General features: G+C 39.2%; 7 protein-coding genes across 8 annotated transcripts in view; 4 read left to right on the forward strand and 3 right to left on the reverse strand.

The window, feature by feature from the left end:
- Positions 1-18,139: 18,139 nt before the first annotated feature.
- On the reverse strand, positions 18,140-44,409 carry rell1 (RELT like 1). Its single transcript, XM_079257973.1, has 8 exons — positions 44,282-44,409; positions 37,107-37,313; positions 31,747-31,815; positions 28,920-28,974; positions 24,528-24,776; positions 22,577-22,709; positions 18,551-18,594; positions 18,140-18,471 (listed from the first exon to the last, which is right to left on the reverse strand). The coding sequence occupies exons 1-7, from the start codon at positions 44,304-44,306 to the stop codon at positions 18,559-18,561; spliced, it is 774 nt and encodes a 257-aa protein (XP_079114099.1). The 5' UTR covers positions 44,307-44,409; the 3' UTR covers positions 18,140-18,471; positions 18,551-18,558.
- Positions 44,410-58,017: 13,608 nt separating this feature from the next.
- On the forward strand, positions 58,018-73,154 carry per1b (period circadian clock 1b). 2 transcript variants are annotated; one of them, XM_079257616.1, is made up of 19 exons: positions 58,018-58,487; positions 59,315-59,568; positions 59,746-59,867; positions 60,005-60,206; positions 60,294-60,488; positions 61,241-61,319; positions 61,663-61,769; positions 63,194-63,347; positions 63,659-63,935; positions 64,146-64,254; positions 64,382-64,541; positions 64,622-64,740; positions 64,967-65,113; positions 66,657-67,073; positions 67,281-68,062; positions 68,157-68,349; positions 71,045-71,258; positions 71,365-71,515; positions 71,619-73,154. In XM_079257616.1, exons 1-19 carry the CDS (start codon positions 58,084-58,086, stop codon positions 71,904-71,906), a joined length of 4,374 nt encoding a protein of 1,457 aa, XP_079113742.1. In that variant the 5' UTR covers positions 58,018-58,083; the 3' UTR covers positions 71,907-73,154. The 2 variants fall into 2 exon arrangements, with proteins under 2 accessions (XP_079113742.1, XP_079113743.1); XM_079257617.1 differs by lacking the exon at positions 64,967-65,113.
- A 4,693-nt stretch (positions 73,155-77,847) lies between these two features.
- pcolceb (procollagen C-endopeptidase enhancer b) lies at positions 77,848-88,300 on the forward strand (the record flags this gene model as incomplete). Its single annotated transcript, XM_079258158.1, has 10 exons — positions 77,848-77,942; positions 79,006-79,114; positions 80,449-80,707; positions 80,847-80,971; positions 83,732-83,868; positions 84,393-84,832; positions 84,998-85,297; positions 85,406-85,486; positions 85,699-85,869; positions 88,152-88,300. 10 exons carry the CDS (start codon positions 77,848-77,850, stop codon positions 88,280-88,282), a joined length of 1,848 nt encoding a protein of 615 aa, XP_079114284.1. The 3' UTR covers positions 88,283-88,300.
- Positions 88,301-95,801: 7,501 nt separating this feature from the next.
- On the reverse strand, positions 95,802-102,156 carry LOC306769217 (transmembrane protein 272; the record flags this gene model as incomplete). The annotated part of the gene is made up of 4 exons (XM_079257783.1): positions 95,802-96,007; positions 98,528-98,734; positions 98,830-98,880; positions 102,018-102,156. The coding sequence occupies 4 exons, from the start codon at positions 102,154-102,156 to the stop codon at positions 95,802-95,804; spliced, it is 603 nt and encodes a 200-aa protein (XP_079113909.1).
- A 561-nt stretch (positions 102,157-102,717) lies between these two features.
- Positions 102,718-116,186, reverse strand: LOC306769165 (calpain-5). The gene is made up of 14 exons (XM_079257728.1): positions 116,046-116,186; positions 115,333-115,647; positions 110,612-110,787; positions 107,770-107,901; positions 107,430-107,641; positions 106,437-106,629; positions 106,138-106,331; positions 105,696-105,773; positions 105,149-105,572; positions 104,941-105,063; positions 104,661-104,857; positions 103,556-103,674; positions 103,302-103,438; positions 102,718-103,222 (listed from the first exon to the last, which is right to left on the reverse strand). Exons 3-14 carry the CDS (start codon positions 110,774-110,776, stop codon positions 103,046-103,048), a joined length of 2,151 nt encoding a protein of 716 aa, XP_079113854.1. The 5' UTR covers positions 110,777-110,787; positions 115,333-115,647; positions 116,046-116,186; the 3' UTR covers positions 102,718-103,045.
- Positions 116,187-117,852: 1,666 nt separating this feature from the next.
- Positions 117,853-121,379, forward strand: cnpy4 (canopy FGF signaling regulator 4). Its single transcript, XM_079257367.1, has 6 exons — positions 117,853-117,977; positions 118,117-118,243; positions 118,506-118,602; positions 118,746-118,868; positions 119,115-119,232; positions 120,897-121,379. Exons 1-6 carry the CDS (start codon positions 117,896-117,898, stop codon positions 121,019-121,021), a joined length of 672 nt encoding a protein of 223 aa, XP_079113493.1. The 5' UTR covers positions 117,853-117,895; the 3' UTR covers positions 121,022-121,379.
- Positions 121,380-129,952: 8,573 nt separating this feature from the next.
- ntn5 (netrin 5) overlaps positions 129,953-144,179 on the forward strand; it is a 20,081-nt gene continuing 5,854 nt past the window's right edge. The window contains exons 1-4 of the mRNA XM_079257651.1: positions 129,953-130,090; positions 135,637-137,111; positions 139,572-139,760; positions 141,751-141,900. Of these exons, the coding sequence (XP_079113777.1) occupies positions 135,647-137,111; positions 139,572-139,760; positions 141,751-141,900 (1,804 nt within the window). The 5' untranslated portion in view covers positions 129,953-130,090; positions 135,637-135,646. The remainder of the gene's footprint in view (positions 130,091-135,636; positions 137,112-139,571; positions 139,761-141,750; positions 141,901-144,179) is intronic.

Consider the following 144,179-nt stretch of genomic DNA (forward strand, 5'->3'; position numbering starts at 1 on the left):
AAAATCCGATTATTTGTGCAGCCCTAGTATTGTTGTCTTTTTATGTTTAGGATGGATAGTGTAGCTGTTGTCATCAGAACTGGAAGCACAAGAAATTCATTAGCATGATCTATAGTGAAATTACTTACATAGTTGTTATATGTAAAGCATTTGTAAGTTTTTTTGCTTGCAAATGTGTGTTCAAATCCGTGCTCAAATATCAAACAATTTGAACGCATGTAAAGCAATTTTATACATGCAGATATAACGAACGGCACAAACATTAATGTTTTGCACAAATATTTTTACCTTCGAACACTCTGATTTGATCATTTTCAGGTTGAATAAACCTTTTTGTGCATATAAATAGTTTAAAACTTGATGTGCACAGATCAGATTACACTAGAGCACAGATTTGTATGCATTTGGAATTATAAATACTCCCTCACAGCACTGTGCCCTGTTTAAGCCCTAGTGGAAATCTGAATAATCTGAGTTTTATCATTGAACTCAAATTTTATTTCTAACTATAGTTTGAAAGAATATTGCATTTTGCAGTCTGCTATCTTTAGTATTATTTTACATGGGTTCAAGTTGCATTTTCCCAAAGTTAAATAATTTTTAACACATTTTGAAATCACGTAATATACATTTTTGGCTGTTAGAAGATGAAAGCCCACTGTCTGGCTCTATATTGGATGGGTAGGCATGTAAAACAAAAGGTTTTTGTTGCAATGATGCCAGAATATCTGATCCAACCCATGTCCACAAGATGCTGTACTTACTTACTTACTTACTTACTTACTTACTTAAATCTTCATTCCAGACTTATGGTCCATATAAAAAGACACACAAACAGACAAATAAAATAAATAAACATTTTAAAACACTCATGCCAATGCCATTTCCTGACTTTTGAGACAGCACATAAAATTGTACATGTAAGATCGAAGCAAGTCCTAAAGTGTCTTCACACCAGCTCTGACAAACATTTCCATGGTACTTGTCCATCTCGGCTTCCTCAAGAGCACTCCTAGTGCTTCGTTATAAGCCACCTGCAGCCTCTGCAGACTGGCTTTCTTATATTTAGCACAAAAGTAAGCTGCATACAAAGGAGTACAATATTCCTTGAACAGAGACAGTTTAACACTTTCTGTACAGTCACCAAACTTCCTAGCCAGAGTATTAGCTTGGTCGTACAACACTCTACATTGCATATATATGTCCTCATCATCTGACATGTCCTGTAGAATGAATTATTATTTGTTCACTTAAACAGGTTTCTAAAAATTTTACATTGATTCAGAGGTGGGAAGGAAGAACATAAGTCTGGAGGAAGAAGAGTATAACAGCAGTTCAAGAGATTAAATGGAAATACTGGAATGTGGTGCCAGACTTACCCATCCAACCAATAACGGTGTGTTCAGTAACCCCCCCCACTTTTACCTGTGGTCAAATAAAACAAAACAACTTTTGGAAGTCAATATTTTAATTGTTTTAGCTTAAGGGGACAATGCAGTCAGGACTGTGAACACTTCCTTCCTGCAACACTGCATTATATACGTGACAGTCACATGTGGCATGCAACGGTTATGCCTGTCTGTGTGGCTACTAAATACATGAAAGCTCTGTTGTTTTTAAAGCGGTTTGTCAGTGGGACAATGACAAGTCAGTGATGTTTAAAAACACCAAAGTAGGCCTGGGCAATAAACCGAAAATTTACCGATTTCGAAATTTACAAAAAGAAAAAAAAAGCTGTTTATTTCTTTTTGGTCGAGGGTAGGTAGGATCTGCTCCTGTCCCTTTAAGACAGCGTACTACGTGTACAGTGTGTGTAGTCACATTACTCTGCCCCATCCAGACAGTAACTTTGAGGGGAGCAGCTGTTGAAGCGACTGCTGCGATGGTGAATGTAGATGTGGTCGAGGAGAAAGAGATGCAAGAAGCAATCAAAAAGTGCTCCCACATCTAGGCAGCGGTCACAAAGCGAAGCATTTGCTGGTTCTCAACAATATTAGCGAACATCAAAAAGATGGAGAAATTGCTAATGCAAAAGACATGGCTCCCATTGCTTCTGTGAAGCGCAAACGGTTTACACACCTCATGAAAACTGTCGACGAGAGATGCGGCCTGCCATCGCGGAAATATTTTTCGTAAACTGCTATTCCCAGCATGTACAGAACGGAGAGAGAAAAGGTCGCTGCAGAGTTCAGACACTTTAAGCACGTTGCAGTCACATTCGATATCCGGACCAGTCACACAATGGATCCGTACATCAGTCTGAAGTCTAGTATCAGTCTAGTTATCGTCCATTTATCGTTATCAAGGTGAACTGCTCAAGATATTGTGATATTTATTTGAGGCTATATTGCCCAGTCCTACACCAAAGCCAAAGATAGAAATTGATTATCTTTTCTAAGAGCACAAACTGTTCTGTCAGGGACCAACAGAAAAACACACATGATGTCATTTCAGTTTTATAACTGTGATGTTTACTGGTAATTTAAGAAAACAATTTTAAGGTTTTGTAGTAACATTTAGGCTCCAGAGTTCCAGTGCATCTAAATTTTGTTAAAACCAGAATCAAGTCTGATTCATTGATCACCTGGCCAGTTTGGTTGCGGCTATGCTCACCTTTGACTCAACTTAAAATGCCTCTTGACTGTTGAATGCACTTTCCTTTCTCCTCTACACTTTTGAAAATGTGTTTATTTAGAAAACCTTGCAATTAGTGACAGTTTTCACACATGATCTCGGGATATTTTCATCAGAATATGTCGACCATTGGTCTAAACTTTTTCCTGCATTTGCTGTTTACACATGCAATTCACAGCAGGAGATTCTCTCCTGAAAATGCACTCCCACAGCTGGAAACATGACAAAGAGAGTACTAGGAAAGCATATATCCATAGCAGCCATTAGGTAGAAGATGATGCAAAAATGACACAGTGGAAACCATTGTTTCATTTTTAGCACAGTAAGATTGTGGACGAGGCACTTTAAGGGCCGTGTTTGTGTTATCAGAACATTGAATACATCCACAAAAGCAACGAGTAGAAAACAACATACAGACCAACAGAGAACAGTTTAAAGCAGCTTCATTTAAACACACACACACACACACACACACACACACACACCCTTGTTACTGAGATGCTCATCGTGAATGCTTTTGCAGATTAAGTGCTGCATTTTTATACATTCATAATATTCCACAGACTGGGGAGTTACAAGTAGTCTGCAGTAGATGGTGAGAGTTTCTTTTTTCCGAGATGCAACTACAATGCATTTGTGAAAATCTGTCCTAAGTTTAATTTTAGTTTAATCTGTTGTATAACTTTATGATATAATCATCAAAGAAAAACTTTCAAGAAAACTAAAAACAAAGACTGTGTCTATACTTAGCAGAAAAGCTAAGGAAATTTGTCTTTGGACCAGTTCATGTTGTATTATACTGATGCTGATTAGTTACCTTTTTATACCTTTTTGTAAAGGGGACTACTCAGGTTTTCCAGCGATGTATTAGACAACATCAACTGGTATTAGTGAAAGGGAGTAATAATGAAACAAATGCAAATTTTCCTTCTTTTTCTGCTACTTTAACACGGTCCTGAATCTCAGCATTAGCTTGTTGATTTTTACTACGTTCACCATGGCAGTGAAGTAACAGTGCAGGAAGTAATGTTTGTCATTTTGTTGGTAAAAATCCAAAGAGGTTTGCGGAGTTATAACTTTGCATCCTGAGTGGGACATGATGTGTTCAAAATATACTCAGTCCACAAAATAAAGTTATTCAATTCACATTAAAAGTCGACCTCAGAGCAGAAAAGAGTACTCATTGCTGAATTTCATGGCCTTCAATCACAGTACCACACACACAGTGCGATCCATCAAGCTATCATCATTACAAGCAATTCAGAATTTTAAAAAAAAGTTGAACATTGCCGTCACAAAAGAGCAAGACATTCAAATTGAACTTTTTAGATAGATGTAAAAACTGTCAGATAGCAGGAAACATGAGGAACAAACTCGGATGAATGGCTGTGTTGTTCCCTTGTTGAACCATAACATCAATCAGTGCAGCAAGAAGAACTGATTGGAAACAATTATGGAATAAAAACATGCTGGCGAGTGAATACGAGTCTGCTGTTGCTCTGATTAAATAAGTAGGGAGTTTTTTTCCACAGCCTTTGTGAGCAGCCGGTCTTTATTTGTTTGGGCCTTCCACTGCATGTTCATTATTTGAATAGTAGCTTTTCTACAAACTGATTAATGGTAACTCTTGAAGGGACTTATCTGTCCTCTCTGTGTCTCTCATAGCTACATATATGACCCCTCTGTGGCGGTGGATGTGAGGAAGAGCGACTCTGCCGGCAGCTCCTTCTACCAGTCCCACCACCGTGCTGGCGGCGATCCCAGCCGCAACCCACACAGCGGCCACAACAAGCAGAAGCAGGGCTTCCACAACCTGGGCTACAGCAGATCCAACGACAGCACGCTGAAACTAGAGTTCGACAACAACCAGGTCAACCACAAGCTCCACGCAGCGCCAGCACTCACAAAGGAGCTACACCAGCAGCGGGGTGCTCCGCCTCCAGAGGGGGCGCTGTACATCATCCAACCAGAAGCGCGCCTGGTGGAAAGAGGTCCGAGTCAGGTGCCAGTGTACCCCAACATACAGGAGTATGAGAGTCAGGAGGATTACGGCAAGCACGACCGTGGAGCAGGAAACGAGTGGGAGAGTTCCATCGCTACCAGTAAGATTGGAGGTAAAAGCCAGTCGAATGACGAGGTAGATGAGGGTGTAGGAGGGACACCGGAGTACCCTTGTGACACAGGGGATGAGGGTAGCATCTTGTCTGTGGACATCCACACCAGCACCACCAGCTTGTCTTCAGCTGGCACACGGGACGAAATGACGCTGCCAAAGACTCCGGACGTTTCCACCAAACAAAGCGGGATCTCGGTGTTGAAGAGCGGGGATGAGGAGGACCTAAGTAAGGAGGAAGTGCAGAGCATCACAGACTCAATGGTGGCAGAGGCTCTGGCTGCTTTGGAGGCCGCCACTGCTGGGGAGGACTTTGAGTGAGAGAAAACATGTCATACAAAAGCTGATCTTTAACTTGACAGAGCATTTAAAACCACTATGAAACTTTGCCACGGCAATAGTGATGTTTTTATCTGAAATATTGCAGGGATGAAGGAAAGCTCTGTTTACAGAAAAGCACAGATGCCTTTTTGACGTTTTTGATCTATTTTTGTTGCGGCAGAACATAACGCCTGCTTTGTGAAGGAAGCTGCGTTTCTGAAGCCACGAGGTTTGTATAAAGCTATGATAGAAGAAACCAGTGTGCAAAATGAATGCCACCTGCAGGCATATCTTAATGTGCTTAACACTCCACATTAATAATAAGCCTGCATGTGCTCACCCACTGCTTTGCCATGTCCGTAATGACCTTACAATTTAGGGGCATAAAATACTTTACATCATCCTTCTGTTATTTTACAGCCTTATTCCAATGTGGAATCAATTAATTTTATTCCCAAAAATTCTATACACACCATCCAATAATGATTGTGGAAAAAGTGTTTTTAAGGGTTGCGAATCTGCTAAAAAAAAAAAAAAAAATAAGAACACAATCTTTGCCGTTAAGATAAAACTTGAGCTCAGGTGCCTCTTGTTTCCACCGACAATCCTTTAGATCCCACAGCTTAATCAGATTCATCAAAGTGGTAAATCCAGATAATTTGGCATGATGTGGTCCTTGTTTAAGTGTGACCCACATGTCGCTCCACGCTCCTGACCAGTTGGTAGTGCAAAAATCAAATCATCAGAGCACGAACAAAGCATGAAGTGATAGGAATTGTCTTTAGACCCCTCAGTCAAAGATCTGAGGAAGGGTACAGATTTCATTTTTCTGCCATGAAGGTCCCTATGAGCACAGTGGCCTCTATCATCTTTCAATGAAAGAAGGAAGCACCAAAACTCTTCCTAGAGCTGGCCGGCCTTCTAAACAAGGAATTGAGGGAGAAGAGCCTTTGTCTGGGAGGTCAATCGAGAACATGACAATCACTGTCAAAGCTTCAGTCTTCTTCTGTGGAGAGAGGAGAACCTCCAAGAAGGATAGGAATCTCTACAGCAATCCACCATCCAGGCCTTTATAGTAGAATGGCCAGAAGCAAGCCACATAGCAGCCCACCTGGAGATTGCCAAAAGACACCTTAAGGACTCTCAGACCATGTGAAACAAGATTCTCTGGTCTGATGAAACAAGGATTGAACTATGTGGTATGAATGCCAGGCGTCAAGTTTGGAGAAAACCAGGTGGCACTTGTTAGCATGATGTATGGTGGCGGCAGCATCATGCTGCGGGTTTTTATGTGTGTGCTTTTTTTAAGATGAACAACGGTTCATCTTTCAGCAACCTGATGAGCATGAGCGGCTGCAGATAAGAATGGGCGAAACTGCCCAAAGAAATATTTTTAATACATTTTAATTAAAAAAAAACATTTTTCTCGTTGTCATGGAATATTGTTTGTAGAATTTGGGAGAATAAAATGAGTAAGGCTATAACATAATGGGGGGTGGGGAGGGGGGAGTATTCGCTGTGACTACTTTCCAGATGCACTGTACATATTTTTTAATCTCAAAAGTCACTAGTTCCTCACCACGACTTCCTGGCTCTTCAAGATTCCCCACTTGCCTAAGCAAATGAAATAGCAAAGGTCATCACAGTAGGGTTTCTTGTGTTTTAGTTATAATTCTGTTCCTATATTGTTTTGTCTTATTTATACAATCTAAACATTTTCTTTGATTTACTTTGTGAAGACAGTGAAATATTTTCAGACTAGAGAAGAGCAAAAGGACAAATTTGTCATCGCTTTTCACTAAAATGTCTCTGCTGATTTCTGATTAAAACATAGAGAATCAACCTTGGAATAAAGTAATGTTACAATGTGCTGATTTTATAACTATTTCAATGCCCATAATTGCATGTTTAATTTCTCTTTCTGTGACGTATCAGGCACAGATGTATTTTTATCTCACATCATGTTCAGTTCAGTTGAGCTTTTCTCACCTCAGCTTAACAAGTGGCCATCAATTCATCCTTCTTACGCGCTTTTCTTTTCTTTTTTTCTTTTTTTCTTTCATTGGTTTTCTCATGTATAGGTCAGACTTTGTGTTTCCAGTCAGGCTAGTGACATTAGTTCAGCCATATGCTAAAATGAACTGATGGAGGCCATCAAGTACTGAGGCACTATTCTATCTATTAATGCTAAATAAATTGTTTGAATCTGTTTCCCTGAGATCCCTGTATTCAGTTGTTTGCCTGCCAAATCATTTCTACGTACTTTATTTGTACTGTAAAGTAAAACAAAATAAAGTTTTTGTGTGAATATTAAGCCTGTTTCTCTGTTTGGACACTGAAAACATGACTGCCTGGCTAGCATGCTAAATGCTAACAGCTAGCGAGTTAGGAGGAAATACTGCCACTGCACAGTCTATATTTGCTTTGTTTTAAGGACAAAAAGTTGTATTAATAATATTTTATGCTTAAAGATTTTAAATAGATTTTAAACACATGTTTTGTCTAATAAAAAATTAAAATGCCCTTTGAGTCTTTTTTAGTTTCACAAGAAAAAAAAGGTTTAACAGTGTTAGCATGTTAAGCTTCACATAGAACCCCAAATTTAAGTAATTTTAGGTCCATTTTTTTAGTAAGTCATATTTTAGATATTTATCCAGTATTTATTGAAATGAATGCGGTTTCATGTGAAGTATGAGCTCATTTAAGTGATAATCCCAGAGCAACAAAGGCTGGAAAATTACTTTAGAAACCAGGTGGAGGAACATGCTCAACTTAAATAGGTTCATGCTAACAGCGATAATATGGTTGGGTATAAAAACAGCACCTCTGAGTGGATAAGTCCTTCTATAAACATGCTTTTTTTTAGTTTCTCAAACAATGGATTGAGGTATAGCACAGCAAATGTTGCATTTATTAATTGTGATCTCAGAATTGTTCCTCAATGTAAATTTGTGAAAACCTGAAATATCCCATCATCTAGCAAGGAATCACATTCTGTCATGGTGACTGCTACATGAGGCCAGGAATGGGTCATGCCATTCACAAATGCATGTTAAAACTCTGTCATGTAGACATAATATTGTATGCGAACGTCATTCTGAGCCAAAGCTCACATAAAATGATCCAATGCAAAGTGGGAAATTGTTCTGTAATCAAATGAATTAAAATATGACTTTAGAAATCCTTAATGCAGAACAATCCATTTTATTTTCAGCTCTCCGTTCAATGTTTCTAAAAGTATGTGGATGCACATGTGGTAAGGCACATCATGAAAGGATTGAGGCACCTCAATTATTTCATGTAAAATTTCATTTTTCTAACACAGACTATACAACAAAACCATGAAATGAAAGATTTTGTGTTAGTTCATTCATGGAATCTAATTAAATTTAATATGTAATGGACTAGTTTTGTTTACTGAGCATAATGTCTGCAATATGGTCTTGTTGTTGCATCAAACTGGGAACTTTTTCAGAAACATGATATTTTTGTTTGTCTAATTGTAGAAGTTGCTTTTATCTGATCAACATCACTAATTTAAGTCACTCCCTTTCTTTTTTCCTGTCAATTGTCATCCTTTGTTTTTCCTGTGATGTAAATCCTCTTACTGGTTAACTTATACACTGATATCAGTGGTTACGCTGATTTTACATCAGATCCCAGTGACATTTATACCATTTTTTGTGTCCAGCTTCCTCTTGTAGCTTGACAGCACAAATAATGTGACTGTAGCACTTCATGGAAGGACCTGCGTCCAACTGGACAGTCCACTAGCACCTTCCTACAATGTACTCTACTGTTTGATTTTGTGCTTGTGTTGCAAGTCATTTTGGATAAAACCATCTGCTAAATGACTGTAGAATAGAATAGAATAGAATAGAATAGAATAGAATAGAATATTCACCTGAGTGCTGAGCTGCTTCTGTAGTGCTTCTGAATTCATGTCTGGTGGATTCAAGTCAAAGTCAAGATGTACAGCTGTCAGACCTGGCAGAATCCAGAGGTAACAGAACCTCATCATACAAGCAATCACATGTGATACCAGAGGTCTTGTGTTTTTCTGGCAATCCATTAATCCCTATCAGCAACAACGCTAAAAAAAGAAAGTCAAGCAAGGTCCCCTGAATTGGCAGATGAGGCCACCGTAAGGGACAGAACAGGAAAATTGGACCTGTGATGAAGCTGCAACCTCAGCAAGTGGCCGGCAATGTAAGACAGGATAATGAGGAAAAACTCATTATAGAAAGTGAAGAACAAAAAACACAGAAGTAAAAAGACAAAAAACAAAGTAGAAGACAAAACGATATACATAAAGTGTGAACTAATTGGGGAGCAAGACGCAGATCAAACCAAAGAGGCCAAGGCAAGCAATCACGGTGGGGAAGCGAAGCGGCAAGACACGTAAGGAATAATATTACCAAACCAAGAAAGTAGGGAAGAAACTCAGATTGCAAATTCAAACATAAAGACAAAGACATGAAGAGCTTGGGGACCAAAACTATGACACTAATCCTCAATGTATTAAGCCATGTATTGATTTTTCAGCACAACAAATGCTTGTTTCTGAGTGTGTCTGTCTCTGTTAATGAATAAAAAGTGTTCACTGAGGGATCTAGGTGTTTAAACCTCACCATGGCAGCAGTCAGAGCCTCAGCATGCAGCATCCACGGCACCTGGGACCTCAGCTAATGAACACCTTTGGGTGTTTGCATGAAATGAGATGCATGCAGCACATGCACACACACACACTGAACCTTGCTCACTTCTATAAAAATAAATGAAAAAACAACCATGGTTTGACTCATGGTTTGCTCACAGCAGGAGCCGATGTAAATGTGTCGAAGCATGCATCCTTCTCTGCACAGGAGGAGAGAGATGATACTATGATACCAAAATAGCAGCTTCGTAGGACATTTCATCTATTCATGTCACCCTCTCTCTTTTATCCACATCAGTCTTCTTCTTCACTTGAAATTCTTGTAGTTCTTTTATAATACATTACATTTTTCATGCCTGAATCTCGTCTCAGTTGGACTATTTCGGATGTGAACATTTGCCTTGTTGCTGATTCTCATTTCATTTTGTTTCTTATAAACAACTTTCCATATAAACCAATTATTTATCTATTACTCACTATTATTTATATATTTTTATATAAATTATTTATCATTTTTCTCCATGTATTACGCTTTCAAACAGTTGTAGGATGAGCGCAGAGCTAGATGATAGAGATGACAGCTGCCTTTGTCTTACGAGGGTTAACATGAAAATATGTACATCTTTAAGTCATTTTAAATCTTGGCTCCATGTAGGTTTCTATCGCTTATTTTACATTAAATCAGATGAAAATTAAAATTGCACAAAACCATGGTTTGTTGAGTTAGGGAAATAATTAAGCTTGCAGACTCCACTTTGAGTTTCAACATCCTCCATGTTTTAGCTTCAGCCCCACAACAAGAATACATTAAGAATAAAGAAACCCAAAACGTGTCCACGAGAGCCAGCTCCACAGGGGACTGTTAGAGCCCATTTCAAAGACGTGTTTTTGGTCTGTGTTTTTGTTCTGTAAAAGACATGACCTGTTGAAACATGGGAATTGCCTCAGTTCCTTCACAAACACACTGAAATCATGGTTACAACAATCAGGCCTTTCTTCATTCATGATTGCGATGCTATGTCATTAGCCGATGGCAAATTGTTGACGTTGGCTCACGTCACAGTGTCAAGTTTACACTGATGTGCAGTTTTATATCCGAGGTGTCCACAGTCGGTCCTCGAAGGCTGCTGTCCTGCAGGTTTTCCATGTATCCCTGTTCCAAAACATCTGGCTTCTGTTTACTGGATCAAACAGCCAATGAAGTTCTGCACAACGTCTGATTGTTTTGATTCAAGTGTGTTGGAGCAGGGATATATGGAAAGCCTGCAGGATATTTGCCCATTATGATGAGAGCTGGACACCCCTGTTTTATATGTCCTTGCACATGTAAGTAAGCTTACTATCCGAATGCTGCACACTGAATTATAAAATTGTCTGTCACTCATGAAACTCAAAGCCAACGTTGCATGCAACTTTGAATTTTATAATATTGTAAATACCCTTTATTTCTATTTATTTATTATCCATTTTTCTAGGACAAATTACACAGTTAAAAATGGGGTAAATGAAATCAGTGTTTTTATTTGTACTTTATTTGTATTTTATTTGCACTTACATAGACATATATATTGTATTGACTGCACTGCAGCTTGGTGCTTTGTGTTGTGATGTGTTGTGGCTGACTCCACCACAAAAGGACAAAGCGTGAACATTAGCTCTGTCTAAAATTCCACCATTTCACATTCACACTCTGTAACAACAATAATAATGTTGAACTGTCCCTTTTTTAAAAAGGAAACTCAAACACTGATCCTCCAAGTATTAATGCATTAATGACACAAAAATCTTCACAAAGCAGCAACTAAGGAGATTTAAAGAATTAGTTGCAAGTGATGGGCCGTCGCATCTCGTCAGGCGCTTTGTGTGTGTGTTTTAACTCTGACAAATTAAAGCCGAAGCTAAAACACTATCGGTCCACTGACCCAAGCAAATGTTTGACAAATAATTAATAATTAACTCAAATAGTACACACATGTGAGTTTTCCTAAAAGTGCTCTCTTCCTTGGGTTCAAACACTGAAATAAAACAACTACAGGAAACAGTCAGGGACAATCGTTTATATGCTAAAAAGGCGATCACAAAGATTTATTTGTGAAGTTGGATAAACAGCTGACTGTAACGGTGAACTTTACATACATGTAAACAAAGCAGCCATCTTTAATGAGATGATTTTACTTAAGTTGTCTCACGTGTTCACATGGATCTCTAAACGTGCGATATTGTGATATGAATGATTCTGTTCAGCCTGGCGGACTGCAGCACCAGCAGGCACCAGCATAACCCATCGTTATGCAAAATAAGCTAATAGATGAGCTGAGAGACGAGACTTTTAAACTGCTTTCGCATTACTTATGGATTTAACAAAGCCCCTGACAGCGGCAGGTCTTTTTTCTTCAACACTGTGTATTATTTATTCCCCAATTCATAAATTATGGATACTTACAACCACTGAATCTTTAATGGTAAATATAATTATCCCTGCAGTAGACACACACACATCAACTCTTTTGTCAAAGGTTTTTTTTCTGCTGGTTTTTTTTCATACTTCTCACTGCCTTTCCACTCTTCTTAAGGTCAAATGCAAATCTTATGCAAAAGTAGTCATGAAAGTGAAAAAAAGAGTAAGAAATTAGAAAGCATTTATTGTTTTTTTCCTCCAAATGAAGGATTTATTTCTAGTTCAACCTAAAAGTTTAAACTGTTTTTATTCCAGTTGTGACAACAGTTAGTAGACAGAGTAGGACCATACCGAAGATCTAAAAGATCAGAACTAGACTAAAAACTGAAGAACAAGAGCAAGGAAAGCCCTGTTTACATACATGTTTACATCCTGGGACAAGAGGTGGAGGTTGTAGAGGAATAGAAATGCCTGGGCAGCAGATCAGGCTGGAAATGCAACACACATACTGGGGCAGGAAAGGACAGAGCAACTCTTTATTCTTAAGGAAGTGGAGATTATTTAATGTCTGCACCAAGATGGTGCAGATCTCCTGTAGGTTTCATTTGGAAAGTCAGTCAGTTTTGCAGTCATCTGCTGGGGCATCTGAGCCAGAGACTGCACGAGACTAAACAAGCAGATCACATGGGTCTGTACTGGGGGATAACTGGTGCTGCCAATTCTTTCCACAAGAAACAACATATTCAATGGGAGGCTTCTACAAGTATTCAGCTGGACAAAAAAAATAAGGATCTTTCCTGTAAAGCTGCAATCGTGCTTTACAATGAAGCTTCAATTCTTTGAAAGTTAATCATTTATAATAATAAAAAGTGGATAAATAACTAAATACAACCAGACTGCAGCATTTCCCTTAGGGGATAAAGGATTTTTTATTCAGTTCATCTCCTTTAAATCATTTATTTATGAGAAGACTGGCAGTCTTTTAAGACAAACTTTTACTAAAAACAAAAATAGGACCCCAAATCCAGATTAGCTCAAGAGAAGTTACCCAAGATGGGAGGAAAGGAAGAAAAGGCTGGAACATTTCTTCATTTCTGTCAAGCAATAAGGAGTGTGAGATCCAGATAACAGGGGTAATTTCATAGCATTTATAAGACTACAGCAGAAATAATGGATATGTATTATTGTGGGTTGCTGTGAGACACAGCGACAGGAATCAAACACCTGTCCTACAAACTTAAAGGCTGTATGGAAGGATAAAAACAGCCGACAAAGCGGTAAAAGTAAATTGAGAAGGATTGCAATGCTATGCAGCCCATATTGAACTCTTGACATTGCATTTCCATCCATATTGTCCACCATAATAGTTTACCAGTTCCTGCCACAGCTGCATATTGCATCATGAGCTCTGTTGTTGCCTGGCGACAAACACCAATGCACTTGTGGTTAAAAAAAATAACGGAAAAAAGAAAAATCAACCGCATCTCTCGCTGCTAGACTAAAACTTTTCACTTTTGTCATCTGATAATTACATATTTATTATTCCTTAACAATTTATCCTCTAACTAAATAATTCACCTGCATCTATGTATTGTGTTAATTAAAGAAGTTATGAATGCGAGTTGAAAATGTCTATAAAATAATATGTTAAGAGGAAGAGTGGGTCCATTTTTTTTCCCTTTAATACAGGGTGACATGTTCCTATTACAAGTTGTAAATTATCTGTGAGTATCGTTCACATTTTCAGTGACACCCAATTTAACTCCACCTCAAGATAACGGAACAAAACAAAAACTGCACCCTTATGCCACAAGCTGCTGTAGACGGTGAATGAGGACAAATAAAGAGTATTTTGTGCGGCAGATTCCTTCATGTTGTTTTTTTATTGGATCCATTAGGCAGCTGGTTGTAGAGAGTCCCAGAGGTGTGTGTGTGCAGTTAATGTGTTTGTTTTTCTCAAGGCTTTGTTGAAGTTAATGATGTCACCCTTAATTGTGGCACACAAACAAGCTTGCTCGTCTCAGGAGGAGCAGGTAGGATTATCTACTTCAGGGGAAAAGGATCAACCTAGAATAGTTTTTTTTTGTTGTTGTTGTTTTTTTATTTTATTTTATTTGATGAACTGCTGAGAAATTTGTGGCTGAACATATTCTAGAGAGTAACATAAGAGAGTAAATGCTGAGACAAGATAACAGAGATTAACATATAATGCAGACAAGGCATGCAGGGTAAATCAGGAAGTCTATATATAGCAATGAAATAAAAATAAAAACCAGATAAAATAAGTAATGAGTGATTAAGTAAATGTAAAAGTTGAAAATGCATGAACACTTTTTTCTAAATCACCTTGACATGTTAGATGTTTTGTTTTTCTTGTTTGTTTTTTTTTTTTGTTTGTTTTGTTTGTTTTTTGGTTTTGAAATCATCTTCGGATGGCAAAAGGTTGAGTTTATGACAGAGCTGATGCTGACAACATCCAGGAAAACAGACACGTTTCTGGCTTTTAAACATTCTACATGCATGAAATCCACATGGTAACTTTGAACTGATTTACTTTGAATTATTCTATTTTAATTTATGATTTAACTGCAGTTTTTGCCATTTCTAATAGTCTTTTATGCTTCTTTACACCGTTTGTAATGCTTTCAGTGTTTTACTTAAAGCCCTTTGAATTGTCTTGTACCTGAAAGCTGCTACAAAAATAAACTTTCCTTACAGATTTTTATCTTTTTGTCTTTAACTCCAAATAAAATAACGTTGTTTAGTTTGATTGAAGAAAATTCTGAAGCATCCATTTGTTCACTTTCTGGGCTTTTTGTAACTGGCCGTTATCTCCAAGCAGTGTGGTTGTGTACAATGGTTAAGCTGCTAATGGATTTATTTTTCTAGAATTACTCACTAACTAGTATTCAGAATTTTGACAATGATCTGTAGTCAATCATTGGTAATTTGTCCAGATGACCTTTTTCTTTAGTGAGATGGATTTACAACAGAATTCAAACACCAAGCAAGTGTAAACACTCTTAAAATATTATTTTAACAATATATCCGTAGGCTTGCTTCAGCACATTTTACAGAATCCTGGAACATACAATGATCCTAATAACTTGAGACACTCACTAGCCATGAAGATATATAGATATAATATTCAATTTTATTGTTGTTTATTGTTTATTTATTATTGTGGTCCACTTTATTCCTAAATAAAAACCCCTGAAGGTTAAACTCATTGGATTATGAAATTGATTTTAAACATGGTAAAAGAAACTAAGATACCACCTCTCTAATTCTTTACATGCGATGTGGAATAAACGAAGACCACCTCATTATTCCTCTCATGCTGGACCTTTTAGATCAAAACCTGAATGGAATGAAATGAAACTTATCCACGGTGGAAACCAGAGTTTTCCATGAAGGTCCAGTATCTGTAAAAACAGAAATTTTCCCATCAAAAGAGGCTACTTCCTGGTCTTCTTGACTTTATTACTAAGTTAAATGTCACAAATCAGTGTCACCATTACTATAAACATTCACCTTTAATATGTTTCAGTAAACAAACCAAAACAAAGCGGCCTCTGTTGGAACCCACTCAGCATCCTATTAAATTTGTTAATGCTTTACTCAGGTTAAATATTCATTATTTTACCTGGAAACTGAGAAGGTGTTGTTTTTTCTTTCCAAATGTGGCTGTGTAATGTTTTCTATCCCAGCTTTCTAAAGATAAACAGTGTCGTTGAAAGCACACACACACTCCTGCCTTCTCATCGGACCTTTTGAAGGAACCTGCAGCATTTTAGGAAAGCAGAAGTCATTCTGCTGGGATGGAAATAAGCTGTGAGTCACTGCAGAAGGTCAGAGGTGTTAAACATTGACTGGATTTTCTCCCTTTGGGCCCTAAAAAGAGAAAACATTCGTACCCTGAGCCCAGATCTCCATCCTCCTGGCTGATAGCCAGAGACAAAGATAAGATGTGGAGCACTTAGTCTGGATTGGGCATGGGAACTCTGTCGCCTGGAGGTCTGAATAATTCAGTGCCTGAGATAAATTTACTGCTTGTGAAGTCATGCAAAAGAGTCGCATCAGAGCAGTACCTGAACGCATCATGTGCACACCTAGTCAGCAGAGTTTTTCCTAGCTTTGTCGTGGCGTGACAAACCTTCCTCAGAAGTGGTGACACCCTTTTGTTTCTCTAAAGCAAACAAGCATACATGCAACAGGAGTCAATATTTGCAGCTTATTCGCGTCCTGCACAATTAACCAGTCATTCTGACAGATTTAACATCTTTGTGAGTTCATGTGTGTTTACTGAAGGGGGTGAAGTTGCTTTCTGGGACCCAAATGTCCCAGTCACTACCTTGAAAGCCAATCCTCCCTCTGGCGCTGTCAGGCGACACCGCCTGCAATGAGATGTCACACATAAGTCCTGTTTAATCATCCGCTGGTTGTTGGGAGCAGTTAGGGATGTGTTAATAATGCAGAGAACTAATGACCTGAATTCAAAGATTTTTTTTTTTTTTTTCTCTTGAAGCTCGTGTAACCTTCAGCAAAAAACAACAAAAAAAAAAAGGTCTTCGCTCGCTAAGACTCAGAAGGTCAAGTAGAGACAAAAAGGAAAACTTGAAGTGCTGTTAATCCCCAGCTTTGTGCTAAAAACACATCTCTATTATCTGGAAATAACACGGCCGAGAGCTGGAGGTCAGCAGACTCCAGATGAGTAAGACAAATCATCTTTTCATTAAGGCACAAAGAGAGAGGGAAGCATTGCTGAGGGTGAGGAGAGGGCAGAGGGAAATGAGACAGAATAGAAAATGATGACGGATGGCTCGGTCCAGTGGGGGGGGGGGGGGTAGCCTGCGGGTCAGCACTCACTCACTTCCATATATGTGATGGAACTGATACAATGAAAAAGTCAGCCAATTATGATGAGTAAGGTGTTAATAGTTTTTATTTTATTTCATTTTATTTTATTTTATAGAACAATAAAAATGCAGCAAAACACATTATGACTCCATAACCAAATAGTGAATGACTAAACTTGCAGGAAGACGAGGCATAACTCATCTGCACGTATAAAAAGAAAGTTTGCTCCACATTAAAGGCCAAGTCAGACGAAGCGTTGCGCACTTCCTCTGCAAGAGGTCTAAAATAAAATCAGTGGATTAATAGCTTGTTTGGAAGTTTCATTATGCTAAAAATGCTGACTCACATTTAATCTGATCCGTTTATGAAACGACTTGTTAAAAGCAGACGATGCAATAAAACAAAAAACAAACTGAATTGTACTTCCTGTATGAATATCAATGATTGGCTGCAGAGATTCATCACTTTTCATCATGATAATCCTCCTCAGCAGCTTTCAGCTCATTGTTGAAGATTTAAGGTTGTGATGTTCCTAATTTGGCAGCAGGCAGCCGTTTCCATGTTCAAAAAATAAAAAAGCTACACAAGAAAAAGGAAAGAAAATGGGGGTTGAAGGTGAAAGCAGCTGAACAGGATGGTGAAGACAAATCCAAACACTATTTTTTCTTGCCTTTGACATGTTTGTCCCAGCTTGTTGCTTCTGCCTAAATGGAAAAAAAAAAAAAAACGAACCACACAATGAATGCAGTTTGGAGGTTTTCTAATTGTCACGCTGACGTGAAATCTGATCGTTCAGAGCTGATTTGTTGTTGGACTCAGAATACTGCAAGTTCTTTATTGAGGTCAGACTGACAGAACATGAAGAAAGACGATGATCAGACAGTAAAAAGCCAGAAACATGCACCGTCGCTCTGACAACAGAGCACACTTCGACATCACACGCACCAAATATCAGACATGGTAATATCTTCTTCCACGTGTGTTGTCTTCTTCCTGGCGGCGTGGCCGATGCATCAAGCTGTTCCACTTCCTGCTTGGGAACAACAACCTTCCAACTTTCTCTCACGTTGGCTGCCCCCGTTTCCGGGGTGTAGTTATATAAATAAAATGGATGACATGACAAAAGAAAAACACAAAACTTCGTTCATACCTCCACTTTTAAAAACATGTACATGCATCATGGGCCAGATGGGCGTGTCAGGTAAGGCCATCACAGTAAGTGGCAACATGAAGCAGCCACCTTGCTTCAAAGTCACTGAGCAAGGCACTGTGGCAGATCTTATCACAGGGGGGGAATTGAGTGGATTTAACACTTGTGTATTTTCTCCCCCCCCCCCGATACAAGTAAAACAACATCAGCAGCAGGATGCTTTCCTCCCTGTGGAGCGACACCTGCTGGGTCCGTTCATCCCTCCTCTGCTGATGTTTCAGTGTCCTCATTTGGATTTTAAAAAGTGTCCAGATGTTGCTTCGGCTCTCTTTGGACAGCTGTGAAGTTCAGGAAGAAATGAAGTCAGACTCCATTAAAAGACATGAGATGGAAAGCAGCGGATGAGAAACCAGTTACCTGGATTTCTATCGCTTCTCCTTGTCCAGGTTCTCCATCTGCTCCTGAAAACAGAGAAATAATTGTTTGTTGTTGCGTAAAATACAAAGTTAAGGGGATTTTCAGTTGGAAAGGATTTGTTTCCTTTTTTTTTCTTGAGCTTTTCTCTTCCTGATCAAACAATCTGCATGAAAAAGGACAAACACACAAGTTGACATTATAAAAAAAAAAAGAAAAAGAAAATGGAGCAAACATGAATGTTAATGAACGTAATGTTTTCTCGCCCTACAGCAAACATGTTCAGGATGCTGATTCAGTAGAGCCGGATGGGTAAACAAAGATTAAAAAGGAAAGTCTGAAACGGAGGCAGAAATCCTCCAGTTTACTAAGTCTCTGCATCAGGATGAATTTCAGCTTTAAAACAGGAACCAGCTGTTATAAACACAGAAGGTTTTTTCAGAAAGTACAAAAAATATTTCAGGTCACTTCCACAGAAAGTTTAGAGGCGGAAAAGAACATAGATCCCCAACCAAACCCATCAGTTCTGAAATCAGACAAATATTTAATTTGTACTTATTTTATTGTATATTTATGGATCTTTTCCTTGAAATGTAATTTTGTTTTAAAAAAGTTTTTTTTTGTTTTGTTTTTTAAACAGATCTTTTTTTTTCTTTAACCCATCTTTCTATTAATTATGAAAAGGTTTTCTATAAATGACTTTGAATGGTTGTATAACAGGCCCGACAGCAGCTTTAAGCAGCGTTTCTACCTGGAACTCACACTGAGAGGAACCAACAGGACAATGTGGGTAAGAGTTACTGAAAAAAATTAATCTACTTTCTTAAAAAAAAGAAAAAACATCACCAAGAGGATTGGACCTAAATGTTTAGCTGTTCAGAAATTTGTCTCCAAAGTATAAAATAGATTTTTTAATTTCTGGATTTGGATATGTTTACATTTATTCGTGGCAGCATAAGTCAGTGCATTGTTTGGAAGTGATCAGTGTTGTTTGAACTAAAGAGGCTGTGGAGCAGATAACTGGTATTATTAAGACTTTTCTTTATGAAAACAACCAAAATAGTGCCACGGTGAGCCCACCCCTCTCCCAGACTACTAGACAATGCTTCAATCACCTCTCAGAGGATTCTGTAAGCATTATTTTTTTCCCTCAAGGAGGTTTGTGGCAGAGAGGAATGAAGTGTACACCACGAAGAGGCTTGAAAACTATCATTACAATACTTCAAAACTGACTTCTGATGGAAAAATAATAGCCTGAAAATAAGCATGACTGTATATTTTAACATTACATGCAATTATCAAGCACACACCTCTGATGAGAAATATTCAGAGCAAATGAGTGCACAGTTAAAGTAGCTTTACAGCCATCTGCATTGCACATTTTCTGTCTTCTTGTACTGCTGAAGAGGAAGGATAAGACATTAACTCGTAGCAACGTCGCTTTTCACAGTAGAGGAAGAATTTATGATTTTCTCAGTCCAGTAAACAGTCAAATCAGCCACTGAGCGACATGTGGACAATGTTTCTGATCCGCATAGCAGACAGAAGAGCTAGAGGTGATAGCTGGGCTCTTAAGCTGCAGATAATTACGTTTTTCTGATTTTACTCAAGTGAGATTCATCTACTCCATTATAGTCAAAAGATGGAGTGACAGGAAGCAAAGAGGAAGCAAGCTTTAACAGAGTTTTTTCCTTATTTTTCCTAACTTGAAAGAAAAGGTGTGTCTGCAGAGAAACATATCTTGGCCCTTTTCCGTTAGTATCAGCTTGTCTCAACTTAAAGCTGCGGTAGGTAATGTTGCTCAGACATTTTTTTTATACTCTAGGTGAAGTGGTTCCTCATCCTGGTGGTAGTCTATACATTTTGTAATCATGAACAATAAGAAATATAGTTAGACCCTTTAGTTTACTGTAAATCTGTAAAAACTCTGACCATTGAAAAGGTTTGGGCCGAATTGAAGTTGTTCATTTCTGATATTCTGTGAAGCTTCTTCACAGCTGGGAAAATGCAGGAAGGATTTCCCCGACCCGGATTAATTTATTTGCCTCATCCCACTAAACAGCCGAGAAAGAGAAAATCGTTGGTGGAAAAAGCTAGAAAAGAACTCAGAGCACAAACTTCTGCCACGGCCTTTAAAAATTCCTGGATCCGAATGGTGATCCGGATCACCACCAAAATTAAATCAGTTTTTCCTTTTCCAACAACTCCTGAAAATTTAACTAAAATCCATCCATAACCTTTTGAATTATCTTGAACACAACCAGATAAGCGCCGGTAAAAACATAACCTCCTTGGTGGAGGTAAAAAAAAAAAAAAAAAAGCCTTGGATCATGCAAGGAGCAAAACAAGACAGGATGTCACTTTCACATCATGCTAGCTCCCCACCATCACCTACCGCAGCTTTAACTCGCCTCGGCTCAGTTTATCGGGTTTTCCACTCAGCTTTTGTACCCGTTTGCCGGTACTTTTTATGCATCTCCTCATCCGAGGTTCTAAGCAAGCTGAGTCGGGTTGTGTGTGACGTTGCCAGACTGCATGCAAGAGGTCAGGGAGTGACATCACTGGAAGAGCGACTCCAACTCGCAAGTTGTTTACATTACGTGACAAGCAATGGTGCAACTAAAGTCTGTTCCGTGGTCCAACTCTGAGGCGGAGACATCTCTTTGCTTGGTTGCTGAGGAAAGGATACAGAGGGAACTAGATGGAGCAACACGAAATGAAAAATACTAACAAGAGCTTTCCAACTCAATGACTGGAAGTGGTTCCAACAAATGGATATAATTTATGGTCAGCGACTGGTGAGCTACAGACCAAATAGATTGCCTCTAGGTCAGTGTTTCTCCGTTCCGGTCCTCAGGCCCCCCCTTCCCTGCCTGTTTTAGACCTGTCAACAAGCCCTTTATTTCATTCAGGTGTGTTAAAGAAGGGTTGCCTGTAAAATAGGGGTGAGAAAATCAACTTGAAAAATAAAAAAATGTGGATTTTTTTGTTTCACAATTTTAAATAATATTAAATATATTTTTTTTTCAGTTAAATAAAATGAACCCACCATAAAATTTTTTTGTCATTTTTATTGTTTTTATTGATCTTTTTACTTGTCTTCTTGGGCGTTATAGCAACAGAATGATGGTCTGGCTACGGTGTTGTGTTTTTTTCCTAACTGAAATCAAGAAAAATGACGAGCAAAAAATAGTCTTTTTTTTGGTTTGTTTTAAATCTACTTAAATCAGCAATATCGAAGAATTTTGAGAATCGCAGTTTCAATCGAATCGGCACCCAAAAAATCGTAATCGAATCGGGACAAAAGCATATCTTCACAGCTCTACTATAAAACATGCAGGGCAGGGGGGCCTGAGGACGGGAACTGAGAAACACTGCTCTAGATCCTGTGTTGTTACTAGAGCTTATCGTGCACAACGCTGACATCACACCGATTTCACACAAACCATTTTAGACCTGGTATTAAATTGTAATGGAAAAAAAAACAGGACCAAGCTGAGACGAGTTGAGGCGAGATAAGTTGAGACAAGGGTTAGGGTCATACTATACTGACACTAATGGAAAAGAGACATCATATCTTGCTCGACGAGTGCAATTTGATGAGACCTCAAATTTTTTCAAACCAAAATAATAAACATATCCTATTAAAACCTTATTCTTCTGAGCATAGAAGTTACAGAACCTGAGTAGTGAAAGAGTTGAAGATGCGCAAGCTGGGAAGTTCAAGCAGGACAACAAACTGAATTATGCATATTAGGAGCAGCTGAGAAAGACTCACTTTATTTTTTTTATTCTGCATTTTTCTTTATACAAGTTAAAACATCTGAATGTTGATGTGCTCCAACATTTAGTTTGAATGTCTAAGCCCCAGCTGCCTTCTTGTAACGGTTCCAGCTTCCTGTATATCCATAAGGTAAGTGTTGCGTTAGCCTGATTGAGTTTGGCAGATCATTTGTTACACAATACTGGGAGCGCAGAGAGACCAGCTTTTACACAGCTAGAGAGAGAAACGGGAGTGAAATGACAAACCTGCTGGGACTCAGACGTCGTGCGGCTGGGGGGTTCCACCGTTGTGGGTGTTGAAGGGACGCTGCCGTTGGTGTCTAATACTAGCAGAGTCCGTCGCTCCTTGGGCTGTTTTTCACACTTTGTCACACGAAACCTGGTAAAACAAATAAAAAGCTTTTAAAGGCTGGTGCATCCTTCATACATGGTGCATGATTTTATTTCAATATAAAGAATTTATATTCTATTTCAAATTATTTGGTTGCAGTTTATTTTTCTAATTATGATCTTTATATGGCATATAGAAACCATGCAAACAGATGAGGCTGATCCCTCCATTGACATCTGCTTCTACACACAAACACTCCTGCTTCCTCGAACATGACAGCCCTCTCAACCACCCACCCACTCCAAAGCACGCACACGCACACACACGCGCACACAGAAAAAAAGCTTTAATTATATCAGCAAATTAATATTCGTATCCAGGTCATGCTGACCCTCTGCGCACACGACCATCATTTGAGTGTGTAAATGAAAAGCTGCCTCTCTGCATCCCAATTAGGTCTCTGTAGGAAGCTAAAGATGAGAAATCCTGGCAGTGTGACAGCAACGAGGCCGTTTCCTTCCCAGACTTCACTGTCGGACAAAGTGATGCTCTCTAATATACGTTTAATAAGTTACGGATGGAAACGGGTGATTTAACTCTAACTGAGGCAGTCAGCACACTCATTTCTTAACTCAAACCTGTGGTCCCTGACCCCCCCCTGGGAGATGGGGGGGTGGTTACAGAAAAGCATAGTGCTTGATAAGGATTTCACAGTACAGATCATGTGTGATTGTTGAATTTAATGCAGATTCACATGAAGAAGAGTTGCTTCATTTCCTTTGTTAACCTTTGGATGTTTCATTCACATAGAGCCACTTTGGAGCCTAAAAAATTAGCATTTTTTTCAATGAATGAGGGTCACAAAAATCTGCTGTCTGAAACATTTTAACATCTACTCTTAATCAAAACTAAAGCAAAAAAGCAACAAAAAAAAAAGACTGGTGTAGTAAGTTGTGCATCCAGTCAGGTTTCATCCACATACTGCAAGGCTTGGTGAGGTCAGTGAGCTGGACTTTTTCTGCACCACAGGCATTTCTGCAGCAGAAGCCACGAGCGTTTTGAAAGATTTTTGGCTCTTCTGTCGGGACTGAGGAATGTGGGGGGTCAATTTGGCTGGGTGCGTGTGTCGGGGAGTCTTCGGAATGCGCAACATGTAGGGTGCACGCTCCAGGGGTGCATTTTGACACTTAAATATTCAGCATCCAATAAGTTAATGAAGGAAATCTGAGAAACACCCCGATGCAAATTATTTGTCAACATAAAGCATCGCCTCAAATGGCCCCAGAGTTATGAAGGGCGTTGCATGTGGTAGTGGGATGGGGGAGGTAGGGGAACCACTGGGTTAGGGTTATGATCACAGCTTTTTTTCTCACATTACTTGCTGGTAGTTTCATGAAGGAGGTTTTCCAAGGACAGTCGGTTGGAAACCACTGCCTCAAACAACAATGGTGGAAATGAGTTTCCTGCGAGGCTGTGGCGTGAAGCTGTTATTTCCTTGTTACTGCCACCAAGTTTAGTGGGAACCTCTCCTGGTTAGTGTACCTTTGACAGGGGTCGCACCACTCAGCAGGACAAGCACTGAAACCTCGGTTTTCTCAGGCTCCACCGTCAATTTTTGGTATTTTCCACATCAGCAGTCTGGTGCGACAATGCACAGCAGACTGTGTAATTAAAAGAAGATTCTTCATGGATGATTATTCAGAGTTAATGTTTGATCGTCGCCTCGGACGAGTGTTTGATGCCTCTCAGGAGAACACAAGGTATTAATTAACCTTTGCATTGTCTTGTATAATTCAGAGCAACATTTTAGGCTGCAGAACAGCGGCAGTGAGTTCTCCTTTTTAGTCATTAACCTCACACATGTACCTGCCCACGGCCAGGACCGTGACTTCTCCGGGGTGACTGCGGCGTTGCTCGGACTTGCGGGCCGACGGCCTCCTGAACAGCGGCCATTTCTTCTGGCTGCAGCGTGTGCAAATGTTCTTGTGGCCGCCGGGGCCTCCAATAGTGTGCAGGTGGTTGCAGGTGTGTTTTGCAGCTCCGGGGGGCGCCCTGGGCGACACGGGGGTCAACGGAGGGGTTGAAGAGCTGATAGAAGTGGGGCTGAGGGGAGGACTAAACACAAACAACCAGAAATTAAAGATTATTTAAAGACTTTAAGTGCATAATTTAACCCCCCTTGGCTTCATTAATGATTCTGTTATCTTGCATTAATTCTACATGGTTGGCACAAGTGTTTAAACCAGGGTTGCTGCTGAAGAGCTGCTGCCTGTCTTGGCAGCACATATAATGTAAACCAGCCCCTGAACAGTAATTATGCAGCAGGAAAATCTTTTATAGGCCAGTAACTGTTAGAGTACCAGGCTACGAGCAAATATTAAATCCAGAGAAACTTCACAAACTGGCCATCGACTTTCATTTAATCCATTTTACAGAGAAAAATCAAAGCTTATTCTGTTCTGCAGAGTCCCTTTTAATATGGCCCATCACTACAGAATGACATTAATATTTCATGCATTTGCGTAATTACTGACAAGCTCCGTGAGAACAACTGTTCATTGATCATTGTTAAGGTAAGAATGAGAGCAAAGTTCTGTTTGGATCAGATATCAAATATAAATTACAGTGCAGATACTGTTTAATATTATTCTGACAAATCCAGCTTTTTTCATTATGATCATCTCAGAACTGCATTGAGACTTTAACTGGGGTCGGCTCACTTGTCTGGTTTCAACAAAAAGATATAAACATGAAATACACAGTAAATGTGTGTATATGATAGCCATAACAATGGTTGATTACTGACCCAAGCAAAGGCTGAAGGACTAAAATCCAACCTGCTGCGCTCTGCTGCTCATCACCGTCTCCAGATATTTTCTTTTAAAAGATTAACTCAAACGAAAAGGTCGCTATAGTCTGAGAATTTCACATGGATATGTTTATTGCAGTTATGTATCCAGAGCTGAACACGTCCACAGCAGCTATTAGTGCCTGTTAAAAAGTTGGCTGAAACATTACAAAACTGGCCAAGATGGGCAAAAACTAATAACCTGAATTTTGAGCTTTACCATCTTTTGTCCAGCTGCGGAGATTTCCCTTCAACAAAGTTTGGCAAAAAGTTAAAAAATTAATTGAGGAGATGGCAGACTGATATATTTATGGCCAAAAATGGGAAACCTTTTGAAAAACAAGAAAGAAACTCAGTGATTTTTGTCCAATTTTTATTATTTATTTGTAACCTATCATCATCCTTTTTTTTAAAAAAATCATTCTAATATTTACCATACTAATCATTTTTATTATTATTATGATTATTTATTATTGTTCTTCTTCTTCTTATTATTATTATTAATGTTCTTATTATTATTATTATTATTATTATTGTTCTTCTTCTTATTATTATTCGTAGTAGTAGTAGTAGTAGTACCCAACCATATTTCAATCATATATCACTGTTGCAGAACAGTATTAACACCAGCAGGTGGCAGTATAGGCCTCCTTTAACATGGTTGTAAAGGACCAAGATGAAGCCTCATTAACTGTAACTGGAAGCAAAATTCCCCCCCCCAAAAAAAATCACAAATATCTCCAATCACCTTTGACATATTCAAAAACAGGGAAAAAGTGACACTTTGAAGTGTTTTCATCTGAAGGGAAAAGATTTTCCTCAAACCAGTATGCATCATTATTCATCATGTGCATGTATAGTTAGGATTCCTGATGAGTAGAGGTATGAAACATGAGTTTGATCCACAGGAGGAAGACAGGACATGAAGTAGACAAGATAAACAGAGTCTTTAGAGGGGCGATGAAGAAGGAGGGACTGAGGGATTGTGCAGAGGTGCTTGGCTCAACCACCGAGGAGAGGTGAAGTTAAGAAGCCAATCTGGCGAGGCAGATAGCGAGCCTTGGCCACACTACAGTCACTCTGCTGCTCACAGCCCCTCTTCCACCCTCTATTCCTCGCTCTTCCTCCTCCTCCTCCTCTCAGGCCGTCTTTCCGCCTCCATGTATTCCATAAATCACCCCAAGCATTGCCCCTCTTTCCCTCCCATTGACCATCTCTAAGTGAACGATTGGCAGGCTGCCCATCCTGCCTTTGAGAAGGAGAAAGATGTGGAATGTAACAGCCAAAGGAAGAAGAAGTACAGAGAGAAATGAACAGAATGAAAAGAGTGATGAAAAACCAAAGGGATGAAGGTAGCGGTAGAGGGGACTGAAGAGGTAAGACACATGAAAGAAACTATGAGCGCCTGTGTGCCATTACAGACTTTGTACTAAATTTTCCCTTTTCTTGTGACCAAGCATTGCCAAGGAAACACTCCTACTAGTTATCCCTAATAAAAAAGAACATGTCTCCTCTCCAGCTGCTTTCCTTCCATAGTGATGTGTAGCCGGGAAAGGAAGATGACAGCCAGAGAGAGAGAGAGAGAGAGGGGGAAACATAGTCCACTAACTAGATTTACTTTGACTCCTCTACTGTCACAAGCGTCTCCTCCTCCAATCTGTCCATCTGCCAAACTCGCTCTCTTCTTATCTCAGAGGCAAAGAGGCACCACAAGCGCTCGTGCTCAGCTCATTACTCTCAACAGACAAATAGCAGGAAGACGGCTAAAAACGCCCATTCTGAGGCGGCTTAAACCCTTAGCATTTACTTTTGCATTTAAGGGTCTTTTTATAGTGACAAGCAGGCAGCCTTTAATTTGAAGCCATTTAAATATGAACCTCTGAAGTCTAAAATAAGGGTTTATAGATTTTATGTTCTTAAAAGGAGCATGCTAATTAGAAGTGAGCTAATGCTGCAGCTAACAGTGGACCAATGGCTGAGCAGTCTGCCTCAAATTGACATTTCTGTTCTAATATTAGTGGATTAATTTTTGGTCATTTGCTGTATACAGTGTATTTTCTGAGATATTTCCAGATTAAATCTACCAGTTTTCCCAGCTAATATGATAATCGTGTCTGCCTGCTTTAGCCACCGCTGCTAGCTAAATATTAAGCTAGTTACACGAGCAGATGGAGAACTCTGCTCCTACCTAATCTTCCCAGTCAATTTAATGGGTTTTAAGTCATACACACATTTTACCAGTTGGATTGATATATGCAAAGTATTGGGGTCCAAAAGTAACACCTACAGAGAGTAAAATCAATAAGTCGTTCCAAGCACCATCTGGTGGGGTTTTTTTTTTCTGTACTCGGTTATAATGTGTCCCTAATACACGAAGTAACTTATCCTTAAGATTTCCTCAGTGTTCATAACAATTTTCAACCAAATCCAGTTCAAAATCAGCTTAAAAGTCACAATATTTGGAGCTTTTTTTGTTTTTTGTTTTTTTTAAAAACTTTAAATAAATCCAATAAAGAGCAGGACAGAGTGTGTTAGTCTAAACTCTACACATAATGAGAAAATAAAAGTGTAGCATTTAGATAAAAAGTACTCTTTAGCAACTACTGTAACTACTGGGACAATTAGCCAGCATGCTAAGGAATAATACATGGGACACTTTGCAGTTTTTGGTGCCTTTAAATGAAAAGTTTTTGCTTTTTTATAGCACATAAATCAGTTGTTTACCGTTTAGTCAGGATAAACCACTTAACTAATCACTCAATCTAGCAATTAGTTTATTTGCAAGTAAATAGCTTTCATGGTATGGAAAATTAGAATTGTTAAAAGTTGTTTTTTTTTTTTTGTTTTTTTTTTTTTAATGTAGGCCTACTACTTCTGTGTGACAAGAGCCAGAAAGCAGCAAATCCTCAGTGGAAAAACTCATTTGAGTCCCAAGAGATGACTGACTATAAAGACAGAATCGTCCAATAATTCAATCTATAAATAAAATATTAGAACTGTTTTATATTTACAGTTATAGAACGATAATGTGGTTTGGCAAAGTGCCAAATAAGAAATTATGCCAGCATCTGCGTGCAACATGGTTTAGTAATCCCACAATGATCTCATATGTGGTACAGCAGCAGTTTGGCAAATGTCTCCAGCTGCTTGCCCTCAATCAAACCTCGCCAATCTGGACAAGAATCAGAAGAGAAATGTGGCCTGATTGCTCAGACAGTTCTTGTCCTGCTCTGTGTTTACAGCTGATTCACAAGTGACTCGAACAGACTGAAAAAGGAGGGCTATGCTGCCGCCTGGCGAACGAGGTGATTAAAACAAAGGGCTCTTCATTTAAAGGAAACTGGACAAAGACAGACAGCCTTTTTAGTAAAACATTGATTTTCTGTTGACAGTAAAATGAGGATACTTACCCATCTGATTCGACACTGTTCTCATGAAGCATGGCTTTCAGGGCATCCGAGTTCGCTGTGGAAGAAAAAAGGCAGAGAGGCAAGAGAGGAGGAGGGAGATTAAAGTGCCGTGAGAACGCTTCGCTGACTTCAAAAGCAGCAAACTTATTGAAAGATTGCTACAAATGATTAAATCTTTAACAAGATTAAAAGACACATTTGCATAAATCACTGAACGGCAGTTTGAGGCGATTATTCTGATCCAGAAAAAAGATAAATAATAAAACAAAAAATACTTGCTGCAAAATATGACTAAACATTCATGTCAACGTTCACATGCAGGGAGGTTTTTTTTTTTTTTTTTTTTTTTTTTAGCACTTCTCACACCCATCAACAACAAGCTTGAGCTCGTAGGCAAAGTAACATTACCAAACCTGACAGCGCAAATTTACATTTACATATTTTGCTCCTGGGGGAACATTTTGCTGACATCGTCCCCTGATGCATTCACTGACTGTGCTGCAAGTACACAGATAATGTAAGGAACCAGGAAGCAAGAAATGACTCATGCAGAAGATTCCTGGACTGATTTCACATAAATACTCAGACGTCTGACTAAAAGCATTGCCCTCCTCATCACCCTGCACATCTTTCATATCAGGAAGAAACCACAAGATGTTTCAGAAGCACCTTCCTTAGATCAAGTCGTTTTTACACCTCTAAAGAGATGAGAGTAAGTTCTTAGAAAGGCTTTAGGGTGATTTCAGTCTTTTAAAAGGGCTGGAAAACACATTTTCTTATCAGCATTTTCCTCATCATTTCTTTCCTGAGAAGGTCACAGCAGCCATTACATTTTCAAATTATTCACTTCTTCATTTGAACTCCTCCTACTGCTTTTAGCCTCGGCACTTTGTGAGGGAAAAGTAAGGACAGACATGTCTGAATGTGGCCTGGAATAATTTCCTTTTAAAATGCATTACAGTTTTTTCCCAAAGGCCATTTCTGACTGACTTACCAAAGTGTAAACAAATAAACTTGAGCTAAACTCATATTCTTCTGGATTTAGTCAGGAATATTTCTTCCAACCCCAGCTTTCTGCCTGACAGCAGCTGGGTCACGACCCAGCCATGCCCAAAACTTCCCAAAGAGCTGCGACTACTGATGTTTAGTATAGCGATTTTCAACCTGGGGTCCGCAACGCTTTGACTGAGTATGTGTGTTTGTTATAAAGGGCGAATAAAAACCTGCTGTACAACAATATATTTAAAACACAATTACTTCAATATTTCTTTTAAAAGCCTACTTAACAGGCCACACTCAGTTTAGGTTCAAGCCCTGTGTGGTTTAGGAAGTTTGGTGAGTTATAGTAGTGGAATAGTTCGTGATTATCCTGGTAAACCTTGGTTTTTCCTGCACCGTTTCATTAATGAAGCATGTTCGATAAACACCACAGTGCAGATGATTCATCCCAATTTTTAAATAAATAAATAAACAAGGCAATATGTTGACAGTTACGCCAACTCTTTAAAGCGAGAAAGCACCTTTTGTGGTAAGAAGATAACTAATGATAAAAAGAAAAGCCAAGGTTTTAGCATCTAGCAATATTTTTTATTCCTGCAAGTAAGGGACTGGATACGACACTGCAACACAATAAATGTTCCTGAAATGATTCTCAACCCTCCCTCTGAGCTATGTTTTTAGCTCAGCAAAGCCTTTCCTAGTTTAGCTTCATTCCCTGATGAATACCAGCAAATGTGGCTGGAGTGCAAAGGCTGAGTGTCTCATGTGGGACAGTAGAGGGCAGCGTTTCATCTGTCTGCTTATGACTGCTGCATGCTCAGCATGTCCCTCTGTTTTTGTTTTTCTCTTTTCTCTGCTGTTGAAATGGAAACGTCAACAAGGAATATTGCACCATGTGCTCCAGATGAACATAATGTTTCATTTATTTCTGAAAATCCGCTGTTTATGTTCAGGGTTGAATGATCAACAGGGCGTTAAAATATACATTTGTGTTGTATTAATATGAATATATGGTCTAAACTGAACTTTGTCCCTGCAGGAAGACGGACACTGAGGTATGATTCACAAATACAGGACTCCCACTGCCATGACCTTAACTCTCACTACGAGAGCAGTGATGAGTCAGCTCATGGGACAGATGGGGGGGTAATGGGCAACCGCCGACACGACTACACTTTCTGTGTGTGTCACAATGTATGTATTAGTCATCCTAATGGTTTGAAGTGCACAGCTAATGTCACATTTACAAATCAATGCTGATTGATGCATTAGATTTAAGCATAGTTCAGCTGAAGTATTACTTTAAAACTCTTATATTTAGAAATACAACAAAAATGCTGAACCTCATTTGTGTTGCTACTTGTGATTTACTACCATAATTCAGCTCAAGGAAATGATTTATTACCCCATGTTGTAAGTAAAAGCAATAAGATCATAAAACGGCGGCTGTAACTGTTGCTTAAACCTGGTGGAAGACAACAATTTAACTTTTACACTTTGTGTAAATTACTACCACCACAAGTTTTGTCTCTAAAAATCCCAACATAGCTGTCCAGGAGATGAACTTCCACTCAAACCCTTAATTCCTGAGCCAAGCTCTTCCAAGAAGAGCTCCGTACAAACACACCAGAGCTCAGACTCCGGCCCTGACTTCCTTCCTGCCTGCTGTGTGAAAAGGAACCTTCCCATACAGCATACAGAGTGACTTCAATGGAAGGGGGCAAAATGGGGTCAAAGGGGGGGGGGGAAAATCCCACTCAAATCCAGTATTAAATTGTAATAAAAAGAAGCAAAACTATCAATGTGGGGAGACTGATTGGACACATACCTTCGTTTTTCATGATGTACTGGACAATGTTTCCAACTGTGTCCGTGTCGCTGAGGGTGTCATTTAGTTCTGAAAGCACAAAAAGAAACACAGCAATAAAAGTCAGTTAGCTTTGACATAACAGACACGTTGACAGCATCAACGTCATTCAGGCTGCAGTTTAGCACACATCAGTGATGGAAATCAAATACAGATGACAGGAAACACAGAGTAACTAATGCAGCTAAACTGTTCTGTTGTGAAAGCGCTTCCAATTCAGGCTCAGTAAATCTAAATTAGAAATAATAAAACAGTTCGTCTGCTTTCAGTTCTGGGCGGAGAGGGCTTTCCCTTTTTAATTCAGAGCTACAAGAACTGGTCAAGCGTGGGCAATGCTAAGATTGAAACTAGAATGAGGAATTTAAAATAACCAGACAGTCTGAATCTAATCAAATCAGCAGCCGTGATCCAGCTGAGGCCACTTCAAAATATGACTAGCAGCTTGAACTATGGGGCTTGCAATGGATCCGTTGAGTAAACACATTTTGACTATAGTAGAGGCGGACGCAAGCAGATCTAAGACCGTAATTACAAAACAGGAAGGAATGCAATGATCCTGCTTTGCAGAGTGACCTGTTCACACAACCACAAGACAACAGGGTGTGATCAGAAAGTAATCACAACTTCCTAGATAGGCCGTAATGTTGCCTGAGTGGAGGGGGAGGAGGATGCATGCAAGGTGAAATATCACATTAAGTAAGGGATGGTGGATTATGCTAAATACTGGCACACAGGTCAGCGTCTGTTATCAACACAAACACCCACCATGACAGACCTGTCCAGTAAAACAGATGTTTGTTGTGACAGGAAACTACGCTGGTTAAGATAGGAAAGTAGAACAAACAATGAGCTGTCGGGGTGCGGCAGCTTTGTTTGATACATCTGTCGGTTTGTCATATATATTTCATAAGATCTATCGCACCTTTCACAAAGCACGGCAACTTCACGCAATATTAAAGGTAAGATATTTATAAATGCTCTAAAACCTGTAAAAGCACATAATTACCTGCATGAATCATACCTATACACTTCTAAAGATTCATTCTTTGCAAAAAAAAAAAAATATATATCAGTTTTATCCAGTAAAATGGTGACACTGTAAGCACAAAGCCACAAAAAGTGTAATAATTAAACCAGTTTCAGCACTGTGAAGCAAAACCTCCACTCAGTACACACCCATACGTGGCTTCAACTTCCTGGAGTTTCCTGTTGATTTCCTTCTCCGTTTTTCTTAGCAACTGATAAACATAATAATTACATTCTCAAGAATCGCCTGGTACTGATGATTATCAACAGTGATATGCAGTTTTAACTGTATAAAAAGGTGAAATGGGAATTTTATCTATTTTTTTTTTTTTTTTTTTTTTTTTTTTAAAAACGGGAGCAAGCCAAGAGGAAATCTGATCTCTGTGAGAGTGGACTCGCTTAACTAGCGAGGTCAGAGCACAAAAGCTCTGCGTTTGCCTTTGTTTCGACACAAGAGAGACAGGGTAGGGCTCCCTGATAACACGCATGCAAACGCAGAGACATCAGGGTAAAGTTTTCATGGAATTACAACTATGTCATGCTGATGAGGATTTTATATGAAGTCCTGCAGTGGTCAAGATTGAATTTAGCCAAAAATAATTCTAATGAAAGAAGGAAAGAACATCCTTTATAGGATGACTTGGTTTAAATAAAGGAATGGAAGACTTACAGCAGGATGGATACTACATTTACCATGTAGACATGTTGAATCACACTGAAAACCAGACAGGGGTTCTCTGTATAACAGACTGGCGTGAACGACACCACAAATTCATACCAGTCCTCACATCATAGTGTCAGCAATCCATTCTTTCCATGACATTTCTCTTCTTCCTGACATAACCCAGAGCTGACCTATTATTGATGTAAAACATCTGCACAGCTCACCTCTCAGCTTTGCATGACAGATAAAGAATGGGGAAAGACTGAACAAGGAAACTCTTGTGCTGAGATTTTCACCTCTCTAAACAACTCCAGTCAAAGTAAAATGTCCTGCTTTTCCTGCTTCTTCAAAAAGAGAGGATCTCTTTCTGTGAAGTAACATATAAATTCTCCTCAATATAAGATCTCATTCATAAGAGTTTAACATATTTTTTTCTGTTTGTTTAAACAAAACTAGAGAAAAACCAGTAGCTAGTGGTTTTCTTATCGCACCAGTTTATTATTATCTGCACCTGTGTGTGCCAACTCATTAGATTCAGGAATGTAACTGAGGCCTGCAAATGCTCAGGGGCAGGTGAAAGGACCCAGTGGTCTTCTTGCTGTATTTATGACCTTGAGCTAACTCTTACAAAACTGAAAAACAGAAAACCTCAGTGAAAACTTAGTCAGGAACTGTGACGCAGCCACATCACAAGAACGTGGTTCTTAATATCAGTTGATGCCTTATCGAGATAAGAATGTCTTGAGTTGCATGCTGCTGTGAAGCAAAGAGGAAGAGAAAGTGAAAAACGTCCAATGCACCATTGTAAAAGTTTGACCAGTGTAAATAAACAGATATATTTGTTTTCGCAGTCTACTCTAGTTCTTAGAAAGAAAAGACCTGAATTTGCCATTAAAATCTCATTTTTTTTCTATCATATCTTTCTATGATATGAGCGCTCAACTTGTACTGACTGGGTTTAATGGTAACATTGCCACAGGAAATAAATTATGTACAAGTGGAATTAGTACAAACCGTCATCCATCAATTTGACATGGGGCCATTTTTTTATATTTAGCATAGTGCTAAATTAAGCAACTCTGAACCACTGGTGTCATTGCATTAACAAACCTAAATACTGATAGCTTTACTTTTACTAATGAACTCCAAAGAAGTCCATTGCCTTTTGGGTTTTTTCCTGTGCTATCTACTTTACACAAAAGGTTATTTTTCTCTCCCACACACGATCCTACTCCTGAGTTAGTGCTTTTACAGTGTTTGAAATCTAGATGTTCTCAAGCACTGGATTTAAAAAGAAAGACACTAGAACATTTTGCTTTATTTAGAGAATAAAACATGCATACAGAAAACAGGGTTGCTTCTGCGAAATGCCTTTAAAATGTACACTATGTTGGGTCATTTACTAGTGACAAGCAGGCAGCCTTTAATTTGAAGCCATTTTAATCTGAACCTCAGACGTCTAAATAAGGGTTTATAAATTTTATGTTCTTAAAAGGAGCATGCTCATTAGAAGTGAGCTAATGCTGCAGCTAACAGCTGACCAATGGCTGAGCTGCCTGCCTCAATTTGACATTTCTGTTCTAATATTAGCGGATTCACAATAATATTTCTTGGTCATTTGCTGTATACAGTGTATTTTCTGAGATATTTACAAATGAAATCCACCAGTTTTGTCAGCTAATATGATAACTGTGTCGGCAAGTTTTTGCCATCACTGCTAGCTAAATATTAAGCTAGTTACACAATGTATACTGTATAGGTGGGACATGGGGGGGAAGATCTCAGAGAATAAAAGTGCCATTTTAAATCTATTTTGGTTTCTTTTAAGCAAGTAACTTTTATAAAAAGGAGTGGTTTTTTTCCCCCCTTTGAGGTCACGTCACATTTTGAGCAGCCCATGTAAATTTGGCATTTCACCTTTTTAGCTGCCACTCCTTCAGACCTTATCAGTCGGGTCTTTCATGCTGGTGCTTTGGGTCCTCAGTGCAGTTTTTCACATGGTTGACTATGTCATTCTTTTAACTTTTAGACTGAAGCACTGGGTCAGGATTTCAGGGACAGTTTTTACATGCTTTCCATCCTATATGTCTATGGTGTGGGGGGGTTTTGGGACCAACTTTATGTTCAGTGTATACTTCCCTGATATAATTTTTATGCTGACACACAGATATACTTAGCAGTTAAAGCTTCTGCCTATGGAAAGTTAAGTGCTCTAAAAGACTGCTGGATATCAAACACTGGCCATCTGAAAACTTCCTTCAGTTAAACTCAGCAAAAATAGAAATAATTTTAATTGAATCCCAGCAGATGGCAGAATTTCCGTTCCCATCTTCTGGGTCTTTAATAGATTAAGTAACTTGAAGTATAACTGATGTGTCCGTAAAGCGCCCTGAGATGACATTGTTGTGAAGTGGCACAATACAAATAAAGCTTAATTGATTTGAATATCTAAAAAACAAAGCTTCCACAGTCATGTTATCATCACCTTATAACTTATTAATACGTCTCAGATAAGATTGTTTTAACTTTTAAAAGGCACAAAGGTGATTTAACATGCTTTTATTTCTTCCCAGCTGGATTATTGAAACAGCATTTTTACCAATATTAACTAAAAAATCCAAAGACAAAGACCAGACAGTTAAAACTACTGCTGCCAGGAATTTAACCAATTCATTCTGAATTTTCTATATCACTTAGTCCAGTTCATGGTTGCGGGGAAGCTGGAGCCTATCCCAGCAATTAGCAGACAGGAGGCGAGGTTTAACCTGGACAGCTGCTCATTCCATCACCTAAAAACAAAATTCACACCCAAAAACAGTCCTAGGGAGAATTTAGAGTGATCATCTAACCAAAGGTGTATGTCTTTGGACAGACATGCAAACTCCACACAGGCCCCAGTACGAACCTCCACCAGCTGAGACTCAAACTAGCAACCCTCTAGCTGTGAGGCTGTGGTGCTAATCACCATATCACCGTGAAGCCCTCACACAACACAGACTAAAATCTTTAAGGGTGACTTAGCAGCTTTTCAGGAGCTCTGGAAATAAATGCTACATCCTGCTCAGCAATGCATATCTGTAGTTACCTATACGAAGTAAATGTAACATTAAAAAAGGAATAACATTAGGGAATAATTTAAGCAATCAGCGGTTACATAACATTACGTTCATCTACGTAACAGTCACATCTGCATTTGAAAAACAAAAAGACCAGATCTGTTTAGCCATAGTACATTATCATAAAACCTCAGTTTCTGTCTTACCATTGCAAAAGTTTCCTCACTTGCACATCAACAACACACCGATATATCGACCGTAGATCTATTGTAAAGCACAACCAGAGCTTCTGTTCTGTCAAACAAGTTTAACGTCTTTCTTCACAACAACTTGGATTAACTTGAATCTGCCTGAGTAATAATCCCGGGTATGTCACGTGAAAACAGTAGCTGACAAAAACCAAAAACACACAGCTGCAACAGGCATAGTAATTTCATGACACTGATCTTAGCTGTTTTACATAACACTGAATGAATGAATTAAATATGTCTGCACAAAACACTTTTTTTTGCCATAGCTCAGTGCTTTTTAAAGTGACTCTTCAAATTCCATTTATTTCAGTCTCATCCGCTTACCTCCACCCAGCTCAGGATCCCTCTCCTCTTCTTCACACACTTCCTCATCCTCCTGGGCAGTGGTGCACCGATAGCCCTTCCTCTTCAACACGTGACAGACCACCACTCCGAGCAGGCCCAGAAGAAAGAAAGCCGGCACTAGCACAAAGGCAATGTAGTCTGGGTTGCCTCCAGTTTCAGCTTTTCCAGGACCTGTGGTTTGCCCTGCTGCAAGATTTTTAAAAAAAAAAAAAAAAAAAAAAAAATGGATGATTTATTATTGTTTCTTTTTCATTTGAAAAAGCCGTTATTGAATCAAATGTTGCTGCAACAGGACAAAGAAAGAAAATAATTATTTTCATCACTGTCCTTGATAGCAACCTGATATCAACAATGACTCAGAGGACACACATGAGCTCAGAGCAGAGCAGCTGAGGAGATTTAAACACTATCAGAAGCAACACAGCGGCACTTTCATGTCTTCTTCCTGCATCAGCCAAGATTTTCTGGCCTTGAAGTGTTTAATTAGATGAAAGGTGCCCCCTCTCACAGCTTTGCGGTCTCATTTGGAGTGACAGTTGTCAGCTTCTATTTTACTGTGGATTTCTCTGCGAGTACAGATCAATTAATCCTGTTGGGTTTGCACAAGTACACAAACCAAGCCTTTATTTAGCAGGGTTGGGTATATCTGAGGGAACTTTTATAACAGACTGGAACAAAAAGAACAAAATCAAATCTTTACCACTGTAGCGTGAGTTTCACCTGCTTTCACTGCTATCTAGCCAATCATAAAGGGCTAAAGTCCACAGTATAGCTTCCACAAGACCCCTCAGAGGGGTATTCTGGGAGGACTTCATAAGCTCCACATACTGTTCAATCAATGCAATAACTAAAGAGATAGATTAAAGTAAAGAATTTTATTTCTAAATAGAGGTGGGGAATTGAATCGGACAAAAAAAAAAAAAAAAAAAAAAAAGGGGGGGGGGGGGGGGCGGGGGAATCGAAAATGTGGATAATTTACTTCACAATTTTAAAATAAATATTTTTGTTTAAAAAAGAAAAAAGAAATTTCAAATAAAAATAATCCATTATAAATTTAGTCATTTTCATTGTTTTTATAGTTTTTTTGTTTTGTTTTGTTTTGTTTTTTACTTGGTCTCTTGGGCATTTTAGTAGCAGAATGATGGTCTGGCTACTGTGTTTTTTTGTTTTTTTTTTTATAACTGAAATTAAGAAAAATGATGATTAGCGACATTACATGTTGTAATTTAAATCGAACAGACCCTAATGATTTCTCAGTTCTTTCTAGCTTATAGATGAATGAGGTTACTTGGGAAAGTAGCATCTTTTATACTTAAGAATCAAAAATCTGTTTGAATCGAGAATCAATTCTGAATCGAATCGTCGCCTCAAATATTGGTATCGAATTGCTGTTAGATTCACACCCCTACTTCTCAATATGTCTGGCTAATCTGTTTTGATGCTTTCTTTGATTTATGAGTTTTCATTCCAAATCTAGCATTAGTGTTAGAGAAACTCATCGTCCACTATGACAAGGCAAAATTAAGGAGCTGACTCATCGTAGCGATCAGTAGATCCCACAAATTCTCGACGGAGACACTCTTATTGTTCAGTCTGACAGCCTAAGAAGAGGCAATGGTACACAGCTCAGAAGAGGTCAATGTAATGTTGCTTAGCAACCACAATTATCCAAAACCAAAGATGTAGAATGTGGCAGTCATGTAAGAAACTACCAAGAAGCAAATAAATGAAAAAGCTCCATACTGGGACAGAAAAAACAAAGGTTTTTAAACATCTTATTGTTTTGTGGCTGTATTTTTAGTATGCTATACATTCTGGATGCACTGCCATGATCATTGTTCTAAGACAGTGATTTATGGCCAGCTAAAGGCGAGCAATCCTGTGGCAACTGCTGTCGATGGATCACGTGAAGCATTCCAGCAAAACACACAAGAGGGCTTTTGTCTCCATTTCCGTGTATGCAAACTGCAGCAGAAGTCAGAGAAAATGTTAAAATGAAACAATAAGATGGGCACGGCGGTGAAGTCATGCCACTATAATATTTGCACTTTCGATATGTGCTATAGCACAGCATGTATGGGCAAGTGTTTCCAAATACCTAACAATGTTGCTCCCATGATGCATGTGGGGATTTGTGCTGCTCCATTGTCCTGACTGAATGCTGCATCAGACTGAACATCATCTGTTCAGTGACCTCCCTGTGACCAAATGAGTTTCTGCCTTTCTAGCAGATGACATCAGTGACGACCACACTTTTAGACCCCCCCCTGCGTAGCCCCATGCCTCTCCAACTGACTCACAACCATCCTCGGACCAATTATAGGACTGTATTAAAAGCATTAAGAGAGATTAGACTGGGAAACAGGTTGAGGAAAGTCTGTAAAGGGGATTCAGAGTCAGAAATCTCAAATAAACCACAGTTGGATGATATGCTAGATGAAATGCTAGTGTGGATTCATACAATGTTTATTCATCCGGTAATTCATAAAGCAAGGAAGCACAAAAGGTCATTTTCATTATCAATTCCCACAACCCAGCATGACTTCTATGAATCAACAACAATATGATATTGTGTCACGTCATTAGAAATTCTCTCATGTCGTAACTTTGTCTTTTTTTTTTTTGTAAATGTTTAATTCAACGTCCATTTTTCATTGTTACTAGTACCAAAACTGGTTTGTTATTTTAAATGAAAAACCTCCATTTTTTTTTAAAAACCTGACAACATCCAGACTCAGATGTAAAGACCTGCTACAACTAGACTGATCTACAACCCAATAAAACTAGACACATTGTGACACAGAAGGAGGAGGACTTAAAATCTAAATCATTTTAATTCTAGGAATAATAGTAATTTATTGAGGTTGCCAGTATTAAGATACTTTGATATAAAAAGACTGTATTAATTCCCAATTGGAATGACATTGCAGCAGTGTATAAAATATAAGAAATAATAGTGACTATAGTTGTTGTAAAAACCTACTCCAGTAGATTTATCCAGTGTTTTTCAACCTTTTTTAAGCCAAGGTACATAATCTTCATTGAAAAGATCACAAGGGACACCACAAACCAAAAATGTTAAAAAAAAAAAAAAAAAATTAAACTCTGTAGCCTAAATTAACAATATGAAGTGGTTCTTTTCAAAATATCTTTAATAAGAATTCATTTAAAAAAAAAATAATTTTTTTTTTTTTTTTTTTTTTTTTTTTTTTTAAATCAACATTCATATTTCTACTCGCTCGGTGTGAAACCTGGGTCTGTTCGGATGAACACAGAGCTGTTATGTAGACCAATTAGTGACATTGGATGATTTCCCATGTGACGATCTCTCAAGACACACTATTGCGCCACAGCACAGTGGTTGAAAAACACTGGATTTACCTCCTGCCCCTGAAGGTGGAGAAGCCTCTGGTTGAATACTCTATAATCAGTACAATGTGTAGAGATGTGCAGTGTTGTTCATTATTTTTTATCAACATTCATCTTTACAAAAACAGAGGTGTCATGAAGAGTTCCCAGCGATATTCAGATCTCTCCCAGATCAGACATGAAAGAATATGATGAATGATATGTAAAGTCAACATATGGTTGCAAGAATATCAAATCTTTTTTACTTTTTTTTATTTGGTACATAAAATGACTGTGTTTAACTACTGATATACCAGTTACTCAAATTTTGTAGGTGTTTAGCCACACCTTAAACCTTCTAAGTAATGTTAGCTAATTTCCAATGCCCCCTGTGACACAAGTCAGCATGTGTTTGGGGATGAATGAATGAATGAATCAATGAATGAATGCATTTGCATTTCCCACACCGCTGCCGGTGAACAGAGAATAATAACTAGTTCAGGTTTTTCATTTCATTACATCTCTATCTATAAGAGCCAATGATTTGTAGGTCATGCTGGTTTATTTGTGTGGAAGGACACATATAAACAAGCATTGACATATAGAGGAAGAAGGTAAAATGCAATTTTGTCAAAAAGTTTAAATACCAAATATCTAAACTTTTTACTTCTGTGAAGAAACCAGTTTAGACCTGTTTTTAAGTGGCTGGTCCTTACTCACTTACACAAAGTAGTGGAAAATTGACACAATCATGATAAAGGTCCACAGATACTTATTACTTAAACATCCTTAGTGGTAAACTGCTCAGATTTGACAGATGACTCATGTTTTTTGGGGAAACTCCATCCAGGATGAAACTGTTTAGCAGACTTGAGAATTGTCATGTAGACATGGAGAACTTGACTTGCCATATACAGTGTTTGTACCCTAATCTCATTGATTTGCATGTCAATTGGAGAAGGCAGCAAAGTATTGCTGAAGCTAACCTTGTTAACCAGTCTTTCTACATGCTTACACAACCATATCCTTAGAAAACACATTCAGAGGACAGGGGAGTCTGAAAAGGAGCTACAGAAATCACAGCTGCATATTTCATATAAAAAAAAAAGTCATCAATGTTCATTTAGTTTATTTAGACTCAGCTTCTATGTGTTGATTTCATGTGTTTTTTATAAAGAAAGCGTAGCCACCAGCTGAAAACCTTTAGTGAAAATTAAACATGCGTACCCAAGTATTATGTTTCCATCAATGCCAAATGGAGATGAAGGAAATAAATATCAACAATTATGCTACTTTTCACAAATTGAAATAGCACAAGTCTGGTTCTGAACGAGGTTTCTTCCACTGCAAAGAGTCTTTCTCTACACCTGCTGCCCTGTGCAGGAGACAGAAACTTAAATGGGATCCATTTATACACAAAGGACTGTCAGAGGTAAGCATCTGATTGGGCTGATAATGTCAACTTTTTCTGCAAGCAGAGGAGGAATTTTGTAAAGATGAGCTATTCCAGACTCAAGCCATCAAAAACAACTAATAACGTTCTCTCTGAAAAGTAGAGGCTCTCTCTAATCCTATATGTGAAGGAGCATTTCTGTCCACCGTGACAAAATCTTTAGGTGAAATACCATCTGCAGCTCAGTGCATGATCTATTAGTCAGCGTTTTTATTGACCTATTTAAATTTCCTGCTGAGAAATTCTATCAACTCAAATGTTATTCCAGTCTTAACATCTTCAATCACAAAATGATGTAAAATCAATCTCTGTATGAATACACAGAAGGAAAATAGTCTTGTTTGCAAATACCTCAAATAAAAAAATGTCACAAGCTTTTTCAATCCCTTCTACAGTTTGTCTCAAGTAAAAACTCACCACAGTTTGAAAACTATACTTCACATATCTAGCTAAATCAATGTAGAACATAAGATGAAAGGACATCTCAGAAAAGAGGATGATCATGTTCCTTCTCACTGATATAGCAGAAAAACTCAGCATACAAGGAGCTAATTGTTTTTGAAGGCCTAATGTGAAATGTTTTTCCTTAGTTTAATTTAAATTTTAATCAATCTCCAATTTTATCAGTGATATCTCTGCAAGTAACACACAAGACAGAGCAACAACAGATATAGCGACATGACTCTAAACTTTCAGTTGCACTGAAATAGTAACCTGACACTTAAAAGGATCTAACTCAGCTTCTCTCCTCCATTCACTTTTACAACATTGTCCATCTGCACACTGAACTGGAGTCAAAACATTCACTCTAATCTCTCTTCTCTACCAGGTCCTTCCAAGACTGCGTTGACAGTTTTACCTGAGCAAATGTAGATTAGAAGAAGAGAGGAACTCCACATGTCAAGATAGTAAAAAGCAGGATGAGACCAAACAAAGGTTCTTGAGGGTTGCTGTCCTGATAACATAAAAAGGCTCAGTTCATCTGTGGTTTCCCCATTTTCCCCTCATTCAGGAAATAAATATGTTGCATTGAATGGAAAGCAAATCTGCTTAATTACAAAGATGGCACTGCAGCTGAGGTTCTTTTAACTTAAAGTTACCATCTTTACAAAACAAGTTGGCACATTCATGTACCACAAAGCTCATTCTGTTCCAGGTGTCAGGAATCGTTCTTCTGCAGATCTATCTGGATCAGTGGTGACACGTTAGGAATCAAACAGCATGCATGGATCTTTGCCTCTGGTTTTTAGGTTTTTCCTTTCTTTATCCTCCTCAGCCTGCAAGTGACAGCATCTCAAGCATGGACTCTTAAAGATGTAAATGCATCTTTACACGCATTCCTTGCAATATGTTTTATGTGTCTATACTAACTGAATGAGCATACAGTCATCCCCTTTCTTCTGCGAGCCACAGAAAATGGAAGTGGTTCCAGCCTTTTACAAAGTACAATGACAATTAGATAAAAGTGAACTAAGTGTTTCCTGAGACAGAGTCACAGACCTGTGTGTTTCAGCAGACTATATGCATTGTAAACCATTTATCATTGCTAATGAGATACGTAATGAGGCTAACAGACCACCAGAGTCAATGCAGGGTTTAAATGTTAACTAATAGCCTGATCATTTGCATCATGTATCAACTGATTTTTAACCTTGGATTACTAAATGCTTAATCAGAATCTGAATATCTTAAATGCTCTTAAATAACATGGCAACCAACAAGCTGTAAAGTAAAAATATTTGCCTACTGTCATTCTTGATGACAAAAAGCTGAAAAGCTTTCCTAGAATCACGATCTGCATTTCAGCCATTAATCAGTTGATATTATTATTTGAGGTGCAAATAAACCTGTTGTCAATCCAATAAACCATTCCAAATAACTTCAATTTGTCCAAGCTGTTTAAAGGTTAAGTTTTAAAAGAAGCCACATTTATATGAGAGGAGCAGACCCAACTTTCTGCACTGTTAAATGGTCAGTTTAGATTTACTGAAACATTTTGTGCATTGAAAAGTTGTAAATCTGATTTTAAAACGGAATATAAAATAGAGATAACATATTGCATATAATAGAAATTATTATAAGTGTTTGTGGTTTATTTTTAATTAGAGGCATTTTTCTTTCCTTCCACGTTAGCTTCTTGATCTCTTGACGAGATTCTGTCACAGCTCCCCTGAATACTTGGATGTCCAATTAATTCCCATACGTGGTCACATATCAACATCAGGACTTTTCAAATCATAGCAATCTCCCAGAAGAGGCGTTTAATGTCAGAAAATGTACAGTATTAACAACTGTAAATGTGCTACGTCGACTTCGTATCCACATATGAAGAGGAAAAAGCTGGGAAACTCACGCGGAGCGGCGGTTGAATTGGCCATTGATGGAGCGGACCGGAGCTTGCCTGAAGGCTGTCGTTAACGCGTCAGACAGGCGACTGTTGGACCTCTGGTCAGATCTAACACTGGAAAAACTCAACTAAAGGAGGGAACGACCACAAACATTGACATTTCCTGGTTCATAAACGTCTAAGCGCCCTGTCCCGCCCCCAACAAAGAGCGCTAGGCAGGAAGAAAAGCGAGATTTGCACTGATTGCTACTTCCGCCTTCGTGCTGATTTGACCCTGCGGCGTTTTAGACGTCATGGCGTTTTCGGAAAACTAATAGTGTAAATAGTACAATTTTACACGTTTCTAATGCGTGTGGACAGAAGAGGCTAGATTGATTCAGACAATATAAATTGTAATTTTTTTTCATTATTTATTCTTGTCTATTTAGTTATTTAAGAAGTGGATCAACTTTGAGTGGAAATTACTGTTTTTCTGCAGTGACTCTTTGAATTTAACTTTGAAGATCAGCGTTGAGAAACAATTATTGAAATCCCTTTTCTCATTTTAATTTCTGCTCTGAAGCTTTCTGTAAATGGATGCAGATGAAGGGCAGGGGTAAAGAAGTCAGGTAAACCTCAACTGTCCCGGTGCAAGTAAATGCAGCACATAATGCGCTCAGTAAACATGCACCCTTCCTCAAAACATGGACATGTTTGCACAAGCAGAAACCTGTATTTTTATATTGCCAGTGCATAAAACATTGCAGTTTAGGACTAAGTAGTCCTAAAGTACTTGTGGCAAGTATAAATGGGGAATAGTACTGAAACAGATAACATGAGGAAATGAATGTTAGAAAATGCTTGTGGTAGGATTTGGCTATACCAGGAAGTTGAGGACACATCTGTAAACAGAGGCACATCTGGTTGCAGGTGATCATGGATCACATTGTGTCAATGTTGAGGAAAACTGGGTGTTTTCATTCCAGAAAGTGGGATAAATTTTACCCAAAGTCTGTTACTATGTTAACTTAGGTTCACCAGCAGGTTGAACAAGGAAACTCTGCGTTTCTTCTCCCACATGAAGCAGTTGTCAGAGATGGGATGTCCAACCAAACAATCCCAGAGATTTTTTAAGCATTCATTAATTAATACATAGTGACTTTTTTCAGAACTCCAATAGATGTGTTATCATTTCATGAAAAAGATCTCGTCAAAATCTACTGCTTCACAGTACAGTTCACTCGAATTCTCCAGTCGCCCATATCCAACATGACACATTAAACATGTGAGATGACGTCAAAGCAATGTTTGTACTTTGCACTGATTTTTTAAATGGGACTTCTTTTTCGTGACGTTGGCAACACAGAACATTATAAAAAGACAAGGCAGTACACGAGTAATGTACTCACACTTATCTGAAATCCTAACTCCAAAAGTGTGTGATGTTATGGGTTGAGGTCTGCTGTTGTCCTCTCTGGATCACAGCAGCCTTTCTCCTCACTATCCTCTTCCTCTTCCCAGGATGACGGAGGGTGAAATAGCCATAAAAAATGTGCAATCATGGTGTGGTACAATAAACCATTTTAAAAAGATGTTTAGACTTAATTTTCAGCTGCCTCTATGCATGTTTCCCCCCAGTAAAACTAACATTTTTCCTATCCACCAAAAACAACCCCTATGCTACAGTTTAAATAAAGTTAAAGAGTCAGCAAACCTTTGAATTCCAAATTTCCACATTGACTCATGCAGGAGTTTTCTTCCAGTTTTCCTATGTGCTGCTTCTCTCTCCTCAGCAGCAGCAGCCATGCTTCCTGTTTCAGAACCAAAAACTCAATAGTTTGTCAGCTCAACTAAATCTTTTTAACATAAGAAAAAAAAAGATCAGTATGTCATTTGGTACATAACCTCTACATTTAACCTCTAAACTTTAGCAGAAACATGTAAACACAGACTGGAAGTGTTGGTGTCGTGGTGCAACGCTGTCTCTCCATGAGAGGTTGAGCAGGGCTGTATCCGTTCTGCAACGAGATGGTTCTGCACACAAGCAGCCTTTTCTCTATCTAGACCTTCCACTGTCTGTACTGCACATCCAGCTTCACTGTTACTTTGGGATCCTGGTGACATAGTAAAAGCCATACGACTGTGCAAAGGCAGCCCCAGAAAACTGAGGCCTTTTTGTCAATCACTAACTACTCAGGAATGTTGCAAAGTGCGAAAATGGATTTTAAGCAGTGGATTACATCTGTTGATTTTGGGGATGTGAGTAGTTTGAACAAATCAGCACCCAACCTTTTCCATGGTCACTGCATTTTGTTTGCATGAACAACTCTGTGTGGTTCTGTCTCCCTTTCTGCATGCCAGGCAGCCGAGGACTTGTTCATTCAGTTGCTGGCTCAGCTCAGGCCACAACACTGACTGTTGTGCACGCTCCCTACATGTCCCTACTCGTTGGTGGCCTTTCTGCAGACTGGTGAGTAGATCATTATTGATTGCTGAAGGGTTAACAAATGTGTCTACCTTAAGCAACAGCCCATCTTTCAGAGAAACTCTTTCTGCCCAGTTCAGTCCAGTTGCTGATTTGTTGTAGTGTGTAAGCTGTCGTTCCTCACATAGCTACATCACACGTACACTCATGCTATCCAACAGCAGCTCAGGTGCTCCAGGTTGGAGCTGCTTGCCAGCAGATTTTCCATCACCATGTCTACATATATTATTGGGATCATCAAATTTGGAAACATGTAGGGAGCACGTTGAGTTTGGAAGAATTGCTCTTCAAAACTCTGTGAACTGAGGTGGAGCATACATTGGGGACTCTTAAACCAACCTTATGCTGATGATAAAAGTATTCTGCAAGAAGCTAAATCTTTCCTCTTTTTCTCGAGGCAGTGAAAACAAAAGGATGTAATTTTGTTCTTGCAGTTGGTTCTTTCTCCTCAAGGGGCTCCAAGAAGTGTTGAGTGATTGGTGAGAGACTGGAGGTGTGTGTGGTTAATGCAGAAAAGAATATAGCATAAAACATGTGGCTTCTGCATCTTTTCTATTGCAGGTGGGACGGATGGTTTAAAAAAAAAAAAAAAAAAAAAGATCAAAAGAGCAAGAAAGTATGAAATGTATCAAACACATGTTTAATTCAAATGCATGGACGCCACCACATGCACAACCGGGCACTATCACGGACTAAGTTTCTTGTTAAATGTGAAATAACCGGGTCAGTTGCTCATTGCACATAAAAAACACAGACCCAAATCTGGTGCTTTCTTCTGCTGGGGCTCGCTGAGTGATGTAATCTGCCGTGCTATGAAGGAGTTCATGCAACACAGGTCTGGCTCGTTCATGTCCATGTTGTGCAATCTAAAAACCCACCCAGTCCGATTACTCTCTTGCATTAGTCTATAGTTTGACATGAACACGATAACATCTCCTCTCTCTATTGGGTCCTATACTCTGCATGCATGTCTGCATGCATTCCTGACATCAGAATTAGAGAGTGTTGTTCTTAAAGGCAAACATTTAAAACAATGTCATAACACCTCAGGCCTCATATCATGCTACATCTCTTACTCTTTCTGTGTAGGGGTGGAAATGAAAGAGAGGTTTTCTGAAAGCCTAAACTTTTCTCTTTTGTGTTTCCTTTGCAGCAATAAATGAACCAACAGAAAGAAAGAATGAATCCTGGCCATAATGTTGAAAAAGTCCTATAATTTTTTTTATTCAAATAGCAGTGGGTATTTGATTTGATTGCAAGGATAATGAAAAAAGCAGATGGAGAAAAAATGAACAAAAAAACACTCATGGAAATGATTAAATGCAATATCAATATAGCCAGCTTAGGAGTATAGGTACAATATCCTACCAGCCACTCTATGGTTCATAAGGCAGTCTATTCTGGCTTTAGTTTCCACTCCTGCCACAAACTGGATTGTACCAAATGCACAGGTATCACAGGGGAGACACATGGAAAGTTTTTGAAATGCATGAATATATAGCACCAGAAGTATTAAAAGGATTTTATAACAAGAAAAAAAAAAGTCTTTTGTTATTGATGTTATCAGTAGCCTACACTAAGTTTTCAGGTAAATTTCCAGGGAAAAGCAGACCAGTTGGTGATACCTTGCCTTCAGTAATATTGCACACTTGTTTCCACTCAATGATTAGCAGCTGACCTTTATAAAAGTCACGAGCATGAAAAAAAAACATTCACTATGAGGCAGAGCTTCTTAAAAAGCAGAGAAGCATACAAATCAAAATGTTATGTCTAATTTTACATCATTGATACCGTCTTTCCAGTTTTACACCTTGTGTAGGCCTACCTTCTTGCAATCTAATGCAATACTGCCACCTGCTGGACATAATTGGTGTAGCATATCAATAAGTAAGGCGTTTCGACTGCGGTTGGAAGCGTGTCAGGATGCGTGACTGATACTGTATGTGCGTTGTGAAAAGTCTCATTGGATTCTCAGATCAATAAAGTGGAAACGAGCAGCTATTAGCCGCTCTTGCTAACAGCTCCCAGCAGATTTTGTCTGAGCATCACGACGTCAGCAACATTTTTTTTAAAAATTATATTTTATGTTTTAATCACGTTTACTGGTAAACAACACACAAATCTGCAGCTTTTCACAGCAGCACAATTTTGTTGCTTTATCTAAACGGCTACGTCCAGAAAATACTACAACAACCTGAGTAAATCATTGGGGGAAAAAATGGAGCAAAAGGCTGTGTGAGCAAAGTGCTCTAAATATTGATTATTGAAGAATTTATGCATGCATAAGGTTGTAAATTTCAGTTTAGCAACATTACTCCCTCTTACTCTGTATCTATGATATATTTTAAAGTAACTAGTTGAGATAAATGAATGTACTTTCAGGACTGTTTATTGAATATTGAATTGTAATTCTGGGTGCAAACTGAGCCTTTTGCTCCATTTTCTTTGCCAATGATCTACTCAGGTTGTTGTAGTGTTTTCTGGACTATCTAATATATATGTGTATATATATATATATATATATATATATATATATATATATATATATATGTATGTATGAATGGATAGATAGATAGATAGATAGATAGATACTCCATGTATTTACTCCAGTTAAACGCTATCCTTGTGTTCATGATTATTTACAAACAGACATGTGTCCTACATCCACCCTGTTTACAGCAACTCAACAACCACTCCTGAAGCCGCGTGCCTTCCGAAGGGGACAAGCAGAGCACATGACGTCATCGTGTGGCGGCACGTTGACAAGTCCATGCTTGGCCTTTAGCGCAGCCGTAAGTACGATGCAAACGCGCAAAACAAACAGCATTTTGTGACAGAACAAGATTTATCTTGTATTGCTTTGAGAATAGAGGATAAAGACAATATTTAACAAACACACACACATCGACTACTCTTTATGTTAAAGATATTTGGCTCAGTTTAAATGAAATAAATAAATAAATTAATGAAAATAACCCTACTTTGGAAAGTGATTAAGTAGATTCCACAATAGCATCATCTGGGTTTTTAAAATGTGCTAAAAATCTGTATGGAAGTTGTAAATGAACATATTATTACGTATTTTTACGTTGTTAAATTAGCACATTACAATGCAGACGATTAAAGAAAGGACAACAAAAAAATTAATACATGTTTACGGCCTTTCATTAAAGTTTTCCCTAATTTGCATTGCGGAGCTACTACATATTATACATGAATCAGTGGCCACGCCCTCTCGTGTTCCACATTGTTTGGAAATGAAATGAACTCAAGACCAGTCACTGTGCAACGTGACTACCGAGCCCCGTGCAGTTTGCCCCGCCCACCACAACCAATGAAAACCTAGCAAGGCGTGTCTTGGGCGGAGACTTAATTCTATGCCGTCCAATCATCGTTCTTGCTTCAACATCACTTGCCAGACTATGTAGAGGCACGTGTGGCCGTGCGTGTAAACTACAGTTGAGCAGCGGGCAAAAATGTCTGTAGAGGCGATCTGTAAAAACATTCGTAGCTACTAGGATTTATTCCGTTTCTTATTCTAAGGACCTCATGATGGAATAGCTGCTATTGTTTTAAGCATATCTACGGTAAGTTTGTCTGGTTTATGATGTGGTCATGTCTGAGGCCGTTGCTTAATCGCTAGCATGCTAACTTTTCCTTTGTATTATCACTAATTTAAACTGTAGGCAAGATATTTTTTAACACTCTAACATCCGAATAAACCTATTAAGTGTTTATAGTTTACAGGAAAACCTTTATTTTAACATTTAGGTTACGCGTCGTATTCAGCAGAGGTATACCCTGGTGAAAATAGGGTTGGAGAAGCCAGCATTACTGTCTGAAGACATTAAACATGATATAATCTGCACAGTTTTAAATATCTATTTCTGTGTTATTGTTTGTGGGGACGTTGCATAAAAGGAGCTATAAAATTTATATATTTATAAATTTATAAATTTATATATATTTATATATTTACACTGATCGGTATTTTTTTTATTTGGTTTGCTAATGATGTATAATGATCTGTTGTATAGATTGTTGTGATTGGCTATCGTGCAGGTCATCCATTAACTTATTGATGGACACTATGTAGGGTGTGTAACTCTTCAATGGCAGACGATTTTGCAATACCCTCTCCTCATTGCTTAAGGGGCAGTTGAAGGTTTTTGTTTATCTGACTGTGTAGAAGTTTAGTAAGTCTGTCACAGATGCTAAATTTATCTGCAAGATTTATTTACAGCCTAATAACAACTGTGAAAACATTAGCTGATGATTACATTGTGACTGTTTTTGACCCAATGTGGACACATCTGAACATGTATGTAGGTTTACGCTTACTTTGCACCACACCTTTCACATCTCTTCATCACACATCTAACTTAAAGCTACATATAGTTTTGATCCACTGGAGGATAACATCTTATAAAAGTTCTTGTTACACAAATTTGTGAATACACAAGTGTAGGCACACTATATTACAGATAGTGGTTGTTGGGGTGCTTTATAAGTGCAATTGCTGTCATTTGGCCTGAAAAAGTTGCACCCCATCCAAGCCAAGCTGTTGCACATTTCCAATAAATAGCAGTTTCTGCAGTCAGCTTTACAGGGTGGATCATATCCTTCTCCTTTTATTACCATATTTTTGCTCAGTGTCATAAAAAAACCGCACAACTTGCAAGAGAACTGCTTGCAATGCAAATCTGTAAATAAGGTGACATTGAATTAAGATTCATTTCAGTCATTCATTGTTGTTTCATTATGTTTTCACGCCTTTCAAGTGGCAAACATGGAGCGGCCAGCTGGCATCTCTATCATCTTCTTGTGTGGTATACAAAGCAGTCTTCTTCTCGTTTTCTAAAACTGTGGTCATAAATTAATCTTAATAGTAATCACTGCATAGACAATGTGGCAAACTATGTTATCAATAACAGACTGTGCTGTCTTGAGAGGCACATGGATCTAAATAAATCAACTGTGTGGGCTTTTCCATTCGTAACCCACTGAGAGGATGGATGTGAAAACAATAGCGCAGAATATGGAGAAAAAAGTGGAGGGAGCGGGAGCAGAGGATTGAAGAGCGACCTAACAGTTTAGTAGGAGACAGTAACTTTTCCAAGTCACACTTGTCAGATATCACACCAGAAAGCGATATAAAAAAAAAAAGGTGAGAATACAAGCCACGTTAAAGATGATGCTCTGTATGTTTGAACTATGTGAACACGTGTATGGAAGGTAGTGACTCAGCCTACAGCATAAACAACACAGTCTGTAATTTCCCCTTAGTGTGATACAAAGTGAGAATATGTGATTCAGCAGAAGTTTTTAAGATGCAGGTATGGAAGGTAGTGACTCAGCCTACAGCATAAACAACACAGTCTGTAATTTCCCCTTAGTGTGATACAAAGTGAGAATATGTGATTCAGCAGAAGTTTTTAAGATGCAGTAGATGAGCAGTGAGAGCATTTCCACTTTTGCAAAAGATTTGTTAGTATCTTTTACTGATGGCAAAAGTCTTACAGTTTTCTGATCAATCTGTCGCTTTATGGAATGATGCTAATGCAGGAGTATACGTAAATAGAGTGTTTGTCCATCATACAAAATCAAACAATGTTTTTTTTTTTTGCCTAGCCTTATCACAATCAGCCAGGAAGTGCCTCAACTGGTGCCAAAATTGGTAGTTTCTTTTGACTTTGTGAGGTCTGACTTGTAATTTAATTTGATTTTAGAGTTTTTTTTATCCGCAGAATTACCTGTCCCAGGGAAAGTGAATGTACCTGTGCTTACAGAGTAACTTGTGTTATTCCTGTGTGTTTTGGGCGAACCAAGGCACAGAAATAACATGATGATTATGCACTGTGACTGTCATTGAATATGCTTCAGAACTTCTCATACTATCACAAACGGTAGAGTAGCAATGTACTTGGTGGTGTAACACATACCAGAAACTTTCTATTTTATTTAGACCTGTGATACGAATGCTAATGCATGTTTGGACTGATGGTCAAGGCTGTTTCAAGTCTTGTACTCTACTGTTATTATCACCACTGCAAAGCTGCTTGGCTCCCATGAAGGCCATGATAAAATGTGTTTTAAGAGCATTCTGTGGACGTAACGATGCTAAAACAGGACAACAGCACAGGAAAGGATTAGATTAAAAAAAAAAATGAAGAAGTGCTTTCAGAAATGTCAAAAGGAATCAGTTTTTCTTGACAAGCTTGAGCTGATTTTTAACATTTCAGCATTTTTAATAGGGTTTTGAAGGTTTCTGCTGTTTTAGTGAAATTTTGGCTTAAATAACCACACTTATAAAAGTCATATCATAATAATGCTGAACTAATGGAGAGTTAATACCACTTTTTTAACAATCATTCAGTATCTTGTTGTTGCCTTTTAAGTCTCATAGTTTCTCTCTGATCAGAGCTTACTCATACAGATGAGTTGACAGTTTCCACTTGCTTGATTAGGATTAGGACAATATAGGTGGTGTGTATAGTACCAGGCATGACATTTAAGCTTTTTTTGTGGTTGATAGGCTCGCTAAAAAGGATGTCTCACACCACCAACAGTCATACAGCTACATGATGGAGGCTCACAGACCCAGATACCTTCTTGGTTTTGGTTATCGCAAGATCAAGCGACAAAAAGAGGGAGAATTCCTGCTCAAAGCAATTATGAAAGTGGTGACGTGAATAGAGCCGTAATCAGTAGATCTTTGGAAACTTTGTGTGTGTCTGTGTGTATGCATTTCCTTTTACTTCAGTGTTACAGAGCTGTACTGTACTCTTGATTACTTGTTTTAAACAATCATTTATTTTATTTGGTTAGAGGTTTTATGTGAGTCCAGGGAATTGGGGCCAGGGCCAGTGGGAACTGAATCCAGCGCCACAGTGGATCCTCTAATTATATCCAGTTTCTTTCATTTAGTTAATCTAGGCATGATGCGTATGAAGAAAGCACATCATAAGTAAATAAAGTCTAAAATAAGGAGATATATTTTATTATTTGTGTAAACATGTTCAATCTATCACAATGCAATCTTAGTTAAATGTGATTCATGTGAGAATAAACACTTTTTTTCGGTCCACCTCATGCAAAACGTTTCATTATCTCCTGCGTGTCCATGATGTGCAGTTCAGCATTGTTAAACACTGATCGCGAATCAGCTCACCGTTTTACATATTTTTAAAAGCAAAGCTGCAGCCAGAGCTCAGACCAGTGTCTGGCAGGACGTCTGGGCAACCCAGCCTCTGCAGAGCGCGCTTTGTCATTGGTCTAGAGAGCCGGCCAATCAGCGGCCGCTAGGCTCGCGGAAAACATCGTTGCGGACACGTGCGCTGTGTATACAAGGAAGAAAAGCATGCAGCAGCTTCTGTGTAGGCACTGCTGTTCATTTGGCGGAGTCCTGCAGTGTGCAGCAGCTTTCATCGGATGCGCGTACGGGTGAGAGTGTTTGTATGTGCGTGAATATTATGATTACACTCGTGTCGCGTTTCGGGATGGGACTGTTGCAGGAGCCATTTGTTTTAGCACTGTGAGGTTTCACACGCGTGGAGCCACACCTTCCTGCAGAGTCCATCAGGATATTGCAGTGGGGTAGTGTCTCGTGTTACACTTTTTATTCAGGTGATTGATGTTCAGTACAAGCAGAACCTTTGTTTCTTGTAATATTGTGCAGATGTTGCCAGGTAGTGAGACTTTTTATTCTGTTAGAATATATCATCCATGGTGGTATTTATGCATCAGATGATATGTTAATTTGTCTTTCTGCTTGTCTTTCCTTGATGTTGATTCTGTTGTAATGCTCTTGTAGCTGCAGTTTTGGCTTAAAAATATTGTTATTACTGAGTAATTGCACATCATTTTCAAAGACAATTAATTTTTTTTTCTTTTATGTCTGAAAATTGCTTTTTTTTCAGCACCTATGCAACGTTTCTTTAGCCAAATTATTTGTTCTACTGTAATAGAAGCATAAGAAAAAAAGCAGATACTCGTGTGTAAGCTGGCTGAGCACTGTTGGATGTGTTTTTTTCATTTTCTTTATCTTTTTCTTATATTTTGTTTCAGCCCAGAAGTGTGACCTCCATCTTGTGTTTATCAAGCTAAATATAGTTGTCTGTCCTTGATCTTTTGCTCATTTTAGCAGGCTTTTTCAGACTTGCTTTCCATTTTGTTCAGGCTTCAAAACCATAATGTTTTTTTCTGTTATATGTAGTTTGCCTTAAAACGACTTGACTGAGCTAAAACCACTGAACTGGTTGACTTTCATACTCTGATGATGATCACTGTGTTATGCAAATAATGTGCCATAATATCTGTAAAATTCACACTGATTAGTGCAATGTGAATACAGACTAAGTAAGGTGCTTCCTTATCAGTGTATATCTCTGCAAATACATGCTATCAGATAAACACTTGTGTTATAGCGAGCAGATTTGTGACCAACTGTTGGAGCAGAGTTCAGCCATCTTCGAATGGACGGGTGCTGTTTCATTGGCAGTGATGCCGTGGATCTTTGTTCAGCTCAGTGACAGCTCTTGTGTCTTGATTATCCTTATAGTGAGGTTCTTGCTGTTTTTATTTAGATGTGAATACATGGTTTTTGCTGTTGTGAGCGATGTCTGTTGGTAACAGAGTAACATACTATCAAACAGAAGTTTGAGGTGACATTTCAGATGTCTTTGTGTTAGTCCATACTTAAGACATAGTTAATGTGCTGTCATTTAAGACAGGAGAGTATCTGAAAAATTAAACAGAGACAAGATTTTTATTTTGCAAAATCCATGTACTTGTGTACTGAGTAAAGGTGGAGCAGTCACCATCTGTGATGCTGCAGTTTCTTGTCTGGTTTAACAAAATAGTGCAAAAATAAGGTAATAGCTGTGGCACATTGCCCCGCTACCACAGTCTAGAGGAGGTCACACAAGCACAGAAAGCAAGCTGAAATTCATAAGGTGCTCCTTCAGATGAAGGAGCGATTAAGTGAGTGTTCGCAAGGGCGTAACTAAACGTATCCCAAACCAAACCATGTGACCAAGCTGTGGACAGAGCCTTGTCTCTGACTAATCTAAGATGCAGTTTCGAATGGACAACAATTCACTTGGTCATGTCTAAGTTTGTGTCAGGTAGTGGAGTTGAGAGAATTGTGCAAATTAGATGTAGAGGCTGACAATCTGAATCGTTTAACAAAACGTAGCACCTGCACCAGAATACAAATCAGCATTTCATCTTATAGTCAAGATGCTTTGTTACATAGCATATTCCTGCCCACGCCAAGATAGCCTCCAAATTGCATAATCAGCAACTGGTCTTACAGAGTGCATTTCCTGTGAATAATTGGAGAGGGTGGGAGGCATAGTGGGTCAGTGATTTGCAGTGTTACTTCACAGTCATGGGTTCAGGCCCGACCTGGCTGATCTGGTGTGGAGTGTGGAGTTTGGACACCGTCTTAGTGATTTTGTTTTTATCTTGCAGTCGAAAGACAAACAGATCCCGAATGGCTAATGTGGCTTGAGGGGAGAATTAGAACATCAGTGTTTTAACTCTGATTTTCTGTCTTGTTTGGCTGCAGTAAAGTTGCAAAAATTGGATTCAATTAGAGATTCACCAATCAAAGAGACACTTGTTTGGTTTTGAGACATGTGGGACAGGTAAACTCATCAAGGTGTTTTCATAGCCTGAGCAGAGTTCACCACAACCAGCAGTTTTGCTCGTCTTCTGCTGTCACCTTGGAAGTATGCATGGATGCCAGCCTGCATCGACGCCCACTTACACCCTGCCTGCATATTTCCAGTTTGGAAACAGCGCACGCAGTTTGTCATGTGCAAGTGTGCATCATCCATCTGACCAAACATGATGCTCATTAGCATTTTAAGTGGCAACAAGAAGGCAGCTTAATTAGCTATATTTTTCAGGAATTTGTGTTCAGCCGCTGCCTTAGAGCCGATCACCTCCTCCCATTCCCAAAAATTTAAGTTATTTGGGTTGCAGTCGTCATTAGTTGTCCATACCCGGTCACCCCCTTATTAGTCCTAATGAACAGGTGGCTACTCTGAACTTGTCCACTCAGCCATATTCGGTTGTTGCGTCAGGCAGGAAGCTTTTTTTGTCTGAGCTGTCAGTGCATGGGACATCTTTAAACCTGTCCTGCAGCAAAGCATCACTGCACACCTGTCGCTGGCCAGTAAAGGGTCTTGTGGGGCAGCCAGGTGTATAAAATTGAGAGGATTGACTACTTAATAGTAGCATGCATCGTCCCGCGGTTGCGTCTGCGGGTCTTAAAGGATTATGGGGTGTCATCCTTGCCCAGTGAATAAATAGTACTAGACTCTCACTTGCGTAGGTGATGGCTATAAATGTGTCTGTGGAGTTTCTATTCACAAGTAAATCTTCATGTATCAGGGATCTCTGATGTTGAGCTTTGGTCCCTCCTCCTGCTATAAGTTTATTTTGGCTGGTTCTTGGGTCATAGGGGACTGTGCTATGACGACTAACCTGTGTAATGTTGGTGTTATTGCAGGTTCACTACTTCTATATTTAGACGTACATATACGCACTTTCAACATGCAAATAGTACTTAAAGATTACTGTAGCTCTTTGTCAGATAACAAGTTTTTTTCTCTCTACAAGATGTGTTTTAAATCCATCAGCTTTGCCCTGAACCACCATACACTCTTATACAGCCTGTGCAGCATGGCCATGAAATGCTTTCATGGCCATGTTCGAATGTGTTTTGGAGGCCAACATTATAACTTCTTTTTTTTTTTTTATGTGTGTTTTAAAAGCGGTAGACCTTGGGAGGTACTGGTGAAACTATTGCAAGTGTTTTACAATCCTAATAGTGCTGCTTTTCTTTTTGTGTCTTTTTCATTTCAGGTGGCCTTTAGCAGTCTGAGCTACACATCTCTGAGGAGGCAAAGTGAAGTGAATGTTTTTTGGTTTCACCAAGAGCTGTTTTTCTCACTCTGCCTCTCCAGTTCTCACTCCGTCTGTTGGAGCACTTATGCCAAGACTGTTTCATAACAAGGAATTCATCTCGTCTACAGTACACTGAGTGACACTTTTTCTCAAGACCACTGAAAATAACATCTTTGCTGTTAGAGACTTAACCCTTTTTGTGAGTTTTAAGGTTTTTTTTTTTTTTTTACTGTCTGCACTCCAGAGAGGGCTTTACATCCAAAGACTTTTACAACTAAATCTAATTCCTCTGTTTTTCGTGGATTTTATTTGTTTTGTTTGCTTTTTTTTTTCTTTTACCACCAACTATGGTCATCTTGTTTTTACATAGCCCCACCTAAATTCGAGTTGCTCTCATCAGTTTGTTTGAACCTAATCCTACACTAGTATGAGTTATGACAGCTCCACGTCAACGCCCAGCAGCAGCACTCGGGGGCGAGTGGCAGGGGCTGACAAGAAAGACCAGGAGTCTGAGTCACAAGAGTTAAATGCTCAGAAAACGAGTGGAGCTCAACCTTGCACCGATGTCACTGCTCAGGACCAAGGCAGCGGAGCCGGAGGGGGTTCATCACCCGAGGGAGGGTCCAGATCTGGAGACCAAAGGGGGCCTAACTCGGACGACATGGACGGACTGTCAAGTGGAAATGATTCTGGAGAGAGGGAAAGTGAGGGTAGGATTGAGCGGGAGAACAGGTCTCGTGGACACCAGTCCTCACGTAGCTCCCATAGTCACAGCTCATCAAATGGCAAGGACTCTGGCGTGATGTTGGAGACCACAGAGAGCAACAAGAGGTAAGAGGACAAGTTCACCCTTTACTCTGAAGAGATGCATGTGAGTTGTTTTGTTGACAGATGTTTCAGGCCTTAAAATTGTCATTGTGACAATTTCTTGTTTTGACCTTTATAAGTGTATATACTTTAAATTGTAGACGAAGACAATAAATGTAGATTGAGACTTTGATTATTCATGGCAGGCAGCTTGCTTGCAACTTTCTGCTTTGGTTTGATGTTTTCTCTCAGCCATTGTAAAGCTGCACATTAGGTTTTATTTTTATTTTTTTCATCTTTCCAAGTAATTTATTGACAGGTATTTAATTGTTATGTACTTATATAACATCATAGAGAGGTTCTGTACTCAATATGTAGAACAGTTAAATTAAGCCAACACATTACATAAATGGCTTTGGCAACCATGAGGCCAAAGTTTACTGTTCCGTGATGTTTTGTCTACATCTGCTAAAACCCCATTAACTGTGATGCACAAAGACACACAATTCTAGCTTTTACAACTTGAGCTCAGCCAATTTTAACGTATCAATAAAATCAAAACCAAAAATTTCTCTTGTTTATTACTAAGTAGTTGTGGTTGAGTTGTGCGAAGTATTCTCAGTTCTTGTTAGGAGTTCAAATTCAACAAAAAACAATAAATATAAGTTTTGTGAGGATGTTTTGAACAAGCATCAGCAAATGAAGCTGCTGCCTGCTGCAGTTATTCTAAGTAGATTAATAGAAATGCATGTTGTTTATTGTGTATTTTATCCTCTCTGATGTCATGGAGTATTTTATACAAACTTATGCACATGCTTCAACAAAAGATTTAATTTTTCCTCCTTCCCCAGCTCCAACTCCCAGAGTCTGTCTCCACCCAGTAGCTCTCTGGCCTACAGCCTGCTGTCAGCTGGTTCAGAGCACGACCCCCCTTCTACTTCTGGATGCAGCAGCGACCAGTCGGCGAGGCTGCAGACACAAAAAGAGTTGATGAAGGCCATCAAAGAACTGAAAGTGCGCCTGCCTGCTGAGCGCAAAGCCAAAGGCCACTCCAGCACTCTAAGTGCTCTAAAATACGCTCTTCAATGTGTCAGACAAGTCCGAGGTAAGGGCTGCTTTTTTTTTTTTCTTTTATTACAATACTGACACAACCAAGAAAAAAGTTTATTTAGATATGAGCTGTTGCCATAAATTTGTATGAATAATACAGTATATGCTTAGTTATGTAATGCAGTCTGTTTTTATAAGAAGAGCCTGACAGTGAAATTTGAAATCTTTGCAGCCAACAAGGAGTATTATCACCAGTGGAGTGTGGAGGAGTGTCATGGCTGCAGCCTGGACTTGTCTACCTTCACAATTGAGGAGCTGGACAATATAACGTCAGAATACACCCTCAAAAACACTGTAAGTATATAACCGTTGTCTACCTGAGAATGTGAAGTTACAGACAAAAGCAGACTGTGTCTCCAGATGAGATGTCCTTGTCGGATAGCTGGGCAGTGTAGTGGACTCCCTTTAACTTCCCTCTCACCTTCCTTCAGGACACATTCTCTATGGCGGTGTCATTCTTGTCGGGGAAGGTCGTGTATGTGTCACCCCAGGGATCGTCCCTGCTGCGCTGCAAACCCGAGTGTCTCCAGGGAACCATGTTTTCTGAGCTTTTGGCACCGCAGGATGTCAGCACCTTCTACAGCAGCACAGCCCCCTGCCGCCTGCCCCCCTGGGCCTCCTGCATTGGCTCAGGTTAGCTGACGCTCACTGAAACTTAAAGAAAAGATAGATAAGCAGTATGCATTCACATCTAGCTGACTGACTCTGCTCTCTCCTCAGCCTCTCCTCCTGTTGACTGCACTCAGGAGAAGTCCATGTTCTGTCGGATCAGTGCCAACCGGGCACAGGGGGGTGAGATGCGCTACTACCCCTTTCGTCTGACGCCCTACCAGCTGACCCTCAGAGACTCAGATGCTGCAGAGCCGCAGCCCTGCTGCCTGCTCATCGCGGAGAGGGTCCACTCTGGATATGAGGGTATTTGATTTCAACTTCTTATTTTGTGCTAATTTTATTGTTGTTGTCTTTTTTTCCTCCGTGTGAATCAAACTGGTAGCGGCAGGGTAGAATATGTTCTTGATAGCTCTGTAAACTGGTTACAGTGGACATCAGAACCACCGTCAGATAAAAGGAGCTCACATAAACAGCAGCCTTCAACAGAAATCTTTAAATCTAACTATTCCTTGAACTGAGTAGCGACACGTCTGCGGTCTCACAGACAGAACAAAGATATCGATCAGTGCTCATAATGAGATTAACTCCTTACTATGCCTTTGTTGTCACAAATCTGCTAACTGAAGATAATTTAGGCGGATTTAATGAACGGCGGCTAAATTTTTAGCACCGTTTTTCTTTCCCCGAAGGTGTGTGTTTGGTTTGGCAGCACTTATTTGTACAGACACGTGGGTGAAATGATTCAGTGACTAACAGAGAGCGCAGAAGAAACCGAGGGAGGAAATCTGGTTTTAGTAGCTGCAGAATCTGCATAAATACTGAAGTAAATACAGAATTTTAGAGGTGGGTAAAGATGCCAATGAAAGAGACTTTTTTACTTAATCGATCTGGAGCATCCTATTCCTCTAAATGTGAATAATACACACGCCAGATTGCATGGCTTTCCAACAAATATCCAGATTGTCTGTTTCATCGAATGGGCCAGCCTACAGCTGCAGAGCTTTTGATCATCTTTTTTTTTTTTCATCATTCATTTTTTTTCATGTGGCTTTCAGCTCCTCGCATCCCTCCAGACAAAAGGATCTTCACCACCAGTCACACTCCCAGCTGCCTCTTTCAAGAAGTTGACGAGAGGTTAGTGTCCTTGCTCTGATACCATGGTTACATCTTTCCTTCTTTTGGCAGCTTTTTGAGTCAGAGAATTGATTATATTATGGATTATAATAGACCTAAGATGGTATAGTCAGATTACTGTTTCTTAAGCAGCCAAACATAAATATCAGTGATTCCTAAGGATGCCTGTATTGTATTAGTTTAATTGTTTGGTTTGTTTGTTTTTTTTTTTTTAAAAAAGCAACAAAAAAAAAAAAGCTTACATTTCTAATTGTTTACATTATATACACTCTAATAATCATCTCTGTAATATAACACATTGTTTATGGCTGTCTGAGTGTGTGTAAATGTGGTGTGTTTTCAGGGCAGTGCCGCTGTTGGGCTACCTGCCGCAGGACTTGGTGGGAACCCCCACCCTGCTCTACATCCACCCAGAGGACAGAGCCATGATGGTGGCTATTCATGAGAAGAGTGAGTTTGTTTTGCTGTGCCTTCATTTTATTTCATATTGTGAAAATATACAGAGTAAATCTATTAAATGTATATTTATATAGTGGTCAGCACTGCAACCTCAGCTGGGTGGGAGATTTGAAAATTGGCCTTTCTCTGTGGAATTTTTATATTCTCCACACAGATGTATGCGTGGGTATCTCTCCAGGGACTTCCTCCCATCCACTAGACATGCATGTTAGGTTAATTGATCACTTATCACATGTAAGTTGCTTTGGATAAAAGCGTCTGCCAAATGTCCGTAGAATAGAATATATTTGGCCCAAAAGACAAAGACAGGTTTTCTGTCAGCCAAACTCATCATTCATCTACCATACCCACAAACTGGCTAGTTAGTGACATTACCAATTTCTGTAACTATGAAAGCTGAGCTGTGGAACATAGTTGTAATAAATCATTGGAGATATAGTTCTGTCTCAAATTTGACTGAAACTCTCAAAGTCTCAAAGTTAAAGTCAACAAAAACAAAAAGATCAAACAGCATTAAGTGTTATAAATATTTGATTTTAATCTAATAATAGTCAAATTAAGATTTTTTTTTTTTTTAATATGGAGGAAAAAAATATAAAAAGCTTACAACACACCAGTTTTGATCATAATTGAATTTTGTGCTAACAATGTGATTAATGGTGATCAAATATTTAAACTGTTGCTCAGAAGTAATGAAAACTACAATCCAACTTGAGGCACTAATCTAGAAAAACATCTTTATATGTGTGTTTTAGTTTTTGCAAGATTTTTATACATTTTTATAACATTAAATTTTGTATTAATATATAATTTGTGGATCTACATGATTTTTTTTGTGCAAGTAATTTTTTTCCTACATGGACCAGTGCACCGTTGCTCAAAGTACATGAGCCGTGGTCAATGTTATGACTCACCCAGCACCACTGCATGCATTGCTTTCAAAAAAACGGTTACCTAAGTTTGTCGTCTATCAGCTTGAGAGAGTCAGACCATCCTGACCTTTTCCTGGTTGTTTTTTTTTTTTTTTTCTTTCATTTACAGACCAAAGTGTTTGTATGTGAGCTGCATATTTCAGTCACTTTAACCAACAAACATCACAGGCACATTCAAAAGCTTTTAATTTCTATACTAGCACCAAGTTTAACCTATAGTAGCCTATGTATGTACAGTGTGTGAAGATTTGTACATGTTTGTAGTGCTTTTTCCTGAGTCTTTTAAAGTATTCAGAATTCCATATTTTCTATTTGTAAGCGAGGTTAAATCACTGTTGAGTCAATAGACGGCTCATAGTTTTAACCCATTAAAGCTATGTAAAAGATGCAAGTATACTGTAGTGTGTGTACTGAACTTTCCTTGTTTGCCATGCTTTTTTCATAATTCCATCTTCACGTGTTTTATTGTCTTTTTCTCCGTAGTCTTTCAGTTTGCAGGGCAGCCATTTGACTATTCACCCCTGCGGATGTGCGCCCGCAGCGGCGAGTATCTGACCATCGACACCAGCTGGTCTTCTTTCGTCAACCCCTGGAGCAGGAAGGTGGCATTCGTTGTAGGGCGTCACAAAGTCAGAACGTAAGATTTTCTTTCTGTTTTCCTGAAAAGAAAGCATGTTCAGCAATAGATATGCTCTGTTTATTTTAGTCGAGTTTAAAAAGGACCCTGGTGTCCAGAGTGGGAGCTAAAAAAGTTATGCGTGAGTCATTGGTGGAGCAATGTGCACTCACACATGCAGAAACTTAAAAACCTCAGAAAGGTCAGAGAAGTCAGCTGTATTGATTTTAAGCATCAGCAAACATTACAGAACCTCTACACAGACATGAAGCAGGTGTGAACATATAGAATATTAATATAGATCTGGACCTTTTCCTGTCTCCCGTCTCAAGGAGCCCCTTGAATGAGGACGTGTTCTCCACGCCACAAGGCTACGAGAGTCGGGTAACCACGCCAGACATCGTCCAGCTGAGTGAGCAGATCCACCGGCTCCTGGCGCAGCCGGTGCACAGTGGCAGCTCTCAAGGCTACAACTCGCTGGGGTCTAGTGGCTCGCGGGGCTCTCGCCGTTCCCACCAGCAGCACCTCAGTGCCTCAGCCACCTCATCCAGCGACAGCAACAGCCCGGCCATGGATGAAGCTGCAGCTGTGGTCACTTTGCACAAACCTGTAAGTCAGAGCAACAACATGTAGGCTACTCAGTTAAAACAAATCTTAATGATAAACTCAGGACTCTGCAGCAATAATCATCTTTTTAACCACATTTGCAAACTCATATTTGCCCTTCACCTCTTCTAGTTGTCAGAAATGGTGTAACGTCCTTATTAACCATGTGATGTGTGTGTGTGTGTGTTAACAATGCTGCGTGTGTTTTCTCAGATGACGTTCCAGCAGATCTGCAAAGACGTCCACATGGTGAAAACCAACGGGCAGCAGGTTTTCATCGAGTCTCGCAATCGGCCACTGCCGAGGAAAAACACTAACGCAGGTGAGATAAATGGTTGACTGGTCCCCAGCTGCTTTATCAGTGCTTAGGAGTGATGTTATAGGCAGAAATGTCATAAATGTTTAATTGTCAGCATTTTTCACGTTGTTTTTCCATCTCCTTCATCCAGGCGCAGCAAGCATCAGAGCCATCTCCAGTGACCCAGTCAGAGGTTTGATAGCAGACATGACCCAGCCACCCAAAACTTTGGTTCCCGCGCCTCTCATGCAGAAGGAGCCCACTACTGGATACTCCTATCAACAGATCAACTGTTTGGATAGCATCATCAGGTTTGTGCACAAGCCGAAGCCCGTTTTCATCTGCTCGTCTTCACGCCATCGTTCCACTCATCCAGGGTTTTTCTCCACAGATACTTGGAGAGCTGTAACATTCCTAATACTGTCAAAAGGAAGTGTGGCTCGTCCTCATGCACTGCCTCCTCCACGTCTGATGATGACAAACAGCCAGATGCTAGTGGCAACAACAAAGGTACTTGAATTTTTTTTTTTTTTTTAAATAAGACAAAAAAAATATATAATAAGCAGGTGTTGATGATGAAAGCTAGAAGCACAAGGTATAAAACAGTATCTGATCTTATCTTCTAGTGTAGACCAAAATGTAAGCTTATCTTGTCTCTTGAGGCTGATAAATTTCCTCGATTACTAACAAATCTGGTTGTTCATGTGTCTGAATTGTGGCAATGATTTCTCTGCAGGTGGTTCAGTTAACCTCGTAGGTGAACCACCTTCTCTGCCTCCGCTCACCATGGCTACGAAGGCAGAGAGTGTAGCCTCAGTTACGTCTCAGTGTAGCTTCAGCAGCACCATCGTCCATGTAGGAGACAAGAAACCTCCCGAGTCAGGTGGGCACTGTCAACTCTTAACACTTTCTGCAGGTCCTCACTGGGAAACGGCCAAGATCCTTGGAAGCCTTTTTTTTTGTTTGTTTGTTTTTGTTTATCAACAAGTGTAATTTGACTTATAAAGCTTTATTTTCCAATGCAAGAAATTGAAAGGTTTTTTTTTTTCTTCAAACATCTCAAGAAATATCTAATGTGTCTAATGATAAAATGGTCTTCTATTCATTACTTCAGTGTGTCCAGGAGTTTTCAGGTTGTTTTAGTGGTTTTGCAGCTTTTTGTAATGCCCACACATATTCACTGTGGTTTTTATTTATATTTGTGTCTTTTTAAAACAAGCTTATGTAACTTTTTCTGGCTGGAAGGTGCTTCGGTGTCTTGTAGCAGTAACACAAGTGAAGGAGATTCTACAATTTCTTGGTATCTGTCTTTACGCTTGCATAGTTAAACCTATCTGCAAAGTCTTAAGGTTCTCAAATAGGGGGAAAATACAGCTATATAAGTCAGATTTTCTCAGGAAATTCACAAAACAAGGACGGTGCCCCTGTGAAATGGTATTGGGTAGCAGCTTATTTTGGTGAAATCAGTTGGCAAACGTCCCTCTAAACAGACTCTTCATATATCACTCCATCTGTTCATCAGGAGTACGAGGCAGGCATGCTTTGTTAGAGGACCTAAGTCTTTTTTTTTTTTTTTTTAGATTTATCACTGGGTGTTTAAAGTTGGAAGCTGTGGTTTCTCAAAGCAAAATTCAATAAAACTATAAACACTGATCATAAGATTGAGTCAGACAAAAGGTAGGCTGTGCCAAATCTTAGAGGTGGACAAATCGCAAACAGGTCTAAAAAAAAAAAAAAAAAGTGATATGAGGCCCATTTATCCTCTATTTACACACACAAATAAGTACCTTAATTTCAAACATCACTGATATCACACTGTTGTGTGTTCTTTACATTAGCATGGTTGTTAACAAATGCATCCACCAGAGGGCCGGACAGGGTTCAGAGTCCACCTTCATGTTCCGACTTTTGTTTTAGGGAATAACAAACGCTGTCGGTGGAGGTGATCACGATAACGCAGTGCAGTAAACTGCGATGGTGGTCTGTGCTGTGATTAAATATATTACTGCTGCTTTTACACTTCTTTTTCATTCTTCCACGATTTCTGGTGGTACGTCTCCATTTACTCTGTCAGGAACAGATACACAAAGACCCTAAAAGCCGACCAAGTTACGCACGTAATTACGAAGAAGACGGACAAAATGCTCTCCAACCATCTTTAGCGTTGAGCATAAATTGGCATTTATACTGAAAAAATACATTTTAAAAAATTCCTTTAATCAGCAAAGGTTTATTTCTCTCAATCCTTTGCTTGAGCTACAAATAACGTGGCAGCCATGAACTCATTCAGAAGACAAGTGTCATATTTACTTGTAGGGAGCCGGGGTTTATGGAGAAACATGATCAGACTGTATCACATAACAAACTGGTGAATTGTTTGTTTAGTTTTCCCTAACAGCCTTTTTGTTCTTCCTCTTTTATCCCAGACATCGTCATGGAAGACGCTCCTACAACTCCCACCCTTGCTCCTCCTATTCCTACTCCTACCACCACCACAGCTCCTCCCTTCACCACCCTGTCTCCGCCCACAAGCAGTGCAACACCTTCCGCTAATGTTGCCATCACCCCTTCCCCTCCTCTTCCTCCTCCTCCCCCGCCCCCTCCTCCACCTCCTTTCACCCCTCTCCCTCAAGCCAGTCAACCAGAGAGGGACAGTCGTAGGAGTGGAAGCGTGGGGGGCGGAGGCGGCCGGCTGGGCCTGACCAAGGAGGTGCTGTCCGCCCACACCCAGCAGGAGGAGCAAGCGTTCCTCGACCGCTTCAAGGACCTCAGCAAGCTGCGCGTGTTCGATCAGACAGCTTCCTCCACCGTGCGCTGCCACACTCCGGCTGCTCTGTCACGAGGTACACACACATTTACGTGCCCTCTTGTTTATAAGAGCGTTGGTCAGAGTGGCGAAAGTGAATGCAAACAGACATAACATTAAAGGGCATTAAAATTCAGACTTCTTTCTTTGGATGGGACAAATACGGGAGGATGTTGCATTTTTTTTAATGATTTGATGATGGAAAAATGTTTAAATGACTTCTGCTTCCCCTTCTGTCTCTCAGGAGTGCGATGTTCTCGAGACTACCCCGCAGCCGGAGGCAGCACCGGTCACAGACGGGGACGCGGCGGTAAGCGGCTCAAGCATCAGGAGTCATCTGACCAACACAGCTCTTTGGGTCTGAATGGGAGTCGCCAGGACCCCAGAACCAGCGCAGCTCCCATGCCTCTTAGTATGCCTTTTGGAGCGCCCACAAACTCCTCCTCCTGGCCTTCTCTCGGCTCCCAAGCTAGCATTCCCTCCGCGCCCTTCACCTCTGGTATGCTTCCAATCTACCCCGTCTACCCACCTCTCACACAGCCGTTACCCGTCCCCGATCCGTCACATTTCCCTCCGACCCAGATGGTACCTCCCATGATGGCTCTCGTTCTGCCAAACTACATGTTCCCACAGATGGGAGCACCCTTGTCTCAACAGGGGCCCACACCCGGACCTTTCTACAATCCTAATTATAACTACCCTGGACCCCCCCCAGCTCCCATTGCCACGGTTTCCAATCCCATGCCCACCCCTGCCATGTGCGCCCCGTCCCGTAGCAGCACCCCGCAGTCCTGCAATCAGACGCCCGCTGACCGCGATGGTGCAGACTCCCCCCTCTTCCAGTCCCGCTGCTCATCCCCTCTGAATTTGCTCCAGCTTGAAGAGTCGCCAAGCAACCGGTTAGAGGTGGCTACGGCGCTAGCAGCATCACAACAAGCCGCGCCATCTGTGCAGGGTGGTGCAGCTGGCGGGCAGAACCCAGCTAATCAGCGGAGCTCTGATAACACCTCCAAGGAGAACGAGAATGTAAGGAGGAATATTCAGTACAGCAAGTTTCCTCTTTTTTTTCATCCAGCTAATTAACAGCGTCTTTGTTGTCTCGTTTACCTTGCTTCATTAGGGGGAAGCTAATGAATCCAACCAAGATGCCATGTCCACATCAAGCGACCTGCTGGACCTGCTTTTGCAGGAAGACTCCCGCTCAGGCACCGGCTCAGCCGCCTCTGGTTCAGGCTCATCAGGCACAAGATCCTCGGGCTCAGGCTCCGGCTCCGGCTCCAACGGCTGCAGCTCCTCCGGCACCAGCGGAACCAGTCAGTACAAACATTTTTACCACCTAGAGCACAGATGTGTTTCAGTAATGAAGCATTTTATATCTCTGTTTTCATGGAAAGTATTATAAAGCCTTAAGTATTTATATATGTGGGAAGTTTTTATTTATCACATCTTTAAACACAAGAAAAGTCTTCTGATGAAGATTATTTAAACAAGTGGTAAAAAAACTGCAAGACAAAGATTAATATTTGATTCAAAGCTTATTTGTTTTGTTTTTTGCATTTTTGCAATAAATGACACATCTAGTTATCACTTAAGAGCTTTTTTAGAATAGAATAGAATAGAATAGAATAAACTTTATTGTCATTGCAACAAGTGCAACGAAATTTACATCCTTACTGGGATTTTGGATCGCTTCTGTGAAACAGCAGCTTCTGGATGAGGTTCATGTCTGAATTCTAGCTGCATTTTCCCCAAAAAAGTAAACATTTCTTCTGTCTGAATCACTTTAGTATTATGTTTCTGATAACCTCGTTATAAAAAATCCGTTGTTCTCCAGGACCTACTTTTTTTTTTCCCCCCTCTGTGATTTCTGTTTAGTTAGACAGAACAAGAGTGGCACATTTTTATCTCCTTGCTCCGCAGCCTGTTTCTCTTTCATTACAAAAAGTGACAAAAAGGTTTTGTTTTAGCAAAGATATAACGTGCTTTTCTTGTGAAGGAGAGTCCTTGATGAGCATCTGTGAAGACTTGCTTTACACAGTGTTTACTGAAACATTTGCATTGAGATGTGATACTGTAGTTCACAAGTGTCAAACTCGAGGGTCGGTATCCTGAAGGTTTTTGTTGTCTCCATGCTCCAACGCACCTGACCAAAACTTAAAAACAGGTTGACAAGAAGCTGCTGGATGCATTTGATTTGAATCAGCAACAAAAACCTGCTGGATACCGGCCCTCGAGGACTGGAGGTGACACCCCTGCTCTAGTTCAAATTTCAGCCTTGCTGATGATCCTTACATCATTTCTTTTTAGTGGCAAATATTTCAGAAAAAGCACTGCAGAAAAAATTGATAAATCCAATTAAAAAAATGATCTGAAATGTCTGATCATCACCACAACTAAAGTGTTACACTGGTATTTGCCCCAGTCAGCGCAGACTGAGTCCTTATCTCAACCTTGGAACCAGAATAAAAGCAAGGAGCCCGTCTAACCTGCAGACCTTCACAGAAAGACGAGCAGTTCAAACTAACAGTGGAGACGTACAGAAACCTTTGAAGCATATATGAAAATAGTTTGGTTTATTATATTGGATTAATCATTTTTCAAGTTCTAAAATGACATAGAAATAGAACAAATCCATTGTCAAAACATTGGATACAATATTTCAGTTTGACTCTTGTTTCTGCCATTTCCAGCAGACGGAAATGCATTGTTCAAATCTGGTATCAGTCCAACTTCCAATGGACTGAAAAACATTGCTGAAGTTAAAGCGCTCTACCTCAGACTATCGTTAAACACATGAAGCAAATCTGAAATGATTCAAACCAATACGAACACCCTTGAATGGCAGAGTTTAATTTTTGTTTTGTTTTTTTAACCCATTCATGCACAGAGTGGACACTTATTTACAAGCTTTTTTCTTGCATATTCATGAATGAGGATGGCATTTTTGTAAATTAACCACTTCAGTGGATGTTAGTGAGTCATCCAATACGTTTCCACTGGGGATGCACCGATCCACTTTTTGGGAGTTCGGATCCGATACCGATATCTGAAATTTTAAACTCTGGCGATACCGATATTTGTCGATACCAAATCTGTTTATGTGAACATTATTGTGACTATGGTTATTATTGCTGTTATAACTATGTAAGATTTCATTAGGTTATAATAAATTGCCCATCCTTTCTGAAGTTACCTCACCAATAGAAATATAATAACATTACAGATCTAACAATTTCAACAAGTTTTATTTTGATATGACACATTTGACCTAAATACAACTATACATGTGTGGCTTTGAAACAAAGATCTCGCTTTTAGTGTAACAAAAAATGTCACATTTTACCAATCAAGGCATTTATTTCTTTTAAAATGTGTCCAAAGCATGTCATCAAACACATCTGCGCTGGCTTGACTAGTGTAGTATTGGGTATCGGTTGTGGCATCTTACACTTTTATTAACACCAAGAAGAAGTACACACGCTAGGTATTGATACAAAACCAGTATCGGTGCATCCCTAGTTTCCATTCACTGGAGAATAAATAAATATATGACATAATTTAACATAATGTAATTACGCTACAGTTTACCTTTGCGATAAATAGGAAAAGAAAATAATACAGCTATATTTTATAGAAGATTTACACAATTATGATCAAATATTATTTTATAAATATCTTATCGAATACATTACATTAAAACAAATCATAAATCATGATCAATTCTAAATATCACTAATAAACAACATATCAAGAAGGTATCAGTGCATATGCCTGTAGAGGTAAAATACTGTGTTTAAAAAAATGTTGAATTGTTTTTTTTTAATTAATTTGCGCATGAAAGGGTAAAGGTTCTGTCTATAATCTTTATGCCAAATTCAGATTACGGTTTGACGTCCCAAAACCCGTCCGTGATTGGATCTTTAAAACTCTCAAACTTACTATCTAAACCTAATCAGTAAACACGTCTTCCCACAATTAAACCACTATTTCAACCTCTCGTCTGTTCAGGCAGCAGCCAGGGCAGCCACACCAGCAAGTACTTCGGCAGTATCGACTCATCAGAGAACGATCTCTCCCGCAAACAGCCAGCAGGGGGCAGCAGCAGCACCGGAGGAGGCAGCGGGGAGGAGCAGTTTATTAAGTGTGTTCTGCAGGACCCCATCTGGCTGCTGATGGCCAACACAGATGATAAGGTCATGATGACGTATCAGCTGCCCATAAGGTAATATGTCAGACTGGTTTGACAGATACAACTCAGTTGTTCTTCTGCTGAAAGTAGACGGGTTGCACCTTACACTGGCCCTGCCTCTCCTGTTTGGTAATATCAGGGACATGGAGACAGTACTGCGGGAAGATCGTGAAGCCTTGAGGAACCTGCAGAAACAGCAGCCACGCTTCACAGATGAGCAGAAGAAGGAGCTGAGCCAGGTTCATCCCTGGATCCGTACAGGACGCCTGCCGCGAGCCATCAACATCTCCGTAAGCTCAGCTTCAACCTGCGTTCTTTTCAGCAGAATGCGTCATTGAACAGAAAAAAAAAAAACTGAATTGTATGTTTGTTTGTATGTTTTGATGGTTTCAGGGCTGTGCAGGCTGCAAATGTCCCCCCTCCGTCCCCCCCACCGCCCCGTTCGACGTGGAGATCCACGAGATGGAGCTGTGCACTGTGCTGAAGGCTCAGGAGGAAAACGTTAGAAAGACTGACAAAAACCTCACAGAGACTGCCATGGAGGATGCTCCGCCAGAGGATGAAGACGAGGAGGAAGATGTAGAAGAGACGGAAACCAAAATACAACACGACAACCGAGACATGGCAGCAGAAGACCAAGGTGTGACCTCAGAAGCTGCGGAAGAAAAAGCAGAGACTTAAAAACATTTACCAGGAAAAACGCTTGTTTTCGCCTCCGTTGCTCTGCTGATCCACGGAAAAACGTGCACCTTCCAGAACTTTATGTGCTTGTAACACACAATGTGAGAAAAACAAGCCTTGTTGGAACATTAAGGTGCACATTAATCCAGACAACTGCCATTTATTGTCCTACAGGTCAGTCTGACTTTAATCTCAGCACATCAGGCATGTTGTTTGCATATGAAACCACCAGATGGATACACACTCAGTTTTAGAGAGTGAACTATTATTTTCTTTTTCTCTCTTTTCCTTTTTGTTGTTCTCGTAGGCATATTTATTTAAGCTGTAAAGTAATCAGAGAGGACTAAGGTGAATGTGTTACAAAAATGGCACTGCTGCAGAAAGATAAAAGCTCCATTATTATGTCCTCTCTTAAATATTCATCTCTACTTGTCTGAATTCAGCGCATCTGTGAATCTCCCTATTGAATGTTTCTGGATTCCATAAACCACCTAATTAATGTAAAAATAAATACCTTTTTTATGGTAAAAAAAATCTTTCCCCAAGTACAACAGTCATTTTAATTTAACATAGAAGTTGTACTGTGGGAACCAAGAAATTTTGTAAACATGTATATTTTTATACTTTAATTCCCCTAAGAAAGATGAAGAATAAATACCCAAAAAGAGTAGCTGCACTGTATAAATAACATGTTAAAAAAAAAAAAAAAAAAAAAATCAAGAATGAAACACGTATTTGTGTCAGAAAAAAACAAAACAATCATATGACAGTCTCTGGAGCAGAGAGTGTGTGAGAGACAGTGGTCCAGCAGCTTTACTTGTACAGATCCGGTGGCATCGTGGCAATCACCAGGAAACAAACCTGCGCTTTTAACATTACACTCGAGTTTAAGCATTCACGTGGAGAATCAACAAAGACTCTAAACAAGCGTCACAGTATTTCCCCAAAACTGTTCAGCACTCTAAGGAACTGTGAAGCCTTCTGAGGAGGAATAGCGTTTGTGTTCCCACTGCTTGCTTATGGTTGCAACAAGGTTATTATAGAGACTCTTTAAAAAGTCCTAAAAGTTGGAAAAGCAACAACTATCTTTTCTTTATTCTCACCGTCACTGTCTTTCTCTTCCTCTCTGTGGCACTGTTCTGGTCATGTGATATCCTATGCTTCATGGCGTCAGTGGCGTCTGTGACAGTTTCTTAATATTTTTGTGAAGTTCTTTGTACAAAAAGAAAGACAATAAAAATGACTTGAATTGCCTTTAAACATCGCGTCTGATTTGTTTTTGTTTTGTTAGATTTGTACATCTACTTGAAGTCTATTTTTGTTGGTGGGTGTGTTGCAACTGTTGGCCTGGAAACACAGAAGTGTCCAGAAAGAAGTGGAAAGGGAGCAGACCAGGGTAGCTGCTTTCCAACCTGACCGCAGTCTCCTTCTATTCAACTGTGGTTTCAACCCTAAGTGGTCACCGCAGCTTAAAAAAGACAATAGGCATGTCCTCGTATAGACAAACACAAAGTGGCAAAGTAGATTTTTGTTGCACATTATGATTACTGTAACGACAGCAATGATTGTAAAGTGTGTCGCTCATATCATGACTATATGACGGCTGTTGTTGATAAACTGAAAGCTTAGTCATGAATCAAAATCTATTTTTACAATAACGAGATCTTCATGTGCCAAGACATTTTTTATGCACAATTTAGCATATTTCAAGTCTAGAAACTGCTTTAAGGTTCCTGCCTGATTACTATTTTGGTCTGTGTATTTTTCATTCTTTCCATCTCTTAAATCATTTACTCAACAGTTTACACTTATGCAAATTCTTTGTGAGGAATTTAATCTTAATTGGTCTCTTAAAGTCAGCCTGTGTGTGCAGGTTTCTTTAAAAAAAAACATTGTGGCAGCAGCTCTGTAAAGTCTATGGCAGAGCTTAGTGCTAAAAGCTAATGCTTGCATGCTAACAGGTTAACATAGCTAAAGCTATTAAGTAGCAGCTAATTAGCAATAAACTCACGTTTTTGGTAGGTGAAATAAACATTTGTGGTCTAATTCAAGGTATTGTTAAAAAAAATAGAAAAGAAAATCATGTAAATCAGTTTAAATGTTGATTGAGTTTTTTAACATAATGACAAAATATAAAAACACAACATAGAGCCAACCATTCCCGCTCAAATTCACTCGTGTGATCAACTGACCTAACATACATGTCATTGGACAGTGGGCGGAAAACAGAGTACCCGTGCATACATAGGGTAACCATGCAAACCGTCTTCTCCCCACAGCAAAGGCTCAAACCAGGGACCTGCTTGCTGAGGCCGCGGTGCTAACCACCACACCCCTGTGCAACTCTATCTTGTCATGATTCTGGGCATAATCTGTTGAGTTAGAACAGGTTAACTCGTTCCAGTCCTATAAGAGCCATAATCCAGCAGCTTTCCAATGTATTCCAGCTTCAACACACGTGAATTAGATTAAATGTATCTAAAAGCCAATCAAGTTCTGCACAATGACTTCTTAATTTGAGTCAAGTGTGATGGAGCAGGAAACATGGAAAACCTGCTGGATTGCGGCTCTTCTAGGAACAGAATGAGTAACCCCGAGTTTTTCCTTGTCTCCTAATAAAAATTCCTTCAAAGATTTCTGGTTGGAAATGGTGATCTGGACCTCAAAATCTAATATTATTTATTTACTGACATTTCCTAAAAATGGAATCAAAATCCATCCATAACTTTTTGAGTTATATAGACTGATGAGCAAAAGCTGCTGAAAACAACCAGCCCCATGGTGGAGGTCACAATTATATTCACTCAACATAATATATAATATTCTGTGTGTGGGAGTGTGTGTCTGTAAGGTAGAGTGAGAGAAAGTATGATTATGTGTGTGTGTTTCCTAAATTATTCTGTAATAAACTCTGTAAATTTAAAATAAGCTGATCCAGAACCTGGTTAATTTGATTTAGGATTAATATAATTTTTGCCACTTTATTTAGTTAGTGTCTGATGTACAGCTTCTAACTTCCAGGATATTTGTCATGATGTGCTGCTTTGTGTTGTCTTTAGTTCCTGGTTTCCTGCTTTATTTTGTAGTTTTTCCTGCTTAGTTCCTTCAAGTCTGGTTTCCTGTTTTGCTTTCCTGTTCGTCAGATTCACCTTGTCTCATTCAGTTCATTCACTTCACCTGTGTCTTATTTTGTTCATGTGGATTTATACCCCTTGGTTTCTATTCCTTATTGCTGGTTCATTTTGTTAGCTTCCTGCATTCCTATGTTGAGTCTTTTTCTGTGGAAACAATCATCTACATTCAGCCTTTTTGCTTCCAGATCCTGCATTTGGGTCCACCTCCGCCACACCTTCATGACAATATTGATCTCGTTTACATGTTGAATTCTTTTTATTATCTATATTTTTGTATATATTATCTTTGTATATATAATTTCCAAAAATCATTACCTAGTTTACTATGCCCCATATTTAGTTCTTATATATTACACTGCTCAAAAAAACAAAAAAAATAAAGGGAACACTTAAACAACACAATGTAACTCCAAGTCAACCACACTTTTCTGAAATCAAACTGTCCACTTAGGAAGCAACACTGATTAACAATCAATTTCACATGCTGTTGTGCAAATGGAATAGACAACAGGTGGAAATTATAGGCAATTGGCAAGACACACCCGATAAAGGAGTGGTTCTGCAGGTGGTGACCACAGACCACTTCTCAGTTCTGATGATTTCTGGCTGATGTTTTGGTCACTTTTGAATGCTGGCGGTGCTTTCACTCTAGTGGTAGCATGAGACGGAGTCTACAACCCACACAAGGGGCTCAGGTGCAGCTCATCCAGGATGGCACATCAATGCCAGCTGTGGCAAGAAGATTTGCTGTGTCTGTCAGCGTAGTGTCCAGGGCATGGAGGTGCTACCAGGAGACAGGCCAGTACATCAGGAGACATGGAGGAGGCCATGGGAGGTCAACAACCCAGGAGCAGGACCGCTACCTCCTTCTTTGTGCAAGGAGGAACAGGAGGAGCTCAGCCAGAGCCCTGCAAAATGAGCTCCAGCAGGCCACAAATGTGCAGTCAGAAACAGACTCCATGAGGGTGGTATGAGGGCCCGACGTCCACAGGTGGGGGTTGTGCTTACAGCCCAACACCGTGCAGGACATTTGGCATTTTCTAGAGAACACCAAGATTGGTAAATTCACCACTGGCGCCCTGTGCTCTTCACAGATGAAAGCAGGTTCACACTGAGCACATGTGACAGACATGACAGAGTCTGGAGACGTCGTGGAGAACGTTCTGCTGCCTGCAACATCCTCCAGCATGATTGGTTTGGCAGTGGGTCAGTAATGGTGTGGGGTGGCATTTCTTTGGAGGGCCGCACAGCCCTCCATGTGCTCACCAGAGGTAGCCTGACTGCCATTAGGTACCGAGATGAGTTTCTCAGACCCCTTGTGGGACCATATGCTGGTGCGGTTGGCCCTGGGTTCCTCCTAATGCAAGACAATGCTAGACCTCATGTGGCCGGAGTGTGTCAGCAGTTCCTGCAACATGAAGGCATTGATGTTATGGACTGGCCCGCCCGTTCCCCAGACCTGAATCCAATTGAGCACATCTGGGACATCAGGTCTCGCTCCATCCACCAACGCCAAGTTGCACCACAGACTGTCCAGGAGTTGGGGGATGCTTTAGTCCAGGTCTGGAAGGAGATCCCTCAGGAGAACATCCGCCGCCTCATCAGGAGCATGTCCAAGCGTTGTAGGGAGGTCATACAGGCACGTGGAGGCCACACACGTTACTGAGGCTCAATTTGACTTGTTTAAAGGACATTACATCAAAGTTGGATCAGCCTGTAGTGTGTTTTTCCACTTTCATTTTGAGTATAACTCCCAATCCAGACCTCCATGGGTTGATACATTTGATTTTCATTGATAATTTTTGTGTGATTTTGTTGTCAGCATATTCAACTATGGAAAGAACAAAGTATTTAATAAAAATGTCACATTCATTCAGAACTACAACATGTTACTTTAGTGTTCCCTTTATTTTTTTGAGCAGTGTATTTGTGCAATTTAAAAATGTATCTAATTAATTGGTTATTGTCAAAGCTAGCTCCTATTTTCACCAGTTATCAATAAAATGCTCTGAATATATAATTTTCTTAGTTCCACTTCTAAGTTTAATATTTCCCAACTGCTTTTTATATAAATCTTACTTTCATTCACAACTAATCTATAATATTTTACTAGTTAACTTATTGCCTCCAACAGGGGTGAACCAGGTATAGAGAGACATAGATTGGAGGTCCGACTCTGTTCCTTAACTTAGTAAGTTCATTTAATTTAGTTGCTGCTCCAAGTAAATGCACATCTAATTGCACTTGTGCTACAACTACAATTTGATTTGGATATTTGCCCGATAAAATGAATGTATTGATACTCGAGAGAAAAGCAGAGAAGTTTATAGGTTTGTCTTCAATTTGCAATGAAATCTTGAACCAAATGTTTTCGTAAATTCAGTATTTATTGACCTCTTCCATCCTGGACCAGCCTCCTGGACAGGCAGAGCACATGCTACTCATAAAATCCCAGCTTGTACCTGCTTTGCAGTGAAGTGGTCATTATATACACATGCAACACACACCTGCAGAAACATATATATTCGTATGATTCACGACCCCACCTGCCAATCAGCTGCACAGAACTGAAACATAAGCACACTTCATAGATTTGCTTGGTTTGGGCTGCACATACATCATATTTAGCTCTGAGTCCCTGCATTTCTCCTCATCTTTTTCTTCCTTCCATCCCTCCCTTTCCTCTGCCCCTCCCTTTTTAAACCTTAGGTTACTCCACGCCCCTGCTCCACTTCTCCCTCCTTCCCCTTGCTTCTTCATCTCCTCCTCCTCCTCACCCGTCTTTCCTAATCTGGAAGGACAGCAGGATGGAGGACAGGGTGTGGACTGTGTGCCTTCTTGTCATTTTCTTGACATTTAAACAGACCGATGCTCAGAGTCAGAATGACACAACTAACTTAAGGTAAGGTGTTTCATTAAGTTTGTACCTCTTGGCTAATAGCTTCCCTCTTGTGAATCTACTTTTCTTGCATGTGCACATGTGGCAGGACTGTGTACGGTATGATCACTGCAAGCAAATTAGAAATAGGAGGTTTCAGTGTTAGGAAGATGTGGTTTGGTTCCCATAAACACACACAGACAGGAAGGCGGTGACAAAATGACAGCATGCTGGAAGTGGTGCAGAGAAGAAACTAATGACTTCTAGTGATGGTCAGATAGTTACTTCTACACAATTCTGTGTGCTTGTGAGCTCAGATGATATATTTTTTCACTGTTTATTGACGCTTCAGCGCGCATGGGCCGCAACACACAGGTTTTAAAGTGAACATGAAAAACAAACAAATGCCTGTGGGCTGCTCATGCTCCAGAGGGTCTGAAGGGAGGGACTCAACCACTGGGATACTTCAGCCAAATGCGGCCTTACAGTACCGCAGACGCGACGCATAACTGCAAAACACACACATAAAAAATGAAATAAGTAAAAGAAGCTATAAAAGGTTGATCATCACAGAAACACAATCATGATGTTGAGAATAAAACTGGTGCATTTTAGAGAAAGTCGATCAGGTGCTGAAGCAGCTGACGGCTTAATTAACCAGTGTGTGACAAAATTAAAAGTTAAGGCTGGTCCTGCTTTGATGTGTGTTTATCTAAGTGTGAAGGAGTGGGTGTGTGTCTCCAGACTCCATGTGTGAGCAGGCTGTTGCGCAGCCTTTGGAAGTACCTATTTGCTGTCATAAAATGTGCTTCCTGACAACTTTCTGGTGGTACAGTCAACACAGTTCACATACTGTATATTAACAGTGTTGCTAGCCTGCCTTAAAAAACACAACATGAGGGTTCACTGAGAACCCACCCTGCAGGCCTCGAAGAACAGAGACCACCACTGTGGGTTTCAGTGCGTATGTAAACGTTTGTGTGTGTGTGTGCACAGGGTTGTACCCTCAATACTCTTCAGTATAGCTGCGTTTTCTTGGCAACACATCCCGTCAAAGTGGACTGCAGTTTTTCCATCTCTCTTTCAGGCCAATGTTTCCTTGCGGAGGCCACCTGGTCACAGACTCAGGCATCGTGGCCAGTGAAGGGTTCCCCAGTTACTACAAACCCAACAGTAAATGTACCTGGTACATCACTGTGAGTCACGTAATTCACTTCAATGAATGTCACATGATTCCTTACATCCCAGAAAGACGGAATATGTTTTTCTTCCAAAGATCTCTTCATTTGTGGTGGATGATATTAAAAAGAATCCAGAGAAGTATATGTAACCAAAGCTGTAAGCTGCATTAAAAACAAATGGGATACGGTGATGGAAGACACTGCATCTGATGTATTTCTGCTATGAGGTGAATTTAGCCTCAAGTGATTTCTTAGTGAAGCATTTTTTTTCTATTGTGGCAACAGTGACAAAGACAAATCAGCACGTAATTCGGTGCCCACCACAGTTTCACTCCTGCAGAAAAAGGATACAAAGAGCACTTTGTATGAATATCTATAGAAAAATGAGAGAGAAAGGAGTCAATGACAATTTAAAGAGGGTCCAGACTAGAGCTCACGCTACAGTGGTTACAGAGATCCTTGCTGTATGTGTCAAAGGTTTTGTGTAAAAATATCCTGCTTTCACTGGACTCAGAAACACTTCTGTAAGGTGTTGTTGGTGAACACTGTTCATTGCAGGTTAAAACTCTAAAAACGGGCAAAATGTAAAAAAAAAAAAAAAAAAAAAAAATCAAGATAATTTAACTGCTTCATATCCTCAAAGCTGAATTCAATTTAAAAACTGGTCTGAGGTCAATTAAAATGTTGTAGTCTTTTTGGAAATAAGATATGTGCACTTTGGGCTAGAAAGCAGCAAGAACATCCAGACTTTTAGCAGCTTACGGTATCAAAAACAAGCATCTAATGCAGTCCAAAGTCTGTCCTTAAGGGCCGCTGACCTGTAGGTTTTCCATGCATCCCTGTTCCAACATACCTGGCTTCCATTAAGCAGCCAATAAAGTTCTGCACATGATTCATTTGAGTCACATGTGCGAGATACATGGAAAACATGCAGGACGGTGGCGCTCGAGGACCGGAGCTGGACACTCTCGATCTAATGCTATAGAGGCAGAGAAGTGAGTAACTAGCACAGTTCTAAAGAAAATCTTTTATCCTGAAAATGTAAACAAGTTTTGGTGCCACATATGCTACATCCAGGAAAGGTCTGCTTATTTCAGGGACATGAAGTTAATTCACTCTGCAAAAGTACGGGTGTTAGATTGACTTGCATGCAATCCAGACCTGGAACTGACTGGAGATATTTGCAGCAGAATGAATCTAAGTGATAATGGAAAGGAAAAACTAGATGGTTGAATTCCTTAAATTCTATAATATGCAAAAATAGAAACATTTTACTTTCAATATTCTGAATGGATGTATTTTGTTAAAAGCAGTAACACCTTTTGCACTGCATTTCTTTCAATCTTTAGGTCCCAGAGGGTCATGTGGTCATGCTGTCTTTCCGCCTCTTTGACATAGAGGCTGACCCCACCTGTCGCTATGACTACCTAGATGTCTACAATGGTCACACACGCCTGGTACAGAAGCTAGGTCGTTTCTGTGGGACGTTCAGACCGGGCGCCCTCATCTCCACCTCCAACACCATGATGCTGGACATGGTGTCAGATGAAAGCACTGGCGGAAGAGGCTTTCTAGCTTCCTTCAATGCAGGAAAACCACACATGGAAGGTGCAGACATTTCTTGTTCTTTCTGCCATTCTTTTATGATTTGATCATTTGGTGAAACGTATTCAGGTTTTATGCAGCATCATGAATGTTTTTCATGTAGTATCAGCTGTTTGACTTTACACTTTCATTACTACCTAAGAGGACCAGTTCTGTGGAGGCCGGCTGACTAAATCTCAAGGCTCGGTCAAGACGCCCAACTGGCCCAACTCTAATTACCCAGCAGGCATCAGCTGCTCCTGGCATATCTCCGTAGAGCCGAGCAACGTAAGCCATAATCATACTACACTTCATATAAGTGTCACTTTTCAATTCAGACTGAAAGGCAAGCCCTACTGAATTTTGGCAGATTTCCTCAGTGAAACACCTCCTGACAATGGCTACCTTAGCATCCATTTTGCATCCTACCTGCATTCTGTCATGAGATGTTGCCTGTTGCCTCACATGTCCTTTTCATTCTTTATCTTCTTCTCTTTCTCCAATAATGTCAACTTGCATTTCCTTGATGAGTTACCATTGGTGCATATTCACCAATGGCCAGTGTGTTGATTTCCAGTTGCTGGCTTGTGACGTGGTGTGTAAAGAAAAACTTGGCTGTAATGTGATGCAACAGGTTGAAACACAAGGTTGTACAGTACAGTGTCTCAGGTTGGGATGCTGCGGGGCAACGACTACAAAAATGTACATAAAAAATGTCACTGTTCCATCAAAACGAATTAGAAACACACATTTTAAAGGTAAAAAACGTATGTGGTGCCACTTTAATAGGATTCTGTAAATTACAGTACAACACAATGTCCTAAAATAAATAAACCTCTGTAATACATGTGGCAACTGAATCCAACCATGTTGGACGGGATATGCTTGCTAATTATATAAGGATAATACTTTAGTCAAGCCAAGTAATTCAACTAAACCAGCTATACACACTAAGACCATTAAAATCATACACAGATTCTTGCACTGGTGCCTGATACTGAGGCGATTTGCTAGATTCTTTTCTAGATGAATTGTCATGTTCATCACAAGTCTATAGGTGAAACAATCCAAACACGATGGTCCATCCAGCTAGAATGTAAACAAACTGCAGTAAGCACAAACAAAAGAGATGGCTCACACGTTGCACTTGTGGCTACTTTTTTAGCACTAAAGTGGTGTTTTGAGCACAACAAGTAGCCACAAGTGTAGTCACACACTGTATGAGACGAGGCACTCGATGGAAGAATGTTGTTTGAGAAGAGATGGGTTAGCAAAGAAATAACAGCCATGTTTCACTCAGTTAAAATTATATCTCTAAGAATTGCAACTAGTAACACGATGGGCTGCAGGAAACTGCATCAACATTATACAGACAAAAAAATCATGAAGTTATCATTGATCTTTTCAATTTGACCTGTTTTGAGGGTTACGGTTTTAAATATAAAAGTACCAGCTGCTACTTCCACGACCAATTCTTATAAATCATGAATTCAGTTAATCATTTATAAGTGCTGTTCACACTTGAGTCTGGTATAATTTAGTTAGATTAATTATTTACTATTACTCATTTTTACCAATAGTCATACAAAGACAGCGGACATGAAAACTGAGAAGACGCAAATTGGAGTAAACAAACATCATGGCAGCCCAGGCCTGTAGATACATGAAGCTTATGCTAGAATGTACAATCAATCAGCTCTGATCAATTCATGCATCTATTGCAACCTTGACAATATTGATGGCAGGGTATATAGTCACAAAACAGCTTGGATATTAGTGATTTTATATAAAATGTTAGCTACAACAGTTGGACATTAGCTGCTAATATATTTACATTATTTACAATCAGAATTTAAAGCTAGTGGTCCAATCTCTCTTTTAAGATTGGACCACTAGCTTTGCTAGCTTATTCGCTAACTAGCTTTTTATCAGAACAAACTTAACACAATGTGTTGCAAAAGTATTAATAGAAAAGGAAATTGCTACCTTTCTGGGCTAGCCTATTGTAAAGTTAAGTGGCAGCAGGAGTTTAAGTTAGGCTTCACCATAAAAAATGTGAAGTTGACGGGATGCATTGGTTTGTTTAGACACCATATTGTAATCTCACCAGCTTGTCTTTTATATTCACCCACATTTGAATTAATTTCCATATGAAAACATTTCAACATTATTAGCGTGTAAATATTCTTCAGTTCAACTGGGAGTGCTTGAATTGTGTTTTTGAATTTCAACAGTGTGATTTATTTACTCCCACAAGGTCTATCTTCTTTTTCTTGTTTTCCTTTTTCTTTCCTTTTGCTCTTCCACTATCCACTTTGACCATTTTAGTCACTTCAAGATGCATAAAAAAAACTGCTCCATGGTTGCATATTGCCAATTATAGTAATTGCAATAAAAAAATACTTGGTTAATATGAGTAAATTTAATGATAATTGGCGATTGAAGTGTAATGGCATTGAAGGAGCAAAATGGAGATGTGAATACTTAAGCTGTGCAGTGTCCAGAAGTAATAATGTAAACAACTATGTTCTCAATGTAACCAGTAGTTACTGAAATGTGTTTTTAAAACAAGGAACATTCTAGAAAACACCAAAGTTTTACAAGGATTTTAACTGTATCATACAAATGTTTTCAAAATAAGTATATATGTCATTAAATGAAATATTACACAGATGTGTTAAAAAGGTTCTTGCATTTGGAGGAGACGAGTTAATTGAATTAGTGAAGGGGCCCATCAGAAGGAAATGTTCTACCTAATGTACCTTATGTAGAGTGTGACAGCAGACGGGTGAAATGAAAATTCAAATGAAAGGCTTCATTGAGTTCATGCAGGCGTGCTCATGTGTTCTGAGAGATTCAACTTAAGGAAACGACGAAGGAAGTAAAGGCAAAAACGGTACAAATGCCTCTCTGTATGTCATAGCTCCTTCACTGCACATGCTGTGTCTGCACTATAGTCATTTCATAATAAATGGACAGAAACAAACATCTGCAAGCCTTATTTCCTATCATAAACTTTATCTTTTTTTTCTGGCACATCTTTTCCAGGTAATTGAAGTGAAGTTTGAGAAGCTGGATCTGGAGGGTGATGTATACTGTCGTTATGACTATGTGGCGTTGTTTAATGGAGGAGAAAGTGATGATTCGAGGAGGATCGGGAAATTCTGCGGCGATAGACCTCCAGGGTGAGATTTTATAGACACTTTTTATTTTATATACACACAAACACATATACATACATACATACATACATACATACATACATACATACATACATACATACATACATACATACATACATACATACATACATACATACATACATACAATACATATAATACATTTATAAGATATTATGTTCCTGGTCTACCATTTGGTAAAGGTAAATTTGCAGTGACTTTGATGAATTTCTTTAAAAAAATAATGGAAATAAACGTGCCTGAACCATCACTACCAGTTGATTTGGATATGTAAAACCCAAACTAAGTGTTCGTTATAACACCACTGTTTCAAATTTCAACCATTTCACTGTTACATTATTTGCTTCTTTTTAAGATCTTAACCATTTGATAAAATATATTTATTCTGTTTGTTCTTGAACAAAGCATACAGAGCAACACAGAAACATTTTTCTCTCGCCCTTTTGCTAGTGTGGAAGTCAAAGGGTTAAATATTCACCACTGAGCTGATCTTTCTCTTCTTTATGCAGGACTATCGTGACAAATGGCAATGAACTCCTTGTCCAGTTTGTGTCAGATCTCAGTGTGACTTCAGATGGATTTATGGCCCACTACTCCAGTGTGCCCCATGGGTCCCGCAGACCTACCGCTGGAGGTGACTTCATTTATGGACCTCAGACCACTTCTAAGCCATACAAACCAACTGTGAAGCCGAGACAACAAATCAAACCAACACCAACTCCCATGCCCAGATCAACTCCCAAACCAACCTCAAAGCTACCCGTTAAGTCTTTAAAACCAAACACTAAACTAATTTCTAAACCAACTCCCAAACCACCCATGAAGCCTAAACCTGGCCGCTTGCCTAAACCTACCCCCAAACCCTCCAAAAAAACTGTGGTGAAGACTCCGCTGGTAAAGAAACCTCCATTTCGCAAACCTTCTCCCAAGGCTGCAGTCAAGCCCACACATAAACCCACACCAGCGAAACCCACTCCAACTAAACCCACACCAGCTAAACCCATACCAGCTAAACCTACACCAGCTAAACCTACACCAGCTAAACCTACACCAGCTAAACCTACACCAGCTAAACCCACACCAGCTAAACCTACACCAGCTAAACCTACACCAGCTAAACCTACACCAGCTAAACCCACACTGAAGCCATCTATTAAGAAGCCTACAACCAAAGCAACTATTAAACCTAAATCCAAACCCAAGATTTTCAAACCAACCATCAAACCAAGCATCAAAGCTAAGTCTACACCTAAAATTGTAGTGGTCAAGTCCACCATGAAACCTCGAGTCAAACCAGTAAAGCCCACCCCAAAAACTATAAAACCAACAGCCAAGCCCAAAACGAAACCCACACCATCACCCAGGCCAGGCCCAAGCAAGACAGTGACGAAGAAGCCTGTTGTTAGCAAGAAACGTGAGTGGAATTAAATGGTTTTCAAATCTGACCTTTGCTGTTGTAGCTGTATAAGTGGATGTACTTAACATTTACTTGTGTGTTTGTTGTTGTGTGCATTTTCTACAGCTTTACTGATGGACCCACAGTGTACACAACCCTGTAAGAGGACAGAAACTCTCCAGTCCAGCTTTTGCCAGCATGATTTCGGTGAGCTGCAACTCAAGCTGCCCACATTCTCACAAAACTCATCATTTTCACGTCTCTCTATGTGTAATTTTGTGTGCTTCACTTGATTTTTTCCTCTCTAAACATTCCATCGCTACTGAATCTGTGTCCCATTGTAAACATTACTCAACATAACCTTAACCCTAACCTTCATAATTTTAGTTTCCCCTCTGACATTTTGGTCTCTTTTTCAGTGATTACTGGAAGGATTACAAATCTCACCCCTGGTCCAAAGGGCTCAGGATCAGTTGAGGTGATTTTGATCAAGACCTACAAGGCAGGAAGTCTCAACATCAAAAAATCAGGACCCGTCAAATCAGTTACACTGACTTCTACCTGCAAGAGATGCCCCAGCCTTATCAAAGGTTTGCATTGATTTGTAAAATCTTGCCCGTACTTGTATTTTCTGTGTACAAACTGGAAAGCAGAAGGAATTTAGGGTTGCACTGATCTGCTTTGTTGGATTTTTCTTGGAACATTTCATAGTCAAAACATATTCTGAACCGTGAAGAAAGTTTTTAGTTTAAGCTTATTTTATGTGCAAATTTACGTGCCAATATGGCTAAGATAAGTTGCTATTTTGTTACTTTATGTGATAGACCATAGATGACCATAGATTATGGTCATCTGTAATTAACAATCTTCATTTGAAAAGAACATTTGACAAATGAGTCCATGCACTCTGTTTCAAAGATACATTACAGAACTTTCTGACCTTTAACCTTTGCAATCTGGACTCGTTTGATGCCACAGTGACATCTATTCTGTGATTCTGTGCTTTACTGAGACCGTTGCTGCAACTTTTTTTTTTTTTTTTGTTCCAGCATACCACATGACATTGTAGCTAAGTTTATACACCACATCAGATGATAGCAATTAGAATGAACACACATTGTAGAGGATTCAGCAAAAAAACAGAAAGAAAGAAAGAAAGAAATAAGACAACTCTTTCTAGCTCACGGTACAGATATGATTATAGGGCTGCGTCACTTTAACCCTTTCACACACAAATTAATCAACAACATTTTTTTAAATACAGTATTATTTAAAATACACACATAGGCAATTAGACTTTTTTTTGTTTATTAGTGATGTTTAGAATTTATCATAGTATGTGATTGATTTTAGTGTATTCTAGAAATATTTATAAAATAATATATAATCATAATTATATGATGTAAATCTTCTATAAAATATAGCTGTATCATTTTGTTTTCCTATTTATTGCAAAGGCAAACTATGTTTAATTATATCATATATCTATTCATTCTCCAGAGAGTGGAAACATATTTGATGACTCGCTGACATCCAGTGAAGTGGTTTATTTACAAAAATACCATCCTTATTCATGAATATGTAAGAAAAAAGCTTGTAGATAGGTGTCCACTATATGGCCACTATGCATGAAAGGGTTAAAAGTTGTGTCTGTATTAATCACTGTTTGATTTTGTAGGCTCAACAATAACAAGCAAACCCAAAACAGCAGCATAAAAAACAGAAATAAAATGAAAAAAATATTTTTAAAAAAGTTCAGAAAACTACGCTTTAGAAGATAATATTTCAGGAGATTTTTTTTTTTGTTTGTTTTGTTGCTGTACTTTCTGAAATGTCTTCTTTCCAGTGTTTTTATTATGTTTTACCTCTCAGGACATCTGTTCTGTTTTTGGGCTTTTCAATTATGACTCATTTTCAGAACTTTCAAATGAAAAGCCTTAGTTGGCCTTGCTAAGTATTATGATGGCCACACGTGGCCTAAGGCCTTTACAAAATTCAGATTTGGGCCATGTCTGATCACGTCTACAGCTAAATCCAGGCAAGCAGTCTTTTAAAGGTACAGTGTGCAAGAATTACTTACATCTACTGACATCTAGTGGTAAAGAAGAGTATAACAATGGCCTCAAACGACTGTACATGAACTGAAGGTTGTCGGTGGCCAATACTTTTGGTTTATCTAGGAGTGAATCTGGTGGCTTCTGGTGCAGCTATGACTACTGATATATTCTGTCAATGTCATTTAGACATTACTTATCCCAAATGGTGGTCAAGAATCTGTCAAACAGAGCTGGTTCTGCAGTTTTTAAGCTCAGATGGTTTTTGCATCACAGAGGTTTTTTGTCCGCTGAGAGATCCTGTAGTAAAAATGGTGGCAAAATATGGCAACTTCCATATATGTGGACCCACAGCAAGTAAATGGTTCATTCGTAGAGAATAAAACACTTAGTGATTAGATACCAGTAGAAACAAGGGTTTTCATGATACATTCAAATTTTCTGTCATTGACCTTAAATTTTGTTACACGCTGCACCTTTAAATCTGAAAATAGGCAGTAAGAAAACATCAGATATGGGCCATGATAAGCCAAACAACATTTTCTATTAATTTTTGTTAAAACGGGGGCTTTATTAATTGAGCTATATATTAGATAATTATATGAATCTTTGTGTGATTCTAGAGTCAGTGAATCAAGTGGTTTAAGAGGATAAGATGGTGCAGACTGCAAGCTAAATGAAAATATTAAAGAAATTGTAACCCTTGATATCTTATCATATGAATTTCAGACAATATTTGGTTCTGAATTTAAGCCACTCATTGCTCTATTATGCGTGCAAAGTGAATTAATACTTTCCTTTTGCCTTTGTTTTTTCAGCACGTAACTATGTGTTGATGGGAAAAGTTGATGGTCAAGGCAACGGCCACCTGAGTCCCTCCAGCTTCACTCTCCTCTTCAAGCCCATTCACTCCAAAGCACTGGACATCCTTTCACGCAAATCGTGTTGACATCCCAGCTTAGTCCACCACACAGATTAACAACCCTGGGGGAAAAAAAGTAACTTTTATAAAGAGCGGGAATATATTTGAGCAGTATTTTGCAGGGTTTTTACATAATGCAAGTCACATTTTAGATCCTTAAGAGAAAGTATTTCACTTTATTTGCTTTTCTATTTTGTATGTAAATTATATATTGAATGGTATCTCTTTGTTAACGATGCATAATAAAGCACAGTTGGAATATTTTCTTATATCTCATTATTAATAGGATACAAAAGACAATGGATTCATCTTGAGTGTGTTACAGCAGCAAGAGTGCAAAGTGCTGATGAAGTTATTTAAACAGGTGAAAATGTTTTATTAATGCTTTTGACATGGCTGGTGATTGTAACCAGATGGAAAACATAGTGGATAACACCTATCTTTTCTCATTTATTTACAGGAATCACAGTTACTTTCATTATATAAAAATAATTGGGCATCAATTTTACTGTAAAGGCAACAAGATCTAGTAATAATAATAATAAATACATAATGATGATGATAATGATGATGATGATGATAATAATAATAATAATAATATGTATTATTATTATTATTATTATTATTATTAATAAACCTTTTACTAATATTTTACCAGGTTTAAACATGGCTGCTACTTAGATACACCCGGGTAATTTCACTTAAAGTTCCTGAGCAACAAAGAAAGTTTGAACAGAAATCTGTTCTCCCTCATCCCTCCTCTTGTTTTTTGAGACAGAGCACTAATGTATTTTCCACTCTCACTGGCAAAAAAAATATTGCTCTAAAGATGATCATTTTAAGTGTGTTAATCTGCTATTTTTGGCATGCAAATATGTAATAAGACAAATATAGATCCATATCTTTAGGCCATGTGGAGAAATGATACGGTCACTTTTTTTTGTTTATTTATTTAGCTGCAAAACACGACAATACAGGCAAGGAAATATATTTTACAGAACAATGAAACAATGACAGATCGGACATGGAGGGTGAAGCTCTGTGTGGAGATGTATAAAGTTAATGATGTGTTACAGGAAATGTCAGGGGCTAATGAAGTTTAATAAAGCGTGACACTGATGCTTCAGCTTCAGTTGGTCAGAGGGGGAGAGGATGAAGATGTCTGATTGTATGAAAAACCAATGCCAAAATTATATTAGTTAGGTGTGCATCTTACACCAAATTTCCAATTAAAAAAAAAAAAATAGCACTCTCTTGCTCTAACATTTACTCTTGGAAATTGTGTTTTTTATATTGCTACAACCAGTAAAACAATTGTATCATTCTCTAACACTGAGCTGTTGCTTGAACCATTTGTTACTAAGTGAAGACTGAGACTGTACTGGTACAGGTACAGTACTCCCGTTACCAGTTTAATACACAAGCTGCCTGACTCAAACAAAACAAATCTGCAAATACAGTGGGTACTGTTGTATATATATATATATATATATATATATATATATATATATATATATATATATATATATATATATATACATATATATATATATATATATATATGACTGCGCTTTCCTTTTTTAATTATTTTAAAAAACCAAATGTTTCCTGCTTGATGAAATTACTCAGCCTCCTCTGACAATGCAGTTCTCTTTGTGACTCATTTCAGACTGGCATCTTCACAAAGGATAAATGGGCTTTAGACTAAGAGCTAAAACATGGATCTGGGATGTAAAATATGATAGTCAAACCAGTATTTTCTGCGGTTGTAATTAGCAATGGGTGGAATGAATAACTTGCATGTAGACGGACAGGTTGAGCAAGCTTTTAAGTTACCACATGTAGCCACCATGATCACAAGTTCTCAACATGAAACTCCAAAGTGTTAAAGAGATTTTATTATTGCTACTAATTCTGAAGCAGCTGACTGATGGATTATACAACATGCAGTCTGAGGTAGTTTCCCTAAAACCATTGGACATCATGTCAGACAAATATGTCCAATTAAAAAAAAACACACTCTTCTTTACTTATATTTCTGTATTTATTGATAAGAACATGAAATCTCTACGGATGGAAGACTAAATAAAAAAATTTTAAAAAACACTTTCAGCAAGGATATGAGTTAATAACTTTTATTATTTTGAAACTAGGAGACAGACATGGGATTTAGAGTTCATGTTGGAGGGAAGTTCAGAGGGAGTGCTGCTGCTCTGCATGTTTGTGACTGCATGTGAGAGATATCATGATAATGAGTGTGTACACCCTGGACAGGTCACCAGTTCATCACAAGGCCATTTACACCTACTCCTTTCATTTAGAGTGATCAGTTAACCGAACATGCAAGTCTTTGGACAGTGGGAGTACCCAGAGAGAACATATGCGTACACGGGGAGAACATGAAAATTCATGCACAGAAAGACCTTTGTTTAAACCTTCCCCATGTTGAGACTTGAAACAATGACCTTCCTGCTGTGAAGCTGCAGAACAGAAGCGGAGAAGTTTTAATATAGATAGTTCAGATCGGTTACCGAAAATGGCTGTTCTGGCAGTTTGACAGCATCTATGTAATTAATTGGATTACTTTTCTCAAATACTTGACAGTCATCCTTTCTTGCTATAACCTAGTGAAAAAAAGACGGCATTGTTTTAAAGTTTCTTGTTTAAGCAGTGTCATTTTGCAGCTGTTCATCAGGTACTTTAATTTGCTTGTGTGAAAGAAACAACATGAACGGGAAGTGTTTTCATACGCCACAGTGCAACTCTAATACGTGAGGTCTGGCATGCTTTGTGGTCAGACTGCTTTGGTTTCTTTTTCCACCCCACATCACGTACAGTCAGCTCTTAACTAGAGCCATGAATAAAAAACAACAAAATGAAACTTTGCTTCAGGCCATCTTTGACTGTCGGTGAGTAAGTTCTTCTTATGTTTACTGTAAATAAATCCACCGTGTTCACCACTTCTTAGGTTGTTGTCTTCGCTTCATTTGCTACACAAAAGACATGAGCAGCAGCTGCACAAATTTAAGAAGCCGAGCAACATGTAGTTCACGTTGGTGGTCCAGAAGGCAAACAGGTGCAGCTTTCTGTTGCAGTAGGCATCAATGTTGCTCTGTGTGTCATTATAGTTGGGCTCATACAGGGAATAGATCCATATGTTACCTAAAATAGTAAACAAAACACACACACACACACATCACGCTTTGAAATATCTTCATCAGTGATGTCCCACTCAGGTTAACTAGAGGCCCTGTGATGGACTGGTGACCTGCCCAGTGTGTACCCCGCCTCCTGCTTTATTATTGCTGGGATGGGTTCCAGCTTCTCACAGCCCCTAACTGGACTAAGCCATATAAACAATGAATGAATGAAACTTAATTGCATGGCATTAATTTATATTTATCATTTACACACACTGGTAGAAGGAGAGATAGGTAGTTGGACCACTGATTTGAAGAGATAGTTACTGATGGGAGTGCTGATAAACAAGCTATTACTTCACATATCCCTAATTTTTATATATAGATCTGCTCCAGTCGCTTTATCCTAACTTACTCATTTTAATTTCATTGTTCCTCGTGACTGAACATCGGCTGGCGCGGGAACTGACACTGCAATGCGTGGCATGACAATAACATCCGCACAAAAATATGGGTCATCTGGTAATGCAGTTAACTTATGATGTTTGGAGAGCATGATTTGGTGTTGCTGTTAGAGCAACTCCATGTTAAATGTAAAAATGGTGGCAGTCGTGTTGTCAGTCCTAAATAACTCTCTGCTCCTAACCAAATGACATTTCTACCACAAGATAACCAGAAACTGACAAAGGCGTTGTTATAAAGTGTTGTCCTGTAATAATGAAACACATTACCACCAGTTCATTCATTCATTGTCTATCCTGGCTTATTCCAGTTTAGGGTGATGGGTATCCTGTCATTAAGAAGTGCAAAAAAAAAAAACAGCTGTCCCATGATAATCTGGCATCTATCATTTGAAAATGCACAAATTATTATAAAGTGCGATGAATAAATGAATAAATATTAGAATGGTCGTTCAGATTGGGAGAATAACTGTATCATTGGTGCCATTTTAGCTTGTTGTGTACCCCAAATTTTTGTTAAACACTGCACAAGTCATGTGTAAGCAGCTTGTCTATAAGACCCCTCCTAGTTTTGTGTCTAATAACGATATGTGGATTTATTCATCGCTTTTCTTCCACGCTTTTGTTGGTTCAACCATAATGTTAAACTTGAAGGAAAACAAAGGAATCAGCAGAAACAGCTAAAAGAAATCTGAAATTTTACCATGAATTTTGCTTTATGGTAGAAATGAAGCTTTCTTTTCTTGTCTAATAATCAGCAAATCATTTCAGCTTACCAACAAGGAACCAGCTGAAGAAGAAGAGCGACATGACGCAGCTCCACACTGTGGTGTGGTTGTAGATGCTGAAGATACAGGGCAGGAAGGAGAGCAGCACCAGGAGCAGGGAGATGACTCCCATCACTAGCAGATAGACGGCCATGGAGGGCTGCTTTGGACACTCGTGTTGCGACATTACTCCTGCAGGACACACATCGCAACTCAAACATCTGCTTGTGTGATGTCACGTAAAATCAAAATGTTCAACACAGTCACTCACTTTACCTTTTACTAGCTGAGCAATAGCTGTGATGGACATGATCGTCAGGAGAAATCCTGAAGCGGGACAAAGCACATATCAAAGCACATTTATGGTGAAGTTAATGCAGCTGTGGCAACCAGCATGCATGACTTTTTCTGCAGCGCTGTTGCTCACCTAGAAGAGCAGCTGGAGGTTTGCTGATGGTCTGATGTCTGTCGCCGTCTGACATTGTGTCAAAAAGTGAGGAGGCAGAGATTCGTCGGCTCTCTCCTCTGTCACTGTAATGATATTCTGTCAGACAGATGACTGAAAAACAATGTTATCATTCAGCAGCCTGTGTTCTCGTAAATGAGGCATACATGTCAGGGTTCTTCTCATTTTCCAAGCAGGAAATAGTAAACAAAAGATCCAATAAAACAACAAAAACAGAATACAGCGCTTAATTTATTTATCTTATTTTAGTTTAGTAACTACAAAAGGCTGCATTTATATGTCATATAGTTAGTGTCATACCTCTCAGAGCGCCTCTTCAGCGTACTTTCCCTGAAGGGGAAGTAGAACGTCTATCATATATTTCTGAACCACATCTAAAGGTCAGAAGCATATCGCTGCTCATGATGCTGAAAGCAATTCACGTCTTGTCTCAACTTTTCCTCTCTTTGAAAAGTCTCATGTCCTTATCAGTTTCTTTCTTCCTCATTTCCTTTAAATGAATAATAGTTTTAATAACAAAATCAAAACAGCTGAGAAGGAGTGAAAAATATTTGCTCATCTTGAACTTGATGGCCTAAAAAACCCCCCCAAATATTTTAATTCCTAAACGTAGAAGTCATACATACTTCACAGTCATTTTATAAGGTACATGTTGTGAGTAAAGGCTCAGTTCCCCTTCTGCCTTCAGAACTGCCTGAACACTTTGTGGTTAAGGTTAAACAAGGTTTTGACTCGTGGTTGCATCTCTCTCAGCTGCTGCAGATATTTTGGCTGCTGTGTTTTATTTTCTCCGAACATCAATTTTCTCCATGTAACATTTTAAGCGAGCTACTTTAGTGAAAGACACACAAACACACTCTAAATATAAAAATTAGTGTGACCGGGCACAATATTTAAGTGCCGGCACAATACAAGGTCCTTCAGCTTCAAGAAGAGCAAGAGACGTACAGCACAACTCCCCATTAAAACATTTATTATAAAGTTCCGACACACAGTTTGGAGACCGGGCAACGGTATGTAAAGAAAAACAGAGAAATTAGGCAGGGTGCTTACCACGGGGAGATGCTATTGCAGATCCCAAATAATTTCCACTACGTGAATACACTGATCACTCACACAGCACTCCACGCTGCAACTCACACTAGACAGCAAACAAACTATTCACATGACCCCCCTTTCTTAGGTCTACCACCCGGCATGCAACAGGTGAGGATCCCACGTATACTCAGTTTGCTCCACTTCCTAAAGCGAAAAATAATCAGGGGTAAGTCTTACTGGGTTCAGTTTACAATGAGAACATAATAAAACAATACATTAACAGAATGTTCATAAAGGGCCACGACTGGACAGTCCTTCCAATCCAAGTTAAATCCAGCCCTCTGGAGTTGGTCAAAGTGGATCAATGATACAGATGAACTGGTCCTGGCAAAACAGCATTAGGTTCTAATTTCCCTGTCTGAACTCAGATAGGAAGACTTAATTGCAAGATTGAAACAGTGGCAGAGTTAAAAAGAAGTCTAATAAAGAGCAGTGTTATAGGGTGAGCCTCCATCAGAGCTAAGTAATTTGTAAAGATTTTTTTTTTTTTAAATGAGGCGGATAATCAGAAAAGAAATTAAGAAAATACATATTTAAAGCTCTGGAGTTGGACTGACGTGCAGCTGTGCACTGCCACAGGCAATCTGACAAAGCCTGTGGAAAAGAGGCTGACATGTACTGGATGACTGGAGAGGCCATGCAGGGCAGGTGCACAGGAGGATGTGTGGATCAGGTATCAGGATCACAGATGTGTTGTTGACCAGTGTCATATCAGGTTGCTGTTTTCAGCTGCCTTATGTTCTCATTTTCTCCTGAAAAGAGCATGTCCAGCTTTGAAAGTTGCATTTATTGATCATGATAACAAGAAATCACACACAGGTCTAAAAGCTGCTCAGACTGAAAGAGTCACACCCCCACTTTGTTTCGAGTCTTGCTGCAGCATTTGCTCTGTGACTTTTTGTAGCAACGGCTTGTTTTATGGTTTTTTTGTATTCTTTTTTTTTTCAACATTTTCTGATGCAATTATTAAGTTTTAAAGGTTTTTTTTTTGTTTTTTTTAATTTTGTGTTGTTTCTCTTTTTAGACATTTCGCTTTGTGCTTATTAGGCATCTGATCTGCATCTGTTTTAGTTGTTTTTGTCTTTTCTGTGTTAGATGTACATCATGTTGTGGGATAAAAACCTGGCATCCATTCAGTCCTGAAGATTTTGGGCCTACACAAAGCCAATACTGTGATCCACCCATCTTCTTTTTTAATGTTTAAAGAAGATGAAGAAACATAATTTCCTCCCTCTATGAACTGCTGCAAAACAGGGTCTATAAAGCTACTTTAGTTTGTACATATTTCTTTCATCTGTGTATTAACAGCAATGATGCGCTTGTGAAAGGAAAAAATATGACCATGCATGTTTTAAAAAGACTTTCCTAATGTTAATGAAATGAAAGACAAGTAATGAATTAAAACAGATATTTGATAATTTCTTCTCACACATTGTACAAAGACCAAGCAAAATATGAGGCTCGACATGTAAACAATACACCTTGTGCATTTTTTGGAAAAACAGTTCAAGGAAAGGTTTAGCAACAGAATTCCCCACAACCCTGCAGAGGTAGAAAATGCTTAGTGATGTGCCCCATAAGCTGCATCCTGTAATTTACTTTGACACGGAGTCTCTAGATGTTGTCGTCGGGGTCCGCACGGCCACACAGGCAGAAGCAGAAAAGGATGCAGCAACCCATGAAAAGAACCAACCCCAACAAGATGTAGACCAATGTGGTGGTCCAGAAGGCAAACAAGTAGAGGGTCTTGTTGCAGTACTGAGTTGCATCCATTGTTCTGTTGTAGCTGGGTTCATAAATTGAGTAGATCCACACATTACCTTGAGGAAAAAAACAAATACAGATAAATATGGAACAATCTGAAGAGAAGGAGGATTAGAGAACAGTTCCTGTATGAGGGTCTAACTTGGTCTCGTCGTATGCACAAGCCAAATTCCAAAAATATCGCAACCCTGGAAAATGTGCGTGTTTACCGTTCAGTGAAAATAAAACTGTCTTTAAATGTCCAGGAAGTCATGAAACCAGCTGCTGAAGCTTTAGGATAAGTTTTTTTTTTTCTTTTTCATATAGGTGAAAAGTTCCCTGAAATTGATGCTGGGAGCACATGTTGCTCAGAAACAGCTCTGTAGTTTTTCACACTGATGGGGCTGCCCATGTCAGGCACGATTGCTACACCATACAACCAGAGATGCAGGAGATTCAACTCTTCATTTATAAAAACATGGATGGTCCATATTCTTTTTGGACTGTAAGACAAGGTGTCCATGGTTTCCAAGAAGAATTTAAAATTTCTATTCATTTGACGACAGAACAGATTTCCATTTTGACTTGGACGACCATCTAAAATTACCTTTGACCCAGAGAAAATGCCATTACCCGGGTCTTGTTCATATATTGCTTTTTGTTTGCATGATAGACAATTTAACTTGCAGTTGTGGATTTCCCAGTAAACCGTGTTCACAGTGTTCCTGAATCCATGTTGTGATGGCCACAACGTCAACTTTTAATGCAGTGTTGCCAATTTTTTAACTTCTGCCTTTTCCCATACACACAGAGATTCCTTCGTGATTCTCTACATCTTTAATGATATTATATACTTGCAGACGGTGGATTCTTCAACATCTTCACATTTTTACACTGATGAACATTTTTTCTGAAATCAGATGTTTTGTCACAGATTGTCGAATCTCTGCCCACCTCTACATGTGAGATGCTCTGCTTCTTTGAAATGCTCTCTTTATACTACTGGCGAATTTGTCAAATACTCCTTCAGTTGCCTTTTTTTTCATGCCAAATTTTGTTTGTTGCCTCTGGTCTAACTTTTGTCTTTTTTTTTTTTTTTTTTTTTTAAAAGATGTTTCTGCCATTAAATTTGAAATGAACCAATAACTCTTTCAGCCTATGCATTAGCTATATTTGACGGAGTAAGAGTTGGAGATCCTAGCCCAGTTCTTTGCAACTAATATTATGGTATTCATTCTTTGTATTTTAACATAGTTAATATTGTTAGGGTGGGGGAAAAAAAGCCTGTAGAACAACTTGTCAAGACCGGCGTCCAACTGGACTCCAGAAGCCCACTAGCACCTTCCTATAATATCCTCTACTGTTTTATTTAGTGCTTGTGTTGTTTTCACTCTTGTATGTATGCCACTTTGGATAAAAGTATCGGCTAAATGACTGCAGGATAGAATAATTTCTATGAAACAGTAAAATGTCTGATGTGTTGTTAATGCGCTGCAGGAAGTTAAATGGGAGGTTATGACATTTGCAAATCATTGAATCTCATGGCCACCAGATGGTTCAGCACAGCAGCAGTGGGGAGTCACAGAGACTCGAATGTTCTTCTAATTCATTGTGCATGAAAACAGGAGGCGTTTTGTGAGCAGGTGTTTATTAAAGAAAAAAGAAGAATGGTTAGGAGAACATCTACTGGCTCTTATCTGTTACTACAGCAGGTTACTGTCATCTAAAATATTCCACCAGATCAGCGTCTCTGCTCCTCGCAGGCTGATGTCCTTTTAGATTTTTCCCTGCTACAACACACCTGATTCAAATGAATGTATCATTAACAAACTTGTGTATGACTTGACAGCACAGTGTTGGAGACCAATTTAATGTGAATTATATGTGTCAAATCAGAAGAGTGGAGTTTCTGATCACTGCCTCAGAGCAGATGAACTATTTTACACGCTGCTCTTTTTCTAAGCTTGCAGACTCTTTGCAGTACGCTTGCCTTGGTGTCACAGCTCTGGTAAGGTGGTTGTCATGTTTGCCACATGTTCACAATCATGTGTTCACACATGAGATATGCGGCACGAGGATCCACACACATCTCCAGGTAATAAGCTCCACAGGGAGTCTCTAATGGAGGCAATGTGAGGAATTACAGCTTGGGTTGAGGGGACTGTGTGAGAGGTAATGTCTGATATGTTGACTTTCCTACACAGGCTTCATGTTGCCTTAGTTTTAAGTTTTTTTCTGAGTTGGATTAAATTTAATTGTCTTAGATTAACATCGGATATCATGCCCTGGTAGTAATCAGAAAGTTTCACGTGATTCATCTTTGCAATAAAGCGCTTATTAAATGGCAATAACCAGACAGTCTCTCCCAAAGTGACAGATACAGATGACCTGTGGTGCTATCTACTGGAAGATGCTGCAGCAGAAAGTCAAATTAAAATGGCAGATGTTTCCATGGAGAATTGTTAATATTTAATCTCACTGGGGTTTATTTGGAACAGTGGTTTCTCTGTTTGGTGTAGCTATTAACATGTATTTAGCGGTTCCCTGGCAACCATAAGCAGGCTTTTTCTCTGATGATGCTAAAACGACTCGCTCACCTGCAATAAACCAACAGAAGAGAAAGAAAGACGTCAGTGAGTTCCAGGTGGTGCAGATTCGGCTCAGTGGGTTGGGAGGGCCCTCCTCGGGTTCTTGGGTGCAGGGCAGGCAGGCCAGCACACTCAGAAATATGCCAAAGACCCCCGCCACGATCAGATAGATTGGGATGTAGTGCTGCCGTGGACAGTCATCCAGGTATACTGACCCTGATGGGAGCAGGGAACAATGACATGGTATTACTGAGTAAAATCATTCAACTCAAATATATTATCCTATGGTCTATAGTGATTCTGTGACTCACCAATTGCAATCTGGGCAATGGGCAAAACGCAGAAAGCCAACTTTGAACTTCCTGCAATCAGACACTACCTGGTTATTTTCTGTACAAAGGACAAATTATGTGATGACTGTGTGACTCTGTTATTAAACATCACCTAGAATTGGTGCTGGAAGTTGAGAAGTTTTGTGCATCTGTCTGATGAGCCTGTTGTTCGACATCTTTGGTAAAGAGGAATCTAACCTGTAGAAGATATGTTGAACTGTGAGAAAATAATGTCATCAAAGCTTAACAATGCAAACCTGCAAATGGAAAGTAATGGCTAAGCTATCTATGTCTACTAGAAGGCAAGAAACTATATTAAGACAAAGGTTTAAATACATTAATATACAATATTAATGCATAGGAACTGCATGACATATATAATACATACAGTTTCTGAGACATTTGGCATCACTTTATAGTATAAACTTTGCTGAAAATCCTGTGGAACATAATTAGATTTCTGTCTTCTGTCCCTTAATGGACACCAAAAAGCAGAAAATTACACTAAAAAGTAATGACATATCACATGGCAATAAATGGTAAATATCCCCAAAAATTTTAGTACTTTTTTTATTTTATATTTTGTTAAAAGGACAAATCAAGACAACGTATTCAAACATTTTACTTATCTGGTTATTTTGCCATGGGTTGGTCCTTTATGAGTAAAAAATTCCCAGCATTGTTCAAAGGTTATATCAAAACTGATGAATAACAAAACAATTTTTGATTATTGCTGCAGAATTACTAATATTATTCCTGTATTTTTCTTCTTTTATACTAATAAAAAAAAAATTGTAGCGTATAAACTACTTTGGACTCTAAAACAGATAATTAAATGAATGTTTACAAGGTATCATAACTCTTGCTCCAAAACCCCAATTAACCAACTAACTGCCTCCCTGCCTGCCTATCTATCTGTTTGTTTGTTTGTTCTTTCTTTTTTTTTTTGTTGTTTGATCAAGCTGATAATGACAGCCAAAACATAGATAAGCAAACAAAATGGATCAAAGTCAAAACAACAGAAGCCGAGATATCCTGATGTCCCCTGTAGAATAAATGCATTACCCAGAATGCAACTGGTTTCTATTTCTCTTCAAACCAAAGCACAGCAGAATTTCCATTTTTTATTTAAATGTCACAGAAACTGTAATGTGGAGGTAAGTGAAAAGGTAAACAAGAACATTTAGAAATGGACTGATTAAAAAAACAAAAACAGTCTACTTTGTAACTATATTATCGATTGTCGTGTAGCTAAGTGTCAAATATTTATTTCTGTTTACGAATATTTACCACTCTTTCAGCCTATATGATGTATAAATCTTCATTGGTCGCAGTCTAGTAAGTCTGTAAGTCTAGCTTACAGTAGTCTTAACGTGTAAAAGTGTCCGTGTATGTCAAGCTTTTCTTTGTCTTACTTCTCAGGTTTGGCTAAACTTAGTCTAAAACTGGAGTGTCAAGTCAACTTTATTTATAGTAGCACTTTACTACAGCAAGCACCTAAAGATGTGCTGGAAATAGGATAACTAAAAAATTAAAAAAAAAAAATAGAAGATTAGCAGAAACTGATTTAAGTGAAGGACTTTGTGGAGTAATTTAAGCATTTGCTATTTGGTTTATCTTCATTAATAAGCAACAAATAATAAATAAATAAAAGATAAATCACGAACCAGTTGTGTAAATGTTTAAACGAAAGCTTAAATGTTAATAAGTTGAGTAAAATCTGCGTCACTTACAGACTGAAAGCAGTCAAACCAGAAAAGTAGACCTTTAGACTGCAGCCTCGCCCTTTACTCTTCTAGGTGTGTGCTCTGTCCCGTCCGCCGCAGCTCCGTCCAGCCTGTCGGTGATGGAATCCAGCCGCACGCGGTTCCTGGTGTCCGGTTCAAGATTTCTGTCGTCTCTCCTTTTAATGTTCCTCACGTACCTTCTCAACCAAGTCGGTCAATGTTTACTGTGTATCTCCTGTTGGGTCTCCGCCAGCCGCGACTCGTAGAGAATCCCGAGGCTCCTTTCCTGTCGTAGCGCGTGCGTAGGGAGGAGCGCGGTCACGGGTTCATTTGATTAGACTAAAAAACTTGGAAGAAAGCCTGTCAAAGACTTCTTCAGATTTATGTCTGCTCATGATGTATCCTAAAAGCAGTCGAAGCAATCCATGCGGGTATATGAATAATGAATTAGAAAAGTAATAAAGGATATTTATTAAATCATTTTAACCTCACAAAATACAAAGAGTTTGCATTATTAGTCACAGATAGGACGTTAATATTGTACATATTACATCATACATGTGATCACTATGGTTGTTTGTCAGGTTCTTTCCTCTATAAATGCAGTTTATGGTTGGTTCACTTTCAAAAGCAGCAGGGTATGTCCTGATAGGCAAATGTTGTCAAATAGTGACAGATAACAGCTGAATGGACCTTTCATTAGAATGCATTGAAACACTGCTGGGAAGCTCTAACCACATGTAAAACAGACAGTGCGCCTTCTTTCTATGTTTAATTCCAAGTTCTTAAATGTTTGCACATAAATGTAAGCAATCTGGCCATTACTAGGTATTACATGTAAGAAAATGCAAACATTTAACATGCTTTTATTATTCATTATTCATTGCAGACTTAATTAATAATCTGCAGGTGTGGGCATGTAAACAGAAGTTTTGTTTGTAGCTGGTCTGCAGCTTGTCAATCTGCCCATTGGCGGTTCTGGGGAAGCTGTGTTGTCTACAGTCAGTAGGAGTTGCCCTGAATGAGTGTTTTTTTTTCCGGGTTGTATCCCTCCTTGTGTCCCTTTCCTCTCCGGGTCCTTCTAGTTACGCATACCCACACATGAGGCACTGTGGATGAAGTCACTAAAGTTGGTTCATGGGATTACATTAGGAGGTCCTTTCTGGGCCCCCTGCATTATTTCTTAATTGCATCTCAAACATCAACACTTATGGCCGTATGGGGACAGGCCCGCCTGTGGGTTGATGGGCGAGAACCATGGGGATGGCTCTGTGACTTCTTTGCCCCCAGTTTTATTTACACTTTAGGCACCACGACTTACAGCACCACACACACACAACACACACACACTGAGGCACTTGGATCCACCATCTCATGGAAGCTTTCCAATTTTATTTACAAACGAATAGCCTCAGTGGTTCACATGGGTGAATCTGGTACCCTGTACTGGTTCTTGGGTCTGTGAGGCCTGTATCTTGACGCCTGGTGTTGGGCCTGCTTTGTTGGCACCTGTTGGCTCCAGTTTGGGGCCTTCTTTGGGCTGGGTGGCTCTTCCTGCTTTGCCTGGGCTGTTGGACATTTAGATTTGGTCTGTCTTCTATCTGGTTTTTATACAGCAGCTGAAATTTCTTTGGGTGAAACTTTTATTATTACATTGTGCTCAGTAATGTTTTGTTTACTGAATTAATGCTGCTAGAAATCTTAATGATGAATCCTGACAGTTGAGCTCTACGATAATTGCAGCTTCTTCAGCTGTCTTCTTTAGACGGCACATTGTCCACAGCCCAGCAAATAAGGAACTGTGCTTCACTATATCGTATCTTTATTTAGTTATCTTTACATTGTTATGTCCTGTCTTTATCAGATATGGATCTAAATTTTACTTTGTGTTTATGTGTCGCCTTTTGTTCGATTGAGAACATTCAAAAGTGAACTCTACAGGTGAAGTCTTTGCAGGCTTGATTTCCCCCTTTTTAATTAATTGAGCAGCAGATTATTAAGCTTTTTAAATGATCAAATTATCTTCATCGATGGGGATGTTTTTCAGAGGTGAAATAATAGACAATCAGAGTAGTTATTGTTTAATTGTATGAAAATTAAATGACAGTTTAGCTATTTTATTTCAAGCTGTTATCGATGACAGAAATCCAAAAAGACATTTTTTTACTGTGGCAAAAAGAAAAAAAGGCATAACAAAATGGTAACAGTTAAAATCTTACTAAATGTAGTAAAATATCATGCAACAACTAGCAGCGGTTTCCTTTTAGTCACTGAACTGATGAAGTGTTGAAGGATGCCTGGCCAGCAGATCACCAGAGAGCCTTGTGTCAATCATAGAAATTAGTTTAATGTTGCTGTTTTTTTACTTTATTTCCATGATGTTTTGTTTTTCCCGCGTGTTCAACTGCTGCTTCCATCAGCCCCCACCGGAAAGGACGATGGTTACCAGGGTAACCCAACAAATGCCGTCACAAATCTGTCAGGCAGACGCTGGAGGACGTCTCCACGTAGATGCAGCCTCTGAATCTTGAGCGATTCTGGCTCCCTTGCAAATAGATCGCGTGGCTCCGGCTCCTTTCAGATTCTGTTGTCTGGAGTCGAGCCCCCCCGAGGAGAGAATCCCACAGCAGGCCTCTGCTCCACAACTGCACTTACAAACACACAAACATGACTTTGTGCATGTGTGTGCATGATTATAAATCAGGGACTGTGATGGGGTCAAACCTCGACAGAGATGTGTGTTTTCGGGTATCTTCTGTAGAAGATGGCTCTGAGGTTGAATTCGGGGTTTCCTTCCTCCTTGAACACCCGCGTTCTGATGGTGTCGTTCTCACATCGTACCACAGCATAAACATCTGGAGCTGTAGATCAAGAGGAAAGAAAGTAATAAGACCTCAAATAATTTAAATATCCAAGGATTTTGATATGCGTAAATACACAATAAGTCCTTTTCAGGCGGTGCAGCCTTGCTGAGTTACCTGTCTGTTTGGGGTGACTGAGTCCGGATGCTCTGCGGAGATGGACTGTGGTCACCAATGTTAGCTGAGGTAGAAAACACTGGAAGAGAGAGGGAGACGGCAGGTCTTCCCTCAATTCCCTAGATGAAAATAAAAAGAATGCATTCAAATCAGCTAAATCAATGGGAGAGGAACGAAGCTACATTAGATGGCAAATGTAAACTCAGAATTGCATATTTCCCGTAGAATAATCCTGCCACATTAAGTTTGTGCAGGTTGAAAGTGATCATCACACATTCATCATCATCAACATCAAATTTTCCACATTCCACATTTAGATCCGGGGATGTTTCTGGTTTCGATTTGTAGTCTGCTGATAGTCTGAGCAGTGTTGACAAATCATGTTTGAGCATGTTTTTGTCAGAAAATGTGAAGCTCAAAAGAAATTAACTTAAAAAGTTGGACAACCTAAATTAGCAACCAGTTTATAAGTGATATTATCACAGTCATGTAGTACTACGGTGTATAAGAAATTACAATTTGAACGAAAAATTTAAAAATACTTTTACAGAAGAATGTGGAAAAAATAAAAGTTTAATTATTAAAATGGAATGATTTCATTCATTCTCTTCTGCTTTGAGTCGGCACTGCATATCCTAACTACACAACTCTGTTACATAGTAAAATATTAGTTGAATATAATTAGTTTTACATTTTTGCATCTCACAAAAGGTAGTTCCAGGTTCAAAGCAGAACCACTAAATGACGATGCGGCCCAGACATAGCTGTTTTTTTTTAAATACAGTATCTGGTTCCGTTTCTACTTTTGCACAGATTATTGGGCTGCTATCCTGTTTCAGAAGTGGTTTCTTTTCATAGACATGTAGGTTTACATGACATAAGTACATGTAAACCTTTACACAACATCTACCAAATGTTATAAATCTCCATTTCCAGGGATACTGAGTCAATAATCTGAACACACACAAGAACTGGACATGTAATTTGATGAGCTAAGCTGTTTGATTTTTTTTTTTTAAAGACTATAATCATCACTTTTCTTTAGCAACACACATATCTTCACTTCACAGTTCTAGACTAAGTTTAGCCAACTCATTTCACACACCAGAATCTGACTTGAGAGTGGGTTAAGAGACGCAGTAAGAAGCGTCCAGTGGTGCCCGGCAGGAACGTGGTTGGCAGCACAACGTAGCGACCTGGAGTCAGAGCCCCCCTCCACGTCACGCTACGGGAGTCCATGTAGATGGAGCTGGCCGCCTGTTCCACCACACACTGGACCCGGCTGCAGCGGTTCACCTCCGCCTGGCGTTTAAAGAAGTTGCAAAGGAGATGACTTTTGAGGATATAAAAATAAATGATCACTTCTCAGTCTGTTATCGCCTCACCTTCAGCACCTCAAAGCCGATTGGCAGGTTTTCTCCTCCTCCGTTTTTCCTCCACATCCTCCTGTCCTCCTGCTGCAGGCAGATCAACACCTCCTCCTCTTTGTTTTGCAACTCAAACATGAACTAACAAAAAAAAAAAAAAAAAAAAAAAAAAGGTCATTTTCAGGATTCTTGAGGTCATTTCAACAAGTTCCTGCTTTAGGTTCACCTGCGGATTGTGCAGAAAGGTGTCCCTGTGGTTGATGCAGCCCCCACATCGACTCCTCCTGTCCATCTGCGCCTCCCAAACTCCATCCATCTCCTCACCTTCATCTTCCCTTGTCATGTTCTTTCCACTCTTATCACCATCAGAGGAAATCCCTCTTTTCAGTCCTTCCTTCTGACTCTCCCCAAGTCGGGCTTCTTTGCGGTTTCCTCGCTGCTTGGCCCCTATATTGTTTTTATTCCGGTTCAGAGAGGTGTTACTGGGGAGCACTGTGGATGGAGGTGCTTCAGGTGCAGCAGGAGCCAGAGCCCACTCCCCATAGCATTGAGCTTCTCTCCAGTGCGAGCTCGGCCACAGCAGAGTCCTCTCAACCAGTCGGCATACCACTACATCTGTGAAGAAACAACAAAAGTCCTGGAAATCCATCCTGAAAGAGAAGAAATCAGCATGAATCCAAGTAGATATTAGCAGCAGACATCATGCATTGTCTTGTTTTTTTTCTGATTTAATGCAATTTGTTTTCTTTAAAAAATAAAAAAAAATGTTGCACCAGAATTCCCCAACATCACGAACAATCAGCCCCATCTTCTCCCTTTCTGCTCGACTCAGTTGCTGCCACTGCTCTGACCTGCAGGGGGCATGCAACAACAACAAGCTGAGAGCTGTTCGCTTCAACAGATGACATGGCATAAGAAACACACAAGTCCTGTTTCAACTTCTGGAAACCTTTATTGGTCCAGTTTGACCATTTTCAGAGTTTCTCAGACTTACATAATGTAAACAGCAGATGTCCCCTTGTAAAACAATTCCCTAACTATTGTAAAATGGTTGAAATTGTCCAGAAAACTTGCAGTGGCATTGTAAAGTTGTTGTAAACCACACTGACACTGTTAAATGTCAGCAGAGACGTCAGTCCCAGGGCTTCTATAAAATCTACTCTGCAGTCAAACATGTGGCAGAAGCCAGAGCAAAAGGGGTTCAAGCATCCTCACCTCTGACTCCAGGCACCCCTCCAATCTGTGGTCCCCCATGGGTTCCTCATGCGCACCATAAAGAGTCGGGACGTCCCACTTGTTTTCCACAGCCTCTCCCCCAGCCTCACCTTCCTCACTGCCGTGATCCCATAGGCGTGTCCGCGCACGAGCCCGCAGTCCAAAACTGACTCCACAGTCTCCCCCTCAGCTGGCTGAGAAACATAAAACACACTGAAAATATTTAAACTCACAACTTAACAACACTGAAATCATTAAAAGGCTCATAGATCTTTGTAAAAAAGAAAAAAACAAACTACCCGTATGGAGCAGGTGATGAGAGACTTGCGTTCATGGACCTTAGTTAATGTCTGGAAGAGCACCTTTCTTTGGTCACTATGTAGACTAAGAGCTTCACGATCCAGACTGAGGGGTTCAGAAACTCCACCAGTGAAGTCGATGAGGGCCTCTGCTGTGTTTCCTCCTTCCAAGGCCTCATAGCATCCATTTAGTCTAGAAGACAAAAGAAAAAGTGACTGATTGGTTCATTGCAACGTCCATCCTCCTGCTTTTCATTTTTCTCTGTAATTTTAGGCATTGAAGCCTAATTAAGTTTAGAAAACCATAACACAGTAATTGACTTATAATGATCCCAATCCTATAGTAAAGAACGTGCCACATCTTAAAGTCTGGACATTGTAAAATGTAATATTCTGATATGCATATATCATAAACCAATATTTTATACAGGCTACAAGGGTGATTAGGGGGAATTTGAGGCTCTTGGTTTCCTGGATCTCCAGTTCTACAAAACTGATAGGAGATATTCCTGAAAAACAAAAGCTATCATATGTAATGATAGCTGTTGTCATGATGAGTGGTGGAGGCGTGGACCAAAATGCAGGACGGGAGGCAGGAATTTCAGAATCTAGACGGTTTATTCCAAGAACTGAAGCAAGACACCGCAGCTGGTACTAAAACACAAGAACCTAACATAGGACAAACCGAAGGAACCAGCAATGGGGAACAGAAACCAAGGGGTACAAATACTGAAACACGGAACAAGAAACAGGTGAGATGGATGAAACTAACAAGACCAGGTGAATCTAATTAACAGGAACCAAGGCTAAACAAGAAACTAGACAAGGAAAACTAAAAAAAAAAATAAAGCAGGAAACCAAGAACTAAAGGAAACAAGAAACATCTCATCATGACAGCTTTAGTCTCAGTCGAAGTCAAATTAGTCTCCAGTAAAATGATTTGAAGCACAACTTCTTCCAGACAGTGTTTCAACATTTTCCATTGCCTCTCACTTGGCGTAAGCCTTCTCCAACAGGGCGCTCCAGAACTCTCTTGGTGTTGCCGAGCGGCAGAAGAGCAGTACTCCATCCCCACTGACTGGCAGGCGGTCGTCCACTACAACATCAACCCATCGACCGAAGCGCCAGAAGCGGAAGTGGAAGATTCCTGCATACCAGTCTGGACGCTTTGGGTTCCATTCCTGATCCATGTGGTCAGGAATGACCTGGGTGGAGAAAATGTGATGATAAGGTGGACAATAAGAAACTAACGGTAAGGATAAATCTAAGGGAATGGAGTAATCTAATACGGATGATGGGAAAGTAAAGTGAGAGGGATGGACAGACATACAACCTTCTTCCACAGCGATGGCTCAGATGCAAGACAGGAAATGGCTGCAACCATCCAGCAGTTACCCAGACTGCCTTGGTGCAGGTCACGAGTGCTGATGCCATCCACAAACAGTCGAGGGTCCTTACATATTTCCTAAAGTGGTATCATAGGAACACAATAAGTTAAAGAGACAGAAAAGTGTAACCTAAATTAATTTGTCTACCACTTGGAGCAATACAACCAGCTGCAAACAGATCGATTTATTATGACCCCATCTGTCTGCAGCAGAGGTGGTTTTATACATTCAGCAGACATCATTCATCTGGACAGAAATAGGTGAGTCTAAAGGAGATTTAAAACTGCAAAACTGGAAGGGGAGGAGAGCATTGTTACTGAAGTAAAGCAAGCGGCCTTCAAAACAATGAGGTAGAAAACCATGAAATACTGCACCTTTAAAGCAACAGTGCACTCCACTGAAGTCAAATTTATTAAGATCCACATTAGTCTAATTCACTAATGTGATATACAGCTAATTCATAAATAGTTGCCTAGCTAATGAAACCATTAGATCTTATTAAATCGTTTCCATGCATACTTCAAGAGAAGTGCTTGAAGCATACCGCAAGAGGAAAAACTTCCTTTTAACAGAAAGAAACTTCTAGCAGAGCAAGACTCAGAAAGGCCTGTCAGGGCTGAAAAGGAGGAGACATTCAACCTAATGACATCAATAATGTGATGTATTTATTCATAGAAAGGGAAGAAGGAGACCATAGGCAGGTGCTCAATGCATCAGGAACATTCCCTATCAGCCTACAATAGCAGTATAGCTAAAGGGTCACCTTAGCCATTCATAATCAGAAATGGAAGTTTGTCCAGCATGTAAGCAAGCTGATTAATGGTCTGGATGTTGTGTTTTGCTGGGTAAATTTACTTTACTGAGGGGAGCTTTATAGGTATAATGATCCTCTTGATATTCTTGATTCTTATTTAAATTTTCTGTTTATTCTGTATAATTGTTTGTATTACAGAGTTAGCATAATACTGCTGGACCAGACTGGAGAGGAGAGAAGAGGGACAGAAAGGAAGGTTTTAAACTTAATCCAAAGGTACCAAACTGTGAGCTGCTACCAAAAGAGCAGGTCTGATAACTAAAAGCTCTGCTTCTGACTCCATGATCAGAGACTCTACAAACCACAAGTAAACATGCAGTCTGAGAGTGAACTGCACTGTTAAGAAACAAAAAGATAACCAAGAGCTTTGCATAGCAGCAGAAGAGTTTTAAATCCCATTGATTTTTACAGCGAGACGATGAAAAGAAGCTAAAATGAGATCAGTTCGTCTCTTGCTAATCATCTTCAGAACCTCTCACCGCATCGTTTTGGATCAGCTGGAGTCTTTTCAGGGCATATTTGGTACAAGCTAATAGTCAGAAATGGTAGTTTAATTATGACAAACATAATACATGAGATAGTTGTTCTGCGTCACTTTTATATCTTTTATATTTTTAGCAATATTATGTAGGTGAAAGAAGTACTCCAAGAAACAAAAGCTGTCCTAGAAATGACCGTGTTGCGTATATCTACAAGCATTCTCTCACATGTACACATTATTTGATGTGCTTATTTATTATTGCAGTTTTAAAACACTGGCAGTGGTGTGGAATAAACTGTGTCTTTAGTAGCAGTTAGTGTCATTGCACAGTTTTATGAGGCCCTGCAAGCTGATTCAGAGTGTCAGCACACAGCTGAGTGGGCAGATCCTCTCAGTGTGGACCTGTTGATCTCAGGGTCAGGTAACCGTAGAAGTGCTGCTGGACACACACACACACACACACACACGCAGAAAGACACACTCAGTGTTCATATCCTCCTCAGCTGCACCTCGAGAAAAGATATCAACCATCTGAACATCTGATATTATGTTCATGTGCAGATGAGGCCACCCAGAGAGTGAAGTGGACAGTTATGATTGCGAATGAGTGAGTTTAGTAGGTATGTGTGTGCGTCAGGTAAGCGAGATGACAGATGTCACCTTATCATTCAACGTCCTGCTGATACACACTTGAAATACCTGAGTGTCACATGAGAAACACAATACTGTTACTGTGAACCCTTTCTCTGCTGAATCACCAGCCGGGTTTTGCTTCCACTGCAGTTGCTTCACATAACTAAACATCCAACACGAGGGACTGATCCTTGTGGGAAACACCTGGGATTTCCTACGTTTATTTGTTGAATTAGGCCAAGTTTTTAAGACCCGTCAAATCTTCATTGTGGAACGATAAATACTTACAGTGTCAGGCTTGTATTTGATCAATCTACACTGGACAATAATAAATTTAACCTTGGATCTCAACCTCAAGTTTCACCACTTTTATTTAAGTACACATAGCTTAGCGTGGCGGCAATTAACACTTACATTTACAGAGAGCTTCGCCCCATCACAACACTGTGCTAAAAACACCTGGGCTATTTACATTTGCTGGTGCTTTTTCTAAGCTCAACTGTACACACACACACACACACACACACACACACACACACACACACACACACACACACACACACAATCAGACCAATATAGCTGTCCATCAGCAACTCACTCCCCGAGGGCTAAAGTTTCACTGCCTGACGCCACTCCAGTTATAGAAAGAGCTTTAATTAACCCAATCTGTTGAAATGTAAAATGTGGAGGCTGTCACTTTATGCAGATTTGGGAGGAGAAGCAACATGTTTATTATATGACAGTTTACAGCTGGTTGAATTCATTTCAATTATTTATAAAAGAACAACAAAGGTGTGCGGTTTAGATAATGGAGCACAAAGTCCTGCAGACGTTTGCTTTTACTCTGTGTTAAGCTCACCCTTGGCCTCTTCCAGGTCAGGCCCGGCGGGGGTTCCCTCTTGTAAAAGAGCGACTGGTTGGTGGCAGGAAATAGAGGATCCTTGAAGAGGGCGCCTCGACGCAGGCAAGCCCGCCTCAGCTTGGAAAAGCTCTGGCTCTGGAAGTCGCTCACTCGTTCTGGCATTCTGGTTGGTCCTGAGGGCCAAAATTTGAAAAATGGGCACTGGATGTTAAATGGCACTGATGAATGATTCAAATGTAGATTGCAATATTATTCGATGGTTTAAAGAACACGCTATGAGAAGCTGCTCTGTTAAAGCATTGATTTAACTGGTATGGAGTTTATCCCAGCTGTCACACAACAAAGTGCATCCTATAGAGGTTGCCAATCCATCACAGGGCTCTCCGATGTCATGAAAAGTCTTTTTTTTTGCTTTTTTCAGTCAGATAAATGTCCAGAACACTATCCAACCATTACAGTTTTATGACCTGATCATCAATAAGCATTGTCATCTACATGTTTAATTCCAATATTCAAGAATCAGGCCTTATAACTCTGATATCTGTGTTTCTTTGAGCTTCCTAACATGTGGTTGATCATGTGATCAACAAACCACAATCCCCTCCCAAATAAAGTCAGGTAATGTTGGTGCTTAAACTTATTCAAATAATGACTGAAAGTCATGTTGAAAATAATTTGAGTAAAAAATGTATTTCCACCTAACAAGAAACACAGTCATGTGACTTGCATGGCTACACTGATAAAAAACAGGACCTCCCCAAAATATAATAACAAACCAAAAATAATTTCTGCTATGATAATTTGGAGCCCTGATTTGACACATATTTAACTTGACTCTTCAGAAGTTTACACCTTGTTTCCATGGCATACCAGTGCTCTTGTCAACAACAACAAAAAATATCTGTAAGATCACCTTTTAGGCGGGATTTTAGACGAACAAATCTGTCTTATATGGAAGATATTTGAGCAAATTTAGCTTTACAGGGAAGAAAACCACTGAAAAGGAAAACAGAGTTGTGACAGCTGCTTTTTAAAGCCTTGTTAGCAGTAACGTCGTACTGAAATGGACAATGCTGACTGCATCTTTATGAACAAAAATCTGCCTGCAGTCCAATATGAGCATCCTATGTGTCATATTGCTATGTGCTGATTACATATCTGATCCAAGTAACATCATAAAATTATACAGATCAGATGTGAAAACTGGAATTGATGATGAGATAACTTGATCTGCACAACTATGGAAAAATCTAGATGTGAATCACTTACGTTAACTTGAGAAGATTCTTTTGTCATGCAGGTTCGAAGGCTGTGGTGCTTAAGTGGTTTTCTACCTGCACATTACAGTCTTTTCAAGATCTGTCATGGAGTTTACTTGCATAATCAACTGATCAAACTCTCCAAAACCAAATGTCTAAGTGAAATAAAACACCAATTTCCTTACACTATGAAAAGGAAATAGAGGATGCGGGGCAGGAAAGAGTAAAAGGATCATTCAAAACATCCCTTGTCACACTTCTAATGGAAAATATGGTTACTATCTTGCAAAATGAATGAGCTTCAAATGCTAGTAAGGAAACAGGAGGTATAATGCGGTATAATGTGTTTCACTGAGACATGACTCCAGGGAGATATCCCAGACTCTGATGTGACTACTGGTAGACACGGGTTTAAGGCTGGGTGAGCAGATCAAGACAACAAAGTAAGAGAAAAGCTAAACAAGGAAGGGTCTGCAGAGCTTTTTAACTTGGTCATTGTAAAGGAAAAAAACTGCACACACAACATATGACATTTAGCAGATTTATGAGCAGCACAGAAGGATGCTAAAAGTTTGCAACATCCGTTAACACCTATTAGCGCCATGCAGGCTCCTGGTTGAATATAAGTCGGGCGGCATCGGTGTCTGAGGGCCAACGTGGTTACAGCAGCAGGAATATGGTGCCGTTTAAGTCATCAGTGATATGAACTGCTGGGGCGTCTGAGTCAGCACTGTGCGTGTGCATATGTGAGTGTCAACTGGAATGTGTGCATGAGGCTGTGCAGGAGCATGCCACTGTCAGTGTGTGTGTGCGTGCATGCGCAGGTACCATGGTGGGGTCAAATCAGGGTCTTGCTGCGCGGAGAAAAAACTCACGCTGTTTAGGTGCTGCTGCTTGCAGATACCACACAGGTCAGTGTGATCACCTATCAGCTTTTTTTTTTTTTCTAGTATCAGATTCATGCAAATGGACACACAAGGTACACACTCACTTTGACCAAATTAGGGACCAGATATCTTTTTATTTAAGTTAGTTTGCTTTTGTTGTTACCTTTATATATTCAGGTTTTGTTTGGTATCAGTCCTTCTTTACATAACTGAGGGGACTTGTGGTGACTTGAGTTTATTTCTGGCCTTTTATGTGTGAATCTGGAGTTGGTGTCTTGTTTTCTGACTCATTTTTAAACAACAGACATTAAAAACTTGTTTTGTTCAGCCCCCTCCTCGTCAATATGAGATGCTTAAGGTGTCCTCTGGTATCAGATCCCAGAACTGGCAGCACCACTGATGTCAGTCTGAGATGTGAAATCAAGACCAGTTTAGGTCAGATAGGTTTTTTTTTTTTTTTTTTTTTTTTTTTACATTCTTGTTTCTTTGTTTAGTTTGGTTGCACCTTTAAAATGACTTGTATGATTTAGGAAAGGATCTGAGTGTGGCTGAAGAAATTCCACTTTAACACATAAACCCACTGCCTAAGAAGATAAAATACTACTTTTAATTGTTAAGAAGTGATCCGTATTGCGCAGAAAAACAATTTGACACTCTTGGCTTTTACAACTAAACTTGTTGCCTACACGATGTTTTCTCCATGTAATGTGTTGGTTCTCTTTGGGTATGCTGGTTTCTTTCCATTGCCTGAAAACATGCATGTAATAATTACTGGTGATTCTAAAGTGACCCTATGATAAACGTGTACAGTTGTGCTCATATTTATTCATACCCTTTTATTAAAGAAGGAAAAAAACAGCTGTCTGTAAAATAAGCTGAAATTGACTAAAGTAATAATAAATAAAAATTTTATGAAAATCATTACATTATTTTCTAATTCTGGTTCAATAGAAATGTTTTTTTTGTAAAGCAAACAAATAAGATAATTTATTACATATTACATCACTCATAAACTAATATTTTTTTTTAACAATCCTTTAATGTTTCCGCTACTGTCAGGTGTTTTCTGTTCCTCTCAGACTTCTGCACCAATTTGTTTGTTTGTTTTTTTTTCTTTCTTCAACTCAATTAAATGAAAAAACAATGTCTTACATTACTAAATTATATTTTTGCAAATTTTTAGTTTTTGTTCCTTTTTTAAGTCCCCAGTTATTTGAGTGACTGTTATAAATTCAGCCTTTTCTTTAATGAAAGGGTATGAATACATATGAGCATAACTGTATGTGCGTGGTTGTTTGCCTTACTGGCAACCTGTCCACCCTACATCAAACCCCACGGCTGCTGGAATTTGGCTCCAGCCCCCTTGGGACCCTGAAGTTGTTTGCTTCATGAATAGCAGTGATAATCTTCATGTAATGGGTTGAGTGCTCGAGTTCTATTTATTGAGCCGATCATTTTGTAGACTCATCTTTACTTTTAAATTAGTGGGTGTCTTTTCAAACCTCCTTTTTTACTAATATAGAAGTCACAGTTATCTGTCTGCTTTATGCAGGACTGAAATATCAGCTTAAATGTGGTCATATTTTGAGTACTTTTCCACAGCCTTTTTATGTGCTTGCAGCTTTGCTTTGTGGTTGCTTGCTGTTAGGTGTGTGAAACTGCCGGCAAAGTTTAAAGCCTCTAAGGGACAATAAATTTTTTATCACTAAAGTCCATTTTCTATTTACCATTTCTAACATGGTCAGAATGTACAGGGAGTTTACTTTCACACCACTGACACATTTTGACCATTTCTAGAGGAAAACACACTCATAAAAATAAATAAATAATGAAAAACAAACAAGCACTAACTCTGCCAAGTTTCCAGATTGAACTTGTATTGACATATTTGCAAGAAGCCTCTGTTCTGAACCCAGTTTCAGCATTTCTATTCCTCATATTTACACTGATAATATGGGGAGAAACTAAAATGAAGGACTTTCCAGCATCAGAAAACATGGGATACTTAACCCTTTCACACATGGATGAATAAAAACAATGCAACATTTTTTTAAATACAGTATTTTACCTCTACAAAACATATGCAATGATACTTTTCTTGTGTATTAGTGATATTTACAATTTATCATGATTTATGATTAATTTTAATGTAAATAAAATATTTATAAAATAATATATAGTCATAATTACATTATGTAAATCATCTATAAAATACAGCTGTGTCAATTTCTTTTCCTATTTATCGCAAATGCAAACTATGTTTAATCATATATATATATATATATATATATATATATTTTTTTTTTTTTTTTTTTAAATTTTTATTTATTTATTTATTTTTTTACTCTCCAGTGAGTTTAAACATATCGAATCACTCATTAACATCTACTGACGAGGTTCATTTACAAAAATACCATCCTCATCCATGGATATGCAGGAAAAAAGCTTGTAAATAGGTTTCCACCATATGGCCACTATGCATGATGGGGTTAATTTGGCTTCTTGCACACAGTTTTTATACAGATTAGTCTGTATAAACATCAGGTCACTATTAGATAAGGTTGGATTTTACCTTTCAGTCAGAACAGAAATTTATCCAGTTGATTTTCTCAGATGCTGCTGCAGGTTCAGGATCTATCAGTCAAGTAAGAAATCCTTTTCAGAGCCTTCCATTCATTTTGTCCCAAAAATAAAAATGGAAATTAAAAAGCAGGCTGCTTGCGTCCACTCTTGCTCTTCTTTGAACCAGTGTCAGCTGTTAAAGGCTGCCAGGCTTCTGTTGCCACAACACGTCTTTCCTCTTCTTCCCTCTGAATCTGTCAGGGGTGTTTGTTGCATCTCCTCCAGGTTTTTGTTCAGTTCACTGTCATCATTTGTTTTACTGGATCTGGACGTAAAAAAAACAAACAAAAAAAAACAAAAAACGTGTGACTGCTTAGCTGATGTTAGTGCTGCAGATCTGCTTACTCCATCTCTTATGACGGTGTATCATCCGACTGTGTGTGTCTTTATGTAACAGCTTCTAAAGTTGATGTGTGAGTGTGTGTGGCGGTGAAATTTTATCTCCCTCTGCACAAACAATAGACAGACGGTTACCATGCTGGGTGACATAACATACTATTATAGCCGGGGAGAGCCTTGCACCAGGGAAATCTACGGTTACTGCAAATACTCTTGAGTTTCAAACACTTTATTCCCTGACATCTGTGTGCAACCTGCTCTGCTGCAGCAAAACATAAGTGAATGAGTTCCCAAAGAGTGTGTTTGTGTGTAGATGTTACTTACTTCTTCTGTCACTCTTCTTTGTGGTGACTGCACACACCCTTTTCTTCCTTCCTGGCCTTGTGTTTCATGTCTTTTCCCCTCTGTCTTCATTTTAGCATGGTCTGTGAGTTTTGGTCCTTCTAGTCTGTATTTCTTCTTCCTCACACACTCCTAGAGGATCTGTTGCTGTCGAATGTGCAGCCCCTGACACCTGAGAAACCAAGAGTCAAGCACCTTCTAATTTAACCGCTTCACTGCCAAGTATTAAACGAACTGACCTCCTACTGTCTTTTGGTCAAGTTGAAGCAAAAGTAATGTGTGACTTGAAATAAAAGTCTTTTTTATTTAAATTTAGCAACTTTTTTCTTATTTTAGACTACCAGTACACTTTTTTAAGAAATGAAATGAGAGATTTAGAAAGGTGTGAATAAATGAGCATCAAAAAGCTTCCAACATGACCTAAATTGTCTGCTGGAAAACAGATTGTGCTTTTATTAGAAACTTTTGTAGTCTGGTCATCTGCATCTCTTTCAAAGCTTCATATGGAAGAAAAATTATCTTATCTTCTACATTATAACCCCTCTAATAAGTATACCCATTTTACACACACAGAGACAATGTGTGTGTTCAATACATCTTGAATAATCTGCTTTCTCTTTGTGAACTCTTCTTACATCACAGACTTTACTAAACACTCATCCTTAGCCACATGCAAACTCTCATTCACCCCGCTGAAAGTTCAGGGTTAACACTTCTGCACCAAGTTAATTAATTTTTTCCATAACTGAATTTTCTCTCTACTAGAACAAAATGTCTCTCAAACAAACCAACAAACTGGTCAATGCATTTACATTGAGCAACTTTTGACTCTCACACTCTGTTGACACTATCATCTGACAATATGTAGGACAACCAGATGTAGCAAGGAGATGGAAATGTGAAATATGAAGTGAGTTCAGCTCAATACAGAATCACCTTCCCAACATGATACTAATAACTGCTGAAGTTTAGTGGACCAAATAAAGCAATTAACTTTATTGGTCTGTCAATAAACTGAGGTCTGTCACAACTGTGTCACCATCAAAGGTTAACCTTAAAATTTCCTCATGTCAGTGCTACGCATTTATCTAGGAGATTATGTTCTGGGGGTTTCTATTTTTATTTTATTTTATTTTATTTTACTTTATTTTATGGATTTGTTACTTTTTTATTATCTATCTTAAATCCAAACACAAAGCAAACTTGTGTTATGAAATGTGGTATTTAAACTACAAACTTTTAATAATGTTATTTTAGAAATTTTTTTAATGTTGATTATTTTATAACTATTGATTGAATTAGTATCTAATTAAATTCTAAAATAATCAAGATTAAACATTGAACGATTGTTTTTTTAAACAGTATTTGTCTTAGAACTGGAGTACCTTAAGATGTCTTATTAATAATAATAATAATAATAATAATAATAATAATAATAATTATTATTATTATTATCATTATTATTATTGTTATTGTTGATATTAATCATAATAATCATAACCATAATAAAATATTGTTGTTGTTATATCACTCTAACATAAATCATCAATTAATTTCTTAATATCTTTATGATATTTTCTACATGTAGTCTGATCATGTTTTTGTTGTCTAACTGCGTGTTTGTGAGTAATTATTTTGTAAACAAGATCTTGGTTTGCATTTTTCTATCGATAATGAGTTTGATTCCTGAGTTTGATACATCCGCTATCGACAAGTCAAGTCTGTTTAATGCAGTGCGCATGCGTAGCAGCAATGCCGATGTGGCTGCTGGTGTGATGCTCGAGTTTGAGCTGGTTTTAGTTCGTTTAAACGCTTTTATATTAACAACCAAGATGAAAGTTTTTATTTTGATCTTGTTTAGTGTCTGCAGCTTTGTTACAGCAGACGAAGAAAGACTTCCAAATAAATGCGAAGGTAGAATGACAAAATGATACTTTTACTTTTCTTCAGCTGTGTTTGATTTGTTTACAAATGCATGAGTGATGCAAATGGTCAGTTTGCTCTGTTTAGCCTGTCTGTAAAGCTTTAAGGGATGTATCTTCCTGTGTGTCAGTGTGTAAGTTTCTGACAGATGAGCTGCAGGAAGCTCTGGAGAGAAGTGGTCGATCCAAAGAAGTGCTGGAGGTGGGAGAAGTTTTGGACACAGGCAAGAGAAGAAGAAAGATCAAATACAACACCTCGTAAGTTATATCAACACCTAAAAGACAAATTAATCCTCTCATAGGCTGAATACCTTTTGTTACTTATATTTTATTAGAAAACATATGACAAAAAAGTGGAAATGATATGAAACAGTGGTTTACAAGCTGTAAATTGTCCATTTCACTGAGCTATTTCTGTACAGTCTGGTCATCATAAAGACCATTAAGACTTCTGGAAAGCCCAAACTTCTCACTTTTGTGTTTTTAGGAAGCCATGATCTATAAATATGTTTTTATTTAGGGAAACCCGGTTGACTGAGGCTGTAGACAACATATGTGAGCGCATCCTGCAGTACAGCGTTCATGCAGAGAGGCCTGGCAGCCTCAGATATGCCAAGGTAAGATGTTTTCTCTCTGAACATACTCAGCAGGTCTTCCAAATGGTAAAATATAGCTTTTTTTTAGCATTAAAAAAAAAGATCCAAGCATGAGTCAGATTCTCAATGTCTTTGTTGTCTTTTATTTAAAATTGTGAGTGCAGGGCTCCAGTCAGACCATGACAACCCTGAAGAATCTGGTCCACAAAGGCGTTAAAGTGGACTTGGGTCTTCCTTTTGAGCTGTGGGATGAACCCTCTGTAGAGGTGTCTGTCATGAAAAAACAGGTGGGAGGACAAGCAGTGCTGTTTAATCCATTTTTAAATGTTAGAACACTGTCAAAGTTTATAGATTTTTACTTAATATATGCAAATATGATATATTCAATAAATATACATTGTAGTGAAATAAACCAAAACAGCAAAAATCTAGCAGTAATGTCACATTTATGAATTTAAGTCATTATTTCCCAATGATCGGGCGTCATATAGTATGAAATTTGACATTTCTGAAAGTTTGCCTTCTATGTTCAGTGTGAGACGATGCTGGAGGAGTATGAGGAGGTAGTGGAGGACTGGTACTTTCATCACCAGGACCAGAGGCTAGAAACCTTCCTATGTCAGAACCATGTCCTCAACTCAGCAGAGCAAGGTTTGACATGTTCAACATTTCTCAAGAAAAATGACAAATGTTTCTGCAGTACGAGAGTTTGTTTTCCCCTCTGTGGACATCTCTGTCTCGCTGTTATTTGATTTTTAATCTTTGATCTAAACAAATACAAGTGGTTTAGATTAGTGACCAAAAACAAACTAATTTATTTATTTTGAAAAGCTTTAACAAATGAAACAACTTCATAAAACATAACACAATATAAAAAATTGAGAGAGCTTTAGAGAAAACAGACCAAAAGCAGACCATTCTTTATTGTTAAATGTTAAGAGAAAGATACCTTACAAAATATTTTTAATAGTATTTATTAAAAATATTTATTGAAATTAAGCATTTAATAAATTGATGAAGGTCCAAAAAGGCAAATATCTGAAATAAGATGATTATATATATATATATATATATATATATATATATATATTTTTTTTTTTTTTTTTTTTTTTTAAATATATAATATATATATTTAAAACTAGGTAATTCTGTGTTTTATTTATTTTCATGTGTTTTATTTATTTCTACATCAAGGTATTTTTCATTTTTTTATTTATTCGTTTTGGCATTTTTACATATAGTTAATTTTTAAAAAATTTAAATTTTTTTAAATTAAAAAAAAATATATATATTTCCACATATATTTATTATTTTTGTATTTTCTCTACTGTATGGTAATAAGACAATTGCTTCCAGCCTACTTCTGCAGATTTTCCACCTGTGAGGACCAGATTCTTGCCTCTCTGACCTCTATGCTTTTCTTTTGCTCCGACTTGAGTTGGATAGAGTTGATGATTGTTAGTGATGAAGCCTTGAAGTCTTTCCGTCAATTATCTAATTATTTTCTCCTAAGGTTCAGATGCGCGCAACCCGCCCCCTGCTGCTCAAAGGCTGTACGGCAGCTAGATGTGTTAAGTCAGTATGTGACCGCAGTATGGGCATGGAGATATTTACTGTCTGGAACAAGAAATTAACTAATTTCTTATTTAATTATGCATTTTTCTCATGTGAGAACTAGTTAGTAAAGGTTTCTTAGCTAATTAAGTCTATTCAATATTCTCTGTTAGCGGTACACCTATCAAAGTGAACATCCTCCTTTACATCTGTAGTTGAGAAGAAGGCATGCTTCATCTAGAAAAGAAAAGTACTTGTAAATAGAGAACATCAATGATGTGCTTGTACAACTGGTGTATAGATAGTCTCCTTAGAACAGCCGTGATTTGTCATCGATTAAAGCTTGGCAAGCTAAATGTGAAACAGAAAACAACATGGCAGCAGTCAGCTGCTGGTTAATGCGCAGCCTGCAGAATGTAGCAGATCCACTGACTGCAATCATTCATGTTAGACTGCATTCTGGTTTTAGCATGTCAACAATCCTGTTGTGGTTTAATCACCCAAATGATCAATGTTTGTGTGTGTATATATGCTGGTTTTCTTTACTGGATAATTAGACACATTAGAAACAAATATTTTATATATAAAAATGTGTTTTACAGAAATTTAGGTTAAAGAGAAAAACTGATGGTAAAATCAAAACAGATTTTTTTTTTGCACATAAAGTTAGTGAAAACTGATATAACTGAATCTAGTGACACTTCTCTCTGCAAAGAAGACCCAGCTCCCTCCTCCTCATGTTTTTCCTCTCCTTGCCACAGACTGTCTGAGGGAGGTGTGGAAGGGAGACACGGGCAGCAACGGAGTGACTGAGGAGGCAAGAAGCACGGAGGAAGAGGAAGTGAAAAGGGAGGAAGGAAAGACGCACAATGGTGGAGAACTTTAAGAACACTTTGGATTATAGGACGCTCAGAAGACAACGCTACACCTCAGCTTTACACTGAGGCTGCAAACCAGTGGACTGAAGTCGAAAATGTGTAATTAATGAAACATGTTTTCCGCTGAACTCATGATCCAGGTCCATCTGTGGGAAACATTACAGATGAATTTTTGCTGTTTTTAGTGGTCTGCGGTGAATTACATGACACTTTATGCAGTTTGATATTAACTGTTTTCATTGTTTAAACTAGGGGTAGACAACTCTGGTTCCCTCGTGCCACAGTCCTGTAAATATTAGTTTCTCTGCTACAACACACCTGGCACACATCAGACCTAATAATCAGACTTGTGTTTTTTACACTACATGTCAGTATTTTTAACTCCAAACTTTTGTACTGAAATGCAATATGTACAGTTTTTATATGTCAAATAAAAAGCTTGACTGTGACATGCTATGTGCAGGTTTGGGCGCTGAAACTGTTTAATGCAACATTGTGCTGCTGCCGCTCGCTAATCAAGGCTGAGTAGCTTCAGGTGTGCTCCTCCTGACCTATGCTGACTGATTATCGGAGAAGCAACTGTAACACACCAAACGATGCCTCTTGCTTCTGTTTGTTTCACGTTCCCTTTTTACATTTTGTCTCATTTTGTGACAGTGGAGAGCTACACTTATCAAACCAAGCCGCTCTTTCTGTCCTATTCTGAGCTGGCCGCACTGGAAGCAAACTCGCAGCTTAAAGATCCCGATGGAAGTATTGCAGCAGAAGTTGAAGAGAACGAGGCTTACGTGGTGAAATGTCTGGAGGACAGCATCGAGGTTAAGATCAGAGCGCATTTGTTTGACGCTGGCCTGTCTGAGGAGCCCACACGACTGAGGCTTGGAGCTGCCAGTGCTGCAGAAGGGCCCTGCACCGCCAGGCTGTCTGCAGATGGAGAGTACGTTATCAGAGCTCCGCTGGATGAGTGTGGGAACAAACTGACGGTTGGTGAGCCTCTTCAAAGCCCAGCTGAACCGAAGTCAGATCGCAGTTGCTTAATGCTCCCACCTGGTGGTCTAACCTGTTGTGTGCTCTTTATGTGGCTCCAGTTTACAGAGAATGCTGCGGTGTTTGGCAACCTGCTTCTCTTCTTCTTTCCTCCATTATCACCCAGTGATGCTTTTCAAATGGGAGCTGCTCTTCCTGTGCTGTGCGAATATAAAAGGTACACTTAACCCTCTTTCCCCTCTAATACTCACTTAACTTGACTCTACTAGAGATTAAAGTACTGAAGGTCTCTTTGGGTGTGAAGAGGATAAACTGAATCAGAAATGAGTACATCAGAGCAGAGATCACCAACCCTGGTCCTCAAGGACCAGTGTCCTGCAGGTTTTCCAAGTGTTCCTGCTGGAACACACCTGTCTCAGACTCAGAAAAGCTTTGCACATGTCTGCTAAATACACATTCATTTGAATCAGGTGTGTTGCAGCAGGGATACTTGGACACCTGCAGGACACCGGTCCTCGAGGACCAGGATTGAGGACCCCTGCATCAGAGGGACAGGACATGACTGATACTCTTTGCTGACTAAGTCAGAAGCCAGTCTAAAATAGTTTGGCCATGTACAGAGAAGGGAAAGTGATTAGATTGGTTGGATACCAGAAAGGAGGCCTAGTCTAGGGGTGTCAGAATCCAGTCCTCAAGGGCCGGAATCCGGCAGGTTTTTGTTGTTTCCCTCCACCAATACAGCTTATTCAAATCAGTGGATCCAGCGGCAGCTTGTCAACCTGTTTGAGTGTCGGTCAGGTGTGTGTTGGAGCACAGAGACAACAAAAACCTGCAGGATACTGGCCCTCCAGGACTGCAGTTTGACACCCCTGGTCTAGAGGGATGATTTAGGATGTTGTGAAAGAAAACATGAAATTAGTTGGTATGGGAGAGGATACAGAAGATGGCATTAGATGGAGGAAGATGATTCACAATGGTGACCCCTGATGGAAACAACCAAAAAGGAAAAGATTAAGTTTTACAAACCCTTTTCATTACATAATTTTCAAGTAAAAAGTATTTCTCTAAACTAAGTTGCCCTGACAGAAAAAGTCTCCAGTTTTACTGCGTACTCTGACTTTGTTTTACGATCAAAGGGCTCATCACGAACACATCGAGGCCTAATGAGGACGTAACTGAAGAGGAAGTTGACTATAAAATTATTACATTAAAGTTATCTGGCTTGTTTATTGTTATAATCTGACCACATGTCATTGCTTTAATGTTATAGAAATGTTTTCTGATTTGAAGTCTTTTTCCGTGCAGAAAGTACTCGGTGAGTAGTGGAGCACTGAGGCCAACCTGGACTCCTCATGTCTCTATCCAATCGGCTCATCTCAACCTCGATTTCCACCTCAGGCTCATGACAAGTAGGTTTCAAACTTCACCCATTTTAAAAGCATATACATTGTGTTTAAATTTAGGAGAAATTTAAGTAAATATCATTTATGGCTGGGAAATTTAAATTGAAGGCCAAGCAGTTCAAGTTTATAAGCAGTCTGGATTTAAAGGAAGGAATTAGAGGAATATAACGGTGTAAAATCGCATCTTCTCATCTTCTTAACACATATTCTAATCTAAATCTTCTCTGTCAGACGACTGGAACGCTGAGAAACAGTCACCTGTTTATTTTGTGGGTGAAATGGTCAACATCGAGGCCTCAGTTGACCATCATCATCATCTTCGTCTGTACATAGGTGGCTGTGTGGCCACTCTGACCCCTGATGTGAATTCTCACCCCCAGTACCCCTTCATAGACCCCCATGGGTGAGTCCTGCATCTTTGGTCTACTATAGTCCCTCTACTTTTTTCTCCAAATGAAAACCACTTCCCACTACCATAAATCCATCCGGTTCCTGCATCCCGTTATTCTAAAGTGTTGTTACCGGCTCTGGGCTTGAGTTAAATCTGACAAGGATTTGCTTGTTCTTTGCAGATGTTTTACAGACTCCCAGCTGAGTGGCTCCAACTCACGTTTCCTGCCCCGCGTCCAGGACGAGCTCCTCCAAATTCAGCTGGAGTCTTTCCTCTTCCAACAGGACCAAAGAAACACAGTCAGTGCCAAATGCAGTGTTTTTTTTTTTTTTCTTTCTTCAGGAAGAAAAATGCCTAAGCATGCTTCATTTTGTCCCCTGCAGATCTACATTACATGTTACCTGGAAGCTGTGCCCATGTCAAAGAAGGATTCTGAGAAAAAGGCCTGCTCGTTCATTAATGGGAGGTCAGCGTTTGGAAATTCAAGCAAAAATGTGTTTTTAAATGTGTGTGATTTAAGCATTGTCTATTTGCTGTCAGGTGGAGGTCAGTGGATGATGATGATTATGTGTGCCAGAGCTGTGACAACTCTGCAGAGATGGCGCACAGCAGCATTGCTGAGTTCAGCCACAAGAGGGTGCAGAGGGATAAAAGGGAGGCTGCACAAAATGGTGTAAATTATGCTTTATTTTGCTCTGAAGAGTCATGAAGTCTGTCATTTATATGTTTAGCAGGTGGTTAACTCCAAAGTAGTTTTCTTGCAGAGCTGCACAAGAAAACCACTGTGGGTCCAATCATATTTCTTCCAGAGCAAGCTGACAACTGTGGAAATCACCAGGATCTGTAGCGATGAAGATGAGTTTAATAAAGTTAAAAAAAAAAAAAAAAAAGCAGATGAATATGTATTTGATTTTCTTTTCTTTTTTTTTTTTCTTTTTTTAAGCTTTCCAGTGGTTTATTTTGAGATTAATTTTCAAAATACTCATTCCATACAGCAATGTTATTTACCATGTCTACATATCAGATATTTGCACAGATCTAACAGTTAATGAATGAATCAGGTGCGATAAAAGCAGGTAAATCATCAAGGAGATATGCAGACAGAAGTCATAAATATAACCTCACAGGTTTTGCAACTGCTGGCAATGTTTTCTTGTAATCTTTCATTAGCAGACATAACATTAATTACTCCCTATCTACTCTGTACAACCGGATTATTATGTCTCTATGTTGACATGGTCTGTCAACATTGTAGCATCTATGCCAGGTGATTGGGAGGGAAAAAAAGTTTTTGTTGATGTGCAGCTCTGTATTTTGGCCATTCATGGCTGTAAGACCTCAAAGGATAGAAATTTGCTTCAGTAACAAGACTAATATCCACATCTAAACTTAATTTTTGATACAAATTACATGTAGCTTCCTTTGATAAAACTCTTCAAAGATGCCATTTAATACAAAGTCGAGGTATAAAGTTCATGATGATTTTAAAGTTTGGCTGCTCTATATTATTTAGCTTTCAGCATGTTGATCATAAACCTGATGTCAAATGATTTATGTAGTAATAATTTGACGTTGTGTTTTTAGCTAAATGTAAAGTTTTGAAACTTTGAGGAATCCAAATTATAAATTATTGTTCTTAATGATGCACTTAATTAAATTGAAATGGTACTTATGACAAAAGAAATACTTTAGCAACTAAACTCTTTGTGGGCAGCTTCATTTTTGCTGTAAGGTAGCTGTAAGAAAAGCAAACACTGGGAGCCCAAAGGGGCTAAATAAAGGCTAACAATCAAGCTGTCATATTTAACTCCTGAACGAAAAAGAGAGCATGCTATATGTATCACAGTAATCAAATGTTCTCAATAATTATGCTATTTGACAAGTACAGTCATCTTTTTAACAAAACTAGCAAATAAACTAGCAACTAGCAAGCTAATAGTCTATATTGTGGATTGTATTAATTTAAACAATTACTACAGCAGCAACAAAATATGAAGATTTGTCCAACATAATGAATAGGAAGAGTGTTATCTAGCTTATAATTTCAGGGAAATATGTTGTGTTAAAACTAACTTATTAGCACATTTAGCTAATTTTGGCTTGATAGCTGTGGAACTGTACATGTTAGCCTTTGTGCTAAAATTATTTTAGCGGTAGTAACAGATAGCTTAATTACTTGTGTCTTTGTTACTGTTCTTTTATCAAGAAAAAATAAATAACCTTTATTCTCAGAATAGTAACAGTGTGGTAAGGAGTGCTGTTTATAAAATCGGAATGGGACATAGTCTTCAGTTTTACTCTCTTACAGATGCTGCATTTTGTCTGGTTTCCATTCAGGAGCATTATTTTTTCAAACAAAATACAGTTTTTTGTTTTTAAAATGTTACTAATGTAGAATTTTTCTTCAAACCACCACACTTAAAAAAGGCTTGTTTTGTGGGAAAGTTTGTCTATTTAGATGTAAACCACTACAAGATGTGACATGAAAAGAAAAGAGAGCCAGTGAGGGATTTGACAGCCCTTGGCCAGCCTCTTTGGGCCCACCAGGATGTCCCACAGTGATAAATACTTGACCTGAAGAAAACCTGGACTTTCCGAGTATGAAGTATTGTTATGTCATTATCTGCAAAAGTTGAACCACTTCCGCATTTTAATCTCGTCTCTCGAGCATTGATCACTGACCTCAACAGGTTAACATGCTGGTGAGTTTTTCTTTCCTGCAGAACAACACTGCTCCCCATCAACACCTGTCAGCACTCGTTCCAGATGCAAAGTAAGGGAAACGCAGGAAAAACAAAAACACTGCATTTGGATTCATGGCAACCAAGATGATTTTCCATCCTGCACTTGATGCCAACTGTGTTTTAGAGCCAAAACACTTACTCAAAATTGTATGCATGTTTTAAAGACATCACACTCATTATTGAAAACAGGAAAAAATTGACTGACCCATAAATAAATATTTTTTTTGTTTTATTTTTTTAATATAAACACTTTTTGATCTGATGGAAGGAACCAGCACATCTCCACATCAATTATGAATCTTCTTACAACATCACATCAGATACAAGAACACAGGGAGTTATCTTGTTTTAATGTCTTTACTCGGGATGTTTAGCTTTTATTAAATATGACGCCATCACCAACATGTGAACTGTGCATGCTGCAACTGCATAATAAATGTGCTGAATCAGCTTTTGTGCAGTAACTTTAAGGTTTGCAGGGATGAGTACCAGTAGGAGACTGATTGATGGGTGTGACACAATACCTTATATGAGGAATAAAATGTAACAAGTTGGGAACAATGTGGGACTTGTTTGCCAAGCTGTATTCCTATTATTGATGTTGCAGAGAACATCAACTTTTTCCTGTAGGGTGATAATGACATTATTCAATCTATTTAACTAATTTTTAACTTGATTCGTGCAGTCCCTGTGCAACCACACACTGCTAACGGTTTGGCAAAATGCAAAGAGACTTCATTACTTTCTTTATGCTCTTGGATGAAAATGAATGATCATGCTTACTAAGTAGAAAATGTGAACATGTTGGTGTGGAGCAAATTTGGAATTTAGTGAAATTGAAATGGAAAGGTCTGGTTACACACGACTGTTGTCCAGAACAGAGATATGATGCAGTTCTTTCTATACCTTACCACCCGAACCGCCTCTTTAGATTTAACTGCTGAAATCTACTTTATTAGGGTTAAGAAAACATCATTGCTTGCCTTAGAAATGGCTTTGCCAGCATCTAACAGGTACTTGCATTCTGCCTCCTACTTTCCAAAAGATGCATGTTGTAACCACAGAAACCCACAATTAAAATTAATTTCTCTGAAAGCGCCACTGGTTTTCATGCTTTCATGCTTGTTATGCACAAATAAATGCACCATTCTGGGTTTTTATTCACATCCAATGTGATAAGATTTATACATCCCTGCTGTTAAATCAAGAACTTGTTGCAGAAATACCTTTTCTTTATGCAACAGTTTCAGAAATGTGTTAATAAAATGTCCGATAATGGAATCGTGTAAAAACAAATTGCTTGCCTTCGTAGTTTGGCTTTAACTCTAACACAACATGAGATTGGTGTCCACATGTTGAGCCCAAAAGGTGCCCAAGAGTTTATGTTGTGCAACTTTTTCACTGAGCGATGAAAGCAGATAAAGGAGGAAACAAGGTCTCCATACTTTTCAGTTTCACACACACGTCATCAAACCAAGGAACAATAGCACATTGTATTTATTAAAGCATAGCCAATCTATCAATCTCAGACATCCCATAAATTGTGCAATATCATTTGCCCCGATGAGTTAATGTTGACTTTTATAATTGCACTTACTTGGTATTTTGTTTATTGTGATTTGTGTCTCTTAGCACACCATTGCAGCTGCAGGGTGAAATCTTTGGCAGCTCGAAACACCTGCCAAGGACCACCTTAAGAGTTTGTTTGAGCAATGAAATATATTCTTATATCGCTTTAGGAATTATTTCTGTTCCCAATTAGTATTTGTGTTTGTTAAAGTCTTCAGTATACAACACTAATTTGCCTCTGCCTTTGCACCAGCCCACTGAAGTCTCTTGTGTTTCAGTAGTTATGTTGCCAAAGTGTGTTATTGACGCATAAACGTGCTATTTCACCCCTCAATTTACTTTATTGCACTTGTCCTGCGTCCAAGGATAGCATTTCTTAAGTGCACTGTAACTGCGCACACGTACACACAAAGCACACCTGGGGAAACATTCCTCGAGGGAAGCCATCAATCAGTTTTATGTCTTTCTCTGGGAAAGTTTCCTCCTCTCCAATCAAGCGTCTTCCCTCCTTCCTCTTGCCTCAATTCTCCTTCTTATATTTCCATCTGTATCAGTTTTGCCTCACATCTGAGAACCATCCACTCCAGCCAATTAACTTCAACCAGTTTTCTTATTCCACTGAGAGATAATTGAAGTGAACCGGAGGGCGGGACCTTTGCCTGTTTGGTGGGAGATAACACTGCTAACAACTGAGTTTTGTCTGTGTTTGGAAATTCGGCCACCAGTTGTAAAAAAAAAAAAAAAAGGGGGGGGGGGGGGGGGGGGGGACCCTGAAGCTAAAGGATGAAAAAGAAGAAAAAGTTCTTAACAAGCCATGAAATGTTGAACGGTCTTGAAATGGTTTTTTTTTTTTTGTTGTTGTTTTTGTTTTTGTTTTTTTTTTTTTTTTAAGTAAAAAAAAAAAAAAAAATTAAATGTTTTCTTTGGAATTGGGAAAATTATCAGAATTGGAAAAAGTTTAACTTTGTGTAAAAAAAACCCCCAAAAAACAACTACTTTTGTTATTGTAGGTATAAATCCAGCAAACAGAGCATGACAGGCCCTCAGTGTGACAATTTCACATTATGACAGATACATATCAAAGTTTGGTTTCATTTGAAATCATGTATATTGATTAAAGACAGTGTGTAGAGTGATAAGTAGGTTTTATCTGTCATATAAATGAAGGCTAAAAATGGATCTTACCACAGGTAAGGTACCTGTAGATTACAAAACAGTAAGAAATACTTTGTTTTTGTGTTTTCCAGCAGGAAAACATTTTATTGAAAGTTTCTCGGCAACATTTACAGCAAATATTGCCATTGCAAAACATTACAACAAAGATGTCTACAAAGACATTGCACCAAAAACACCAGTTTTCCATAATATTTCACATAGTAGTTTAGAAATAAAGAAAATTCTGCCCAAACTTTTCTCTTGAGAAATAAAACATGATGAATGAAGGGTTGTTTTTTTTTTGGTTTTTTTTTTGGTTTTGTTTTTTTTTCATTTTTGCCAAATTATACTCCACGTTTACACTCAGTTTTAAATATACTGAGATGTTTTCTCTGTTATTATCTGAGTCAAACTACAAAAATCTAATTCAGACTATTTAAAACTGAAGCCATCAGTAAACTGCACTCTGACTTGTGTCTGAGTCACTGACATAAATTGAGTATTGCTGGTACGTTTTGCTTTGCACCAAAGCTTGAGGTGCGTTCTCTTTACGCAGCTCTTAGTTGCTGGGACAGACACCTCCCAGCTGATCCCGTTAATTTACAACCCCCCCCCCCCCCCCCCCCCCCCTCCACCTCTTCCTCCTTCTCCTCCTCTTCCTCCTCCCTCAGTAAACCTTTGTATCGCGCCCTCTCAGTGCGCCTGTCTTGTGCTCCGAGCTGCGGTTCTGCGGACGAGCTGGATGTGCGCACACTGGCTGCGCTGCTACGGATGATCAGGAGGCACCGCGGGGGCAGAGGGAGAAGGAGACTCGCTGGGAGGCACATGGTGAGCTTTAGAAATGTTTTCTTTTCTTTTCTTTTCTTTTTAAAACCATGTTAAAGGTTAAAGCTGCCTTGATGGCTGAGTTGTTGAGGTTTTTTCTGTTAAACTGCGCATGGAAAGATAAAAGTGCGATAATGCTGAAATTTAAGGACTTCTAATTGCAAAATAGGGCCAATAAATTGATTATTTGGATAAGGAAATATGGTAAAAATTTTAAAGGCAAACAGATTAACTGTGTTATTGTCTGATATAACACAAGATCAGCAAGTTTTCATCCTTTAGCGATTGTTTTATCATTATCATTTTTTTAGTGAAATGCGGTTTTAGTTAGGTTTTTCCTCTTTCTTTTTTATTAGTTTATCCTTTACATTTAGCAAATGATTTATTAATGTTTGCAAAATAATGCTAAAAGTTTACATATATGTAAAATAAATACTATTAATGTTAGTAATAACAGTTAACAGTTAATAATAAAAAGAAGAAGAAGAAACAGCTGAGCTGATTACTTTTTCTTTAAAATACCTTATATTGTTGCATTTTAGGGTGTAGTTTTTGTTTCAAAAGTTCTTGCTGCATATCAAACTTAAAAACAACATAATGACTAAATAAAACAACATACTACATTTAGTCTAGTTAACTGACCTTGCCTATAATTAATCCTAAATGCCATCACACACAAGCCTAACTATAAACATTAAACATCTGATTTTAGTTGTTTGATCAGCCCGATTGCCTCCCTGTATAAATATTATTGTTTCTCTCTCAGATAAAACTAACTGACTGCAGCCAATTTCTATTCAACAAGTGCAATTAGCTCTTCTGAACTGAAGCAATTACAGTCTGGGCTTCACTCTTAGCTTTTGCCAAAGTAACCAGACTAAATATGATAAACATTTATGTTTAATGAACCGCAGCAAGTGAGGGAACAGTGTTGGGTTAAAACATGCGACTGGCTTCAGGCTATTTGTCTTTTTAAGGTCACTTTTTCTTCATTCCTGCAGCTCTTCATATTCACAAGAGAATATGCCTTTCTTTCTTTCTTTCTTTTGTTCTTTCTTTCTTTCTTTCAATTACAAGAATTTTACAGTCTGCTGTTGCACAAGTTAATAAAAACAAGCTGTTCCGCTTGTTTACTTTTTTATAATCTTCTTAAAAAATCTTTGTCGATAATAAATTAGCTGACATAAGTAATAGGTGTTTTTTATTTGTTTTGGTGCTCATATCAGACTCAGCCCCGCGGTGTTTGGGTTTATTTTACCGCCTGATTCTAATTATCAACCTGTCGTACTGGGATTTAATTGACACACTATTGCAACCAGAGGTGGTTTTCTCTCTTTTTACATTTTTTTTCCTACCATCTTGCCCGTGGTTGCCTTTGGCTGGACTTCAACATAGGATCACAATGATTTCATCTCCATCTGTTTTTCAATACCATCATGTGAAGCTGGAGCTGACTGGAGCCTCTTGCCAACTTGTATGAGGCTGTAAAGGGGGGAGATTTGCAAGGAAAATCACCTTTAAATATCAAGAGTTAAACATGTGTTTTGTTTTGTTTTTTTTAAATTTAAAAATAAAGCAAGCAAAGCTCCAGCATGGATCAATGCAGAGTCAAAAGCACCTTCTGACTCGGCTCCTGGGGGGCCTTGCATGTGTACCAAGTGGCAGTTTGTTGGAGGTGCAAACTTGAAGGACAGAGGCCTTTAGCTAAAGATACAAGCAGCGATAATCCATTTTGTGCTGTCTGACGCTGCCACCTCTTGGGCAGCCCCACTAAAATTAGATTATTACACCTAAAACAGAACTCCTGGAATCTGCTCCGTGTGGAATAACACACACACACACACACACACATGGGCTTTGACTGGCCAGGCAGGAATGCAGTTTGGGAATACAGACCGCATGCATGAACGTCCTCTTCTCACCCAGAGTTGAGTGTTGTATTTCTGACGGGGCTGAGGACAATTGCAAATTAACAAAGGTGTCAGTTTGGTAACATGCGCCAACAGGTGCCTTGGTGCAGCTTCAAACGTACAGGCTGAAAGAGAGAGCTTATATAATTGATCACATTTATTTAAAGGCTCCGTGTCTTGGAACAGAGCCGAAATACGGACCGTTTGGAAATATTCCCAGCGACTATCTGCCTTATAAGATTGCACATATCTGGTGTTTATTTACACGATTTGGTCTTTTGAAAGCCATCACAATAGCAGGCCAGCTTGAGTTTGACATTTGCCTCCGTCTGGCCGACCGGAGCTGCTGTCCATGACGAAGAATGTTAAAATGTGTGAGACAGGCCAAATCCAGCTCATCTGCTCCACAGAAGTGCTCCAGATCCATGATATGACCACAGCGCTTAAGAGTGAACAGGTCAGCAGCAACTTAACAGGTTTGCAAGAGAGGAACCAACATGTCAGCTTTGAGATGACGAGAAAAGTCCATGTCCTGTTAAAAACACACTTCAGAGAATAGCATTTCTAATTCAAGATTTTAGTATTGGTACTTATTTCACCTCCCCATTAAGACATACATGACATGAGCATGCGGCTTCCAGAAGAATAAACCACAAGAACAATGACAAAAAAAATCTGACTTCATCTAAGGAAACTGCACAGCAGCAAAGTGTTACGTTCACATTCCCCCTGATGCTGTTAAACCAGTACAGATACATTTGTCTGTATATTTCTGCAAATATTTTTTACCTGTTTCCATTAATTCAGTTTGTTAATTTAAAAAAAAAATAATTCAGTGCATTCATTTAAAAAAAAAATATATATATATATATATATATATATACATATATATATATATATATATATATATATATACATATATATATATATATATATATATATATATATATATATATATATATATATATATATATATATATATATATATATATATATATATATATATATATATATATATAAAATATGCACACATTTTTGCTATTTAACCAGGCTTTAGCTTCTGCCTTTGATATCTTCACTCTTTGCAACTCAACACACATTTCATCTGAATGAAGAATAGGAGAATCACATTTGGGAGAGAAAAAAGAGAAAAGAAAGGACATCGGAGCATGAACATGAGCGTTGCTCTCCTCGCTCCTCATCTGTTCGGCTATGCTGTAAACATGCCCCCAGGTTGTCAGCAAGTACTTTTCCAGCCCCTGACCGGCCAAGCATAGCTGCTTCGAAAGCTCACCCGCTGGAGATGTTGTTGATCTCATCATGCCACAATTTGGCTGTTTTAACTTTTCGTAAGACACGTTTCTGCCAAACTGCTTCAGCATCACCTTATTTGCGCATAGAGTTTTACCAATGATTTCTACGTTTATGTTGGCTTTTTTTAATTATAAAACTGTAGGAGATACGGTTGTTACAAATAGGTTGACAACCAATATGAATTATAGAAAAAGCAATGCTGTATTCATCAAAACACACTTTAATAGGGAACGCCATTCGTCTTCAACACTTACTTCTGATGCACTGTGTGAATTTAAGGAAAGCAGCAGAGAAAAACTGCCGAAACTGGATCCTCTGGGTTCGGTTGGAGGTGCCAGACAGATGATCTGGTTTCGTATGAGGAGAGAGTCTGGATTTGGCACTGAGGGGCGCATTAAAAACCTCAGGGGCCTCTCTCAGATGAGCATCCATTTATCAAAGCCTTCGTAATGGGCCAATGTTTAATTAGACTTGTAATGTGACAAAGACAAGAGCAAGTGCATGTCAGGGGGAATGTTAAACAACCTCCCGCTTTCTCCTCTTGCCATGTGTGTGTGTGTGCGTACATCCCCACCTGCCTACACTTGCTCCAAATCCCCCGGCCAGAATGAATTCTGCCGTATGATCCCCACACTGCACCGCTTCCTGGGGTTGTCTTGTAACCTTTTCCCTGCTTTTCTCTTTGAAGTTGTCTTCCTTTCTTACGTGATCAGGACACTGACACCAAATGAAACCTGAGAACTAATTAATCACCCATCAACTTATAAGTCCTGCTTCTTATCAGTGCATTCAGGTTCCCGTGGGGCATGTCTCAACATGCTAGGAATGGCTAGCTGAGGCATTCTGGACCCCAGGAATGTGACTCTGTGGGACCAGGGTCACAGTCAGACCACTCATCACTGCACTTGTAGTGTTTCCTGTAGCAACACCACAAAACACAGCCGGCAAATAGACCCCAATCTTCCCCACCTTTTGTCCAGGACCAGATTTAGCTGATTCACCTTTAAGCCCTCCGTTAGCTTTTGGAGGTCAGTAGCGGAGCAGTTTGTCCGAGGCAGCAGAGGGAGTGCCATGGCCAGAGCTGTGTGGTCCCAAAGGGAAGCCTTATATTTCGGTCGTTGGCTAATTGAGCGGGATGACGAGGCCGGAGAGGCTCTCAGCTCCGTCCTCTCCTACAAGTTTGGTTTATGCAGCCCTGCTGACTTTGCTGTCAGTGTCAAACGCTTGTTAGAACATCATCAATCTCAGAGCAGTTAAGAATATTCCCAAAGCAGAATGAAGGGGGCAGGTGATAGACGAGCAGGCAGATAAGAGCCAGAGAGAAAGTTGTTTGAAAACGTACAAGAAGGGTGGTGACGGTTGACAAAATGAACCAATGAAATAAGAATTTCCCAAAAGATGAGCAGGAAAGTGTTGAAATTTCTTCACAGGAAACAAGAAATGTGCTTCTGGGGTTTGTGCGAACAGTAGAAAAAGGCAATAAATCACAGGTTCCACAGAAAGTCGAGGGACTGTTCAGTTTTCCTGCGTACAAAAACAAAGCCCTCTGCCACAAATTCTGACAGAATAATAATTTACAGTTAGCACCAGTTGTAAGAAACGGGAAGGGATTTGTTCGCACTCTGGACTTACACAAGACTGAGTTTGTATTCGCCACGGAAGTAACAAAGTAGGGGCTCAAATTGAACACGCATTTCAATCTATAAATCTTTCCTACCATCCTTAAAACTAATCTCCAACCCTTCTTTGCCCTCCCATCGTCCCTCTCTCCATTTTCTCATGTCTTCTATTCTGACCATGACATGACACACTGCTCATGCGCATTGGTTTTGCTAGCCTGCAGCCCCGACCGACGGTAAAACGATTTGAAAAGAGAGCAATAAAAGTGATGGATGTGGTCCAGCTCAGGGTTTAGCTCCAGCTGTCGGGCATGTTTTTTGTCATTGCAGACAGACCTGCTGGGTGCGTGCCCCTCTTCACCCTCACTCATCTTTTTTTGTGGTTGAGGGGAGTTTTAAGATGAATACCTTCTTAAAGGTTGTCAAGATTATGGGTTCAAAACAGTGGTTGACACTGCTGTAAAGAGCTGAATTACATTTTTACAAGATGAGGTCTTTACTGGCATCCACGGCGAGCCAGTGAGGTGAAGTGATGCCGTTTTCTGGTATCATCTGCTTGTAATAAAGGCACAGGTGTCCGATCTTATATTTCCTTCTTCTTCTTGAAATGCCCATCATATAAATCAATCAGTTTGTTTTTCTGCATTTATGGTATAATGCATATGGACTTCTCTTAAAAATGGTCTTTTTTTTTCTTGCCCCACAGGCTCGATGACATGATGTTCCAATCCTTTTCCCCTCCCCTTTCCACTTCTGTCATTCCTGTTTTCCTCCGACTCTTCCTCCTTTTCCTCCTTCCGTCCCCCATCTCCTCTTCCTTCTCCCACACCCCGTTGAGCTGGACATCACCTCATGACCCCTGCTACCACTCAAATGGGCGAATGCGACACTGCCTGTCAGAGTTCATCAATGCTGCCTATGGAGTTGCGGTCAACGTCAGCCACTCGCTATATGGGCCAGATTCTGATGGCAACGTCACCACCTTGACGGACCTCCACAACCCCCACAACCTCACCTGCTGGATGGCTCATACTGGGGCTGACACTGGAGATTGGGTCCTCACTCTGCCACTGGGGCGCCGCTTTGAAATCACCTACATAAGTCTGCAGTTTTGCAACCACGGGGAGCCGTCAGACCCTATCGCCATCTCCATCCTCAAATCAATGGACTATGGACGAACCTGGAGGCCAATGCAGCACTACTCCAGCGACTGCTTACGGTACTTCAAGCAGCCCCCTCAGTCCATTGCTCAAACAAGACACCAGGAGACAGAGGCCCTCTGCTCAGATCCTCGGCCCCTTCAGAGGCAGCGGGGCAGCATGGTGCTTGCCTTTTCTACTCTAGATGGACGACCATCCTCTCCAGATTTTGATTACAGCCCCACCCTCCAAGACTGGGTAACAGCTACAGACATCCGCGTGGTCTTTCACAAGGTGTCCAGAGATGTTGTAGACATCTTTGATAAAATAAAAGACGAGGCACAATGGCTTGATGGTTCACATAACACCAGAGAGACAAAAGTTCTGAAGTGGAGATCGGACGTCAAGGGCCATACTGGGGATCAGGTGGACAAGTTAAATAGAGATAATACACTGGCATTTTTTGACAGAGAGAGAAAAAACTCTGAGATAAGAGGAAGAAGCAAAGAAGAGAGAGTTAGAGAGGGCCGCCATAAAGGGTCAGTTAGAGATGAATATGTTCATAATGTGACTAGCAAGGAAGGAGAGGATGGTTTCAACATGGACTCACTTGTTGTGCCAAAGAGAAGCGGGAAAGGCAGAGCACATGGCCGCAAGAAGGAAAATAATCAGTGGGCACCCTGTGCTAACAGAGGTTGTAATTGGACAGTTGAAGGGCGGGGCAGGAAAAACAGAGGGCGAGAACTGAGGAAGAGGAGGAACAATAATCTCAACATAAAACAAAGCATTAGAAACGGACAAGTGGAGCAACCTTCTGGTTTTACCTCTCCTGCACGAACTCTTCTAGCTCTCGCTGACCTGCAAGTCGGAGGCAGGTGTAAATGTAACGGACACGCATCCAGGTGTCGCCGCGATGACACGGGTCGCGCAGTGTGTGTGTGTGAGCATCACACAGCAGGGCCAGACTGTGATGTGTGTGAGGATTTCTATTTCGACAGACCATGGCATCGATCTACACCCACCCACCCAAACCCTTGTGTTGGTAAGTCCTGGTTTCTGTTTGAGTGATATAAAAGTAACTTTAAAGACACACTGCAGAACTTTTGCCATTTTTCCAGCGACTCGCCCCCTATTGACGGCTAATTTGGCATCTGTCTTACATCTTACATGACCTGTTAGCTCTCTTCAGCCTGTAAAGACAACCTTACAATCACTCTTGCTTTTCTCTTTTTTAAATTTCTTGTGTTTCTTTGTGAAATCAGCGACAGTGTGTGTTCCAAACAGCCAGTGTGCTAATGTTTGTTTTCTAGCATGTGGAGCGAAACTTTGCTGCAACGTCGCGCAGCGTCCTGGATGAAAAAATTGTATAGTGCATTTTCTCAGCATCAGGATGCTAACTGGCTGCAGTGGCGCCAGAAATACACATTATTAATCTCACCTTGTCTTCCAACGATTCTGAAAAGCCAGTTTTAAGGTCAGAAAGTTATGAAATGTGTCTTTAAGATAAAGAAAGTTCTTCATTTATTAAAACTTCACACCGTCTTAAATGTATTTACTCAGGAAAAAGGCCCACAGACATATAGCTGAATGTTTTACTGTATTTTGTCTGTTTTACAATAATGAAAATGGGATAAATAAAAAAGCATGTTTTTTTTACAGTAAATACCTTTCAAATTTAGCACAGTTAAAAATGTATTCTTGGTGAAAAATCTCCACATCTGTAGCACTTACAAACATCAGGTTTTCCCATTTTATTTCCATCTATATACTGATGGATTTTACAGAGCGGTTTGTTCATATTGATTCATAGAACATCTTTTCCTGAAACACAAACCAAAAGAGATACATTTTTCTGCCTGTTGAAAGTATTGTGTAACATATGTAGTGGTTAAAAGAAACCACAGCGTAACTCCTTCAGTAAAATTCTTTGAATCTTGTATGTCAGCGCTATGAAATCTTCTGCAGAGCTTTGTGTTCATGTCTATCTTCACTATAAACTAAATAATAACTAAATTTAGCAAAAAAAAAAAAAAACAAATAAAGGAAGAACATTTGTGTTTGGTGGATTATTTCTTTGCTGTTGCGTTTCTTCTCAGCAAATCTTATACTGTTAGAAAGTTTGTTTCTTTTTCTTGTTAATGGAACCAATTAAATTGGAGAAATGCATTTGTGGGATGAGCAGCAGAGTTGAGTGTGTGGGCTGGAAAACATATCAAGTCTTCTCTACCAATGCTATACAGTGTTTCCTGCTATTGACTCTTGTATTGGGCTCCTAGTGCCTCATTTGCTGACAATCAGTTGCCCGATCGGTGCCTGATTAGCAGCATCTGTGAGCGTTGACCCCTGCAACAGCAGTCAGTTAGCATCTGCTCCTAACATGCCACAACTGGCTACACTGGATAGGCACCGTGTCATCAGGCAACATGAAGCAGGTGTTCTACAAAGTCAAGATGCTGGAGTGAGCTTTGGTACTATCTCAATTGAAAGCCAAGTTCCATCAAATGGTGCATGTCAGAGACAAAGACAACATCACAAAAAGACTGTTTCCTTAACCTTTCAGCACTTAAGGACCATAGATAATCTTCGACAGATTTGAAGCCAAGGCTTGTGGGAAAACATGGTTAATGGTTCTATGCCCAGACAATCAGTAATAAACAGCACACAGCCAATCTTCAATGTCTTGGGGGCTGCCAAGACACTTGCTTTGAGTATCTTTCACCTTCAGGACTGCCACAGTGAGTCCAAATTTTTCCTACAGCAGTTAAATTCTACAGTTGAAGTATGGAGAAGATGCAGAGAACACCATGCTGATCCAGTAAATAAAAACAAACAACAGCCAACAGCATAATAAGCTATTTGGCGTTGGAAGGGAAGATTTGACAAGTTTTTTTGGGGGCAATCCACACACTCAACTCTGCTGCTCATCCCACAAAAGCATCTTCCTGACCATTGTGGCACCATTTACACGGAAAAGAAAGATGCTTTCTTGTCATGTACAGTTTAGTGCCATGAGGCATAGTTGCAAAAAATAGTTTTATTTAAAAGCCAAAGATTGAGTTTATAAAACTTTATAAATACAGACCATTAAAAAAAAACAAAGGAAAGTTTGTGTTACTTTTAAATTAGATTTTAACATTCTCCAGTTTCACCCGTAAGTCTGACTGAGACCTAAATTTGTTATATGGATTTTCTGCCCTGCAACCATGAAAACAAGCGTGCAAATACTAGAATCTTATGGATGGACAATTGTCATCAGTGTACAATTTGTCAGAAAATTTGAGTTTTGGCCCCAAGTTTTGAAAAGATGGTTCCTCATGCAGAAAAAAAAAAAAAAGAGTATTTGTTACAATCGGCCGTTTTATCTGTGTTTCATGACTATATTTTTATTGTTACATCATTACCCAGTACAATAATTACCTCCTCAGTCTTCACTGGGCTCACTCAGTTCATGTATGCTGCAACAATAATATTTTCCTTAATTGGTATTTGTCGTTTGTTTTAGCCTGCGAGTGTAACGGCCATTCAAACAAATGCCGCTTCAGCATGGAGGTGTTTCAGCAGTCGGGTCGGCGCAGTGGAGGTGTGTGCCAGAAGTGTCGGCACCACACTGCTGGACGCCACTGCCAGTACTGCCAGAACGGATACACCCGCGACCATACCAAGCCACTCAACAATCGCAAGGCCTGTCAACGTCAGTAACGAGATGTGTGTGTTTGCTGTATGTGTGATGGGTGAACGGGAAAGGGTGCTTGGCAGCAGGGCTGGATTAAAAGTGCACAGGCTTCTGGGCCCAGAGTGTTCCAAGGGGCCCCTTGCCCACAGCAACATTGTGAAAATTGTGAATGATACTCTGTGAAATTACATTTCAGCCAATGGTACCAATAGCAATAAACTAGACACTGTGTCCAAACTGCTGGTGTTTGCCCCACATGGGCCCAACATGGGCCCCAAGTGGGTGTGGGTTTGTGCCCACAATACCCATTGGATAATCCGGCCTTGCTTGGCAGGTATATTTTATACGTTTAAATGGCCAATGTGTCTCCATCCTAGCATACTGAAGTGTTTATAGTCTACGTTGTAATAATGGGCAGCTATTCCTGTTAGCATTGCACACAGAAAAAGACACTCACTAAGCTGCCACCTGTATCCCCATCGTTACCACCAGCAGGCATCTGCCATGACTCCTGACCCTTGACGGGTCACAAGTGACTGTGACACTGTGGCATGCTCAAGTGCAGGCTTGAAAACAAGCCTAATATATCCAAAGTAAATGGGCTCTTTCTTCTTAGTGCATATGCATGGACGAAAAACAACACTAGCCAGGATTAAATATCCTCATATTTTATCACTATTCAAGCATGAAGAAGCTGAAACTTGAATATACACAGTGTCACCATGCAATATTACATCTTAGCTTTACTTTATTGATGCTATATTTCACAGAGTAAGTATTCAGAGGCAAGTGGTGATACTCATTTTCTCCAGTCAGGCTGTTTGGATTCATTGTAAGGATGTGCGTAAATGTTATCCCAGTGAGACCAGAGTCACTGAAGTGTGGCTTCCTTTTTCCATCTGTCTACTTTAATCTGGTCTTATTCTGTAATAGCTGTGGTAAATAAAAAGCCTAGCTGTATAAACCATGATAAATCCAGGCATTAATCTTCATACACACCATAGCATATGCTGAAGGAAATTGATCAGGACACAACATTTGTCTGAATTTGGGTTAACATCATCCATCTTCTCTAAAAGCACCAGGAAATCATACTGTGATGGGATATTTTCGTGTTACCCACTTGGAGATTTGTCTTCATTTACCTATCAAGAGACTGTATTGTGTATAGCCCTATTTTGTTTTAGCTGGATTGTCCTTGTTTCGCTCTAGGACAAACCTTGAAGACAGATGTTTGCTGTCATTCATGGTTAAATCTGTGTCTTGACACTACTGGATGGTCTTCATCATATTTTCTGTCTCTCCATTGCCATGTATTTTTACTAAGATTTGATACTACGTAACTTTACTCCGCTTCATCGCCTATTGAGGAGCTAATGAAGAATCTCATTGTTTTGGTTTTTCAAAGTCTTATATTTGTTTCAGCTCATTCTTTTAGTAATGCTGGTTTTATTGCATATTTTATGTGAAAATGTCAAAGGCTAATGCTTATATGCTCTACAAGCACATTCCTGCTGTCTAAATCTGCAACACAAGGCCTTTGAGGCATAAATTTGGTCATCTGCACCAGTTTGCAAAAGTTCACAGGGCACATCTGCTGCCAACTGCATGCAGTCCAAAATGTTTTGCCACACGGACTGAGAGGACCAGCAGCAGTGCGCCTAGTGTGATTTCCTACTGAAAGCAGAAGTCGTAGAGGTTGTAGTAGCAAAAGAAAATTGCACGTTAAGAGGAAACACCTTGGGCCATTTTTCATGCCTTTAGAGTGCTTAATTTACACCAATTAGATGCCCATGCAAGCTGTTGATATAGCTTATCCAAAATGTAGGACAAACAGAACCAAGTGCATGTTTTTTGTTCCCATACAATGCAAGAGGCAAGCTTAACATAACAGCATGTTAGAATCTGTTGTTGAGTTTGTTCGGCAATCCTCTATAAGGATCATGAGAGGCTCTGTTTGGCAAATAGATTACAAATGTGTCAAGGGTCTTGCACTTTTCTTTTCCAGCATGTCAGTGCCATCCTCTGGGGGCAGTGGGTCACTGGTGTAACCAAACATCAGGTCAGTGTTTGTGTCGAGAAGGAGTGACTGGGCTCAGGTGTAACCGCTGCGCACCAGGATACACACAGGGCAAGTCCCCTCTGCGGCCCTGCATCAGTAAGTTTATTACCTGAAATAATACAAATTCAAAGTCTGGTAAAAATGAAGGAGACTTGTTTTAAGAATGTCAGTTTAGACCGAGTTATTAATGAGGATTAGTCTGTGAAAAATTTTGAGGGTGGTGGTGGCTCAGGTGGTCCTGCGACCTGAATGTCAGCGGTTCTGCAGCCCCAAAGGACATAAGCAATCACTGAGGCCCGGTCCCAAGCCCAGATAAATTAAGAGGACTGCAAGTGCGGAAGTAAAACCATGCGAGTAGGGTTTATGCTTATTTTTTTCAAGAGAAAAAAGTGTTGGTTTCTGTTAACAATGATCAGTCTCAGATTTCAAAAAGTGTTTTTTTCCCCCATAAGTCATTCCACCTTTTAATAATTTGTTGACAGTCATGACAAAGTGACCTCTTTCCTTCAGCTTCATTTGCTCATGGCCTAAATTAATTAAATAAGTGTACCAAACTCTTTAAGCCTTTTACCATCAATTAGATAGATCTAAAAGGTGCCGCTGCTCTCCATGCTAATTTAGCTCAATCATTCATCATATCTCCTTTTCGTCATCCCTAGAGACGGTTTCCACAGCAGCGTTAACATGAGCTCAACGATACAAGGAAACCTCATATCCCACTGATCAGGGATCAGTGTCAGATCAAGAGGATTGTTGCTACTCCTATCTCAATGACTGGCCAGAACCAAAAATCAGTCATGAGCACAAATTAGTATGCAAAACCCTGGCTAATGAATTGAGTACAGACAATTCGACAGGCATTAAGGCTTTGTAAGTCCCAGTCAGGTGACATAGGGAGTTGGAGAGGAGCTTCACACCTGTTGCATGGCTCAAAACTCCCCTTTGCAAGGCCCAGACTCATAACTCTCGCAGTGAAAGGAGGGAGTGAAAGAAAACCTTGTTTGTTTTTACTGCCAGACCATCGCAGGCTATGTATAGCATCTCTCTATCCCCAACATTACCGCCAACACTTCTGCTCCTTTCTCAGACAGACAAAAGCAATGCAGTTATAAGGCTGAAATCTTAATTTTTCTAAGTATTTTATCTTATCTCCTTAAATATATTAAGAGATTCACAGTATTAAATTTATTTTTATTATCCTGCCCTTAGCTACAACTTTTGATTTAGCCAATCAGACAGCTAAAGCAAGACAAAGTTAGCCAATAAGTTAGCTACAGTTAAGCAAGAAAAATGCTTTTTACCTGCTATTGTGTACAAAAAAAAAGACTCAGAGAGGACAGATTATTGTGGATATTATTTAATTTAGCAGTATGCTAGATGATAAAAAACTAGGGGGATTCTTGCCTAAGCTAAGACTGACGATAGCTGACATTGTGTGTGTGCAGCACAAACAGAATTTTATTTATTTTCACTCAATATGAAATAAATTTAAAAAATGTAAATAAAAAAAATACATAATGAATACTAAAATAAAAAAATGAATATTCCAATAAAATGTATTTTATTTTTACTCATTTTATGTTTTGGCTTAAAAAACAAGTTTGTTTTTCCCATTTCCTGGCAATTTATGAGTAACAACAGAATATGAGTCTATATTATGAAGATGTAAATAAAATTATGCCAAATTTAACCTTCTTTGGCAACATGGTGCATTTTTAACATTTTTGTCAAGACACACCTAAAACCTGACCATACCATGCCAAATTTATTTATAAAGCACTTCCTCAAATTGACGGCAGAAACAAAGTTTTGCACATCATTACTAAATAAAGACTAAAGAAGTAAAATATAGAAAAATAATAACACAATTAAAAACAACTAAAACAGAAATAAAAGGCAAAGTCTTACAATTAAAATCATAAAATTGGTTTCTCATACTGGGTCAAAATCTGTTGTGTAACAGAGATTTTTAAGATGCGTTTTGAAAGTAGAAAATGAAAACGCCTCTTGAACATTTAAATGTCAGATGTTCCATATTTTTGGAGCAGGAAAAGAAAATACTTTGTCCCCTTTAACCTTCCATTCAGATTCTGATGCAACCATGAGCAGCAGATCAGCTGACCTTTACAAAGACACTAATCCTTACAACTCAACAGTTGCAAGGAAGTAAAATGTGAAAGTAAACCACACTCTTCCAGGACCATACAGGGCCAAACCGATCCAAATGCTCTGATTGTACCACCATAATGAAAAGCCAGAGTGCAAAATATCAACCTTACTGTTAGGGAAATTCTATTTATTTGAAATTCCATGGCCAGCATAATATTTAACCTTGTCAGTGTTTTTTACTTAAGATTATTTTTGTCACAGATTAC

The sequence above is a fragment of the Telmatherina bonti genome, assembly GCF_933228915.1.
Source record: "Telmatherina bonti genome assembly, chromosome: 18".
Lineage (NCBI taxonomy): Eukaryota > Metazoa > Chordata > Actinopteri > Atheriniformes > Telmatherinidae > Telmatherina > Telmatherina bonti.

Excerpts from the sequence above, each read along its gene's own strand:
- rell1 (XM_079257973.1), bottom strand. The coding sequence starts at position 44,306 with ATGGCCAATTCAACCGCCGCTCCGC. Across the intron at positions 28,975-31,746 it reads GTACATCATGAAAAACGAAG|CGAACTCGGATGCCCTGAAA; the intron begins GTATGTGTCCAA and ends TTTCTTCCACAG. Across the intron at positions 18,595-22,576 it reads CGACGTCTGAGTCCCAGCAG|GAGCAGATGGAGAACCTGGA; the intron begins GTTTGTCATTTC and ends CTCTGTTTTCAG.
- per1b (XM_079257616.1), top strand. The coding sequence starts at position 58,084 with ATGAGTTATGACAGCTCCACGTCAACGCCCAGCAGCAGCACTCGGGGG. Across the intron at positions 64,542-64,621 it reads TGTTTGGATAGCATCATCAG|ATACTTGGAGAGCTGTAACA; the intron begins GTTTGTGCACAA and ends TTTTCTCCACAG. Across the intron at positions 71,259-71,364 it reads ACGTATCAGCTGCCCATAAG|GGACATGGAGACAGTACTGC; the intron begins GTAATATGTCAG and ends TGGTAATATCAG.
- LOC306769165 (XM_079257728.1), bottom strand. The coding sequence starts at position 110,776 with ATGCCAGAACGAGTGAGCGACTTCCAGAGCCAGAGCTTTTCCAAGCTG. Across the intron at positions 105,774-106,137 it reads AGGGGTGCCTGGAGTCAGAG|GTCAGAGCAGTGGCAGCAAC; the intron begins GTGAGGATGCTT and ends TGCCCCCTGCAG. Across the intron at positions 103,439-103,555 it reads CAGTCACCCCAAACAGACAG|CTCCAGATGTTTATGCTGTG; the intron begins GTAACTCAGCAA and ends CTTGATCTACAG.
- cnpy4 (XM_079257367.1), top strand. The coding sequence starts at position 117,896 with ATGAAAGTTTTTATTTTGATCTTGTTTAGTGTCTGCAGCTTTGTTACA. Across the intron at positions 117,978-118,116 it reads ACTTCCAAATAAATGCGAAG|TGTGTAAGTTTCTGACAGAT; the intron begins GTAGAATGACAA and ends CCTGTGTGTCAG. Across the intron at positions 119,233-120,896 it reads CCTCAACTCAGCAGAGCAAG|ACTGTCTGAGGGAGGTGTGG; the intron begins GTTTGACATGTT and ends TCCTTGCCACAG.